This window comes from Ochotona curzoniae, unplaced genomic scaffold (assembly GCF_017591425.1).
Source record: "Ochotona curzoniae isolate NIBS_2020 unplaced genomic scaffold, NIBS_Ocur_1.0 contig_2321, whole genome shotgun sequence".
In the NCBI taxonomy this organism is placed as follows: Eukaryota; Metazoa; Chordata; class Mammalia; order Lagomorpha; family Ochotonidae; genus Ochotona; species Ochotona curzoniae.
In genome coordinates this window covers 23197807-23310519 of record NW_024465421.1, presented here as the reverse complement: position 1 = coordinate 23310519, position 112713 = coordinate 23197807, and the positions used below count along the sequence as shown (strand labels likewise).

The 112713-nt window shown below is 60.9% G+C and overlaps 13 protein-coding genes across 25 annotated transcripts; 8 read left to right on the top strand and 5 right to left on the bottom strand.

Moving 5' to 3' along the window:
• Positions 1 to 1966: 1966 nt before the first annotated feature.
• LOC121151747 (FLYWCH-type zinc finger-containing protein 1-like) lies at positions 1967 to 7161 on the top strand. 2 transcript variants are annotated; one of them, XM_040973529.1, is made up of 8 exons: positions 1967 to 2161; positions 2420 to 2920; positions 2990 to 3061; positions 3502 to 3921; positions 4009 to 4272; positions 4936 to 5199; positions 5532 to 5804; positions 6326 to 7161. In XM_040973529.1, the coding sequence occupies exons 1-8, from the start codon at positions 2068 to 2070 to the stop codon at positions 6397 to 6399; spliced, it is 1962 nt and encodes a 653-aa protein (XP_040829463.1). In that variant the 5' UTR covers positions 1967 to 2067; the 3' UTR covers positions 6400 to 7161. The 2 variants fall into 2 exon arrangements, with proteins under 2 accessions (XP_040829463.1, XP_040829464.1); XM_040973530.1 differs by lacking the exon at positions 2990 to 3061.
• An 11933-nt stretch (positions 7162 to 19094) lies between these two features.
• On the top strand, positions 19095 to 22896 carry LOC121152057 (kremen protein 2-like). 4 transcript variants are annotated; one of them, XM_040973979.1, is made up of 9 exons: positions 19095 to 19367; positions 19599 to 19773; positions 20371 to 20462; positions 20535 to 20659; positions 21196 to 21232; positions 21524 to 21856; positions 21923 to 22039; positions 22122 to 22200; positions 22296 to 22896. In XM_040973979.1, the coding sequence occupies exons 1-9, from the start codon at positions 19277 to 19279 to the stop codon at positions 22504 to 22506; spliced, it is 1260 nt and encodes a 419-aa protein (XP_040829913.1). In that variant the 5' UTR covers positions 19095 to 19276; the 3' UTR covers positions 22507 to 22896. The 4 variants fall into 4 exon arrangements, with proteins under 4 accessions (XP_040829913.1, XP_040829910.1, XP_040829914.1 ...); XM_040973976.1 differs by having other exon boundaries at positions 21079 to 21232; XM_040973980.1 differs by lacking the exon at positions 22122 to 22200.
• Positions 22897 to 23786: 890 nt separating this feature from the next.
• On the top strand, positions 23787 to 26593 carry LOC121151737 (progestin and adipoQ receptor family member 4). 4 transcript variants are annotated; one of them, XM_040973491.1, is made up of 4 exons: positions 23792 to 24192; positions 25183 to 25404; positions 25513 to 25682; positions 25884 to 26593. In XM_040973491.1, exons 1-4 carry the CDS (start codon positions 24027 to 24029, stop codon positions 25944 to 25946), a joined length of 621 nt encoding a protein of 206 aa, XP_040829425.1. In that variant the 5' UTR covers positions 23792 to 24026; the 3' UTR covers positions 25947 to 26593. The 4 variants fall into 4 exon arrangements, with proteins under 4 accessions (XP_040829426.1, XP_040829424.1, XP_040829425.1 ...); XM_040973490.1 differs by having other exon boundaries at positions 23789 to 24191; positions 25299 to 25404; positions 25513 to 26593; XM_040973489.1 differs by having other exon boundaries at positions 23793 to 24192; positions 25513 to 26593.
• A 60-nt stretch (positions 26594 to 26653) lies between these two features.
• On the bottom strand, positions 26654 to 37248 carry LOC121151736 (membrane-associated tyrosine- and threonine-specific cdc2-inhibitory kinase). The gene is made up of 8 exons (XM_040973488.1): positions 37178 to 37248; positions 30052 to 30418; positions 28822 to 29315; positions 28142 to 28248; positions 27879 to 28051; positions 27643 to 27800; positions 26973 to 27050; positions 26654 to 26898 (listed from the first exon to the last, which is right to left on the bottom strand). Exons 2-8 carry the CDS (start codon positions 30400 to 30402, stop codon positions 26769 to 26771), a joined length of 1491 nt encoding a protein of 496 aa, XP_040829422.1. The 5' UTR covers positions 30403 to 30418; positions 37178 to 37248; the 3' UTR covers positions 26654 to 26768.
• A 22819-nt stretch (positions 37249 to 60067) lies between these two features.
• On the top strand, positions 60068 to 60721 carry LOC121152056 (claudin-9). Its single transcript, XM_040973975.1, has one exon. It carries the CDS (start codon positions 60068 to 60070, stop codon positions 60719 to 60721), a length of 654 nt encoding a protein of 217 aa, XP_040829909.1.
• Positions 60722 to 61928: 1207 nt separating this feature from the next.
• LOC121152055 (claudin-6) lies at positions 61929 to 62594 on the bottom strand. Its single transcript, XM_040973974.1, has one exon. It carries the CDS (start codon positions 62592 to 62594, stop codon positions 61929 to 61931), a length of 666 nt encoding a protein of 221 aa, XP_040829908.1.
• Positions 62595 to 64652: 2058 nt separating this feature from the next.
• On the top strand, positions 64653 to 66217 carry LOC121151891 (tumor necrosis factor receptor superfamily member 12A-like). The gene is made up of 4 exons (XM_040973744.1): positions 64653 to 64755; positions 65442 to 65546; positions 65642 to 65776; positions 65862 to 66217. Exons 1-4 carry the CDS (start codon positions 64653 to 64655, stop codon positions 65918 to 65920), a joined length of 402 nt encoding a protein of 133 aa, XP_040829678.1. The 3' UTR covers positions 65921 to 66217.
• Positions 66218 to 66639: 422 nt separating this feature from the next.
• On the bottom strand, positions 66640 to 67751 carry LOC121151735 (host cell factor C1 regulator 1-like). 2 transcript variants are annotated; one of them, XM_040973486.1, is made up of 3 exons: positions 67502 to 67751; positions 67091 to 67246; positions 66640 to 66950 (listed from the first exon to the last, which is right to left on the bottom strand). In XM_040973486.1, exons 1-3 carry the CDS (start codon positions 67594 to 67596, stop codon positions 66815 to 66817), a joined length of 387 nt encoding a protein of 128 aa, XP_040829420.1. In that variant the 5' UTR covers positions 67597 to 67751; the 3' UTR covers positions 66640 to 66814. The 2 variants fall into 2 exon arrangements, with proteins under 2 accessions (XP_040829420.1, XP_040829421.1); XM_040973487.1 differs by having other exon boundaries at positions 67091 to 67219.
• Positions 67752 to 67757: 6 nt separating this feature from the next.
• On the top strand, positions 67758 to 70780 carry LOC121151734 (THO complex subunit 6 homolog). 3 transcript variants are annotated; one of them, XM_040973483.1, is made up of 13 exons: positions 67764 to 68030; positions 68761 to 68825; positions 68910 to 68974; positions 69080 to 69183; positions 69273 to 69310; positions 69402 to 69450; positions 69532 to 69603; positions 69680 to 69782; positions 69901 to 69950; positions 70042 to 70104; positions 70199 to 70309; positions 70389 to 70523; positions 70602 to 70780. In XM_040973483.1, the coding sequence occupies exons 1-13, from the start codon at positions 67992 to 67994 to the stop codon at positions 70680 to 70682; spliced, it is 975 nt and encodes a 324-aa protein (XP_040829417.1). In that variant the 5' UTR covers positions 67764 to 67991; the 3' UTR covers positions 70683 to 70780. The 3 variants fall into 3 exon arrangements, with proteins under 3 accessions (XP_040829419.1, XP_040829417.1, XP_040829416.1); XM_040973482.1 differs by having other exon boundaries at positions 68710 to 68825; XM_040973485.1 differs by lacking the exon at positions 70389 to 70523 and having other exon boundaries at positions 67758 to 68030; positions 68710 to 68825.
• A 2-nt stretch (positions 70781 to 70782) lies between these two features.
• On the bottom strand, positions 70783 to 75508 carry LOC121151733 (BICD family-like cargo adapter 2). The gene is made up of 9 exons (XM_040973481.1): positions 75227 to 75508; positions 73416 to 73631; positions 73164 to 73280; positions 72933 to 73079; positions 72176 to 72373; positions 71934 to 72083; positions 71476 to 71606; positions 71265 to 71385; positions 70783 to 71184 (listed from the first exon to the last, which is right to left on the bottom strand). The coding sequence occupies exons 1-9, from the start codon at positions 75506 to 75508 to the stop codon at positions 71035 to 71037; spliced, it is 1512 nt and encodes a 503-aa protein (XP_040829415.1). The 3' UTR covers positions 70783 to 71034.
• Positions 75509 to 82010: 6502 nt separating this feature from the next.
• On the top strand, positions 82011 to 90462 carry LOC121151731 (matrix metalloproteinase-25-like). Of its 3 annotated transcripts, XM_040973480.1 has the most exons (11): positions 82011 to 82986; positions 83108 to 83297; positions 83608 to 83740; positions 84773 to 84908; positions 85009 to 85298; positions 88550 to 88736; positions 88853 to 88933; positions 89039 to 89121; positions 89353 to 89505; positions 89626 to 89883; positions 90018 to 90462. In XM_040973480.1, exons 2-11 carry the CDS (start codon positions 83175 to 83177, stop codon positions 90287 to 90289), a joined length of 1716 nt encoding a protein of 571 aa, XP_040829414.1. In that variant the 5' UTR covers positions 82011 to 82986; positions 83108 to 83174; the 3' UTR covers positions 90290 to 90462. The 3 variants fall into 3 exon arrangements, with proteins under 3 accessions (XP_040829414.1, XP_040829412.1, XP_040829413.1); XM_040973478.1 differs by having other exon boundaries at positions 82011 to 83297; XM_040973479.1 differs by having other exon boundaries at positions 82013 to 83297; positions 88550 to 88726; positions 88849 to 88933.
• Positions 90463 to 95409: 4947 nt separating this feature from the next.
• On the bottom strand, positions 95410 to 99026 carry LOC121151889 (zinc finger and SCAN domain-containing protein 10-like). Its single transcript, XM_040973743.1, has 3 exons — positions 98631 to 99026; positions 97842 to 97899; positions 95410 to 96935 (listed from the first exon to the last, which is right to left on the bottom strand). The coding sequence occupies exons 1-3, from the start codon at positions 99024 to 99026 to the stop codon at positions 95410 to 95412; spliced, it is 1980 nt and encodes a 659-aa protein (XP_040829677.1).
• A 6152-nt stretch (positions 99027 to 105178) lies between these two features.
• LOC121152054 (zinc finger protein 205-like) lies at positions 105179 to 110510 on the top strand. Its single transcript, XM_040973973.1, has 7 exons — positions 105179 to 105213; positions 105608 to 105722; positions 106975 to 107161; positions 107423 to 107514; positions 108041 to 108161; positions 109114 to 109203; positions 109394 to 110510. Exons 2-7 carry the CDS (start codon positions 105666 to 105668, stop codon positions 110422 to 110424), a joined length of 1578 nt encoding a protein of 525 aa, XP_040829907.1. The 5' UTR covers positions 105179 to 105213; positions 105608 to 105665; the 3' UTR covers positions 110425 to 110510.
• The last annotated feature ends 2203 nt before the right edge of the window (positions 110511 to 112713 follow it).

Below are 112713 nucleotides of genomic sequence, written 5' to 3'. Positions count from 1 at the left end.
GGGGCGTGTGGGCATGAGGCTGCAGCCGGGGCCTGTGGGCATGAGGCTGCAGCCGGGGCCTGTGGGCAGGGGCGTGTGGGCATGAGGCTGCAGCCGGGGCCTGTGGGCATGAGGCTGCAGCCGGGGCCTGTGGGCAGGGGCGTGTGGGCATGAGGCTGCAGCCGGGGCCTGTGGGCAGGGGCGTGTGGTGAGGCCTGGGCCGAGGTCCTACAGCACAGCTGTGGTTCCACTGGACAGTGGGGGGGGCAACGAGGTGTGGATTGGCCGGCAGGCAGCTGGGTTCCTGGGAGAGCTCGCTCACTGGTGGTACGTGGCTCATCACAGGAGCTTCTTCCAGTGCGATGAGATTTTTTTTAAAGATTTGAAAGAGTGACAGCTGGAGAGACGTCTTCTGTCTGTTGGCTTGTTCCCCAAATGCTCGGAACAGCCAGCACTGGGCCAGGCTGTGGCCTGGTCTCTCACAAGGCCGTCAAGGACTCATTACCTTGGCCTCCACTGCTCTTCCAGCGGCGGCAGCAGCGGGCTCCTGCTGGGCATGGGATTGTCCCAGAGCTGCCGAGAGAGGCCTCACCTCCACGGCACGGCCTGCGTTCAGCCACTTTCCAGTGTGTAACGTCCTGCAACAAACACCAACTCCCCTCCCACCCCAAGCCCCAGCTCCTGCCGCTCTGCCCCTGCCCCTCACTGGGCTGCAGGCCTGTGCCCGAGATGCCCACGGGCTGCCCGCATATGCCGCTGGCACACTGCTCTGCTGCCCGGCTCTCCGTCAGTATCTGTCAATCTCCAAAACTCCAAAGCCCCGAGTCACCTGCCAGGTTGTCTGCCACGTTCTGTTGGCTAACGTTTGACCTGATTTCATCGGCTCAGGATGGTTTGCCACGGTCAGAGCTGTGTGTGGGTATCTTATGTGCCCACCTGGAGAGGGAGGGGTACTGGCTAGAAGGTGGGAGATGATCTCTGTGGATCTGGCGCTGTAGCATTTCAGATTAACCTTCTGCCTGCTGTGTTGGCATCCCATATGGGCACTAGTTCAAGTTCCAACTACTTGGTTTCCTATTGGCTCCTTGCTATGGCTTGGGACCCTGCACCCACATGGGAGACATGGAAGATTCTCCCTCTCCCTGAACTCTACCTCTCAAAAATAAAGGTGACCCCTGCCTGTGGGGGTGCCCTGGCCGATGAGGAAAGTGGGGGCTCCTGTCCAGCAAGCCGTGGGGCGAGTCTAGCTTCGAGCTGGTGGAGGTTCCCCTTGCACAGCTGGGGGATTTGTAGCTGTTACACATTCTGCCACTAGGAGGCTCCTCGAGGTGAGGGCTGGGGTGCTGGGCAGGACCCCCCTTTTGGACACAGACCCTCCTGGGGAGGCTCGACAGTGCGCACGGCCCCCGACCTTTGCGTGCACCTCGGTGGGAGGGCTGGCTGTATTGCCCTGTGGACAGTCGCTGCTGGCCTGGGGCAGCGCAAAGACCTGGTGGGAAGGGACTTCTCGGAGGCGCCTTCACCAGGTGGGTGGTGGGTAATACTGGGCACCATAGGGGCGGGGCTTCCTCTCAAACCCAGGGTGGGCATGGGTAAGGGTGAATGTGGGTCCCAGACCACAGAACCTGGGTCGGGGTTGACAGGCCAACAGTGAGGAAGCTGCCCGCGCCATAGTCGGCAGCTCTACCCACACTACAAAGGGACGGGGCGGTAGGTAGTAGCTGTGGCCCCCACACTGCACAGCCAGGGCCCCCCACCAGCTGGAGCTTCCTGATGGGCGAGGACTGGACGTGAGTCAGGAAGCCCTTCACCCCAAGGCTGAGTCCTGGTGCTGCAGTCTGCAGTGGTCCCATACTGCTTAAGACAGATGACATGCAGGGCAGAGAAGGTACAGCCAGCCTGTGGCATCTACACCACAGCTTCCTGCCTCGAGAACTCTGCCCGTTTGGCAGACAGCAGCACCAGGCAGGCCCTCTCCAGCTGCTGAGGCCGCCCCTCCACCCAGGCCTTTCTCCCTTGACTCAGGCCCACAGGAGGCGAATCCATGTGCGGGGGTGAGGTGGCCTGAGGGCAGGCCCTGGTCCCGGCATGCCCCTGCCTGAGCCCAGCGAGCAGGAGGGCACAAGTGTGACCGCCAGCCTGGAGCCCGCCCCTGTGCTGAAATGCAGCAAGCTGGACACAGGTGAGGGGTCTCGGGCTGCTGCCGGGACCAGCCGCCCTTGTACGAGCTCCAGCATGGTCCCAGCGTGCGCCTCTTCCAGCAGGTGACGACCCCCCTGCTGGTGCACAGCGCAGTCTGAGCCTGTGCACCCAGCCCCTCCCGGGAATCAGCCCACCCCAGCCACGAGTTCACCTCTTCCCACCCCAGCACCATTGCAATAGCTTCATCACCATCACAGGTTCCTGCCTAGCCAACTAACCCCCACCCCCTTCCCAACAGCCCCCCAGCCCCTGGAGTTCCTGAGGACCCCGTTTGGGGGCCGTCTGCTGGTGTTGCAGTCATTCCTGTACAAGCAGGAGAAGGCGGTCGGCGACAAGGTGTACTGGAAGTGCCGCCAGCATGCCGGGCTGGGCTGCCGGGGCCGGGCCATCACCCGCGGCTCAAGGGCCACAGTTATGCGGGACCACTGTCACCTGCCCGATGAGGAGGGCCTGCAGGCTCGGCGCCAGCAGGAGAAGCTGCCCAGCCCTGCTCTGCCCGAGGCCCCGGATGGCTCTGGCGGCCCCGTGGATGAGCCGCTTGAGGGCGGAGGCTCTTGGCTGTGTCCTGAGGAGCCACAGCCGCATCCCGGGCAGGCGCTCAGCAAGCCGGCCCCTGAGGAGGCGCCCCGAGCCCTGTCCCTGCTCCTGCCTCCCAAGAAACGCTCGATGCTGGGGCTGGGTGAACACCTGCCCCGGGTGACGGAAGAATTCCTGCCCCGGATGCCTCCATTCGGAGTAGGTGAGCACGGATGGCCTGCTGTGTGCAGGGAGGGATGTGCGGGTGACCGACCTGACTTCAAAACCTCAGTGTGTCCAACACTAGGCCCATGTTCCCAGTCCAGCCGGCAGGCGGCCTTCCAGAGCTTTCTGATGCACCCAGGTGTGGGGAAGTCGGGACTGTAATAGGTTCAGGTGATGCTGTGTTGCTTAAGGTTGGAAGGCTGCCTAGGGGGTGTCCAGGGGTGCCTTGGGAAGCTGGCTGAGGGTGGCAGTCCGGGGAGCCAGCCGCTGTCCTGGGAGGGGGCCTTGTTCTCACTGTGGGGTTGCGGTCCCACAGGTAGGTACTGCTGGAGTTTGCAAGGGAACTCCCCAGCCTAGGTGAGCAGGGGCAGCAGGGACAGGCTGTGCGTGGGCCCCCCCCCTTCAGGTCGCTTCGGGGTGGGGAGGAGCAGGGGTGGACTGGGTGTTTTGGGGTAAGAGTCCAGGCAGGCATGGTCAGCGTCGGCCACGCAAGGCGCACAAGAAACAAGGTCCCGGGCTGAGTCTGAGGAGGCTGCGCCTGCTGGGCTGTGGCCATGACCGCCTGCATCCCGCTCCCAGAGCAGGCCGAGCCCCTGGAGTTCCTGAGGACCTGCTACGGGGGCAGCTTCCTGGTGCACGAGTCCTTTCTCTACAAGCGGGAGAAGGCGGTGGGGGACAAGGTGTACTGGACGTGCCGGGACCACACACTGCATGGCTGCCGCAGCCGGGCCATCACACAGGGCCGGCGCGTAACCATCATGCGTGACCATTGCCACCCGCCCGACATGGAGGGCCTCGAGGCCCGGCGGCAGCAGGAGAAGGCCACGGAGACGCCGCCAGCTGGGCCAGACAGCTCCGAGGACACGCTACCCCAAGATGCGAGGCCAGATATCCCCACTCTCAGACCTCGACCCAGAAAACGAGCAAAAGTGAAAGATCAGGAGCCCCCAGCAGCCCAGCCCCAAGGCCCCCCGGACGAGGAGCAGGAGGCCGACCCCAGTGAGTCACCCCCAGACTCGCCACCTCGAGCCCGGCCTGCCCGGCCCAGCCCTGGCGCGGCCCCTGACCATGCCCTGGTTTCCACAGGAGGCCCCGAGTTCCTGCGGACCCCGCTGGGGGGCAGCTTCCTGGTGTACGAGTCCTTCCTGTACAGGCGGGAGAAGGCGGCGGGCGAGAAGGTGTACTGGACCTGCCGGGACCAGGCCCGCATGGGCTGCCGCAGCCGGGCCATCACCCAGGGCCGGCATGTCACTGTGATGCGTGGCCACTGCCACCCGCCCGACCTGGCCGGCCTGGAGACCCTGCGGCAGCGGGAGAAGCGGCCGAGCCCGACCCAGCGGGAAAGCCCAGGTATGGCAGCACAGGCACCGGAGCCCCTTCTTGCTGGACCGCTTCCCCCTGTGAGCACTAGAGGGGATCTGCTTCCCTCCTGCTCCACCCAGCCTGGGACACCCCAGGCTCCCTCCTGTCTGTGAGGGGCTTGGAGAGGAACAAGAGGAAGTGACCACCCACAAGTTCTGTGCAGGAGGCAGGTGATGTGGGGTGCCTGCCCTGGCAGAGGGGTCCTGACCGCAGTCCCAGTGCCCCGGTCTCCGTGGAGCCTCCTGAGCTGAGTGGAGGGGCTGCTGGCTCTCACGTCGGACACTCCTGTCTCGTCCTTGTGCCCCTGCCCCATCTCAGTGTCCTTGGTCCTTTGCTGTGCCTGCATCACTCACCCCAGCCAGCTGGCAGTGTCCTCACTCTCAGCTCAGTGCAGAGCAGCCTCCCCTCCCCTTCCTGGGAACCCATCTGGGCCCTGGTCTCTGACCTTCTCTTGCTTTGTGGATTGGGGGAGTCTCCCCAGGCATGTCCTTAACCCCCATCCCACTTGCTGGAGAGCCCCCCGCAGCTGCAGGCCTGGCCACGTCTTGGGGCTTCAGCCGTGAGAGCGTTACCCTGCAGCCACACTCTTGCCTCTAGGAGTCAGTGCGACCCCCTCCCTGTACCCACCTGACCATGCTCTGGTTTCCACAGGAGGCCCCGAGTTCCTGCGGACCCCGTTGGGGGGCAGCTTCCTGGTGTACGAGTCCTTCCTGTACAGGCGGGAGAAGGCGGCGGGCGAGAAGGTGTACTGGACCTGCCGGGACCAGGCCCGCATGGGCTGCCGCAGCCGGGCCATCACCCAGGGCCAGCGGGTCATGGTCATGCGCAGGCACTGCCACCCACCCGACATGGCCGGCCTGGAGTCCCTGCGGCAGCGGGAGAACCTCCCCAACCTGACCCACTGGGAAGGCCCAGGTGCGGCAAGGGCATGGCCAGGCAGCACCAAGGGCCTGAGATCCAGGCTGCCTGTTCCACAGTCGGGGGCCCTGAGGAGTGGCTGGATAGGCAGGGAGCCAGATGTGGCCCAGGTCTCCCCGGAATGCCTGGCCCCTGCACTCCAACATGGCATCTGAGCAGTCGGGGAAGGCCTGCATGGAGGTTGGGGTGTGCGTGGCCGCAGGGTCCAGCTTTCCCAAAAGCATGGAGTCTGTATGGCGAGGGTGCTGGGGGCACAGAGGCAGCACGCGTCCCTGGTCCTCCCAGGCCAGGGCTAAACGTGTCTGCTCACTGCCACTGTCCCTTCTCAGAACCCACGGAGCCCCTGGAGTTCCTGCGCACGCCCCTCGGGGGCAGGTTCCTGGTGCACGAGTCGTTCCTGTACAGGAAGGAGAAGGCGGCGGGCGAGAAGGTGTACTGGATGTGCCGGGACCAGGCCCGCATGGGCTGCCGCAGCCGGGCCATCACCCAGGGCCACCGGGTCATGGTCATGCGCAGGCACTGCCACCCGCCCGACCTGGCTGGCCTGGAGGCGCTGCGGCAGCGGGAGCGGCTCCCCAAGGAGACCCAGCAGGAAGCCCCAGGTAACAAAGGGCCGGGTGGGAACCCCTTCAGCCTGCGCTCCCTGTGGGCGCTCATGGACCCGTCCCTTCCCTCCGCATGTGGCCTCCTTTGAACCTGAGGAGGACAGTGTGCACTCTCAGCGTCCTCTCCCAGCATGCCAGGCTCTGGGCAGGGTCGCTCTGTGAGGGGCCGCAGGTACTGCACCCTGTTAGGAGCGCTAAGGAACTCTAGTTTGCTTACAAAGCTTCCTCCTTGGAAAGCTGATGCTGACTTCAGGGAGTGAAGAGGGTTCGGGGTGCAGGTGCTCCCCTGAGGGACGTGCTGGTCACAGGTTCTGGACCTGAGTGCTGCCCACATGGGCTCCTGGCGCTGCCAGGGGGCGCCATCATTGATGTGATGGGAACGCACAGCTCTAGCTAACCCCCGGCAGCCTCCTCAATGGCAACTGTGTGTTGAGGAGATGCAGGCTGCTGGTCCATCCTTTGGTGAGACGAAGAGATGCTGACTCGTGGTTTTTGTGTTTTTCCATTTTGCTCCTCAGAAGAGATCAACCCAGTGCCTGAAATAGAACTGCGCTTGGAGACTCTTACAGAAACACAACAGACAGAAGGGTAACTGTGCGAGTTCGTGGTGTGAGTGGCTGAGAGAGGGGCCGCCTCAACAGGCCTTGAGAGGGCTGGCACAAGGGGCTGGCTGGGTGGCTGGGCACATGGGACAGCATGACCAACTTGTCCTCCATAGGGGGTGCATAGGGGCCGCAGGTTCTCACTGCTTGGGCGCCTCAGTCCCCCGACCGAAGTGACCCCGAGAACAGGACCCCTCAACCCGGGGCAGCCCTGGCCATGGCCACAACCAGAGGCTCCGTGAACCCAGGGTGGACACGGTGCACGCTGCGCAGGCGGCCACAGCGGGTGACACTAGAAATCAGCAGCCCGGGCCTGGGAGCTCACTCCTGCAGCCAGAGTCAGGAGGGCGCAGCACTGCGGGCTGAAGGACTTCACGGGAAGCTGTATCCCCATCAGAACGCCAAGGACCGAGCCCCTCCACCCTTCTCTCTCTCCTGCTAAGATTTCTTTATCACACGGGGAGAGAACTCTTCCCTCTGCTGGTTCGCTCCTTGGACGGCTGTGACGGTCAGGGCTGGGCCAGCCAGGCCGGCCGCTAGCCAGGACCGCCTTCCAGGTCTCCGTGTAGGTGGGACCCACACTTGGGCCAATCCCCACTGCTTTTCCAGTTGCCTTAGCAGGGAGCTGGAAAGTAAGTAGAGAGGCCATACTGAGGTGCTGGCATCCCAGGTGGCACTGAACATGCGGAGCCACAGCCCCCACTTCCAATCAGCTTCCTGCAAGATGCGTGCCGAGAGGCAGCAGGAGACGGCTCTCCCACACGGGTCCTGCGACCACGTGGCAGGACTGGGCTGTGTTTTGGCTCCTGGCTTCAGCCTGGCCCAGCTCTGGAAGTTGCAAGCATTCGGGGAGCGGATCAGCACTGGAAGAGCTCTGTCTCTGGCTCACCCTGCCTTTCAAATAAAATAAAACACGTCTCATGTAATCCCTTTAAATGAAAACAGAACAAAGTCCAAACGCTAGCGCCATCTGAGAGCCAGAAGGGACATGAGCCACAGCAGACAGACACGGGGTGAGAACACGCACCGCTGGACGCCAGCAGACGCAGCACACTAGCCCCACGGCAAGGCAACAGGAGGGACCGATCGCTGTCAGAGGACAGTGGCGCGTCGGGAGGAACAGACGGCCCACTCCCAGTCAGTTCTCCAGAGGAGGGATAAGCCGACAAGTCCCCAGCCGATTGACACAAACACTCAGCTGGAAGGACAGACCACGTCCATCACCACAGACCTCCAGAGGGAGCCAGGGGCGCCGTGGCAGGGACGGTGGGCATGCACGCCCAGCGGGGCCTGGGAGGAGGGAAGCTTCCTGGGACAGTGGGGCCCCTGAGGTGCACTGCAGGGGTCACGTGAACAGGATGGGTGAGAGGAACTGCAGCCCTGGGCAGACACGGCCACCGCACCAGGTCACAACAGGAGCCAGGACTGCAGCGGCGCACAGGGTCAGCCACCTGCTCTGCCGTGGCATCCATTTGCGCTAGCAGGCCAGAGTTAGGGCTGCTTGCCGATGACGGGTGTCCTGGGTACCGGGGCTCCTGCAGTCCTCGCGGGAGGTCGAGGACGCTCTTGGCTCCTGGTGTCACACTGACTCGGCTGCAGCCGTTGCAGCCGCCTGAGAAGTCAACTGCAGGACAGGCCAGCTGTCTGTCTCTCCTCTCTAACTCTGCCTTACTGACCCCCTGGCTGCAGCACCAGACATGACCAGCTGTGGCCTTTGGGGCCCCAGGTAGTCAAGTCCTGTTTCTGACTCGCCCTTTCCAGTCAAAATTATGTTATGATTTTATTTCTATTTGAATGGAAGATTTACAGAGAATAGGAGAAACGGAAAGATCTTCCATCTGGTTCACTCCTTGCATGGCCACGGTGCCCTGAGCTGAGCTAATCCAAAGCCAGCAGCTTCTTCAGGTCTCCCACTGGTGCAGGGGCTTTCCCACCCAGGCCACAAGCAGGGAGCTGGGTGGGAAGTGGAGCAGCCGGGATTAGAACCGGCACCCAGATGGGATCCTGGAGTTTGAAGGGGGAAGATTAGCCAATGAAGCCACCACTCCAGGACCCAAATAACATCACTAACAAGGCCATGTGGACTGGCAGCACCGCAGACACACCCAGTTACCCCTCCAAGCGAGGGTGCCAGGTTCCCTCACACCGCACCAACAGCGACCTCTGTGTCAGAGCTGGCCGAAGCACTTGGGTTCCACATCTAGAGACAGGAGCAGAGCTGTGGGGCCTGAATCCATGCAAGGGGTGAAGAGAGGCCACCAGGGCACAAGCCACTGGGTCACCCAGGGAGCCTCCTCACAGAACATTCTGCGCATCCAGTGACGCCACTGAGAACTCCCGGCCAGCTCTGGGACACCAGGCGAATTGCGGAGCTGACACGCGTTCTCAGCTGCGGCCACTGTGAGGCGAACAGCCAGGGGAGCTGCAGAGGTTGCCCGCACTGCAGTCCCACCTGCACCCGCCAAGTTCAAGTGGCACCAGAGGCGCACAGGTGCAGTTAGACACCCCCCACCCGCCAAGCAAGAAGGCCTGTTGATGGGGACGTGCTGCAAGGAGGTGGGGGAGAGGGGATGCCAAACGAAGCATCTGCTGTAAGAAATTTGGGTGGAGCCATGAAATGCTCAACCTTTCCCTCTGCGGCTGTGCCCCTCGTGCCGCCGAGGGCCCCCCACTCCCAGACACCCCCATCCGGGAGCCACAGCTTCCTCCTCAGGCTCAGCCTGGCAAGCAGAGGCGGCGGCTCCAGTGCACGGTCCCTGCACCCCAGGGAGACCCAGGTGGAGTTCCTGGCTCCCGTTCTGGCCTGGCCTAGCCCGGCCGGGCATGTGTGAGCCTTAGGGGATGAAGCCGCTCCTGGCAAGTCTGTTTCTGTCTCCCTGACTTTTCAAGAGGAAAGTCACACGCACTGCCCTGACGTGTCCGCCAGAGGGCGCGCTCTCGTAGCAGGACGGATCCTTGGAAGGGCAGGGATGGGAGTCCTGGCAGGAATGGCCCTGGTGACGTTCAGGACAGGCAGTGGGACCGCGCAGAATTGGGGGGTGTCTCCCCAGAACCGTCGGAAGGCAGGGATCCTGAGCACCTGCAACCACGGGTGAAGGAGGGTGGGGGTGCTGTGTTGGGGAGGAGCCGACAGCACAAGCATGACTACCCAGCACGTGACCTACAGTGACCAGTGTTTCTTGCTAACCAGGAGCACCAAAGACCTCGAGCCGGGCAGCACATCCCAGTGAGGCCCCAGTGCGCAGCCCTCGCCACTGCCCACCGACTGCACCCCTGAAGGCTTCCACGCTTCCTCACCAGGCCCTGGAAGGAGAATTCAGGAGGCGGATCCACGCAGGAGGCCTGCAGGAGCCGGGCAGGGGCAGCTCTGACACATCCATGTCTCCCTGCCCAGCCCCATCTACGCACATGGCCCTGAACCTCCTGCCAGGGTGCACCTGCCTCCATGAACACGGGACTCGGGGTGGACGCAGGCACTGTCACCTCTTCGATGCAGCCACACTGCACATGCCTGCCCCTCCCACACGGGGATGCAGTCACCCCCAGCATCTCGCAGACGGGCCCAGCAGAGGCCTCGCCAACCCCGCTGCACAGCTTTGCTTTCTCCCACCACAGGAAGCCAGCCCAGAAGGAACAGGACCAGCATCAACAGACATGTCCTGGCCGACAGCAGTTCTCTGGGCGGCCCAGGCACGCCTGAGGCAACTCAGCCCCGTCGGGGATGGGGGATGCCTGGGGCTCGGGGAGAGGGGCCACGCTGGCCCTGGCCTAGACAGTGGGTACCTGGAACCCACCCCATCACTGCAGACAGGGAGGTGGGCACAGTGGATGCCAGGCCCGCCTCCTGACAAGCTGGCCGTGGAGCTGTCCTTCGGTCATGGGGTGGTACCGCCTCTTGCCCGGCCGTCTGCCTGTCCGCTATCCCCAATAAATGCCTCCTTGCGTCTCACTGTGCAGAGCAGCCACCACCACTGCCAGTCCCCATGGAGCCACGCGCGTCGTGGGTCTCAGCTAGGAGGCTGGGTGACACTGAGGAAAGTCCCCTATGCAAGGGCTGTGGGGTCACATGGCCCTGATGTCCCCCGGACTAGCATAAGGCGAGGAGCCCTGGGTCCTGGGGGAGGCACCTGAGGGGTCTGCTCTCTGCAGCGCAATGCAAAGTGGCCAAGCGAGCCGGGCCCTGGGCTTCTGCTCCCCCACCTCTGTCCCCAAGGACCCAGAATTGATCCCTGTGACAGTGGCATTTCCCCCAGGATCCTGGATGTCTTCCTGGTCAGATGACCCCTGCCACCATCTGACCCATGATGAGGCCCTGACTGCAGGCTCCACAGAGCCCCGGGTCAGACCCCAGCGGCCAGCAAGGTCCCCAACATGACCACTGCCTGCTCACGGGTGCTGTTGCTCCTTGGCATGCAGGGGGCACGGGGGCTGGAGCTAGAGCAGCACGCATCCACACACACTCATCCCATGAGGCCAGGTCACTGATGACCAAGACCCAAACGGCGCTGCTGAGACAGACGGTCCCATGTGAGGGATGCAACATGCACGGTGCACAGGCTTCTCTCCCCATGTGGGACAATCCCCTCCCGTGACAAGGACCGGATTGCTCAGCCAGATGACTCCCTTGGCTCGGGCAGAGATGCCCGGCGCTGACCCCCAGTCCGCCAGCGCTGACCCCCAATCCCTTAGCCATAGGCTCCGGAGTGCCCACTGCACGCCTACTTCCTGCACAGCTTGGGTCCACCACGATGTCGGCCCCCACCTCTGAAACCGGCCCAAGAGCAGGGCCACCCCCTCCCTTGCTGGCTCACACTGCCCCAGGATGCCCCATTCTGCTCTCCACACCCCGCAGGGCTGCATACCTGGGACCAATTCCCAGGAATAGCAAGGGTCCACAGAGAACACAGGGTGGTGGGGGCCTTACAGGCTCTGCCCCCAGTCTCTACCTGCAAGCCTGCAAGGGAGCTGGCGGGGCCAGCAGAGTGGCATGGCGGGCTAAGCCACAGATGTGTTGCCGGCTCCCCTCTGGGAACGCCGAGTCCAGCTTGCTCTGCGTCCCAGCCACCTCACAACACACGTCAGAAGCAGCCAATGGCATGGGGACATGTGACGAGTACCAGGCTCCTTGCTTCAGCCAGACCCAGTGAAGCTGTTTTAGCCATTTGGGGAGCAATCTGGTGGGCGGAAGATCTCTACCTGTCTCAGTCACTCTGCCTTTCACAGAAACAAATCAGAAACCGCAGAAAGGTCACTAGAAGCCAGGTCACTGAGGTCTGTGCTCAGCGAGCGCCCTCTGCTGGTGAATGACCCACACTGCCAGACACGTCAGGGGGAACTGGGGTGCTTGGGCCTGTCCTCCATAGGGGGTGCATAGGGGGTGCATAGGGGCCGCAGGTTCTCACTGCTTGGGCGCCTCAGTCCCCCGACCGAAGTGACCCCGAGAACAGGACCCCTCAACCCGGGGCAGCCCTGGCCATGGCCACAGCGGGTGACACTAGAAATCAGCAGCCCGGGCCTGGGAGCTCACTCCTGCAGCCAGAGTCAGGAGGGCGCAGCACTGCGGGCTGAAGGACTTCACGGGAAGCTGTATCCCCATCAGAACGCCAAGGACCGAGCCCCTCCACCCTTCTCTCTCTCCTGCTAAGATTTCTTTATCACACGGGGAGAGAACTCTTCCCTCTGCTGGTTCGCTCCTTGGACGGCTGTGACGGTCAGGGCTGGGCCAGCCAGGCCGGCCGCTAGCCAGGACCGCCTTCCAGGTCTCCGTGTAGGTGGGACCCACACTTGGGCCAATCCCCACTGCTTTTCCAGTTGCCTTAGCAGGGAGCTGGAAAGTAAGTAGAGAGGCCATACTGAGGTGCTGGCATCCCAGGTGGCACTGAACATGCGGAGCCACAGCCCCCACTTCCAATCAGCTTCCTGCAAGATGCGTGCCGAGAGGCAGCAGGAGACGGCTCTCCCACGCGGGTCCTGCGACCACGTGGCAGGACCGGGCTGTGTTTTGGCTCCTGGCTTCAGCCTGGCCCAGCTCTGGAAGTTGCAAGCATTCGGGGAGCGGATCAGCACTGGAAGAGCTCTGTCTCTGGCTCACCCTGCCTTTCAAATAAAATAAAACACGTCTCATGTAATCCCTTTAAATGAAAACAGAACAAAGTCCAAACGCTAGTGCCATCTGAGAGCCAGAAGGGGACATGAGCCACAGCAGACAGACACGGGGTGAGAACACGCACCGCTGGACGCCAGCAGACGCAGCACACTAGCCCCACGGCAAGGCAACAGGAGGGACCGATCGCTGTCAGAGGACAGTGGCGCGTCGGGAGGAACAGACGGCCCACTCCCAGTCAGTTCTCCAGAGGAGGGATAAGCCGACAAGTCCCCAGCCGATTGACACAAACACTCAGCTGGAAGGACAGACCACGTCCATCACCACAGACCTCCAGAGGGAGCCAGGGGCGCCGTGGCAGGGACGGTGGGCATGCACGCCCAGCGGGGCCTGGGAGGAGGGAAGCTTCCTGGGACAGTGGGGCCCCTGAGGTGCACTGCAGGGGTCACGTGAACAGGATGGGTGAGAGGAACTGCAGCCCTGGGCAGACACGGCCACCACACCAGGTCACAACAGGAGCCAGGACTGCAGCGGTGCACAGGGTCAGCCACCTGCTCTGCTGTGGCATCCATTAGCGCTAGCAGGCCAGAGTTAGGGCTGCTTGCCGATGACGGGTGTCCTGGGTACCGGGGCCCCTGCTACTCACATGGGAGTCTGGTAGAGGCCCAGGGTCTTGGCTTCTGCCCGGAGCAGCTTTGGCCACTGAAACTTTTGTGCGGTGAACCTTCAGATGGAAGCTCTCTCTCAAACTCTGCTTCCCAGTAAGTAAACGGACAATTTAAATCTCCACCTCTCCATCTGAAACTGGCACCTGGCAGGGACAGCTCCTTGCTGCTCACACTGTGTGGGAGGCTCATTCTGGGCCACTAGAGAGGCATGGACGGCTCAACCGGACGCAGAGCAGGCGTTTCTATTCAGGGATTGCATTGTCTTTTCTAATTTTTTTTTTTTTTTTTTTTTTTTTAGCATGAAAGACTGACTCAGAGGGAGAATAGGAGAGACAGAACTTCCATCTGCTGATTCTATTCCCAAACAGATGCCATGGTCGGACCTGTGCAGGTCCATGCTCGGAGCAGAAGCTTCCCCCAAGTCTCCCATGTGAGCACAGGGGCAAGCTTTGCTGCCTTCCCAGGCTGTCAGCAGGGCCTGGAAACAAGAGGAGCACCTGGCACGGGCACGGCGCCCGCACGGGACATCGGCTCCACAGGCCTGGCAGCTTACTTACCCTGCCCAGTGGATGGCATTCTCACCTGCCAGCTTTAGGGCTGCTGCAACACTCAAAGGATCCACTAACACACAAGCCTTTCCCATACACAGAGGTGTGAGCTGTGAGGCCGCAGCCTGAGCTGCTGTGTGTACGCCCACGGCCTGTGAGGGCCTGCTCCAGCCTGGCCTCTGCTTCTCACCTAGCTGGGCTCCTGCTCCTGGTGCGGGGGCTGAGGGATCTGGCCTGAGCCCTCTGCCCCCACTGTTGTAAGTATTTGGGCAGTGAGCCAGATGCAAGCTCTATCTCCCCATCACTCAGTCCTTCAAATTAATTATACATGTATTTATTACTTGTCCAGGATGGAAGGTACAAGATAAAAGTACAAATATCAATTACACTTTTCTTCACTTAGGATGAAATCTAGCAAACAGCTCTATTAACGATAGCAACAAGAGCAGCACAACATGAAGGCGTTTAAATACATGCATGTTATCTGATACTCTGAAAACTACAGATCTTGGCATCCCAGAGGCCCTGTGTAAGGGATGACAGTGTATGGTGTTAAAGTATACTTTAATATTTCATGTCATTTTCATGGGTTGGAACAGTTGTAATCTGTAAAAACTCAGAAACCCCAAAAGTCAGGGGTCACTCACCTTCTGAAGCCTGCAGCCTTTCAGGGGCCAGCACTGCGGCACAGTGGGTGAAACCGCTGCCTGTGACACGGCACCGGTTCCAGCTCTCTGCTTATGCTACAGCACAGGAGACGGTCTGCCATCCTCATGGGAGGTGGACAAAGCTCCTGGCTCCTGGCATCAGACTGACTCAGCTCCAGCCATTGCAGCCAATTGGGAATAAGCTAGCGGATGGAAGATCTTTCTGTATCTCCCTCATTTGTAATTTACCAGATACAAATAAATGAGTATCTAAAAAGAGAAACGTGGTTTTGTGGCAAAGCGGGTTTATCTACCACCTGCAGCACTAATATCCCATACGAGAGCCAGTTCAGGTCTTAACTGCTCCTCTTGCAACGCAGCCCCTCCCAACGTACCCGAGGGCTGGGATTCTTGCCCCAGCACCCTCGGGAGACAGGGAGGAAGCTCCTGCTCCAGACGCACGAGCCCTAGTCTTGCGGGGGCTGGAGGAACATCTCTCCGCATCTTCGGTTCTAACTCTGCCTTTCCAACAGATCCAGGCTTCAATCAGCACAGAGCACACACACATCAATGTCTCCAGTGGACTGTCCACAGCCAGGGTGCAGGGCTCTGGGGGGGGGAGGGTAACAGGCGACACCCCAAGCCGGGACCGTACCACAAGCACGCGCCCCATCACCAAGGCTTGCTCTGGACACCAGACATCAACGGCAGGGCGACCATCAGCTTCCCCTCCGCCCTGCTGGGGTCATCTCCGAGGACCAGGCCAGAGCGCCGGGAGCTGCCCTCAGCCTTTCCTGCTCACTCACGGTCAAGGGCCCCCAGCTGCAGCCCGGCCCGACTGCCTCCCCACACACCTGCGGCCCACTTGGGCCTCGCCCTGCGGCCCCCAGCCCAGCCTCCCTCTGGGAGGTCCCCGAGTTCATCCTCAGCCCGACTCCCCAGCTGGACGGCAGCAGCCCCCCAGGCCCCGCCCGGCCTCCCAGAGCTGCAGACCCGTCCCCGGGGCCGCCCAGGTGTCCCCTCCCTGGCTTCCTTCTCTGACCAAAACCTGGAAGGGCCTCGGGGGTCTCCCGCCAGCCACCGGCCGCTTCCTCCAGCCCAGCCACGGTGGGCAGTGCCCAGGGGGTGCACCTCCCCTCCCCGCTCTCAGACCCAGGGCCGGGCCAGTGTCCGTCAGAGCCGCCTGCTCGGGGACGGAGGCCCTCCGTGCCGCGCGGGCCAGGGCTCTCCTCCCGCGGCGGCCACACAACCAGCCAGGGCACCCACCTCAGCCTGACGATGAGCCAGGCCCGCGGCACCGCCGAGCTGGGCGCTCCGTCGAGGGGGGCCCCGGGCCAGCCTGCCCCGAGGGCCAGGGACGAGCTCCCCTCACGCCGCGGGCCTGCGGCGACGCGAGGCGCCCACGGGCTCCGGGCTCCACGCGCGGCCTCCTCGCGCCCCCAGCCGGCTCCTTCCGGTTCCCGGTCTCACCTGCGGGCGCTCTCAGCGCGCTGTGGTTCCCGACGCGACCACAGGAGGGCGCGCTGGAGGCCGCGCCGGGGCGAGGGGCCGGGGGCCGGGGGTCGGGGCGAGGGGCGAGGGGCCGGGGGTCGGGGCGAGGGGCCGGGGGCCGGGGGTCGGGGCGAGGGGCCGGGGGCGAGGGGCCGGGGGCCGGGGCGAGGGGCCGGGGGCGAGGGGCCGGGGGCGAGGGGCCGGGGGCCGGGGGTCGGGGGTCGGGGGCCGGGGGCGAGGGGCCGGGGGCGAGGGGCCGGGGGCCGGGGCGAGGGGCCGGGGGCCGGGGCGAGGGGCCGGGGGCGAGGGGCCGGGGGCGAGGGGCCGGGGGTCGGGGCGAGGGGGTCGGGGCGAGGGGCCGGGGGTCGGGGCGAGGGGCCGGGGGCCGGGGGCGAGGGGCCGGGGGCCGGGGCGAGGGGCCGGGGGTCGGGGCGAGGAGCCGGGGCGAGGGGCCGGGGGTCGGCGTGAGGACCCCGCCGGCCGCCCCACCCGGTCCCGGCCGCTTCCCCCGGGCACCTGGCTGCGCCCGGGGCCGGAGCCTGGGCAGTGGGACCCGCGCCCACCAGCCCCTGGCGCCAGCAGTCCTCGCGGGCAGACGACGGGTGCTGCCAGCCTTTGCCCACCAGTCCCTCGCTAGCCGTTGGGCCACCCAGCCCCCTGAAGGGGTGGGCTAAGGGCCGGGAGTGACCGAGTCTCTGGGACCTGGGGGTTTTCCAGGGAAGAGTTCAAGGACAGGCCAGGGTCATTGTTTGGTGGGTAAAGCCGCTGCCCACATGGATCTGCTCCACTTCCCACCCAGCTCCCTGCTAACACACCTGGGAAAGAGCAGAGGACGGCCCAAGTGCTCGGACGCCGGGATCCACGTGGAAGACCTGGAGGAAGCTCCTGGCTTCGGACTGGCCATTTGGGTAGTGACCAGCCATGGAAGATCTCTCTCCCTCCTTCTAATACCCTGCGTTTCAAATAAAAATAAGATATTTTAAAACAATTTTATCTTGGGTCCGGGGCCGTGGCCTAGCAGCTAAAGTCCTCACCTTGGACGTGCCAGGATCCCATCTGGTCACCGGTTCTAATCCCGGCAGCTCCACTTCCCATCCAGCTCCCTGCCTGTGACCTGGGAAAGCAGTCGAGGACGGCCCAAAGCCTTGGGACCTGCACCCTGTGGGAGACCCGGAAGAGGCTCCTGGCTTCGGATTGGCGCAGCACCGGCTGTTGCACTCACTTGGGGAGTAAGTCGTGAGACGAAAGATCTTCCTCTCTGTTTCTCCTCCTCTCCGTATATCTGACTTTGTGATAGAAACAAATCTATCTTTAAAAATTTTATCTTGTATAATGGTTACATCGTTTTAAAATTTTTTAAGAGCTCTCTCTCGCTGTAGCGCCGCCCTCCAAACAGCTAGCTACTCTGGGACTTGTGCCCCCAGGGCTTGGGGTCTTCCTGACCCACCCACTAGACCCCCCCCAGACAGGGAGCTGGCACAGCCTCACCCTGTTCCGGCCCTGGGCAGCCTCTCTGCTCAGCCAGGGCACGGAGTACACATAACAGACCACTCTAGGCGCAGCTGACACCCAGGAGGTGCGCAGCTCCCTGAGGGTCATGCTGGTTGCAGACCTGACACCGGGCATGGAGCTGCCATGCCTGCATAGGCACCCCTCTCCCAGCTGGAAGTGGGGCCTAGCAATGAGCAGAGGTGGGGCCCTGGGAGGTGGGCGAGGGGCACAGGGGTCACGGTGGGGACTTCGGGGTCCTTCTCTGAACTCCCAGGAAATGCCCCCTCAGCTCCACCCCGCATCCATCTGGGAGAAGGCTGAAGGGGGCCTGGCCAGAGGGACGCCGGGGACTTGGGGGGCAGGCCAGAGAGCTGAGGGAGACCCCCTTCCAGCAGGGCCCCAGGAGGGCAGGCAGGCAGCTGCTTGCAGAGCCTGAGTGTAAACTCCGCAAACGGGCAGGCAGGGCCTGTCTGTTCTGGAAGGTTCCGTGGGCACCTGGGACTGGCCTTGACACCACGCGCCCCCTGCCGGCCGTGGTGGGTGGGTGTCAGTGCTTTGACGCCACACTTCTGCTGGGTCCACGAACCACCCTGATTCTTGGGGTCCTGCGCGCCCCCGCCTCGCCCCTCTGTCAGCTGTGACTTCGTCACCTGCCCCTTAGGACCAAGCCGGTGGCTCCAACGTCGGCGGGCGACAGAGGGGAGACCCGGGAGCAGCCCGGGGAGGAGCAGGCCCCAAGCGCCGGGCATGGCGAGCTGGTGGCCCGGGCCGCGCCATCCACCTCATTCCCCATCAGCTCCCGGCCACGGCCCCAGCTCAGCAGCCGGGCAGGCGGCCTGAGCAAGGGTGTGCGGCGTGCGCTGCATGGGGCGGGGGTCGAGGGCTCTGGGCGGGGCCCCCACCGCCTCCCCAGGCCCCCGCACCGCCTCCCCAGGCCCCCCCACGCCTCCCCAGGCCCCCGCCTCCGCCCCCCACGCACCTGCGCTGGCCTCCCCCCAAGCCCCGCGGGCGGCGGGCGGCGCGGGGAGATCAGAGGACCCGGAGGAGTCGGGCCGGGGGAGGGGGCGGGGAATTTCCCCCCACGCCTGCCGGGGCCTGCCCCTGTCCCCCTCCCCCGCCAGATGGGGGGCACCGCCGGGGAAATTCCACCGCCCAGCGGCGAGGGCTCGGGAGAGCCGGGGCTGGGGGTCCCGGAGTGAGGGCGCAGCTGCCTTCCTCCGCAGACGCCAGCTGCCCCTGCCTGTCCGGGCCCAGCGCCCCCGACTCCCGCCTGTCTCGCGGGGGCCGCGGCGGGGAGCGGCGCTTTCTTCTTCCGCCCGTTGGCGTCGGGAGCTGGGCAGGGGCCGTGGACAGGGGCCGTGGACAGGGGACGTGGGCAGGGGCCGTGGGCAGGGGCCGTGGACAGGGGACGTGGGCAGGCACTGCGCGAGCACCTGACGCGCGTGCTTGGGCGTCCCGGGGGCGAGCAGCCCGGGAGGGGGTCGCGCTGCCCGTCAGCCCGTCTCGTCCCCGTCCACACCCCTCAGCCTGGAACCCTCACCGACCCCCGGCTCTAGAGAGCGTGGGTGGGGCAGGGGCAGGGGCGGGGGTCCTGGGGGGCAGGCGTGGGAGGCGTCTGGACCTGCCGCCTGCCCAGGTCCCAGGCGGGGCTTCCCGTCCCCCGGGGGTGGGGAGGGACCCAGCAGGGAGGGACGCGAGGGGGCAGGAGCCAGTGCGATAGAGACCCGGGCCAGGACGCAGACAGCGGGCGCGGCGGGAGGCCAGAGCGCCGCAGCCGACACCCTCGGAAGAGACCCCCATAACCCCCAGGTAGGAACCGGCACAGGGAGACTCCAGAGCGGGGTGAGGACCCCGCAGAGGACAGCGACCTCCCAGGGGCTGGTGCCTGGGACAGGACAACCTCCACTTGACTAAGGGCGATGGGGACTCAGCCCCTACCGGGCCTCTTCGTCCTGCTCATCCTGTCTCCGCTGCTGCGCCGGGCCTCGGCGGGGAGCCTGCACAGCCCAGGTGAGTTCAGGCCTCGCCCCCAGGGCTGGGGCTCGGGCGGGCAGAGGGCAGGGGCCGAGCAGGTGGCTGGAGCTGAGCTGCCCGAGGGCCCCTGGTGGAGACAGGCGTCGGGGGACCGGGCCAGGGGTGACGGGAGGTCGCGCAGGCCGGGGACCCTGGCGAGCCGGCATTGGGCTCCGAGGATGCCCGGCCGGAGTCCGGACCTCCGCAGGTCCTGCCCTTGCCGTGCAGGCCTGTCCGAGTGCTTCCAGGTGAACGGCGCGGACTACCGCGGCCGCCAGAACCGCACCGGCCCGCGCGGGGCCGGCCGCCCGTGCCTCTTCTGGGACCAGACGCAGCAGCACAGCTACAGCAGCGCCAGGGACCCCCAGGGCCGCTGGGGGCTGGGCGCGCACAACTTCTGCAGGTGAGGGCGGGGCAAGCCACGCCCAGGAGGAGGGGACGGGGCGGGATTGGCTGCAGAGCCACGCCCAGGAGGAGGAGCGGAGCGACGGGTGGGGTGGGGTCTGCGTGCAGAGCCACGCCCAGGAGGAGGAGCAGGGCGGAGCGATGGATGGGGAGGGACTGGCGTGCAGAGCCACGCCCAGGAGGAGGTGCTGAGGTGGGGCCAATGTACAGAGCCACACCCAGGAGGAGGAGCTGGGCTCCGGGTGGGGCGGGTCCACGTCCAGAGCCACGCCCTGTGGGAGGAGCTAGGGCGGGGCCACTGCACAGAGCCTTGTCCCTCAAGGGTCCCTGGGCCCGCACGGAAAGGGTGGGCTGCGTCTCAGGGTTGCAGCGGGACCGGGGGTCTAGGCCCGCGGCTGCCATCCTGCAGAGCCACAGACTCAGGTCCTGAGAACTGCTGAGGATCCCCACAAGCCCTGGGGCCCTCTGAATGACGGCCAGAAGCTCCCACAGAAACCCAGACTCCTGAGGCCTGCACGGCCACGCTGCGCCTACTTGGGGGGCAGGCCTGACCCCACCCGGGCCTGACCACCTGTGCCCCTCGCCCCGCGGGCAGGAACCCCGACGGGGACGTGCAGCCCTGGTGTTACGTGGCCGAGACCGAGGAGGGCATTTACTGGCGCTACTGCGACATCCCCACGTGTCACAGTGAGTGGGGTGCGGGCAGCGGGCGGCGGGGCGCCCTCCCGCGCAGGAGCCTCACTCTGCCGCCCCCCCCAGTGCCCGGGTACCTGGGGTGCTTCGTGGACTCGGGGGCGCCGCCGGCTCTGAGTGGCCCCAGCGGCACCTCCACGAAGCTCACGGTGCAGGTGTGCCTCCGCTTCTGCCGCATGAAGGGCTACCAGGTAGGGTACCCTGGCCGCCCGCCCGCCTGCCCAGCCCTCGCCCCTGCCCCCACCCAGCCCTGGCCCCTGCCCAGCCCTCGCCCCTCTGCCCAGCCCTCGCCCCTGTCCAGCCCTCGCCCCTGCCCAGGCCTAGCCCCTCTGCTCAGCCCTAGACCCTCTGCCCAGCCCTCGCCCCTGCCCAGCACTCGCCCCTGCCCAGCCATCGCCCCTACCCAGCCCTCGCCCCTGCCCAGCCCTCGCCCCTGCCCTGTCCAGGCCTAGCCCCTCTGCCCAGCCCTAGCCCCTGCCCAGCCCTAGCCCCTGCCCAGCCCTCGCCCCTGTCCAGCCCTCGCCCCCTCCCAGCCCTGGCCTCTGCCCAGCTCTCGCCCCTGCCCAGCCATTGCCCCTCTGCCCAGCCCTCACCTGCTCTGTACTCGCAGCTGGCGGGCGTCGAGGCCGGCTACGCCTGCTTCTGCGGCTCTGAAGGTGACTTGGCCCGGGGACGGCCGGCGCCCGCTACTGACTGTGACCAGATCTGCTTCGGCCACCCGGGCCAGCTGTGCGGTGGCGACGGCCGTCTGGGCATCTACGAAGGTGAGGAGTGGGCTTGGAGTGGCGGTCGCGGTGCGGACGCAGGTGCCGAGCCGAGGCCTCCGGGTGAGGGGCACAAGGGTTGAATTCCGAGGTGGTGACGGGGCCGCAGGAAGGGGACCCACTGGCCCGGGGGCGGAGCCAGAGCAGAGATGGGGCGGGGCCTGGGCGGAGGTGGGCGGGGCCTTCGGGCACTGGGGCGGGGCCTGGGCGGAGGTGGGCGGGGCCTGGCTGTGGACAGGCGAGCGCGGAGCCCGAGCTGCCCCAGGTCCTGACGGTCCGGCCCGCCCGCAGTGTCGGTGGGCTCCTGCCAGGGGAACTGGACGGCGCCGCAGGGGGTCCTCTACTCCCCGGACTTCCCGGACGAGTACGGGCCGGACCGGAACTGCAGCTGGCTGCTGGGCCCCGCGGGCTCCGCGCTGGAGCTCACCTTCCGTCTCTTCGAGCTGGCCGACCCGCGCGACCGGCTGGAGCTGCGCGACGCCGCCTCGGGCCGCCTGCTCCGCGCCTTCGACGGCGCCCGCCCGCCGCCGCCCGGGCCGCTGCGCCTGCGTCCCGCTGCGCTGCTGCTGACTTTCCGCAGCGACGCGCGCGGCCACGCGCAGGGCTTCGCGCTCACCTACCGCGGTGAGCTGCGTCCCCGCCCCGCCCCCGCCGCCCCCGCCGCCCCGGCCCTCACACCCCTCTCCGCAGGGCTGCGGGACGCCGAGGACGGGGAGCGGCCCCGAGGCTCCGCCCAGACCCCCGCGGGGTCCCCCACCAACGCGAGCTGCAGCCCCAGGCCTGGCGCTCCGCAGGCCCGGCCAGGCGGTGAGGGGGCGCGCCGGGCGGGAGGCCGTCGGGGAGTGGCCCCGGGGCTCCGCCCTCACCGCGCCCGCGTGCCCGCCCGCAGCCCGAGTCCTGTCCACGGTGACCGCCGCGTCCATGCTGCTGCTGCTGCTCCTGTCGCTGCTGCGGCTGCTGTGCCGACGGTGCGGGCATGGGGGGCTGGTGGGGCGCTGGTGCCCAAGAGGGGGCCGAGGAGGGAGCGGGGCTGGGATCCTGCTCATGTCTGCTCCCTCTCTAGGAGCTGCCTGCTGGCTGCGGGGAAACGGCCGTTGGCGTTGGGGCCTTCCCAGGGCGCCAGGAGAAGCTGGGCTGTGTGGTACCGCCGGCCCCGAGGGGTGGCCCTGCCCTGCCCCTCAGTGGATGCCCAGACAGAGGGCCCTGCCGCGGGCTACCATTCCCTGAGCGCCTCCAGCCAGAGCTCTCTGCGCTCGCTCATCTCCGCCCTCTGACCCGGACTCCCAGGGTCCACTGGACCCTCTACTCGTGCTTGAGATGGACACTAGGGACGCTGCCCTACCCTACCTCTGCCCTCTGCCCCTTTAAGGGCAGCTGGGCTCAGCTCATCTGGAGAAGACCCGACCTCGGATAGGAGACTTGCTCTGGCCCTTGCAGCGCAGCAGGTGGAGGCCAAGAGGAACCCAGCCCTCCTGTGGGCCTTGCTTGCTGCCCCAATGAGGGACCAGAAACCACCCTGGCACCTCACGTGGGAGGGCTTGGGGGCAGCAGAGGATGGCCCATCTGCGTATCTGACTGCCACCCGCCTGGGAGATCCCCCGCGGAGCTCCTGGCCGGCGGCTCCCAGGCCCAGCGTCCACTTTCACAGGCTTCTCGGGGGTAAACCGGAAAGTGGAAGATCTCTCTCCCAGGTCACTCTGCTTTTAAACAAGTAAATAAAGCCCCCCCCCTTTTTTTTAAAGAAAAAGATCTGCCTAACTTTAAAGGACCTCTTGGTACAGGTCTTGGCAAGTGCCCGCGTGTCGCGCGGAGCCACACTAATCAGCCGCCGGGAATGCGGGTGGCGGGCCAGAGCGCAGAGAACGCGGAAGAGCGAGTGGGCGGGCCGGGGTCGGTCTTTCCCTCCTGTCTCCAGCTCTCCGCCTCTATTTACCGTCCCGGGCGGGGCACAGGCAGCGGATCAGGACAGGTCCAACCCCGACAGCAGAGCCTCGCCCGACGGCTCCAGGTGCCTCGGCGGCGCCCTTAGCTTGGGCGTCCACGCGCCTCGGCAGCGCTCCGCCTTTTGCAAGGCGGGATGGGCCGGCTAGAGCCTCGGCCCTTGCGAACGGGTCAGAGCCAGCAGCACCTTGGACAGAGGTCGGGCTGCGGGTGGGGCTGGGTGACGCGCTGTGCCCTCCAGGGTGGGCACCCGGAGGTGTGGCCACCGAAGGAGGCCCGGGCGCGCAACGCTCGGCGGACCCAGGGGCCAGGGTCACCGAGGCGGGTCCGTGGTACCCAGAACGTGGGGTCCCGAACTAGCAGTCGCCTCGGGCCAACCGGATTGTCAGGACCGGGACTGTCTGCGGCCTCGAGGCGGGGCCTCCCCGCCGGCCGCGCGCATTGGCCCTCGCAGCGCCTGCGTCAGGAGCCAGCGCGCGAAACCCGGCGGGATGGCGGGGGCGAGCGGCCGGGGCGGAGCCTGGCGTCCCCTCCAGCGTCCGGCCGCGCCCGTCCTCCCAGCTGCCGCAGGACGACCAGCCGTCTCCGCGGTGCCCGCTGCCGCGCTCCAGCCCCGGTGGAGCCCGCTGCACTGCGCCCGGCAAGCCCGCGCGTCCCCTGCTCCCTCCCCGGCGTGGGGGCGTCAGGCTCGCGCCTGCGCGCGGAAGGAGGGGCGCGGCCCAGGACCCCCGACCACGGCGCGCAGCTGTCCTGTGCGGGGCGGCGGGCCGTCATGCTGCCCTAGGCCCTAGGCCCCCACGGAAGCCGCGGCTGTGGGTAGCAGGAGTGCGGGCCACCCGCGCTGCGCTGGGCCATGGCGTTCCTGACTGGGCCTCGCCTGCTGGACTGGGCCAGCTCGCCGCCCCACCTGCAGTTCAATAAGTTCGTGCTGACCGGGTATCGGCCGGCCAGCAGCGGCTCCGACTGCCTGCGCAGCCTCTTCTATCTGCACAACGAGCTGGGCAACATCTACACGCACGGTGAGCCGCAGCCCCACCACGCATCCCGCACCGAGCTTTCCTTGGCGGTGTCATGCCGGGCCTAAAGGCTGGGAGCGCCCGACGCTGGGTCCCGGGACCGGCCCGCTGCGGCCCGAAGCCGCGGTGACAAAGCTGCCATTGTCCCAGACCGCCCCGCAGCTTCCGCCTTCCCAGCGGGGCGCCCGGGCAGGAGGGAGGCAGAGAAGGGGCTGAGCCCTCGTAATCCCTTCTCACCCCCGGGAGGGGCGAGAAGCCTGATCTCCCGCCCCCTCATGGCACCAGCGTCCTGGGCACCCTTCCTTGCCAGCAACCGTCCCGGAGATGGGTGGTGGCTGCGAGGAGGAAGGGTCCGTGGGCAGCCGTCTCCCACTGCCCAGTTCCTGGCAGTTCTGCCCTGGGGCTCCGCCCTGGCAGCTCCTTCCTCCCCGCCAGGGCGCCCGGCCCCTCCTCTGCGGCTGAGCTCCGCTGACAGAGCCCTGCCTGCCCTTGAGCTGCCCCGGCCAGAGGGGCCCTGAGCCAGGTGGGGCTGACGTTAGTGTGAGCTGGTGGCCTCGCCAGGATAGGCAGCGGGACCCCCTTTCACTCTTGTCCGTGCTGGGGCAGGTGCCTGGTCCATTCAACTCCTTCGTGAGTGCCACCTCACCCCTTTCTGAAGATCAGGCCAGGCCTCCCTTTGTCTGGGCTGAGGGGCAAGCTCAGTAACTGGGGCTGCTCATCACCGCTGTGTCCTCGTTCTTAGTTTTGTGTGGCCAGACGTGGGCCTGGCAGGCCAGATGGGGACCCCCTGCCTGCAGCTTGAGAGGTCAGGCTGTGGACTGTCCTCCGCTGGCTCACAGGGTTCACCCAGGCAGTCACATGGCCTCTCCCAGCCCATGTGCTCACCAGTAGTGACAGTGGTTGCCCTGATGAGGTGACCAGTGACACTGGCAGGACAGCCTTGTGTTGTGCCCTCCACGCTGACACTCATGGACACCTGTCTCCTTCCCCCAGGGCTGGCCCTGCTGGGCTTCCTGGTGCTGGTGCCGATGACCATGCCCTGGGGACAGCTGGGCAAGGATGGCTGGCTGGGGGGCACACACTGCGTGGCCTGCCTGGCACCCCCTGCGGGCTCTGTGCTCTATCACCTCTTCATGTGCCACCAAGGGGGCAGCTCTGTGTATGCCCGACTCCTCGCCCTGGACATGTGTGGGGTCTGCCTTGTCAACACCCTCGGTGAGTCAGGGTCCTGGTGGGTGGGAGCTGAGGAGGGCGAGCCGGGGTGAACTCTGGGAGGGAGGATGGGCAGACCCCCAGACTAACACGCTCTGTCTCCCCATGCAGGGGCCCTGCCCATCATCCACTGTACCCTGGCCTGCAGGCCCTGGCTGCGCCCAGCTGCCCTGGTGGGCTACACTGTGCTTTCAGGAGTGGCTGGCTGGAGGGCTCTCACCGCCCCCTCCACCACTGCCAGGCTCCGGGCCTTTGGTTGGCAAGCAGGTGCACGCCTGCTGGTGTTTGGGGCCCGCGGACTGGGGCTGGGCTCAGGGGCTCCAGGCTCCTTGCCCTGCTACCTGCGCATGGACGCACTGGCACTGCTCGGCGGGCTGGTGAACGTCGCCCGTCTGCCAGAGCGCTGGGGACCTGGGCGTTTCGACTACTGGGGCAACTCGCACCAGATCATGCATCTGCTCAGCGTGGGATCCATCCTGCAGCTGCACGCCGGGGTGGTGCCCGACCTGCTCTGGGCCGCCCACCACGCCTGCCCACCAGACTGAGCTGCCTGCCCCTAGGAGCCAATGCCGTGCTTCCTCCTGCTGACGTCAAGGGGCTGGCTCCTTGGTACAGACTTCCTCCTCGGAGTAGCTGCCCCTCCATCCATCTCTGTGGACTGACCATGCCCCCCACCCTTGTCTTGGAGCTCTGGCTTCTGCTCCCTGTCTGGGTCCTGTGAGGACTCAACCAGACCAACTGGGGCACTTCTTGCTGTGTCTGTTGGGAGTCCTGCCAGCCTGGAGCCATCACCTGTCCTGACCCTCCCACAAGGCCTCTCTCGGTGCTTGGGCCAGCCCCCAGGCCACGCTTCCTGACTCACACATTTCTGCCCCCACATGTCCGCCCTCTCAGCAGCTGGCTCGCTCCACCTCCCTCCTGTCCAGGATAGTGAGGGTTTTGGGTAGCAGGACCAGCCCCCTCATCCAGCAGCAAGTGGGTGTTGGCATTTCTGTCCAGTGGACAAAGTGGCTCAAGGGTGGCTGCTTCTGCCAGGCAGCTGCCGCAGATGCACAGGGAGTAGCCAGGGAGGCCCATCTAGACGAAGAGTCTGCCCTGTGTCTTGAATGCCATGTGGACAGCACAAGCTGCCCACTGCATCTGCTCCACAAGCGGGAAGGCTCCAGGCTGAGGCCCTGGCTTCTGCAGCAGGAGCAGCCTCAGACCTGAGACCCAGGCAGCAGTGCCATGTGGCATACCCACAAGCACTCCCAAGGTTCAGATACCTTTTATTACACACGGCCAGGCAGAGGGCACCCATGGGAGTCCCCAGAGGGGCCCCACTTTCTAGGGAATGAGAAGAAAAGGGGACAAAATATTAAAAGCAGCTAGGCTGGGCCCGAGGTCCAGGTGGGGTCTAGTGAGTCCTCAAACAGGCTGAGGAGATTTCGAGGCTCAAAGGAAGGGAAAGAACCCCGAGGTGGCTCTGAGTCGATGTCACTTAGGTCCAGGGCGTCCCTGAGGGGGAAGAAAGCTGACACTCAGGACCCCAAGCCAGCCACACCCCTACCCCTGCCCCTGGGTCTGCTCACCTGGGTGGGTACCTGCTGCGGGGAGTGGAAGTACTCCCCACAGCCCGAGCCAGGGTGGCCTCTGGGGAGCGTGCCAGCCTGTAGAAGGGGCAAGAAAAGCTGAGGGCTGAGGAGTGCAGGGCAGGGGCAGCTCTGCCCCAGGGATGGTCCAGGCTCCCACCTCGCGGGGCGAAATAAAACATGGTGCACTCCAACAGCTTACAAGTCTTTCTACCCAACCACACTCAGAGGCCACCTCAGCCCCGGCACTGGGTGGGCACTGGGCAGGCACAAGCAAACGCAATAAATGAAGCTTTCCTGGTGCTTCCCATTTGTTCCCCAAAGCTGGGGAGTACAGATTACCATCTCCCACTGGCTCCCAGGAAGACTTAGGGAGGGGACTCCAGGGCTCCGTGGGGAGCCTCTCCCACCTATGGAAGGGATAAAACCTTGTGTCCCTGGACCTTGGCAGATGCTGCCAAGGTGGGAGCAGAGGGACAGTGCCCCAAGTGCCAGTCTGTGCTATGTACAGCCACTGGTCCACTCCCCGACCTGTGTTCCCTCCTGCCTCAGCTGTCTCCCAGGCTGTGAGAAGGGGCTGGGCTTGGTGGGAGAGCCTCTTTCACCACTCATCCCTGGGGCGTGACAAACAGTGGAGCTGTCACTGCACCCTGCCACCCTCCTCTCTCACCGTAGACTGTCCTCATCCCAGTTGCTGGAGAGACTGCCGTCCAGGAGCAGGCTGCAGGGCGGTGAGCCAGGAGGGGTGGCTGGTGGGCCTGGGGGCTGCAGCCAGCTGGCAGGGTGAGCCAACCCATGCCAGAGCCAACACAGCAGGGCAAGCAGAGCCTGTGGGGAGAGGAATCTCAGGGGTTGGTGGTCCCGGTCGGGAGTGGGTGCAGCCACCAGACTCTAGAGGGGGCTTACCTGCCACAGGGCCCATCCATGACTCAGGGCTTCTGCAGCCATGAACCACAGGATACTCCAGGGACGTGGCGGTCTCAGCATGGGCAGGGCCAGCAGGGCCTCAGCTGTGGCACGCAACTGGGGGTCAGGTTCCAGCATCATGATGAGGACAGAACGGAGCTCGGGGGACAGACCTGCCAATGAGGTGGGGCGATGTCAGCACCCCAGACATTGATGGCTCTGAGCCCACAATACCTCCACTGTAGCGGCCCACCCCCACTCACCGGCAGTGAACTCAGGTGGCAGGTAGCCCTGGCGCAGCTGCTGCCAGCCCTCTCCACCATGGGGCAGTTCCATGTTGCATGCCACTTCCAAGACGGTAAGACCCAGACTAGGAGAGGGCAAAGTAGGGATGGAAATGAGTAGGGTTGGTCCTGGGACACAGACCCAATCTCAGACTGCCCCGGTGGGTGGCAGGGGACTGCTATGTTCCACTGCAAGCAAGGGGGTGTAGGAGATGGACTGGGCCCCATCAGGCCTGGAACCCCATTATGGAGTATAGATCCCACAGAGAATAGCATGCAGACTGCTGAGGCGAGTTCTCCCTGTGCCTCACTCACCCTGTACAGAGGTGGCCAGATGGGAGTGTGAGAGGCAGGATAGTGGTGGTTTAGCTATACGGCCAGTGGGACCTGCCAACTTCTAACCTGGGGCAACTCCCTCCTGCAATGGCAATGGTCCCTTTATGCTGCCAGAAGCTGCTCTGTGTGCAGTCACCAGGGTTCACTCTCACGGGCAGCACGGCCTGGGAAGTCCCCCGACTGGGGTCGGGGCAGGCAACCCTTAGACCTGAGGGCATCCTCTTGGCCTTGTCCAGAACGGGGCTTCCCTCCCAGGGAGCGTTCTCTTTCGATCACCTCCAGAAGGCACCTCCAAGCCTGCCACACCCCTGCCTGCCCCTCACCTGAAGATGTCGGCTGCTGTTCCACAGGAGCCCTGCAGCAGCTCGGGGGCCATGTAGCGAGGGTCTCCCTCTTGGGCCTCACCAGCCCCGATGGCACCCAGCTCCACCAGCAGCCCAAAGTCACCCAGCTTGCATCGGCCCCGAGGCCCCAGGAAGATGTTGGCAGGCTTGACATCAAGGTGGACCAGGCCTTGGCTGTGCAGGTGGGCCAGGGCAAGCAGGGTATCCCGCAAGTAGCCCCAGACCTGGGCCTCGGGCAGGCTGGTGCCCCAGGCTTCACAGTGCTGCTGCAGGCTGGGCCCACACAGCTCTGTCTGTAGGTACAAGATGCCAGCTTCCTCCCAGGCCTGCTCCAGCCGCACGCAGCGTGGGTGCCGCCCCACCTTCTCGTGGCCGCCCACCTCAGCCAGCTTGCGGGCCCGGTCCTTGGGGCCCCTAAACGGCGACATGGAACGCTTGACTGCATAGAGCCGGCCATCCTCCTTGGAGCGCACCTGGAAGGAAGGTGGTGGCACAGGTGAGGGAGGGGCTGGGACACGGGAGTGACCATGTTGGGGGGACAATGGGCAGTCTACTGAGATGTCACTCAAGTGCAGGAGCGCACAGCGGGCATCCATACTAGAAACCCCTGAGCACTGTAACAGCAGAAGTGGACACAACTCTGTCCACAGGCGCTGAGACCCAGCAGCGGAGGAGCAGGCTGGCCCTAGGGTGTACTGTCCATGAGAAAAGCTGGCCATGGGACAGCGAGCAGCACACTCAGGAGGTAAAAGCTGCTACGTCTAAAGCAGACCGATCCAGGCAACTGTGCTGTTTGTACTTCTAACAAAAGGGTCTCCATGTGGTACTTGTGCAAAAGAAAGAAAATATGAAGGACTGAAACATATTGAGAAAAAAAATATGTATTTTCTGAGAAAAAAAATATGGAAGCCAGAAGATACCTTGGAGCCTGCCAGGCTGAGTGGAGTGTACACTGCACTCAGGGCCAGCTCCAGGCCAGGCAGACTTACCAAGAACCACAGCACACTGGCTCCAGGGGAGAGGAGATGGCAGCTGCCACAGCGCACGCCAGACCCTGGACAAGGGGCCAGTGTGCGTGAGGCAGCGCTTGGAGGGACCTGCCCAGGAGGGGCAGGTGCGGGAGGGGAGGAGGGCATGCTGCCTAGGACACTGTTAGTTTGTGGAGGGGAGATAGGCAAAGGGTCCTTTAGGTGTAGGCCCCACACTCACCTTGAAGACCTCCCCATAGGAGCCGTGGCCCAGGCGGCTGAGCCTCTGGAAGCTCTGCTGGAAGAAGGACTCTGGCCGGCTTGGGTCGTATCCAGGGCTCTGAAGGGTCTCTGAGGCGTCATTCCGAAACGACACCCGCCGGGGATGGGGCTGGTGCCAGCCCGGGGTCCGAAGAGGGAAGATGCGACTGACGGGGATGCTGCCCTTGGCGGGGGGTCGGGGTGGGAGGCTCCGGCTGAGCCCCCCGGGCCTCTTGAGGGAGAAGCCAGGTTCAGCATGGCGGAAGTAGGCCGGGACCGGGACAGGGGTGCCGCTGAGGGGCGGTGGGGTGCCTTCTGTGGGCACAGGCATGGCCAGCGCAGGAAGCCTGGGGAGCAGAGAAGAGGCTGAGTGCGGAGCAGTGTGTCCACTCCAGCTGCACCAGGTGCTAATTCTGCACTTTACCCCCGCTTGCTCTGCCTTCAACAGAGGCTGGGGGCACTGCACGACGCCAGCCAAGGCAGGGCCAGCTACCCGTCATCTCCACCTGGGAGATGACAATGAAGCTCAGAATCAAGTCTCTGGACATGGCACAGAGGACACACAGCAGGTAAAGCCACATTTACACAGAAAAACAGGGTACAAAGAGTTAAACCACAGCCTGTGGTGCCAACATCCATATGAGCCCTGGTTCAAGCCCTCACTGCTCCATTCCTAATCCAGCTCTGTGCTAATGCAACTGGGAAGGAGCAGAGGCCGGCTCAAGTGCTTGGGTCCCTGCATCCACGAGGGAGAGCCCGAAGAGGTTCCTGGCTCCTGGCTGCAGCCTGGCCCAGCCCTAGAGGTGAGCATCTGGGCAGAGAACTATTCGGTGGAATATCTCTCTGTGTCTCCCTTTTTATAACTCTGCCTTTTAAATAAATAAATAGGGCCTGGCTGCATGGCCTAGTGGCTAAAGTCCTCCTTGAATGCACTGGGATCCCATATGGATGCCGGTTCTAATCCCAGCAGCTTGGGACCCTGCACCCGCGTGGGAGACCCAGAGGAGGCTCCTGGCTGCTGGCTTCAGATTGGCTCAACACTAGCCGTTGTGGCTGCTTGGGGAGTGAACCAGCAAATGCAAGATCTTTCTCTTATCTCCTCTCTGCAAATCTACCTTCCCAATAAAAATAAACCAATCTTGAAAATAATAAAATTTAAAAAATAATGAAACAGAAAAATCAACCAAGCCCTGGTAAGAACATGGAAACAGTGTGTCACCTGCTCCATGCCACCTGCCACCTTCCTCCCAGGATCCTAGCATGGGCCCTGTTGACAGGTGTGGCCAGTTGCGGCTCCGCCTGGCTCCCAGTTAGAGTGTCTACCTCAGAGAGCTCTAGCCATTTCTCAGCACTCTACCTCTACATGGCAGCTGGGACGGGTGCCGCTTCCACACCCCTCACTCACAAAGCTTTACCTGTGGGGCTCATCCATAGCAGGGAGGTTTCACAAAGGCAGAGGCCATCAGAGAGGGTCACAGGCCACTAGCACACGGAGCACTCTACCCGAGGGGGCAGAGCTCTTCCCAGACAAGGACACCATGGCCTTGCTCCCAGGTCCACAGCACAGCTTGAGACGTGGACCTCACGCAGAGGACTCTGAAATGTTCCCCAACCCCCAAGTGACTTTATTTTAAACCTCATGTAGGAAACTTTAAGCTCAAAGGTGCTGTCAAAACCAATGGAAGTTTGGGCCCAGCGCGGTGGCGCAAGTGGTTAATGGTCCTCGCCTTGCACGCCCGGGATCCCATATGGGCGCCGGTTCCCTTCCAGCTCCCTGCCTGTGGCCTGGGAAAGCAGTCGAGGACAGCCCAAGGCTTTGGGACCCTGCACCCGCGTGGGAGACCCAGAAGAGGCTCCTGGCTTCGGATTGGCATAGTATCGGCCCGTTGCGCTCACTTGGGGAGTGAATCATCGGACGGAAGATCTTCCTCTCTGTCTCTCCTCTCTGTATATCCGCCTTTCCAATAAAAAATAATAAAAATAAATCTTTAAAACTGTCTGATCCCGGCAGCTCCCTGCTTGTGGCCTGGGAAAGCAGTTGAGGATGACCCAAAGCCTTGGGACCCTGCTCCCGCGTGGGAGACCAGGAAGAGCTCCTGGCTTCAGATTGTCTGAGCTCTGGCCATTGTGCCCACTTGGGGAGTGAACCATCAGATGGAAGATCTTCCTCTCTCTCTTCTTCTCTCTGTATATCCACCTTTCCAATAAAAATAAATAAATCTTAAAAAAAAAAAAAAGCAGGGTTGGCACTGCTGTGCAGATTAAGCTGCCCACTGAGACACTGGCATACCATATGGGCCCCAATTTGTTATTCCATTTCTGAACCAGCTCCCTGCTATTACACCTGGGCAAACAGCAAAAGATGAGCCGGGTGGTCAGGGCCCTGCACCCTGGTGGGAAGCCTGGATGAGTTCCGGGCTCCTGCCTTTGGCCTGGCACTACCCTGGCTGTTCTGGTAACTTGAGGACTAAAGCCGCAGACAGATTTCTCTCTCTTGAACTCTGTCTTTCAACCAAAAATGAGGAAGTGGAGGTGAGAGGAAGGAAGAAGAGGATGATGATGACGACAGAACAGAGAACCAGCAATGGCAGAGCTTTCAGAGCTGGGCGAGATCAGGGAATAGCATCACAAAGAGGCCTCCTGAAACCACTGTCAGGCTGACAGAGCACATGCCAGGGATGCACCGCAGCCTGATGGCGCAGCGGGCATGACTGTGGGGGAACAAACTTCACTACAGCAATCCCACCAGCAACGAACCAAGCAAACACAAAGCACAAGCTCCAGGGGAAGGAAGGGACCCACTGCCAAGTCACTGCGATCCACCTAACCTGTCACTAGGGACTGCACCGCTCCTCTGCATCAGCTTCTGGAGCTGGAACTGCAGTGTAGTGGGTAAAGCCGCTGCCTGCACTGGCATCCCACATGGGCACCATGGAAGTCAAGTCCCAGAGCTCCACTTCAATCATAGTCCTAGTGCCTGGGCCTCTGCACCCACGTGTGAGACCTAGAGGAAGCTGCTGGTTCCTGGCTTCAGTCGGGCCTAATCCTAGCCTTCGCAACCATTTGGTGAGTTAAACAAAAGATGGAAGATATCTCTCTGTCTCTCCCACTCTGTTGGGCATTGCAGCATAACAGGTTAAGCTGCTGCCTGTGGTGTAATCATCCATCATGGGCAACTGAGTCCCAGCTGCTCCAGTTCTGATCTAGTTCCCTGATAACGGCCTGGGACAGAAGTAGAGGACAGCCAAAGTCTCTGGGACCCATCACCACATGGGAGAAGCAGCTCCTGGCCCCGGAATTGATCTGCTCCTGCCGCAAGAGGAAGCTTATTCTACTGTACCACGGTGTCAGCCTCCAAAGAAACTGTTCTAAGTTAAAAGAACCAATATAATCAGAGGAAGACACAATGACAGAGAGTATCAAGGCTGGCGCCATGGTGTACTCAGCTAAGCCTTGCATGGCCCGCATCCCATATGAACAGTGGTTCATTTCCTCACTGCCTCACTTGGATCCAGCTCCCTGATTGTGGCCTGGAAAAGCAACAGAGGATAGCTCAAGTCTGTGGGTGCCTGCACCCACATGGGAGACCCAGAAGAAGTTCCAACCACTGTAGTCATTGGGAAGTGAATCGACAGATGGAAGATCTCTCTCTCTCTAACTCTACCTATCAAATGTAAGTAAAATAAATCTTTTAAAAAAGAGAGAGAGAATATCAAGAAATAATAATAAAAAAAAAAGCCAGGTCTGGCACGGTGGCCCAGCGGCTAAATTCCTTGCCGTGAACACACCGGGATCCCATATGGGCGCCAGTTCTAATCCCGGCAGCTCCACTTCCCATCCAGCTCCCTGCTTGTGGCCTGGGAAAGCAGTAGAGGACGGCCCAAATCCTCGGGACCCTGCACCCATGTGGGAGACCTGGAGGAAGCTCCTGGCTCCTGGCTTTTGGATCTGTGCAGCACCAGCAGTTGCGGTCACTTGGGGAGTGAATCATTGGACAGAAGATCTTCCTGCACTCCCATGGGAAAACCAGAAGTTCCTGGCTCCTGATTAGCTCAGCTCTGGCCACTGTGGCCATCTGGGGAGTGAACCTGTGGATAGAAGATCTTTCTGTCTCTCCTCTCTGTAAATCAGCCTTTCCAATGAAATTAATTCATTAATTAAAAAAAAAGGTGAAGATGATCATGATAAAAACAAAACTGATGCATATTTCTTTTTTTAAAAAAGATTTATTTTATTTTTAATTGGAACGGTAGATATACAGAGAGGAAGACCTTCTGTCTGATGGCTCACTACCCAAGCGGCCGCAGCTCAAACCGGCACCCAAATGGGATCCAGGCAGGTTCAAGGTGAGGACCTTAACCGCTACACTATTGTGCCGGGCCCGATGCATTTTTCTTCAAGTCATTTTAAAAGTAGTTAGAGGTCAGTGCTGCAGTACAACAAGCTGAGCTGCAGCCTGACACCTGCATCCCATTGCAGTGTTGATCAAGTCCTGGCTGCTCGGCTTCTGATCCAGCCCCCTGGTAAAGTGGCTGAGGGATCAGTAGCAGGCGGCCCAGACCCAGCTGCTGTGGCCAGTTGGGAAGTGGACCAACAGATGAAGATCTGTTCCTTCCTTTCTTTCTTTTTAAGGGATTTATTTGTTTGTTTGGAAGACAGTGTCACAGAGGAGGAGGGAGAGCGAGACCTACCATCTGGTGGCTCACCTTCCAAATGGCCACAAAAGCCACATCTGGGCTGGGCCGGAGCCAGGCGCTTCACTGAAGCCCCCCACTTGGACAATGGGGCCCAAGTAACTGGACCATCTTCTGCTGCTTTAGCAGGTACATCAGCAGGGAGCTGGATGGGAAGCAGAGCAGTCGGAATACAAACTGATGCCTATATGGGATGCCAGTGTTGCAGGCAATAGCTTAACCCACTATGCCAAGTGCCAGACCCTTTTTTCTGTCTCCTTGTCACTCAACTTTCAAATAAATAAATAAATGTTTTATTGAAGAAGCTATTAAATAAAACTATTAGGTAACTGATGTTGAGCATAAAGTATACAGAAACGTATTTGCAAATAACAGTGCAAAGGAACAGAGTGGGAGCAAAAACAAAAATAAACCTAGGTCAGTAGTACAGCAAATGCAGCACACGGGCAGACGGGCCCTGGCATACAAACAAACAACAACAAAAACCATGAAAACTAAAGACTGGAGTGGGGCTGGCACTGTTATTGGCCAAAACCTTCACCTGTGGCTCCAGCATTCCATATGAGCACTGGTTCAAACCCCGTTACTCTAATTCGGATCCAGATCACTGGGACAGCATAAGTGACCCATATCCTTCGTCCACTGCACCCATGTGGAAGATCCAGAGGAAACTCGTGGCTCCTGGCTCCTGGTTTTGGACTGGTCCACCTCTGTTTTGTGGCCATTTGGAGAGAGAATCAACAGATCAAAGGTCTTTCCCTGTCTCTTTGTAACTTTCAAAACCTTAAAAAAATGAGAAAAGACTGGGTCTGGTGCTGCTGTGTAGCAGGTAAAGCCACCATCCTGCCCCATGTGGTGCCTGTTTATGTCCTGGCTGCTACGCTTTCAATCCAGCTTCCTGATAAAGCCCAGGAAAAGCAGTCGAAGATGGCCCCCCGCCATATGACGTGAGGGACCAGACTGAGGTCCTGGCTTCTCCTGGCCTGGCCCTTGGCCTCTGTGGCCATTACAGCTATCTGAGGAGTGAACCAGCAATGGTGGAGCACTCCCTGTCTGTCTTGCTCTCTTTCAAATAAATGAATGAATCTTCAAAAAGAGAGGGAAAAGAAAAAAGAAAAACAAAACACTAAAGACATAACTACAGAGAAAGCCGCTCCACAATTGTCCATCTAAAGACTTGCTGGGGACAGCATGACAATGCTCTCCAGCAACAGCAGAGCCTGACAAGCTGACCCTAAAATTTACTTGGGAATTCAAAGGATTCAGAATTGTCAAAATAATTCCCAAAAGAATGGAGGTGGAGGATTCCTACCTCTTGGTTCCGAATCTGCTATATGCTCTTCTAATCAAAAGTGAGTGATGCTCACACAAGGGCAGAAGTAGTGTGGGTCAAGGGAGCAGGTTCAGAATAAACCCACACTGTCAACAAGGGTGCCAAAATAACTCACTAGCAAGGAGCACTTTCTTCAACAAATGGTGCCAGGATAAGTAGATATTCCAATGCAAATCTAATTTGGCAGAATCAGACTCATTTTCTCTTGATTAGCGCAAATATTCCTATGTTTCTTTTTTCTTAAGTCTAATCGTTTAAAATGAACTTGTTTATTTGAAAGGCAGAGTGACAGAAATAGGAGAGATAAACACATCTTCCAGGCTGAAGCCAGGACAGGCACTCCATTCTGGCCGCCTGCTCGGGCAGGGGCTGCAGGCACTTGGCCATCGTGCGCGGCTTCCCCAGGTGCGTCGACAAAGAAGCTGGGACCCACCCGAGCAGCCAAGGCTCCAACAGGAAACGGGAAATGGGATGCTGAGGAGTGGCGGCGTCTCCTGATACAGACGTCACTGGATTTGATAGCGGTGTTGCCTATGTTCCTTGTGCCCTGCTGGCTTTCCCCCAGAAGCTCGCAGCTGCTACAGGCCCGTGGCTCTAGGGGCCCCCAGCCCAGAGGACCCCGGCACAGGCGCCCCGGGGGCGGGGGCCGCAGGCTGCTGCCTGGTTAGAATGTTATCACCGAGACCCCAACAAGCGAGCAGGAGAGCGGAGGCAGTTAGCGGGCGGCCACAATGTAGCGGAAGATACGATCACCCGAAGAGAACTGCAGGTGAGGGAGTGACCCTGCTCCTCCCAGCCGCCCGCGGGACCCCTCCTCAGCACCGCGTCCACTGCCAGGCCGGCTCGGTCAGCACACCGGGCTGTCACCGGGAAAGGGGTTCCCGCCAGAGGCGCTCGGGGAGGCTGAGCCGGCCCGGGAGCGGTCACGAGAGAGAGGCCGGGCCGGCCGGGGCTCGCGGACGGGGAGGGGCCGGCCCTGAGGAGAGGGCGTGAGGCGAGTGGGTGAGGCTGACGGGGGAGGGGCTGTCAGGGGCCGGAACCGCCAGCAGCCGGAACCGCGGGGCCTGCGCGGGGCTCACCTGGGCTCACCTGGCTTCAGCGAGGTCCCAGATTCCGGGTCGGCGGAGGCCGCGGGGCAGTCCGGGGCCCAGGCGTCCGCGTCGACGGCTCCGGACGCCCGAGCGGAGGACTCTCGGGACGGGGAACGGCCCGTGAGCGCGCGCGGAGCCGGCTCGCGCCAAAAATTCCAAACCGGCCTCGAGGCCCCGCCCACACATGCCTCTCGTCCCGCCCCCCGCCCAGCTCAGCCCATCAGAGGCGCCCCGTCCGCTGAGCCCCGCCCCTCACGTCCTGTGCGCGCGCGCGCCCGCCCCACTCCCTCCGCCCGGCGCTCCCACTGCGCAGGCGCCCCGCGCCCCGCCGCGGCCCGGTGGGCGTCGGCTCCGTGGCGCGAGCGCGAGACGGAGGCGTGGCGGCCGGTGCGGTGCGGGCGGGCCTGGGGCCGCGGTGCGGGCACCCGCAGCTCCGACCGGGCTGGCTGAGTCCGGCTGTCCGTAAGCGCGGCGCAGCACTTGGGGGAAGCAGGAAGGCGCTGTGGCCCTGGGGACCCCGGCGAGGCCGCGCCGGTGGGCTGCCCGCGGGACTCGCGGCCCACTTCCCCAGGGTGTCCCCGGGTGCGGCCTGGCCCGCCCGCCGCTGAGGTGGCCCTTCTCGTTCTCCGAGATTTTTGAGATTTACGCTTGGCTGGATTCCACCTCGCGTCCGGACTTGACGACCTTGGAATGCGCTGGGCTTCCCTGAGCTCTGGATTAGTTTGCTGTATAAATGGGGCTGGTGACCCTAGGATGATCTCCTTAAAGCACTAAGCAGGGCACCCCGGGCTGGGGATTGCGCCTTCCTTTTATCCAGTTAACCGGGAGGCAGGGGTCCCTGCCACGTGGGTCATCTCACCTGTTCCCTTGCCACCTGATTACAGTCGGCCTCCTGTTCCTTAAGTCACCTGTTGACCATGTGCTTCCTCTTGACCCTCAGTGGACCCCAGCGCCTCCCCGGGGCACCACCACGTCTCTAGAAGGTCCGTGTCCATCAGTGGACATTGTAGAGGCAGGCCCCGGGCCCACATCCTGCAGGCTGCATTCCTCCTCAGACACAGCAGCCCCGGGGGTGAGAAGGGGAGGGAGGGGGCTCACAGTAGGGGTCTGCACCTTTCACAGCCGCTGTCTGGGTGAGAAATAAGACCCCCTCCCGTCGTCCTCAGGGCCCACAGACGTGTCCACCGGGAAGCGTGGCCGGGCGCTGCGGGACGCTCACCCCAAACCCGGCTGCCCGACGCCCACCCCCTCGTCCCGGCGAGGCCCGCGCGCGCCCCCGCGTGTCCTGTGGCCGCAAAAGCACCTGCTGGGGCTCCTGCCCCGGAATGAGAATAAGAAAGGCCAGGACCTGACGCCCCCGAGTGGAAGAGTGTGGGATGTGTGGGAGTGTGAAGGATGTTTGTGGGGAATCGTATATTTGACAGGCGTTTATTCCACTGCCACCTACTTCCTGTGTGTGCCTCTGTGGAGCTCTGTTCACACTGTCAGTGGGTTCAATAGACTGCGGGTGGAGGGGGAGGAGGAGCTAGCAGAGGTCGGAAGGCAGCCTGCACACCGTGAAACATGTCTGGGATCTGGGGGGCTGGGAGCCAGCCTTGGATCCAGTTGCCAGAGAGGCGCCTGATGAGCCGTGCTGCTCCTCCAGCTGTCCCCAGCCCTGAATTCCTGCCCTTGCAGCTCCTAGCAATTCCTGTGCTCTAGCAGCTGGGAGGCTGTGAACCCTGGCTGTGCCATTTTAGGCAACATTTCCTGGGCCTAGGGACCACACTTCCAACACCTCAGCTGTCACCCTGCCCCCGACCCCCAGCCCGGCTTCCTCCCAAGCCACCCCTTGTTCAGAGATAGTGTCTGGGAGCAAAGGGCAGCCCAAGTCATGGTTCTTCCTGACTTCCAGGGAGCTGAGTCAAAAGGGCCCTGCCTGGGTGGGGCTGGAATGAACTGAGGGGACAGTATTTTGGGGGGTGGGAAGTGCCATTGTGGAGCTGAGCCAAAACTGCAGTTTGAGCAGCCGTCCAGCTGGCTGTGATGCCAGACGGGCTGGCATTTTCCACAGACTCCTGCCAGTGCCTAGGAGCCTGGCAATGGCTATGCCTGTGCCTCCTGCAGAGCTCAGGGTCCCCCTGCCTGTTCCCCACCGAAGTCAGGCTCCCCCAGTGCCCCACAAGGGCGTGCTTCTGTGTTTGGCTGGCCCCAGTCTATGGCAGACATTTGGAGACCCAGGCTTGGCAGAGCTGGGCCCGCAGCACCACCCTGCAGCGTGCAGACAGCAGAAGAATGGACTGGGGGACCCTCAGATCCAAGCCCCATTTCGCTGGAGTTGTACAGCCGGGCTAAGCCACTTTCCTTTTTGCTTCCATGTCCCCATCTCAAAAAGGGGACAGGACACACATGCCTTGGGTACCTGAGCCCAGCCTCAACCCAGCATCCTTCCTGCTTACCTGTGCTCTGCTCTGTCAGCAACCTGGGGTGGTTTGGGAGGCCTGGCAGGAGAGACCTCCCCAGGGAGCTGGAAGGGGCTGTGCAGCTGCCCTGGGCCGTCATGGGATGGCCAGGCCGAGGGAAGGTCCTGGCTTCAGGACTCAGAACAGGGAAGTGCCAAGCTAAAGGGGCTGCTGTGATCATGGGGCTGTCATATAAAGGCATGTTGGGAGTCCAAGGGCAAGGCTATGAGGGAGAGCCATGGGCAGGGGCTCAGGCAGAGCAGGAAGGACGTACAGGGTTGGCCCGGTGAGCCAGGAGCCCCAGCACAGCTTGTAGGGGGCTGGCAGCTGGCCCTGGCCCCCTGAGTGAGGTAGACTCATCAAGCCATAATCCCCCCTGCTCAGCTAGGCACGCAGCAAGCCAGCAGACAGAAGAGGCATGGGGCCTTCTGGGCTCCACTTAGGGTTGGGGGCTGAGTCATAGTTGTTCCTAGCCAGCTCTGTGGGGTCCAGACCCTTCTTTCTGCCTCTCCTGCCCCCTGTGTGCCCACTCTGTGCCAAGTCCACCCCCTGGGGCTGAAGCCAGTCCCACCCATGGCACTGCAAGTGCTGGCACCCCAGGCTGCCCCCAGGTTGGAGTTGGGGCCACATGGGACAAAGGGCCACAGGAACAGTGACTGGAACTGAGACTTGAAGAAACAGGACTCGTGGTGGCCTGTCCCTGTGTGTCACCATCTCTATAGGAGAAGGCAGGCAGAGAGCAGCTGGGACCCATTTTGGCATCTCCTGCATGGCCTGCGGGCCGCAGCCCGGTAGCTGTAGCCTAGCTGTCACATGGGCTGCTGTGCTGTCCCAGCTCCTTTCTTGGCTCCCTGGCTCCCCACCTTCCCCCCAGTGGTGTTTGAGCCGTGGCTGGGGTTCCTGCTGCCCTTTCTGTCCCATGCTGGGGGACATCTGAGCCCTCCAGCACTGGCACCAGAGCCCAAGTGGAGGGCAGAGGTGTGGGATCCTGGGGGCCATGTGGGGGTCCTGTCTTGGCTGTCAGCACCTATGATGGATGAAGGGTAGGGCCTGGAGAGCTGGGGCTGAGCTCCCGCCTGATAGGGGACCAGCCCCCCAGGGTCTGCACTTCTGCCATCTCAGCTGGAGGCCTGGGTGGATCCCCACCCACCATGGGTGTTTAAAGGCTCAAGGGTGTAGAGGCCCTTACCCTGCCAGCACCATGGGCTCGTGGGTCTTCCCTGCAGCCCTCTTCCTTCTCTGCCTGGCCCCAGAGAGCAGCCTGCAAGGAGGTGAGGGTCTGTGCACGGCCCCTGGGGTGGGAGGTCTGCACAGGGCAGGGTCTGCCTAGGGTGGAGGTCTGGGAGGGCTGGGCTGCCCAGGAACCCAGTGGAGGGCAGTTAGGGGACTCTGAGGGAAAATTATTGGGTCCTGCCTCATCAGAGTCTACACCTGCTTGCTCCCCCAGGGCTGCCTGTGCTCCCTCCTGGCTTGGGGAAAGATAAGGGGTCCCCTGGAGTGCTGGGGTCAGGAGAGACGCTCTGGGAGCTCCCTGGGGACTGCACTTCCCCAGCAGGCAGCAGTGTTAGCACTGGTGGGGCACAGCCATGAGATAACCCCCACCTGTGGAAGAGTCAAGGGGTCTCAACCCTAGGGGCAGAGGCCTGGCGCTGAGTCCTGGGGAGTAGGCAGGGGGTGGCAGGTGAGGGAGGCCACCCCTGGCAATCAGCAGCAGCAGGGCCTGGACAAGGGGACAGGATGGGAAGGGGAACAAATGAGCAGAGGGTGAGGCCAAGTACCTCAAGAGGGTGGGAGTGGGAGGAGGGGTCCCCCTGAAACTGCCAGGGGTGAGGGAAGGACAGACAAGCCCACCAGAAGAGGAGACTCCGAAGAGTCTGAGAGTGGAATGGAGGAAGAGGGAGAAGTGGGCTCTGCGCCCAGCCATCAGGGGCATTGGCAGATGCCTTCCTCCATGCTAGGCCCCTCACCCCAGCTTCAGCTGCCCCGTGGCCTGTGGGGAAATTGAGGCCCAGAGAGGAAGGGGTTGCCTGCTCCTGAATCACTCCTTTCTCCCCAACTTCACAGGCTTTGGGAACCCCAATGGCTACAGATCAGGTAAAGCTGAGGGGCGGGTGCAGAGCCCCAGTTGCTGGTCCCTAGGTCAGGTTCAGTTTCTGACTTCTGCTACCTGCCTCCCCATAGGCTTTGGGAGCCCCAGTGGCCTGGGAGCAGGTGAGGCTGGACTCTTCCCAGCAAGTGGGATCTGGGGGTCTGAGGAGGCAGGGCAGCGGCAAGGAAGTAGGAGACAGAGCTGCCCTGCCCCTGTGTGTCCCCAGAGGGGGTGAAAGTGGGGCTCATAGGATGACCACCCTGAGGCCCTGGCCCAGGCTCTGCAGAAGACTGAGAGTAGGGGCTCTGGGGTCCCCCACCTGCTCCTTGTCCTTGCTCCCCAGTTCTTGGAAATGAAAATGGGCTGGGCACCCAGTCAGGTGAGACTGGGGGAGATGTCTCCTGGCTCCACATCCAGGATGTCCCTTCCCTGTCTCCCACCAAGGCCTCCGAGCTGAGGGGCAGGTTTGGGGTGATGGGGAAATGGAGGGGACGTTTGGACCTCAGCTTCTCTCCCTCTTCCCGCAGGCCCTCCGGCTCCCAATGGCTATACTGCAGGTATGCGGGAGGCTGAGAGCTGGGTCTCCTGGCTTGTCCTTGCCTAGGCCACTCCTGGAAATCTCGACTGCCCCGTCTCTCAGGCATGGGCAGGGTGTGGAGTTGCCAAAGCCAGGCGGTCTCCCTCAGGCCCTATCCTCTTGCCTAGATGCCCTGCCCCTCCCTGTCTTCCAGAGGCTGCAGCCTCACCAGGAGAGGTGGGGAAGAGGGAAGAGGACCCCTGGGATTTTGGTTCTAGGGGCTGGGGCTGGCTCACATCAAGGGGACAGCACTGATGATCTGCTGGATTCTGAGGGTCTCTGGACTCTGCTTTGGGGAGGACAGAATGAGCACACTCCTCAACCCCACCTCCGGCTATGCCCCTCATCCATGTCTCTGCCGGACCGCGGAGGGGGTTTGAAGTCCCAGAGGCCAGCTGAGGGCTGGCCCCCAGGGCTGGCCCCCAGTCCAGCTCTCACCACCTATCCCACCTGCTTCATCTTGCTTCTGCTTCTGTCTCACCAGGATATGGAAACAGGCTTGCAACTGGAGCCTTCCCAGGAGTGGGGGACCAGCCAGGTGAAGACACCTGAAAGAACCATGGGGGGTGGGGCTGGACTCAGAAGGGGACAGTGGGGTTCTGAAGGGAGGGCAGGGGCTCATGAGGAGCGTGAACCCTTAAAGCCAGGTGGGTACAGAGCTCTCTGGCCCCTTGTGTGTACTACATAGCCAGCAGCCCTCACCTGTTCTCCCAGGATGCGGGGTAGTGATGGCTGGACCCCCTGTGAGTTTGCAGTCCCCTCCCAGTGACTGCCCCTTCAGTGGCCTGCTGATGCCACTCCTGGGGCTGGGCTCCCGGAGAGGGGTGCTGGGAACAACAGCCTAGACGCCACACTGGCCAGGTCCAGGCTCCATGACAGAACAGCCACGGACCCCTGGAGCAGGAAGGTGTGAGCTGGAGATGTGACTGGGTGTTGGGATTCAGGGAAGCTCCAGGCTGCCTATCCTGATCCGACACATGCCTGGTGGGGCCTCCCCTTACTCCTTCCAGCCCTGACTCCCAGGGCTTGCAATGGCAAAGGGATGGGAGCTGGGGCCTTCTCAGGAGTGCTGGCCCAGCCAGATGAGAACGCTGGGCCCAGCTGGGCATGAGGAGGGAGAGGCAGGGACCAGGAAGACGGGAGGAGCGAATCAGGGCTTTTCATTTGCCTTTGGCTCAATCTCCGGCTCTTCTCTAGGCCTGGAAGAGGGTGCAAAGCCTCAGAAACCAGGTGAGCCAGACCCTTCCCTGCCCTCCCTGGCTCTATCCCTCCCCACTGCACTCCTCACAACACTGCTTTTCCCCTCCAGGATACAGCCATGGATATGGTCTGGGGGCCCAAGCAGCTGAAGCTGGCCAAGAGAGAGGTTAGGGTCATGGGCCCTAGTGAACGGGTTCTTGGGTACTCAATCATTCACCCACTGCGCCCTGTGTCCCTGCCCAGCCTGGCCTGTGGGACTAAGTCCCACCGTGCTCATAACCAAACAGCCAATAACGGACTGATGTTGGGCAGGGGCAGGGAGTCACAGGAGCCAAGGAGAGAGGGGTGCTGACAAGCCCCAGCTGTACCCCCACTTCAGCGCCAGCCAGATTCCCTCGTGTCCCTAAATCCAACCTGCAGCTCAAAGTGACTTGGGGCCAAATAAAGGGGGGAGCCTGGAGCTGAGTTTCTGGGGGCGGCCCTACCCACCTGTCTCCTCCATGGTTCATTGGGGGTGGAAAATCCCAGAAGCCAGGTGAGGCTGCCCTGCTTCTGTCCACTCATCCTCCCTTGCTTTGCCTGTCCTCCCCAGGTCCCATCTCCCCTTATTCCCTTTTACTGTCTCCCCAGAATTTGGCAATGGGAATGGGCTGGGAACTGGGGCCTTCCCGAGAGCTGGAGTCCAGCCAGGTAAGGACTAGGGGCTTTAGGAATGTAGCAATCCAAGAAGGCAGGGGGACGCCACCCTCTTGCCTCCAACTGATCTCATTAAAAAGCAAACAAAGCAACTCACTTTTTCAATAAGTCAGCTCACAGCTGCACCTGCCGTGGGTCAGCCAGGGCTGGCACAGAGCGAGGTGGCCTAGCAGGAGAGCTGGGGTCCCATAAACACACCACAGCTGTGACTCACGGGAGGTCAGAAGGGTAAGACACAGGAGCTGGCCAGAGCCAACATGACAGTGACAGGAGGCCCAAGGACCTAGGCAGCTAGAAGCAGCCATCCCCAAAAAGAGGCTGAGGCTCCTCAGCTTGGGGCAGAGAAAGGAGGGGAGGAAAGAAAAGCTGCAATAAAACAAAGACAAAAAATTCCAGAAACAGATGAGGGAAGGCCACATGTGAGGGGCCACCAGAGCCACAAGTGCAGGCGTGGCAGAGGCCACCAGGACCATTGCTGCAGGGGTGGCTGGAACTGCCCAAAGGTGGGGGCCTCTCACAGGTGCTGCAGCTCTAGGCTGCCCCCAGGGCCAGGCAGGGCAGGCTGGGGTTCTAGGGAGACAAGGACCCCATTGGGTCCCTCACTTGCTCCCTTACTCTCAGGCTACGGAGGAGTGCTGAAGCCTCAGAAGCCAGGTAAGCCTTGCCCCACCTGCCTCTCTGGCCACCTCCCCTTGGCCTCATTCACCACATCAGTGAACCCAGCCCTGTGAAGCTGCCGAGGCTAGGATGGGCCAGCCTCTCCCCAGCAAGGCCTTAGAGCAGGGTGGAGGTGTCTCTGGGACACCTTTTGCCCCCACCAGGGTCCCAATCCACTTGCAACTTGCTCATTCCTCGCACCCCATAGGCTCCTCAGACCAGAATGGCTATGGGGCAGGTCCCAGGGTGACTCTGAGATGGAGTCTCCTGTCATGTCCCCCAGGCTGTGAGCCCCACTCCTGCTTCTGCTGCTGGCCTCCCTCAAGTCCAAGCTCTCCGCACTCTCAACCCATCTCCGACAGTCCCCCAGCATTCCAGGAGGGGCCCGGGAAGGCTGAGAGCCCAGCAGAGGAGGGCAGGGTGGGGTGAGGATGGCTCCAGAGCTTTCCCCTGCCTCAACGGGGACAGAGTCAGAGCTGGGGGGAAGCCTTCAGAACTGCAGGCTCTGATTCAGCCCAGTGGAGTCCCAGGTCCCCAGCTAAGCTCTTCCTTTCCACACAGGCATGGCCCAGAATGGATTTGGAGCAGGTAGGAGCAGGGTTAGGGAGGGTTGGGGAGCTTTGGTGCTGGGGGCCCTGGAACACTCATCTGCTCCTCTCCTCCCAGGCTTTGGAGGGGGCAGAAAACCCCAGAAGCCAGGTAAGTGTTGTGCAGGTCTGACTTGGCCCAGGCACTCCGGAAGCCACAAGCACTCAGGCCTCTTTCCTTCCCCAGGACACGGGACTGGCCTGCCAGCTGGGGCTTTCCCAGGGCCAGGAGCCCAGCCAGGTGAGAACAGCTGAAACAGCGCAGAGAGCTGAGGGCAGACCCTGACTGGTGGATGATGGGAATGGCTGACAAGAGCCCGGCTTCTCCCCACAGGCTATGGCTATGGATGGGCAGTCCAGCCGGGTGAGTGCCCTGGGCCTGGGTCCTGCGGGGTTGAGGGTTGGGGGACCACAAGTGTAGAGGGCGGGGGTCAGGTCAGGAGGGGCAGGCTGGAGTCAATATTGGCCATGCTCCGTCTCTCCAGGTGCTGGAGGGAAGGTGGGTGAGACTGCTCCCTCTGCTGCAGCCTGTGGCTCTGGCCCAGGAGGACTCAGAAGTGGGGCGATGGGGCCTTGCCTCTCAAAACAGCCAGGGGCCAGGCAGGGACAGGGCTGGGGTTCTGGGGATCCCAGCAGCTTCCTCATCTGCTCTTTGCCCTTCTACCAGGCAATGGAGGGGGCCTGAAGCCCCAGAAGTCAAGAGAGCCCCTTCCCAGCCTGCACCCTTGCTCTCCAGAACCCTAACTTAACGAGCCCTCAGCCATACCCTGCCTCTCAGTACCTTCTGGGTTCTGGAACCAAGCTGGCGGGGCGCTGAGCCAGGGGAAGGTTGGGTGGGGGTGAAGTGCTCTCTCCCATCCTCTCTACAACCTGTATGGGGCAGGTAAAAGGGAGGGTACCCAGGACCCTGGTTTCTTTCTGGGCCCAAAGCATTCCCCGCCCCTTGGCTTAGGGGCATTCAACACCCTGTTCACCACCCCCACCCTACCCCCACCCCACAGGTCTGCCAGCTCAGAACAGCCATGGATCAGATACTTCAGGGTGGGAAGGCTGGGGCACAGCAAGCAGAGCACGGGGCAATGGGAAGCCTCTGCCCCGAGAGCCCTTCCCCTGTCGGAGGGTCCTCTCTGGGCTCCTGTCCCAGAGGGCCAAGCTGGCACTTGAGTGGAGATGGCCTGAAGCAGAGGGAGGGGCTGGAAGCTGTGGGTGTTCAACACGGAGGGGAGAGGGACGCAGCTTCCCACACTTCCTAGCCCCCACAGGGCCTGGCTGGGACCAGGCAAGCAAGGTAGGTGTGTGGGACGTCAGGGGCCCTCACCTGCTCCCCTTTTCTCTGCAGGTGGGAAACCTCCCAAGCTAGGTACGCCCTTTCCTTCACCCTAACCCCATTTCTCCCCTACCCTGAGAAACCACCAGCTGCCCCTTCCACTCCCTTGACCCCACTGTCTTCCCAGGGTACAGGAATGGCCTGGGAGTTGGAGCCTTTGCAGGCGCTGGAGCCCAGCCAGGTGAGAGGGGCAGGCTGCAAAGCAGGGGAGGCCAAGGAGAGGCCTGTCCCTCAGGCCCTCACGTTTACCTGTCTCCCCAGGCCTGGGAGGGGCAGGGAAATCCCAGAAGCAGCCAGGTGAGTCATGGTTGTACCCCTCCCTGGGTCCTGATCCCACCCCCGTGCTCACAGCCTCCTCTCCCTCCCAGAGTACCTGCCAGGGAACAGGCTGGGGCTCCCACCAGGTGTTTCTGGGGCTCAGCTTACTCAGAGAGCAGGGCTTCCTCTCCTGCAGCTGAACGGGCCTCTCCATCTCTCCCCAGGCCTGGGACGAGGCATGAGCCCCCCAAAGACAGGCAAGTGAGAGAAACCATGTCCCTCTGCACCTCCTCCTGATGCCCCCACCCCCATCCCACTGCCCTCCCCTTGATGCCTTTCCTCTCCAGGATACAGCGCTGGCAACGGGCTGGTGGCCCAGCCAGGTGAGGCCCCGGCCCAGCAAGAAGGATGGGTGGCTGCGAGGTGGAAGTGGCTGGTTGTGGGACAGTAGGATCCCCATGCTGTTTGGGTCACCTGTCTCCCAGCAGGCTGTGGCCCTTGGGACCTGGGCTCTCTCCAGCCTGGCAAAGCACCTCCTCCAGGAGCCCGTGTCTGCCCCCCAGGGTTCTCACAGGTTGCTGGCTTGGCTGTGCTGAGGCGCTGCTGGGCTCTCATCACTGTACCCTTCCCTTCCTCACCAACCCTAGGTCCCTGCAGGCCTCCCATGCCAGGGGTCCCTTCAGCTAAAGCAGGTGGCTGGGGTCTGAAGTACCAGCCCCCATCCTCCATGCAAAGTGGAAAGCTCTCAGGTCAGTGCTGTGGGCGCCTTTGTCTTGCTGACCTCACCACTGAGCCTCAGAAAGTGCATCGGCTAAGGGAGGGCCAGGGTGGCCGGGTTTCAGCTCTGCACTAGGAGCTGGGTGGACTGCCCCATGCACCAGGCTCACTCTTGTTCTCTCTCTCCAGTACCAACCCCGGCTACCCAGTGGGGACTGAGACCTCAGAAAGCAGGTGTGCATCTTGTGCCCACAAAATCCACAGCCAAGAGACAAATCTTAGTTTGGTTCATTCTCTACACCTTTCCACTTGGGGGTCCCTCCACTGTCTACCTTGTTCCCTGGGCTGTCTATTAGCTATTCAGAGGTCCGAAGGCCAGGAAGTCCCTCCTGGAGTTGACCTCGATCTTACTTGCTGCCCCCTAGGCTCCTTCCTGTGGGCTTTGACCCCTATGGACCCCTATGGACAGGGAGCCCCTGGGGTCCACCTTAGCCCCACTGAAGCAGGGAAAGTCGGGCCCTCCTTTTACCTCCACTTCCCTCCCAGGTTACCAGCCTATGCATGGCTATGGACCCCCAGGACCAGGCCCAGAACTGGGTGAGCGGGTGCTAGCCTGAGGTCCCTCCCTGCACTCCATCCTACCCCTTCCTTTTGCCAGCCCAGGAAGGGGAAAGCAATGCCCCTGCCCTTGTCCCTGACCCATGGTGTCCTCCCCACAGGCTTTGGTGGTGGCCTCCCCACAGGCTTTGGTGGTGGCCTCAAGCTGCAGAAAGCTGGTGAGCCCTCTCTCCACACCATCCACCAGCCCGCTCTCCTCTTTCCCATCTGCACTTTCTGACTACCCTGGGCTTCTGGGGTGGTGTGGACAGGTGTGATCCAGTCTCAGGTGAGGGGATAGTGGTGAGCAGTCAGTCAAGGCAGACTTCCAAGAAGCGGTACAGGAAGATGCACCCTGGGGCTAGTGGGCTGAGGGTGAGTGGACACAGCTCAAGGCCCCCGGAGGTCTCTACTGGGCTGTGAGCCATGCCATCCCTGCCTCTCCTCACTCTGGTCCCCTCTAATCTCTCTCCTGCAGGTTTTGGTTATAGAAGAGCAATTCTGGGACTCTTTCCTGATGCCCACCCACAGCCAGGTGCCTGGGGGGCTGGCGTGGGACAGAGCACCAGGCTGGAGGGGCAGGGGGCATTGTGGGAGGAGCGTCTCCCTGATGTCTGTCCTTCCCTTAGGGTTTCCCAGGGCCTATGGCTTTAGGAATGGTGAGCAGGGCCCAAGGTGGGGGCGGTGGGGGGAGACCCCCATGAAGGGGGCTGGGCAGGTGTAACTAGGATCTCTCACAGGGTACACAAATTACAGAGAGGAGGCCCCTGTGTACTCCCAAGTGGCAGTGGCAAGCCCTGAAGGAGATGGTGAGAAATGAGCTATCAGGAACCAGCTGGCACTCAGCAGGGTCAAGGGGGCCGGGCAGAGAGGGTGGGCACTACACGGTTTCATGGGGTGGGCTGAGGGTGTCGAGTACCCATGTCAGCCCTTCTCCTGCAGGTCAGGCCAGGGACCTTATGGGTTCACCTTGGCCTGCCAGTCAGCTCTGGGCAGGCGGCAGTGTGAAACCAGGATATGGATACGCAAGGCCCAGGAGCCAGCCAGGTGCCGCAAGGGGAAGCATGCATGGTGGTGGGGCCAGAGGGGAGCTGTGTGCTGGGTGCAGACAGGGAGGGCAGCAAGGGCTGCTCAGCTCCCATTCTCCTCCCTTCACCCCAGGGCCCTATGGGCAGTTGAGACCAGAGCTGGGTCCCAGGCCCTTGGGTGAGTGGTAGTCTCCCTGGACCTGGAGAGGGGGTTGGGGCACTGTGGGCTGGGCAGAAATCCATCAGTGACTCAGGCTTGTCTGCCCATGCTTAGGGGCCCCTGAGGTGAAGATAAGCAGCAGTGACCAGCCTGGAAAGAGCTACCAAGGTGAGGGGGGAAGCCCAGGGGCCCAGCACCTGTACCTGAAGGGTCCTCAGCTGTCACCCCTCCTGCTGCACAAGGGGGACCCCAATCTAGAGAGGGACACCAGCAAGTGACTGCTGAGTGACAGACAAGGGAGGAGGGAAGGGGCTCTCCCTCGGCCGTGCCTCTCCTCATTCCTCTGTCTCTCCCCAGGGCCCTGTCCTCCTGGGGGATGCTGAGCACCAAGGCCCCCTGTATCACAGCTGGAACACTGAGCCAGCAAGGCCTCTGGGCTTCTGGCGCTGCCTGGCCTGCCGTCTTCCAGCCGGAAGCATGAATAAAGGCAATGTCTTTCCCAGTCTGCCTCTGCGTGTCAACTGGGGTGCTGATTGGGGTGGGGTGGGCTCCCAGGCACCTACAGATGCTGGTGTGGTTATATGCCAGGAACCAGGCTCCTGACAGAAGAGACTCCATACCTGTCCTAGCAGGTAATGGAGCCATGGCCCAGGTAGGGGACCTGAACACAGAAAAGAACACCTCATTACTTGTATTTATTAAAGCTATTAAGCAAAATTCTCTTATTCCTTAAGCCTTTATAGATGGCGTTCCAGATGTCTTTATATGGGTTGCCAACTATGATATTAATCTCCTTTTTACTTTGAAAGATTAAAAAAAAAAAAATCAATTGGGTTGAGAGTCCGAGATGGACAGGCAGAGCGTGCTGCACCCACCTGGATGAGCAGGACCAAGCCAGACTGAAGCAGGACTTGGTCCAAGTGTCCCTCAGTGGTGGCAGGACACCCCTACTTGCGCCACCGTGGCTGCCGCTCACCTCTGCAGCCAGAGCAGGGATTTGACCGTAGGCATTCCCATGAGATACGGTGTATTGACTACTAGGCCTGGCCCTGCATGCTTTTGTTTTCTACTTGAAAAGCAGACAGAAGAGGCAGGAATAGCTTTTACAATCAGAGCTGGGCCAGGCGGAAGCCAGGAGCCAGGAACTCCATCTGGGTCTCCACACAGGTGAGCCAGCATCTGCTGCCTCCTTGGGTATGTCTGAGCAGGGACTTCACTCCAGGGACTCTGCAATCAGATGCAGGCATCCATCCTGGACAGCAGCTTGGCCCACCACGCCACAATGTCTATCCTCGCCATCATTTGATTAATGCTCACTCAGTGTTCCCCAGTGTATCGGGAATGATTAGCAGACCTGACTGAACTCCCTTGGACATTTAAACAGAGATGATCAATGCAACCTACTTGGTTCTCCTGTTTCTCTAACGAGACAGAGGCATAAACCACAAACATCTTCCTAAGCATCTACGGGCTCTGCAGCTGAATAAAGCCGACTCAGCACCTCAGACTTCCCAACCGTGCTGGACTGGTAAAGCCACTGCCTGCTACCCATCATCCCATCTGGATCCTGGTTGTGTCCTAGTTGCTCCACTTCCCATCCAGCTCCCTGCTAATGGCCCTGGGGAAGTGGTAGAGAATGGCCCAGATGCTAGGGCCTCTGTACCCACGTGGGAGAACTGGAGGAGGCTCCTGGCTTTAGTCTGACTCAGCCACTGCAGCTAGCAGATCTCTGTCTCTCCCTCTCTCTAATGTTGACTTTCAAACAAATAAGTTTTAAAAATTAAAAATCTAAAATTTTCATTGGAAAGGCAGATCACATTATGGAGAAGGATAAACAGAAAGAAAAATCTTCCATCCACTGGTTCACTCCCCAAATGGCTGCAACAGTTGGAGCTGACCTGATCCAAAGCCAGGAACTTCCTCCGGGTCTCCCACGTGGGTGCAGGGTCCCAAGGCTTTGGGCTGTCCTCCACTGCTTTCCCAGGCCACAAACAGGGAGCTGGAAGAGAAGCGGGGCCTCTGGGACACAAAGGCATACCTATGGGATCCCAGCGCTTGCAAGGGGGAGGATTTAGCCATTAAACCAATGTGCTGGATCCAATAAGTAAAAATACTAAAAACAGCCAGTCACTAACCCCATGTCAGTCTCAGGGCTGCTGGGAGCTTCCTTTCTTCACCCCAGCATCACACTGCCGCTCAGACAAGGACATTCCAGCAGAGAGCAGCCTCAACACTGAGTAGTACTTCTGACCTTCGGTCCAGAGCCTCCAGAATCCAAGCTGACCACTTCCAGCACCACACCTTCTTGTAGACTGCTTTTAAAATATGCTTTCTAAAAGGTTTATTTATTATTTGAAATGCAAAACAAAAGAGATATAGGGATCTTCTACCAGCTGTTTCACACCTCAGATGGCTATGACAGCCAGGGCTAGGCGAAGTTGAAGCCAAAAGCCAGGACTCCAACCAGGTCTCCCACGTTGAGGACAGGGTCCCGAGCTCTTGGCCTTCCAAGTACATGAGCAACGAACTCAGTTGGAAGTGCAGTAACAGGGCTCAGACTGTCGCTTCGACACAAGATGACGTGGATTAGCCTACAGCACCACAGTTCATCTTTTTATAGCATGAGATACTTGGGTTCAGGTGTAGACACGCTCCACGGGAGATAGTCACCTTCAGGTGATTCTGCCAACATTCTTGGAATTCCGGCCAGATTTCACTCAGCCTACGTCTTCAAGGACTTTCCCCCCCTCACAGAATCCGTGATTGCTTCTCCGTAAGGACAGAACCTTGTCTAGCCCTGTTCCCCTTCACCCCAAGCATGCAGGAAACTGCATCCCAAGGTCTTCTACTGGAGAACAGAATAATGGCCTGCACCTGCTCACAGGGCCCACCGAGCAGAATGTACCAGCCAGCACAGGGTGGACATCTCTTAGCCTTAGGAAGGAAGTTCTGCAATCATTATTGCTCTTGTAAACTCTGTATTGCCGTTTCAGTACCTTGTCCTGTCTCTCCTCTTTTCCTTGAGCTACCAGATTTCGTGCACAATTGGTTCTTGGGAACCAAATGTTGCTTTTGAATTGTTATATCCTTTTAAAAATTATTTGTATTTGAAGGGTATATTTTACAGAAAGAGAAGGAGAGGCAGGCAGTCTTCCATCCACTGTTTCACTCATCCAATGGCTGTAACTGCTGGAATTGAGTTGGTTTGAAGCCAGGAACCAGGAGCTTCTTCCCAATCTCCTAACATGGCGGCAGGGATCCAAGGACTTGGGACATCCTCCACTGCTTTCCCGGGTCATTAACAGAGCTGGATGGGATGTCGAGCAGCAGGGACTCGAACCAGTGCCCATATGGCACCCATACCTGCGCCACAGGACAGAGGATTAGCCTACTATGCTACTCACCGGCCAACTAAATTGTTACATGCTTTTACCTTTGTAAGATGACTAGACGGAAATCTGCTTAGATGTTCATCCGCCCACTGGGGCCACAACGACTAAACAGTCAGACAGTCACAGTTTCCACATCTGCTGTGGAAAGGAGCCGGGAATGCCGCCCTTCAGGCCAGGCGAGGGCGCCCACTGCGCGTGTGCGGGGCTGCTGAGGGGCGGGGCGGGGCGACGGCTCCGAGGGCACTGATTGGCTGGGACCAGGCGAAGGCGGGAAGAAGCCCATGACATCCATGGCGGCTGAGGAGCCGCGGAGGGCAGCTTGTGGCTGCCGCCTGGAGAGGGAGCAGCAAGCAGGCGCACTGAGCTCTGATTGGCTGAGGCGCGGCAGTGAGCGTCTCCGATTGGCCAGGGCGCTGGAGCGTGGCCTCCGCGGAGGGAACTGGGCCGCGGGACGCGGTGCGCGCAAGGCCCTGGGGTGGCGGCGACGGCCAAGCTGGCTGTGCGACTGCCCCGCTCCCGCTCGCACCCGCGGCTCGGCCGCGCCCACTCGCGGCTGGGCCGGGCCCGCCCGTCGCTGCGGCTGACCCCGCCGCCCACACCGTCGCTGCCGCATCCACCGCTGCCCGGCCTTCCGCCCGGCCTGAGCGCCGCGTCGCCGCCGCCCTCGGCGCTCGCCCTGGCCGAGCTGCCGCCGCTACCTGCGCTCCCGCTGCGGCCCGAGCCGCTGGCGCCCTGGGGCCCCGGCGCCTACCTGACGCTGCCGGAGCTGCCGCCCGAGGCCTGCGCGCCCGCGCCGCCCGCCGCCGCGCTCGCCCTGCAGGGCCTGCCGCGCCTGCCCGCGCCCGCCCCGCCGCCTGCCCACCTGCCGCTGCCGCCGCTGCCCGAGGCCGCCCTCGCCGCCGCGCCGGGGCCCGTGGGCGCGCGCGGCCGCCCGCCCCTGGTGGGCGAGTTGCCCCCGCAGCCGCTGCCGCCGCTGCCCGCCAGACCCTCGCCCTTCAACTTGCTGGCTCCGCCCGCGCCCCGCGACCCCTGGCCGCTGCCCGCCTTCCCCCCGCCCCTGCCGCCGCCGCCCTTCTTCCTGTCGCCGCCCTGCTGATGGCGCGACCCTCGACAGGAGAGGCAGCGGGCCGGTGAGTGGACGGCCCGGCCTGCACGGGGGCCTGTGCCCCTCGCCACCTGCTCCGCAGGAGGACTCACGAGGCCTGGACGAGAGCCCAGCTGTGGAAGGGAGACGGGTGTCGGTCTGGAAGGAAAGAGCAAGCTTGCAAATAAATTCGATCTGTGGTCCGGGCTCGCTTGGTTTTCTGCTGCCTTCGCCGGTGTGGGGGCCGGTGCGGGTCAGGGCCGGGGGCAAAGGGGGAGGGACGTAGCACGTGTGGAAGTGTGAATTAAAGGGAAATAAAAGCCTAATGGCTAAAGTCCTCGCTTTCCACGCGCCGGTTCTAATTTTTTCGGGCCCGCTTCCCATCCAGCTCCCTGTTTGGGACCCTTCACCTGTCTGGGAGACCCAGAAGAAGCTCCAGGCTCCTGGCTCCGGATGGACTCAGCTCTGGCCGTTATGGCCCCCTGGGGGGTGAATTAGCGGACGGAAGGTCTTACTCTTTGTCTCTCCTCTCTGTACTTCTGCCTTTCCAACAAAAATAAAGAAATCTTAAAAAAAAAAAAAAGCCAAATGAGAGGCTAGGGTGTCCAAAATACCCCACCCCCTTTCCCCATAAATCGTGAATGCCGCAGGGGCAGGGAGAGAATGCGAGGTGGAGATTGCCCAAGATAAAGCCCCCGGGGAAGGTCCACAACTGGCAGGGCTGGGCAAGGCTGAGCCAGGAGCCCACAGCACAGGCCAGGTCTCCCTCCTGGGTGGCAGGGACCAAGACACCTGAGCTATCACTGGAAGGGGTGTTCTAAGGTCGCTGTTCTAATCCCGGGAGCCCCACTTTCCATCCAGCCTGTGGCCTGGGAAAGTAGTCACGGACAGCCTGAAGCCTTGGAACCCTGCACCTGTGTAGGGGCCCTGATAGAAGCTCCTGGCTTCAGACAGCTCAGCTCAGGCCATCGTGGCTGCTTGAGGAGTGAATCAGCGGACGGAAGATCTTCCTCTCTGTATATCTGCCTTTCCAATAAAAATAAATAAATAAAACTGGAATGGGAGCTGAAGCCAGGTTCTGAGCCAGGTACCCACAGGGGTGTCTGCTGTGACTGGGCCCCACACCACCTCTACCTTCCTCCTATCAGACTGTCCAGGGGCCTAGCGGCAAGTCATCCCCAGCTGAGTCCCTATTCAGTCCTGAGTGAAACTCCTGCTGTCTCCCCTGGCCCTGCCCCCACCCCTGCCTGGCCAGTTTCTGGTTCAATAAAGTTCTCTTTGTTCTCTGGGTGGCCTGGGCTCAGGTGACATCCGCTCTCGCACAGGCTCTTCTGCAGCAGCTCAGGAGTGGGCCTGGCAGCCAACCTTGACCTGGGAGGCCCCCAGTACAAGGGCTATGGGACTATAGTAACAACCCCAAGCATAAGTCTCTTGCTTCACAGATCTGGGGTCCTTAAGCCCAGACGTAAGGTGTGCCCCACCCCCACCTCACCTTCCTTGGCTGGTCCGCATTACCACTGGACCTCCATATCTCCCCGTCTCCCATTGGACACAGGACTTGCCCTAATTCCAGGATGATTGTATTTGAGATCTCCAGTTGCATCTGCCAAGAGGCTCGTGGAGTCAGACTGCATTCCTGGGCTCCGGAGCTTGGTCTCGGGGACCATTATCCCATCCCTACAGACAGTTTCCTCAAAGCCCAGCAGGTGGTTCCAGCTCCCAGGACTGTGTCCCCTCAGAGACCATGACCTTTGGCACCAGGACCTGGATAAAGCAACCACTGGCAAAGCCAGAAATAGAGGGTGGTCATTCCTGTTGTGGGGACGATGACCAAGGTCCTACCCATCTGTACATGGTGTCCACTCTGCACTAAGGAGCAAGGAAGACTATGGATGTGTGAGGAGACTGACCGTGGGACCCACCCTCAAAGCTTGGCCATAGAACTGTTGCTGGCTGTTGGCTGAGCAATGGGGCAGATAATAAATAAAGTTATTTGCTAGCTAAGCAACAGTCCTGGACACAATCCTCTTGTCCCAGGCCACACGTACGGCCACGTGCACAATGGCCCTGACTGCCCTGAGCTTGACAGGCAGTCCTCTCGAGGCCTGGGGACTCGCTGGTACCTGCTCACATTGGGGTTTCAGCCTGGGGTGGGTGGTGCAAGAGGGGCTCGGCCCAGGTGGGCAGCTGACCCCATCATGAGTCCTGGTTAACTTAAAGCAGCCAGCTTTACATTAGGGGTCTGGCTTTGCAGTAGGCAGGACCTCTTTCTGTGGGTTCAGGTAGTCAGATTCCCCCCTCACACACCGTGATCCTTTATCTGTAAAGCGCCACCCTGAGCCAGCTTCTAGACATGGACCTCTGTGTGTAACCTGCCCCTTGGGCTTGGGGAGTCCAAGGCACTGGATGCTGCCTCCTCTGTGGTGCTGCCCTGCCTGTCCATGTCCCTGAGGTTCTCCCAAGGAACCAGCATCCATCCAGTGCAGTCGTTCCACAAAGGGAGTGTTGTTAAAGGGGAAGACCTCAGCAGCTCCCCCTTCACCGCCTCCCAGGGTACCTGGTAGGGAAGACGCCCACCTCCCACTGCTTCCCTCTCTCTCAACTGAGGGGTGGGCGGTGCAAGGGATTCCAGCCAATCTGAAGTGCCATTGAGATGTTAACCACGCAGAGGGGTGCCACCTCCATATCAATGATGTTACATTTGAAGCCCCAGCCTTAACTCTTCAATCCCCAGGATCTGACTGCATCCAGGATCTGACTGCATCCGCCCTGCCCCTCCTGCAGCACTGCTTGGCACCCTGGAGGGGTTGGGAAGTGCACAAACCACCCAGAATGACTGCCATAGGTTTGTGGGTCTAGCTGCTGTGGGTCCCTAACATGGCCTGGGCCCAGAGGAGAGCTAAAGGCCGAGCACACCCACCCACTCCTGCATCCACCCATGAGTGGTTCCTCCAGCCTCCCTCGTCCCGAAGCCTTGAGATGGGCTGTTTTGTCTAGTCCTAGAGGCCAAGAGTGTGTGTGTTTGTGGGGTGGGGGAGTGTTCATGTCCACTTCCTCCAAGTGACAAACTCTGTGCACAGTGGCCTGTCCCACCTGCTTGAGTTGGACATATTGGACCAGAGCAGGATTAGGGTCTGCAAATTTGGATCCTCCACAAATTGTGTGTGTCACACACGTGTATATACACACACAATGAAAATGCTCAGGGTCTGGAGTTGCCTGGGTTGCTGGGGGTCAGCCTGAGACAAGACCCAATTTAGGATTTGCCAGGACACAGGATGCAACAGTTAACCTAGGAGCGTGCCGACCAGCTGGGCTGAGTGGAACCCCCAAGGCTGTGTGAGACGGGTTTTTTCAGGGCTTGCAGAGGGTGGTGGGGTGGGGGGCCCTTTCCGAGACCCAGGCTGGCTGCCCAACACCTGCCCAAACCTGTGTAGCCAGATTCCTAGCAGCCCCCAAAGGCAGTGAGGGGGGAGCCTCTATTTGCCCTTCTTTTTAGCCATACCCACCCTTCAAGCCCTGGCCCCACCCCTAGCCTCCCAGCCTTCACCAGCCTTCACCCTGGCCAGCCTCTGCCCACTGCTCTCCATCCTCCCTGCTGCCACCGATCCTGCCCCATACACGGGGAGCCCCAGCTGGTTGGAGGCACTGGGGTGGGAGAGGAAGCGCCCTCTTGATCCTCCCTTGCAGACCTGCGGAATACAGGGTGGGAGACCCAAACCCCAAACGCTTTCTGGGGTCTCACATTCCTTGGCGAATCTGGTGAACGCCAGAACCTTCCAAAGACCACTAAAACCTACGCCCAGCGCCCATGTTCCCACCCTTGGGCTCTGACCCGGAACAACCACTAAAGTTAGAGCCCTTGGTGAAGGCTATTGCTCCCCTGTGTTAGTCCCTCCCTGCCCCTCCTGTAGCACTGCTTGGCACCCTGGAGGGGTTGGGAAGTGCACAAACCATCCAGAATGACTGCCATAGGTTTGTGGGTCTAGCTGCTGTGGGTCCCAGACATTCCTGGTTCACTCCCCAAATTCCTACAACAGCCAGTGGCTAGGAACTCCTCCCGGGTCTCCCACGTGGGTGCAGGGTCGTCTGTACAGAGACCACCATCCACTGCCTTGTCTGGAGCATCAGCAGGTTAAGGCACCACCTGCAGTGCTAGCAACTTGGTTAACTCCACTTCCGGTCCAGCTCCCTGCACAAGTCCTTGGGACCCTACACTCACATGGGAGACCAAGAAGAAGCTCCTGGCTCCCATCTGGATCATCTCAGCTCTGGCCATTACAGCCAAATGGAGAGTGAGCCAGTGGATAAAAGACTTCTCCCTCTATCTCTACTTATCTGTGTAAATCTGACGTTCAAATAAAAATAATAGGTAATTTTTTGGGGGGGGAGCCTGGTGACATAGCGGCTAAAAGTCCTCGCCTTGAATGTGCCGGGATCCCATATGGGCGCTGGTTCTAATCCTGGCAGTTCCACTTCCCATCCAGCTCCCTGCTTGTGGCCTGGAAAAGCAGTCCAGGACAGCCCAAGGCTTTTGGATCCTGCACCCATGTGGGAGATCTGGAAAGAAGTTCCTGGCTCCTGGCTCCGGATCGCCACAGCACCGGCCATTGTGGTCACTTGGGGAGTAAGTCATCTTCCTCTCTAACTCTCCTCCTCTCTGTATATCTCACTTTGTAATCATAAATAAATAAATCTTTAAAAAATATATATAATTTTTAAAGTGAAGAACCAGGGATTCAAATAAGCTCTTTAATTGTGGGACATTGGCATCTAAAACTACCACAAAGTTTGCCCCACCCAAAAGGGTTTTTGCCAAGAAAGTCAGAGACTTGACCACTAGGATCAGGAATTGAGCTTTGATCTGACATGTATGACTTCCAGACTGCCCTTGGAAAGAGATCTTTTTTTTGTGAAGCAGAAGGCAGGGTTTGGGGACACTAGGTCTCACGCCGCCCCCCTTGGCCACTTCCTCTAGAGTCCAGCCACCCCGTTATGCACGGGTGAAGGGAGCTGGGCCCCGAGCTGCACCCCTGCCCTGGGTTCCTGCCTTTTCCCCTTCCTTGGCCCCCTTCACACTACAGGTCTGGGTGTGTCCCTCCCCCACCTCCACAATGGGTTGTTTCTCTGGGGGCCTCTGGAAATCTTCAACAGCTCAGCTCAGCCCCCCAGTTTCTGCAGTACAGGTAGCGAGGGCACACCTTAGCTGCAGGGACTGGCAGGAGGGAGGTTTTCTAGGTCGTTGCCAAGGCAATGCCACCTGAGCTGGCTGCCAGGCACCTGTTGCCAGGGGAACCCTGCCAGCGGGGCTCTCTGGGGAGTTGCTGTGAGGGCCCCAATGGCTGAGACTGGAGACAGATCAGATTCCGGAGTCCTGGGTGTGCGGGTGGTGAGGGGGGTAGGGGAGAGCGATACTGGGGAGCTGGAGCTTGTTTGCATCATGAAAGACAGTGGGGCCCGGGGGTGGGAGGCCAGGGAGGAGGTAGGCCCAAGGGGGCATGACTGGGGACCCTGTGATACTTCTTGTATCCCAGCCCATTGTCTTTAGCGGGACCTGGATTCCTTATTTGGCAGTTCCTCCTAGGTCTTCCCAGATCCTTTGTCCCTGTTTCCTACAGGCTGGGGAGTTCTTCCCCTCCCTGACCCTCAGGTCCCCTCATTCCACTCCCTGCCCACGCACTCCAGCCCCCTCCTCTCAGTCGCTCAGGTTTCCCCACTGGCAGCCTCCACAACCTAGCTCCGCTCCTCCCCTGCCTGGGCCTTAAAAGCCCTGCCTGCTGCAGGAGGTGGCACAATCCCCGCTGGAACCCAGAGAGGGAGCAAGAACGGGCCAGCAGCAAGAGGACGCAGCTCCCCTCCCAGCCTGGATGTAGCCGCAGTACACCTGACTGACACGAGCCCCTGCGAGGACACAAAGCCAGGCTGCTGTGCAGGACGGTGAGACGGAAGCCCGGCCAGGGTCAGAGGCACCTTCCCAGGAGGCTGCAAATGACAGAACAGTCCTAGGTCTTCCTGCTCTCTGCACCAAGCAGGCCACCGGGGCTCAGAACGTGTGGCTGAGGGCACAGATGGCTTCGGCAGGCCTGGAGCTCCTGGGGATGACCCTGGCCGTGCTGGGATGGCTGGGAACCCTGGTGTCCTGCGCCCTGCCACTGTGGAAGGTGACCGCCTTCATCGGCAACAGCATCGTGGTGGCCCAGGTGGTGTGGGAGGGGCTGTGGATGTCCTGCGTGGTGCAGAGCACGGGCCAGATGCAGTGCAAGGTGTACGACTCGTTGCTGGCGCTGCCCCAGGACCTGCAGGCTGCCCGCGCCCTCTGTGTCGTTGCCCTGCTGCTGGCCCTGCTTGGCCTGCTGGTGGCTATCACAGGCGCACAGTGCACCACCTGCGTGGAGGATGAGGGTGCCAAGGCCCGCATCGTGCTCACAGCGGGAGTGATCCTTCTCCTGGCCGGCACCCTGGTGCTCATCCCGGTCTGCTGGACAGCCCACGCCATCATCCAGGACTTCTACAACCCGCTGGTGGCCGAAGCCCTCAAGCGGGAGCTCGGGGCCTCCCTCTACGTGGGCTGGGCAGCGGCTGCCCTGCTTATGCTGGGCGGGGGGCTCCTTTGCTGCACCTGCCCCCCAGCCCAGTTGGAGCCACCCCGTGGGCCTCGGCTGGGCTACTCCATTCCCTCCCGCTCGGGGGCTTCGGGGTTGGACAAAAGGGACTATGTGTGAGGTGGAGGCGTGGGCTGCAGGCCACCTGCTCCTTCGGCCAGCCTCCAGATCCAGACTGCCTTCCACCATCAGGAGCCTCACCCTCCTGCCTACTCAGAAGCTCAAAAGTGGACACTGCCTCTTGTTGGCTTTCTTCAGGGGCAACTCTCGTGCTCTTGTTGGGTGCCCCAACCTAGCACTGCCTCTTCCAAATAATTGTTTCCTCTGCTGGCTAGGACACAGGATACCCCTCTCCTGCCCAGGAACCTGAGCCTCCTGGATCCCATGCTTTCCCTACCCAGCCACCACCTACTTAAAGGCCTAGACCACACCTTCTGGGAGGGGTCAGCCCCCCTCCTCCACAACAAGTGCACATGGCCGTGGAGGGCCAAGGTACTGGGAGGCCACAGGTGGCAGCCCAAGCACTTTGGGCCCTGTCACCCATCTGGGAGTCCTGGGTGTTGTTTCAAGTGCCTGGGTTCAGCCTGACCCAACTCTGATTATTGTGGGAATTTGGGGGATGGGTCAGATGATTGCAAGCTCTCGATCCCTTGGTCACACTGCCTTTCAAATAAATAACTCTTAAAATCATAGCTGGATTTCCTGATTGTTGCACCCCAGGTGGGCAGGAACAGTTGGTGGCTTTGCCTGAATGGGGACTTGGGCCATGGCATCCGAGCCAGGGTGCACAGGACAAAATGTGGTGTGTGATGTGTGTGCCCCTCCCTGACCTAGCCACTCAGCAACAGGGCACATGAAGCACATGACCTTTATTCAGCCAGAGATGTGTACACGGACTGCATCGGCAGTGAGTGGGGGTGGGCAGTCTCTACAGCACTTGGGGGCACCTGTGAGGAGGGATGGGGGGCGGTCAGAGACCAGACAGAAAAGTCCAGCTCGTTCTTCCAGGGCTGAGAGGTGAGGCCTCTGCACGTTGCACAAACCTGCCAGGCTGGGGAGGGACTGTGACCGTCCCTGCCAGTCCAGGAGCTCGTGGGACAGGCCACTCTGTCACAAAGCACATCAGCAGTGGCCTTCACTTCCACAGTAGCAGGGTGGCTTGCAAGGCAGGAAAAAAATGCAGAGGTGAGAAAGAAACACAGGTAGAGCCCAGATGGGAGCCTGAGCCATCTCCTTGGGGTGCCCCCCAAAAGAGCAAAACATACAGAAGATCCAATCCCAGAATGAGACACCAGCTGCAGCTCTCAGGGCTCTGGCCCCCCACCCCTCAGACATAATTCTTGGTGGGGTATTCGGAAGGGCCCCGGGGCGTGGTGTTGGGCACAGATGCTGAGTAATGGGCCATGTAATGGCTGGAGCTCCGGGACCCACCAGAGGGACAGGTGCAGCAAAGGAGCCCCCCGCCCAGCATGAACAGGGCAGCCGCTGCCCAGCCCACGTAGAGGGAAGGCCCCAGCTCTCGTTTTTGGGCTTCGGCCACCAGCGGGTTGTAGAAGTCCTGGATGATGGCGTGGGCTGTCCAGCAGACCGGGATTAAGATCAGAACCCCAGAAAGAATGAAGACGATCCCAGACGTGAGCACCAGGCGGGCCTTGGAATCCTTGTCCTCCACGCAGGTGGTGCACTTGGCCCCAGCGAGGTAGACCAGCAGGCCAAGCAGGGCCAGCAGCAGGGCAACGACACAGAGGGCACGGGCAGCCTGCAGGTCCTGGGGCAGCGCCAGCAACGAGTCGTACACCTTGCACTGCATCTGGCCCGTGCTCTGCACCACGCAGGACATCCACAGCCCCTCCCACACCACCTGGGCCACCACGATGCTGTTGCCGATGAAGGCGGTCACCTTCCACAGTGGCAGGGCGCAGGATACCAGGGCATTCACCCAGCCCAGCAGCGTCAAGACGATCCCCAGGATCTGCAGGGCAGCGGAAGCCATGGCGCGGGTGACAGTGTGGCACTGCATGGGCAGAGAAGCAGAGGGATGTTCAAGAGGCAGTGGCAGTGGGTACCACCCGGGACGCCAACGGCCTGCAGAACAGGTCAGCATGGGGCTGAACAGGTCAGCATGGGGCTGAAGGGCGGGCAACATCAGTCCCAGCAGGTGTACTATATAACCAGCCTGTAGCCCTGCAGTAGTTCAGCCAAGTAGTTCGGCTCCACTCAGCAGGTGCTGCAGCCAGGCCTGGCCCGGCCCTGGCGCGGCAGGTCCCTGGAGGAGCGCTCCCTTCTCCAAGGCTAGCCCTCCGCTTCTAGGGGTCGTAGGGCATGCCATACAGGTAGGGCCCCAAATGCCAGGCCAGGGTCCTCCCAGGAGGTTACTGCTGCACCACCCTGGCCTGTGAGCCTACTAAGAAGGCAGTTAGTACTTTCAGGGGTGCAGCCCAGGCTCCCTATTATTTAAAATTTTTCTGGTTCACAGCGCACCTGATCCTCCAACATCCCCACCCCTCCACTCGCCAGTGCCGCGGACCGTCGAGGGAGGGTGCAAGCCAAATCTTCATTCACTTTCCCAGGGGCTAAGCTCACGACTTCGGGGGATGGGGACCGGGTTTCCTCCTCTGAGTGAGCGCATACCCTAGCCCCCTTCTCTTTCCACCCTCGGCAGGCTTAGTCCCACCCGACGGCTGGGCCGCCCACCTAGGGAACCAGGCCGCGCACCTGTGGAGGGCCTTAATGGCGGCGCGGCCAGCAGGGTCGGATCCAGCAGGTGAGGGGGAAGGGCGCCCCGCCCTAGAAAGGCGAGGCAGGTGGGGGAGGGGTGTCCGGAGTTTCGGTGCCTTTGTCTCTAAGGAGGGGGAGGGGCGCTTAACCTCCTCGGGAGCCGCCGCGGGACCCCGATGCCGCGGCTTTAGGCGCAGTACCCCCGGCCCCGGGACTCGGTCGGCCCCGGTGGCCGCCGCCGGACGCACAGCCCAGATCCTGCGCAGGAACCCCGACCCGCGCCGCCCCCACCCTTGCGCGCAGCCTCAGGCTTCTCTTAAGCTCACCTGCAACTGGAACCGGCGAAATTCCTAGGCCGAGTGTGGGGATGCGGGCGCAGGCGGGGGTCTTAAAGAGGTGTGACGTCACGGGACCACCTCTCCTGGGGAGGGGCAAGAGACCCTGACCCCGACTGCAGCGAGTACTGGAATTCCAGCCCGGACAGAGGGGGGCGCTCGGTGGGCTGGTGGCTGCGCCCGCCGGGGTGCGCGTGGTCGCGGACTCAGGCAGGCTGCCGTGGGGATGCGCAGCCGAGGGGAGGGCGCGGTGTGCTAAGACAAACGGGGATGGGGTCTCGGCCCCAGCGTTTCCTCGCGCTGGGACTCGGGAGCGCCCCTCGCCCTCCGAGGTTCCTGTTCCCACTCTGCAGAATGGAGACAGCACGTGTCTAACGCACCAACCAAGAACTGCGTGTATTTATTTTCTTTTTAAAGATGTATTTATTTTTATTGGAAAGTCAAATCTACAGAGAGAAAGAAAGATGTTCCGTCCGCTGGCTCACTCCCCAAGCGGCCACAACGGCCAGAGCCGAGCAAATCTGAAGCCAGGCGTCTCCTATGGGTCTCCCACGTGCGTGCAGGGTCCCAAGGCTTTGGGCCGTCCTCCACTACCTTCCCAGGGAGCTGGATGGGAAGTAGAGCGGCCGGCGCCCACTTGGGATCCTCGCAAGGCGAGGACTTTAGCCACTAGGCTACCGCGCCAGGGCCCCCCCCAGTGGGGTTTTATGTTGTTATTGTTATGTTTCCGGAGTCCAGACAGCAGCGGCGCACCTGCTTCGGGTCTTCCCTGCCTGTCAACCCCGATCCACAGCCCTCGGACTCGAACACGCGGAGCTGTGGGCAGAGCCTGCGTTGCCTTGCCAAGTCTGGGAGCGGCGGGCCGGCGGGGCGGAGCGTCCCGGGGCACACCGGGGCGGGCGGAGCGCGGACCCGCCCCGGAAGGCGGGGGCGGGCGGGCCCTGGGTCCCCGCCGGCGGCCGGCGGGCGCAGTCGGCGGCTGCCGCGGGACGCGCACCATGGCTAGGCGCTCGTGGCGCTCCTGGCGCTCCTGGCTGCAGCTCCTCGTGCTCGGGCTCGGGCTGGCGCTCCTACGTGCCGCATCCGGGGAGAGGGCGCCAGGTACGCGGGGATCAGCGGCAGCAGAAGGACTGCCCCGGGGACTGGGCGGAAGTGGGGGGACCTGACGGATACTGGGGTCTGGGGCCCGGTGGTCTTCAGGAGGCGCAGCCCCTGCTTCGGGAGACCCTATCCCTCTCTCAAGTTCATCCTCGTGTATATTCGGGCTGGGTTTCTCCGCCTGTGCAGTTGTTGGGGGGGGCGGTGTCTGTCCCCAAAGTCCGGACTACAAGTGGAGAGAGAAAGTGAGTTTGAAGGCGAAGTGTGATGTGGTAAGAGAACGCGCCCTGACTGGTCAACTCGGGGACTGTCCAGCAGGTCACCGAAGAGTTAGGGGAGTATGTCGGGAGACATGGGGGCCTGTGCCCTCTATACCATGTGGGGTGCCCCCTTCCATCCGGTGACTTAAGTGCCCAGCTATGCGGGGGGAGGGGCCGGGGTCGGGCCCGGTGCCCAGGAGTGAGTCACCCGCTCGCAGCCAGGCGGGGGGTTATGAGGTCCTAATGCCTCCCCTCCAGCGCTCCTGGGCGGCCAGGGTGGGGGAGCCTAATCCCCGGTCAGGCCGTGCGGTCACCTGTGAGGAATGTGGGGGGAGGGCGCCGGTGACTCACGTTACTGACTGACCCTGACCTCAGCCCCCAGAATAGCCGCGCCCCACCCCCAGTTCTGACCCACCGCCCCCTCCCCAGGCACCGCCCCCTGCTCTCACGGCAGCGCTTGGAGCACGGACCTGGACAAGTGCATGGACTGCGCGTCGTGCCCGGCGCGACCGCACAGTGACTTCTGCCTGGGCTGTGAGTGCGGGACGGGGCGAAAGGACCTCTCGAGTGGGAGTGGGATCTGACGGGAGTGGGGAGAGGCCGACCTCTGACTTGGGTCCTGCCTGCAGGCGCAGCGGCACCTCCCTCCACCTGGCGGCTGCTCTGGCCCATCCTGGGGGGCGTCCTGAGCCTGGTTCTCGTGCTGGGGCTGGTTTCTGCCTTCCTGGTCTGGAGAAGGTGCCGCAGGAAAGAGAAGTTTACTAGTAAGTAAGCCCCTGTCCCGGACCCTGGGTTGGCATCTGCTTGCCGCCCCCCTGCTCAGCACGCGACCCTCTTCTTCTCTTGCAGCCCCCATAGAGGAGACCGGTGGAGAGGGCTGTCCCGCCGTGGTGGCTCTGATCCAGTGACCGAGGGCCGTCTGCTGCCAGCAGGGCCACACCCATTCATTCATTCGTTCCTTCTCGAACCATCCCCTGCCACTCACACAGGCTCCTCCAGCTCTGGGAGTGGGGCACCGGCGAGGCGCGTGGATCACTTCAGCCTGCCAGGGTTCAGAGCTTTCCCAGGGGTCCGAGGGTCCGTCTCTGGCTCCAGGACCCGCACAGAAACAGCTGACACTGACTAGGAAACTGCAGTATTTGCACGAGGGTTCCCCCCCACCACGCCCACTGATTCCTGGGGGCCAGACTGACCCTCCCCCCAAGTACTGAGATTCTGCACCAGGGTCCCAGTTTGGTGGTGGGGAACCCACTCTTAACACTAGGGGGCTGGCCCTCTAGGGGGGCTGTCCCTAAAACACAGACCTCCCCAACCCGCAAAGGGGGAGGAAATATTTATTTTGGGGAGAAGGCTTGCGGGGGAGGGAGGATTTATTAATAAAAGAATCTTAACTTTAAATGGCTTGGAGAGTGCCCGGTCGCAGCCTGCCGCCCCGAGCTGCAGGAGGGAGTGAGGGAGTGAGTCAGCGCCGCGGGGGCGGAGGCGGGGCCCTGACTCACGCATTCTCAATGCCGGGGCCTGCGGCACGAAGGTTTTCCAGGGAAGACCTTGAGAGAAAGCCCCGCCTCCAGGCCCGGCCGGCCCAGCCTCCCCAGAGGCCCAGGTTCCAGATGAAAGCCAGTTTGTTCAACAGTCTTTATTATCCAGGTCTTGGGGAACCACCGCCTCCCTCCCCGCGCTCCCGGCCCTCCCATCCCAGGGCACCCTGGGGCTCAGCATCTTCAGTCCTCGGGTCAGCAGGTGGATGCCTGGGCACCTGGTCCTTTGGTGCTGGTGGCTGCTGGTCCCTGGGATCCACACGCTCAGGGCTCTCTCCCGTCCCCAGTGGGAGCGGCAGGGGAGGAGGGCGCAGGAGGGTCCCCCAGCCTCAGCAGCCGCAGAGCCTCAGGGATGAGGTTCCCAGGGTAGCGCCAGAGAAGCACTTCAGAGCTGGGGCTCCTGGAATGAGAGAAGACAATGAGGGCCTGGTGCTGGCTCAGGCTGCTGGCCTTGCCGGGCCAAGCTCCCAGGAGCACTGTGCAGGGAGCCACAGGACGCAGACCGCTGCAGGCTGGGCCTGGCGTGGCCTGAGGACCCACCTGACAGGAGGCAAGGCGGGGGGCAGAGCCACAGGGGGGCTGCAGTAGGGGTGGTCGTTGTGCAGGCTGAGTCGGGAGAAGTGGGTGGCCATGTTCTCCTCCGACAGGAAGTGCTTGCGCAAAGGTTCCCTGGGGAGACAGGGAGACAAGCAGGCCCTGCCGGAGCGCGCCCGGGTGCTGCTCCTTGCTGACGGAGAGGGGGCCCGGGGCACCCACCCTCTGGGCCCCTTCCTGAGGAGCTGCGCCTGCAGCGCTGGCCAGGCTCCCGCCCCCCCCACCTCGGTCCGGTCATGACTGTCCAGCCGCCGTCATAGGCCGGGTCATCCGGCAGTCTGCCTCGGAGGTGCCCCTCTCCACGACGTCCGCATACCAGCCCTGGCAGGGGCCCACCCGAGCGCCACCACAGCTCACCTGGCATCCAGGCCGCGACCGGTCCCCAAGGTGGCCCGGGGGTCGCGCAGGGCCCGACCTCGGGGGCCTCGCTCCAGGGGCGGCTGCAGGATCATGAGGGTGCGGGGGCTTGCGGGCAGAGGGGTGGGATCCGGCGGCGAGGGGCGGGCCTCTGGGGGCGTGGCCCAGGCAAGGGGTGTGGCTCTAGGAGCGCGCCGCGCAGGAGCTTCTGCGCAGGCGTGTAAGGCGAGGCACCGCGCGGCCGGAGGGCGGCTCTAGTCGCCGGGCTGGGGGAGGGGCCCGGCGTAGGTGGGCTCCTGCGGGCGCCACTGCTCAGCGTCGGGGGTCTTCGCGGAGTTCTCCGTTCCGGGGGTGCGCGGTGACCGCGTTCCTGCCGGCCCGACCCGGGGGACTGAGGCGGTGCGGCAGCGCGGAGGGGAGCAGCTCGCGGGCACGTCCGGAATCGGGCGGCTGCGTCACGCGCAGCACTCTGGGACTTGTAGTTTCCGACATGGAGCGCTCCGTGCCGCTCGCCGTGCCTTTGGGTCAGGTGAGGCGGACGTGGTTGCGCGGTGCCTTCTGGGGTTTTGTAGTCCGTGTCCAGGCCGGCGTGGGATCGTGCCGTGGGCCGTTGGCGTGGCTGTGTGTGGGACTCGGATTTTCACGGAGAGGGTGGGACTGGCAGAGGAACCCAGGAGAACCTCATTGGGCCTACCTGTCAGCTCAGACCTGTGTCCACTTCTTGGGATAATATCTGCTGTTTAAGCGTTTCCCTGTGGCAGCTCTGGTTTTCGTGACACGGCCTCCTGTGAGCGCCTTGTGGCAGGAAGGGCTGGTGCTTGTCCTGGTATCCATTCCTCACCCCTTCATGGAGTCGCCCCGGGATGGCCTGGGAAGTGACCTTAAAGAAGACTGAAGGTCCAGAGTTGTGGCCTCGCTGGCTAAGCTTGCGCATCCCTGTTGGGCTCCTCCACTCCGATCCAGCGCGCTGCTAACCACCTGAGGGCAGCAGAGGATGGCCCAGGTGCTTGGGCCCATGTACTGGCGTGGGAGAGACCCAGGGGAGGTCCAGGTTCCTGGCCGTGGCCTGGCCCAGCCCTGAAAAGTGACCAGGGCTGCAAGATGAGTCTCTCCTCCCCTCTCTATAATTCTGCCAAATAAAAATAAGTCTAAAAGGGGGGGGGGGGCAGTGGCTGAGCCTTGCGGGCCGGGGACCGGTCTCGCCGTAGATGGAGGTGTTCCAGGCCCTGCAGCGGCTGCACATGACCATCTTCTCCCAGAGCATCTCCCCGTGTGGGAAGTTCCTGGCTGCCGGCAACAATTACGGGCAGATAGCTGTCTTCAGGTACCCCGGGCCTTCTCCTCAACACTCCCACCCCGAGCAACCCCCAGGCACTGACTCCTGAGCCCCCTCCCTGCCCCCTCCTAGCCTGTCTGCTGCTCTGAGCTCAGAAGCCAAGGAGGAAAGTAAGAAGCCCGTGGTGACCTTCCAAGGTGGGTCTGCCCGCAGGGCCCGGCTGAGGGGACCCTGGTGGCAGGAGGCATGGGGGTGGGGTAGTGGGTTGGGCTCACTCAGGTTCTTCATTGCCCTGCATGTAGCGCATGATGGGCCTGTCTACAGTATGGTCTCCACTGACCGTCAGCTGCTCAGCGCCGGAGACGGGGAGGTGAAGGCCTGGCTTTGGGCCGAGATCCTCAAGAAGGTGAGGGGTTGGGGACTTGGGGAGGGGCCGGAGTGCACTGCCCCCGAGGTGGCCTGAGGGTCACCCAGTGTCTCTGCTCACCCTGAAAGGGCTGCAAGGAGCTGTGGCGGCGTCAGCCCCCATACAGGTGAGTCAGGGGCCCAGGGGTGGAGGGGGACGGCGCTGACTGGGAGCAAGGCCCGCTCCCTAATGCTGACACTCCGGCCTTGCTCCCCCAGGACTAGCTTGGAAGTGCCTGAGATCAACGCCCTGCTGCTGGTCCCCAAGGTCTGTGACTGTTCTCCCGGGCCCCTGCCCTGCCCCGCTCCTTGCCCCATGGGTAGTCACACACATCCCTTTCCTCCACAGGAGAACTCCCTCATCCTGGCTGGGGGAGACTGCCAGCTGCACACCATGGACCTTGAGACTGGGACCTTCACAGTGAGCACAGGCCTGGGCTCAGGGTTGGGGCTGGGGCCACCTGAGGTCTCTTCCTGACCCGAGCCCTCTCCGACAGCGGGCCCTGCGGGGCCACACAGACTACATCCACTGTCTGGCGCTGCGGGAGCGGAGCCCCGAGGTGCTGTCAGGCAGCGAGGACGGGTCTGTGCGGCTTTGGGGTAAGGTGGGAGCTGCAGACGGGTGTGAGCAGGCCCGGGAGGTGAAGGTGGGAGCTGCAGACAGGGGTGTGAGCAGGCCCGGGAGGTGAGCACATGGCTTGCGGCCCTTTCCCCGCAGACCTCCGCACAGCCAAGGAGGTGCAGACGGTCGAGGTGTACAAGCACGAGGTGAGAGCTCTGGCACACCCCTTCCCTCTGCCCTACTCCCCGCACCCCCGCACCCACTGCAGACAGTCCCTGGTCCCCCCTTCCCTCGCAGGAGTGTGCGAGGCCCCATAATGGGCGTTGGATCGGATGCCTCGCAACGGACTCAGACTGGATGGTGAGCGGGGCAAATGCAGGGCAGGGCAGCCGTTCGAGGCCGTGCCAGTGAACACTGTGGCTCACAGCATTTGGGGTTCCACTCTTCTGCTCAGGTCTGTGGAGGAGGCCCAGCCCTTACCCTCTGGCACCTCCGGTCCTCCACGCCCACCACCATCTTTCCCATACGGGCGCCCCAGAAGCATGTCGCCTTCTACCAGGACCTGGTGAGGCCCCTGCATCTCCCTGCTGCCACCCTCACCAGCCCCTCCTCTCCCATCCTGAGCCGTCTCCCTGTGCCCCTAGATTCTGTCCGCCGGCCAGGGCCGTTGTGTGAACCAGTGGCAGCTCAGCGGGGAGCTCAAGGCCCAGGTGCCCGGCTCTTCCCCGGGACTGCTCAGCCTCAGCCTGAACCAGCAGCCGGCAGCCCCTGAGTGCAAGGTGGGTCCTCCAGCGTGCTGGGCTGGGCCCAGAGGAGGCCCAGGCATGCTCAGGTGACTCACGCCCCTCTCCCACCAGGTTCTGACGGCGGCTGGCAACAGTTGCCGGGTGGATGTCTTCACCAACCTGGGCTACCGCGCCTTCTCCCTGTCCTTCTGACCGCCAGAGGCATCTGCATGCCGCTCCCAGGGGCTAAGAGTTTGTTGGTTTTTTTTTTTTGTTTTTTTACAATAAAGTTTCAGATTTTTTTTCACAAGAATGTAAGCTAGGTCTGTGTTGTGATTTATATATTACTCTGTCGGATTTTGATACATAAATATGCAGTCCCGCGCAAAGGCATGCCAGGGCAGGGACCTCCTGCTTAAAGGTCGGCCTGCACAGACGCGAAAAGCAGCCGGCCCCACCGCACGCGCTCCGCCACCCACCCAGTGCCCAAAGGCCAGGAGCCCCTCCCAGCCGGGGGCGAGGAGGGCACCGACGCTCCTGGGAAGCCACCTGGGCTCTCGGGCCGTCAAGTCCTGCGGAAGAGGTTGCCCAGGAAGCCGTCCCGCAGCGAGAAGCGCGGTGCGGCCCGGCGCGGAGACTGCGCCTGCGCGGCCGCATTCAGCTCCTTCTGGCGCTGCGAGCGCAGCTGCTGCCCAATCACTACCTGCATGTCGTCCTGCGTGGGCGCAGGGGGCGGGTCAGCGCGCGGGCCCCGCCCCGCCAGGCTCCGCCCCGCCGGCCAGGCCCCGCCCTCACCTGCCACGCCTCCAGCTCCTGCGTGAGCGCCACCTTCTGGCGGATGGTGCGCAGCAACTCCCGGGACAGGGAGTCCCGCTCGAGCGAGACGCGGCTCAGCTCCAGGGACAGCTCCAGGGTCCTGGGGGTGGGAGGGCGCCGGAGGTCAGCGGCCTCGGGGTGGGAGCACGCACGGAGCGGGCCATTTCTGGACGGGAAGGTTGAGGCTCACTTGTTCACGGCCTCCTCGCGATCCGAGAGGGCGCTGCGCAGGGCCTCACCGGGGTCGTCCTGTGCCCGCAACTCCTTCTGCCGCTGCAGCTCCTCTCGCAGGGACTGCAGCTCTCCCTGCTGCAGGGTGAGCTGCGGGGCAGAAGAAGGGGGCCGCGAAGCAGGTGAGCCCTGTGCCTGCCAGCCCCGGGTCCTCCACAGCAGGGGACTCAAGAGACGTGGTATACATCACCACCCGCAGCACCCCTGGCCAGGTCGTGGGGAGGGGTATGTGTGGGGAGCTTATGTTGGGAGAGATAGAAAGTGGAACTGGAGAGGCATCTAGGAGGGCTTCCCGGAAGAGGTTGGCATGCTGAAGGCTGACCGCAAGTTTGTAGAGGTGAAGGGCAATCCTGGATTTCGCTGTCAGAAGAATGACAGCCCGAGGGTCTCTGCTTCCAGCTCCACCCACTTGCCCACCTCATCCTGCAGCCGGGCCACCTCCGCCTCTTTCTCCTCCAGTGTCTCGGCTGGGCTGCAGGCTGCTCGCTTCTTGGGAGGCTCCAGGCTCCCCTCCTGGGTTGGGGGCTGTGGGCTGGATGCCTCTGGGGTCTCCGGGCACTCGTTGGTCTGTGCACCAAAGAAGTGGATGGTCGTATGGTGGGCAAGGGGGGCAAAGAGGGGGCCTCAGGCTGTGCCCCTCCCGTGCACCCCAAGCTCACCCGGGGGTCTCCGTTCTCCTTGGCGTGCGGGGCCTGGGCCTGGTAGCCCTCGAGGCTATGGGCTAATTCCAACTGCAGCGAGGCGCCCGACACGTTGGCATCCTGCAGGCGCGATTCTTCCTCCAGCTCGGAGACGTGCCGCTGCAGCCTGCGCAAGGCACTCAGCGCCTCACCGGCCTCGGAGCGCGCACGCTCCAGCTGCAGGGGGGCGTGCGCACAGGCGTCTGCAGGGGACCATCCTGTGCAGGTTGCTGGCCATGCACTTCCCCTTAACCCACATCAATTTCCTCGCCCATAAAGCAGGGTGCGGCTGGGCGTCACCGCTCCCAGACCCACCCCCTCAGGTCATCGAGCGAGGCAGGGCCCAGCCCTGTCCCCTGCTGGCCTGCCTCTGACACCCGGCACCTGCTGATCCTGCCTCTGCCCTGGGAAGTGTGTGTAGATGCCATTAGCAACCCATCTCACAGATGGGGGACTGAGGCTGGGCTCCCCACAACAATAACGGACACCAGGAAAAGAGCCCAGGGTCTCACCTTCAGAAAAATCTCAAGAATCAAACCATGCCTCTTCTCTAATTCCCTTTTCTCCATGGGCACAGCCTCGATGTGGCCTAGGCCAGGTCACTTCTGGCCTGAGCTCCATCCCTGACCTCCCAGCTGACAGATGGGGCGTTCCCCTCCACACCTGCCCTAGGGCCAGTGCCCCTGCCTGGGTGGGCATGATGCAGTCCAGCCTCAGCTTCCCCAGACCTGCTCACCTCCAGGCTGTGCTCCTGCCTCTCTCTGCGCAGAAGTAGCAGCTCCTCGTGGGTGGTCTGCAGCCGGCCCTGGCCTTTTTCCACCTCCTCCCGCAGGCCCCGGATCTGGGCCTCAAGGTCCTGCCTGCGGCTCTGCAGCATCTGGTTCTGGGACGAGGCCACAGGGCTGCAGGTGTGGGCTCCTGGCCAGCCCAGGAGCACCCCAGCCCAGCCGTCCCAGCAGGAACTCACCTCCCCCTGCAGGCTCTCGAGCTGAGTCCTCAGCTCTGCCCCGGACAGCGCCTGCGACTGGCACTGCCCTCGAAGGCTGTCCAGTTCTCTCTGCAGCTCCTGCTCCGTCCGGGAGGCCTGGTGTCAGGGGTGGGAAGTGGCAGCACTAGGGTCCTCAACTGGTCACCAGCCTTTATGGCAAGTTCAGTGTAGCCAGCCCTCTATGGTCCTTCTCCCCTGCCCCAGCACCGGACCCCAGCTCTCTTGTCCCACCTGGGCCAGCTGCTGGCTGAGCCGGAGGTTCTGCTCACTGAGTTCGCTCAGAGCGCGTGCCCGCTCACGCCCGCTGTCCTGCTGCTCTGAGCGCTGCTCTCCCAGCTGGGCCCTCAAGGCCTCCACGTCCCCCTCCAGCTCCATGGCTCTGGCCTCCCACTCGGCTCCCCGGGCGGCCAGACCCCGGCGGAGCTCATGATTCTCCTGCTGGAGCCGCTGTGGGAGCAGACGAGGGTCAGCTATGCAGAGAGGAAGAGGGGCTGGAGCAGATGGACCAAGGGCGGGGAGTGGCAAGACAGACATGCAAACCACAGAGATGGGGCGGGGGTGAGGCCCAGACAGAGGCAGCAGAAGAAAGGTTTGGAGCCAGTAGTGAGGGGGTGACCCCGCATGGGGTCGGGAGCAGGGGCCCTTGCCCAGGCCCACTCACCTCCGGCTGCCGCCTGCACTTCTGGACCCGGGGTCGCAGACGCCGTTTTTGGCGTCTGAGTCTGGTAGAATTGATGCCCCGGCCCATGGCCTCCCACAGCAGCTGTGACCCAGACTACACTGGACCCTCTCTCCCTGCTCCTCCCAGACAGCTCTCTCTAATTAACCCAGGCAGCCCCACCCCGGCCCAATGCCTCTGCTGCCCTCCCCAAAACCTGTCTGACCAGCGGAAGCGACGCGCTTGGCACACCCAGATGCCCAGCTTGGGGAGGCTCAGGCTGGGTCTAGGGGGTACAGGGATGTCCTCTGGCTCCACTCTCCAGGCCCTCAAGGCAAGGAGGGCCTGGGTGCAGGCGGGTGTGACCTCAGCTGTCCCGGTCACCAGCAGGCACGCCTGTGAAAGCGTTTCATCTGCCCACTCTCAGCCTGCAGGTGGGGAAGCCACAGATGGACTAAGGGGCTTGCTCACGGCCACACAGCCCAGGACACTGGGCACCCAGGGAAGAGCGTGTAACCTGAACTACACCACACCACAGGGCCCACACCACAGTGCCCGAGCTTGACTCTCAATTCCTATTTGGATTCTAATTTCCCATCGGTGTAGGCCCTGGAAGGCCGCAGGCCGTGACTGGAGCATCAGTGGGAGCTGAGGCCTGAGCTCCTGACCACTGCAGGCAGCTGGGGAGCGAGCCAGAGAGGGGAGCTCAGAAATCCCAGGATATGATCCAGAGTGAGGATCGGGGTGCAGGAGGGGGCTCCAGGGAGGAAGCCATGTCGGAATTGATCCCTGCAGGGCAAGAAGAAGCAACCAGAAGGAGGGAGCCAGCAGGTACGAGGACCCTGTCAGAACAGGCTTGGGTGGGCTGGGGCAGCAAGCAGCTTCCCCTTGATTCTGAGGGGGCACCAGGGCTGTGGGGAGTGAGGGTGGACATGACGTGGTGGGCAGCATCGGGAAGCCATGGTGCCCCTGACAGGGCTCTCCAGGAGACAAGAGCAGGAACAGCATGGGGGACACAGATCTGGAGGCTGCTCAGGTGTGAGTTCTCCACTTTAGTACAACCCATGGGGTGTGCCGGCATAAGGGAGACCGTGTTCCCTGGGTGTGGGAAAGCAGGCAGTGAGGCTGCAGAGCAGAACCTGCCCAGCAGGTAGCCTGGGAGAGAAGCTTCCAGGCAGCGGCTCCCAGAGGCAGCAGGGGCAGTGACACAGAAGCAGGGGGATGTGTTGGGGTCCAGATGGGGAGCCCCATAGCCATGGGGGCTGACACAGCAGAGTAAGGATGAACCTACATCCATGCTGTGCAGGAAGCCCTTAGCCCAGGCCCGACTCGGGTTAAGCTACCCTATACCAGTGCCCTCCCTTGCCCGGCCTTCTCCGCTCACTTCCTCCCGCTCCGCGTGCTGTGTGCTCAGCGTCTCCAGCTGCCGCCGCAGCTCCTCATTTCGTTCCAGGAGCATCTTTCCCAGCTCGGCGGCCAGCAGCAAGTCCTTCTCCTTCTGCTGCAGCTGCAGGGCCAGGTCCCCTGGCTCCTGGGTCACCGGGCCACCTCCCAGGAACGAGTCCCTCCGCTCCAGCACAAAGGGGAAGAAGCCCTCATCCCCACTGGGGGAGGCGCCCCCCGACAGCAGTCCTGAAGGGAAGCTCGGCCCATCTGGGGAGCTCATGGCCCCTGCAGCATCTGTGGAGACAGGTGTCCACAGGCTTTCCCCCTGCAGGACTGGCCAACACCTAGCCCACCCAGGCCCATGGCCAGGTCTTCCCTGGGCCACCGAGGACTAATGATCTATATTTTGGCACGGCTCCGTTAATGTCCTCAGGGTAAACTGAGTCAGGGAGCTGCAGGACACCTGTCCCTGCCCCCCTCTTCCCTCTGTCCAGGTAGTGTTTGCCCCAGGTACCCGGCTGTGGGGACAGAGCATTCAGGGCCAAGGGCAGCCCCTTCTCTTCCATGCAGCCATGGGGCCCCATCCCCTCGCCCCCAGACATCCAGCCTCCTCCCTGCCCCAGCAGTGCAGGTTCCAGGATCTTCACTATGGGTCCCCAGCCCCTCCCTGCCCTTTTCCCTCCCGGGTGTCTGAACTCCACCCTCCCACTCTTCCCAGAGTGCTCCCCAGTACCGGATTCCCACCCCTGCCCCCAGTTTTTCCCAGGATGTCCCCAATTTCCAAGGTTCTGGCTCCAGGCCCAGGCCGGGGCGAGGTAACAGGTTGTGCCGGTCAGCGCATAGATTGTTTACCTCCCGGCCCGCCCTGGGGATGGGAATCCCACGCTCTCCTGGGCCCGCCCCCAACCCAACCTGGAGTGGGTGGGCAGGGGGGCTTCGGAGCACGGGCTCTATTCACCAGCTCTCTGGCTCAGCCCTTGCAAGGGTCCCCACGACCCCCTGCACCCCTCCCAGCCTTCCTCCGTGCACCTCCGCCAAGTGCCTGCCAGCACAGCCCTACCCTCAAGACGCAGGAGTCCAGCCCCCGAGGGTCTCCTCGACTTGGCCCTGAGGGCCCCCGCTCCGTCCTAAAGACTCTCTTCCCTCCCTCTGCGCTCCGCTGAGTTCCTCCCCGCGGGGGTCCGTGTTCCCCGACTCCACGCAGTCCGAGACGTCCGAAGCTCCAGACACCGCCCCTACCTGCTGGCGCCCCCAGCTGCCAGCAGCCCCAGGAGCCCGGCCCGGCCGCCCCGGCCCCTTAGTTTCCCGCCGACGGTCAGGTCCCAATCCGCCCCGAAGCTCGGGGAGCCCCGCCCACGACACCCCCAAGCTCTCACCTGCCGCAGCTCCCGCCGAGGTCCCCTAGGTGCCAGCTGCTCTCTTCCGGGGGCGGTGCCAGGTGCGGGGCGCGTACAGGTGAGGGGCGGTGCCGCAGCGCCCCCTGGCGGCCCGAATGGCCTCCACCCTCCGGAGGCAAAGAAGCCGCCCCAATCACTGACGAGGCAAGTGACAGCCTGGGGAGCATGCCTGAGCCCCTGCTGCATGCGGACCCCACTCTGAGCGCCCGAGGAGGATCCTGTCCCCTCACAACAAGAGGCAAGAAATCATGGGCGACGATAACAGATCAGACCCGGTCCGGTCCCCTGGCTCAGCTGTTTTTTTCCTGTTGATGACATCCCCATGAAACAGGAAGTTTGTTATGGGGAGGGGTGGGCAGGAGACTGGGGCTATAGGGTCCAACAGACAGAGGTGAGGCAGATGTGACGATCCCACGGGACTGGGCCCCGGACGCTGCCCAAAGTCCCACTCGCAGTCTCCCCTGCGACCAGGGCTGAGTGTGGGGCCCAGGCTTGCCAATAGCAGGGCCTGGGAACCAGGGCATTCCAGTGTACCCTGGGCCTGGATCCGAGCAAACTTTGTTCAGAACGCCTTGCACCCTGGTGCCTGGGCCCCGGGGCTGTCCAACATGAACCTTTGCTTGCCTGAGAAGCTGGGTCCCCATACCTCAGACTGGGGATCAGGTCTTTGGAGTGATGGGAGGTGGGGGAGACAGGTTATTGTGGAGAGCTGGGACTCCTAGGAAAGGGTTCAGTGACTGCTTGGCAGGTGGGTGAGGAGCATGGTGTCTTCCTGGCAGCAGACAGCAAGTGGGTAGGGACAGAGACCCATCTTAGAGACCCTCCAGAGCTGCTTGGGGACCAGGGAGGAGGGAACACAACTCGGCATTCTGCCTCCCATTGTTGCCTGACCCCTGGGAAGTAGACAGATGCCAGAGACCCCTCTCCCAGCCCCACTGACATCATACCCACCCTCAGCACACTAGGGGCTTCAGCAGAGACCAAGTGGACAAGGCCCTTCCCCCAGACCTGGGGAGCAGCTATAGATGCCCTCTACCAGAGGGTCACAGAGTCCAGCTCATGGAGCTGGCATCACAAGCAGTGAGAATGAATCCCAGCTTGACCAGGTAGCACATATGTGTGGCTGTGCCACTCAGAGACCCTTAGTGGCCCTTGGTACCTGCTGGCACATGGGAGAACAAGGATGAAGTGGGGTCAAGGAGCCAGCCCTTGGCTCTTCTGATGACCCTCCACAGGGCCACTGGCGGCAAGCACCCCACACCTTGCCCAGTGTGTCAGCCTACTCTGGCAGTACTCACCACCTACTTCTGGAGGAAGGCACGAGTGTGTGGCTACACAGTGGACCCCTCCACCTGGCTTGCCTAGCCCCCAGCCCCTCTTTAGACACTTGAGACAGTTCCATCCTTGGAACCTGACCATCCTACTGCTGCCCAACAGGAGCATCCCTGCCAGCAAGAAGGAGGGTGGGTAGGAGGGGCTGAGGGTCCCTGAAGAAGGGAGGACACAACCAGAAAGGCAGGGAGCAGCACAAGGCACTATCACCAACAGGCCAGGGTACCTCGTGGGAAGGATCTCCCAGGCCCAGGGAAGCCTGGCCAGTGGACTCAGTTCTCCCTGCCCCCTACCCCAGCAGAGGCAGTCCAGCGAGATGGGCTGGTTCTGGATCAGGGCGCCTCAGGCTTTTACAACATGTGCAAAGTCTATAAACAGTGAGTTGTATTGTTTGCAGCGTCAACGTCTTTATGTGAAACAGTTCCTCTGGCTGCTTTGTTCTGTGACCTGCTTGCTGTTTACCCTTATGTTTCTGAGTGTTTTTTTTCTCAGCTTTAAAAAATGATTTATCTAGTTTTTCTAGAAAGGCAGATCAGATTTGCAGAGAGGAGAGGCAGAGAAAGATGTTCCATCCACTGGTTCACTTCTCAAGTGGCTGGAATCATCAGAGATGGGCCAATCTGAAGCCAGGAGCCAGGAGCTTCTTCTGGGTCTCCCACATGGGTGTATGGTCCCAAAGCCCTGGGCCATTCTCGACTGCTTTCCCAGTACACAAGCAGGGAGCTGGATGAGAAGTGGAGAAGCTGGGACATGAACTGGTACCAATATGGGATCGCGGTGCATGCAAAGGAAAGATTTAGCTATGGGGCCATTACGCTTGGCCCTTTGTCCAACTTTAAAAAATAAATCTCAGTTTTATTGAGATGGACATTGGTTTCCTGGAGCTGGTGCCACACCCTGTCCTTCATTCCAGGTTGCTTCCCGGCTAGCTCTACTGCCTGCCTTTCCTGGCTTCAGGGGTTGGCTTCCTAGCACCCCCGCTCCCCAACACACACTACACTGCCTTGCTCCAAACTCTGCCTCCATTTTAAGTTTTATTTATTAATTAGTTTTTTTATTTATTAGAAAGGCAGAGTGATACACAGAGACACAGAAGGAGATCTTCCACTGTAGATTCACTCTCCATCCAACAGTTGGGGCTCAGCCAAGCTGAAGCCAGGAGTCAGAAACTCCATCCATCCAGGTCGGCTACGCGGGTGGTGGGGACCTGCTCTGCTGCCTCCCAGCATGCGTTAGTAGCCAGCTGGATCACCGCAGTCAGGATGCTAGCTGGCACACTGATGCACCTGTACACAGCAGGGCGTGAGGTGGGGTCGGGGGAGAAGCACTGGGCCCTATCGAGCCCCGGAAGGTGAAGCCTGCTGGTACAGGGCGCTCTGCTGCTTCTTGCTGCCTGGCGGCCATCCCTCCAATTAGGATGAGAGTTAGAGGGTTGGCCAGGTTCTGCCCAGAGGCTTGCTCAAGCTACAGCCAGATGACGGTTGGACTCTCCCTCATCGGGGTCCCTGATGCTTGTGCCTTTGGCTGGGGGTCCATGGGTCCCCTGATCATTTCTGTGCATACAACCTTTGCCTGTGGCCTGCCTGGATGCTCCCCCTACCCTGGGTGGCCGTCCCATGTGTCTCATAGCACAACTCCTCCAGAGAAGGACTCAAGAGGCCAGGAGACACAGACACAAAAATATTTGTTTATCTGAAATCCAGAATAGAGAGAGAGAGAGACAGAGAGAGAATGAGAATCTTCCATCCTCTGGTTCACTCCCCAAACGGCTACAGCAGCTGGGCTGGGCCAGAGTGAAGCTAGGAGCTGCATCCAGGCACAATAGCAGGGAGCTGGATGGGAAGCAGAGCAGCCAGGACAGCAGGTACAGCAGGTGGTAACTGACTAGTCCACAGTGCCAGCCCTGTGAGGTTTCCCAAGGTCCAGCCTGGCAGGTCCCAAACCACCCCTTCTGTTGAGTTCTACTGCCCAGGGAAGTGCCCAGGCCCAGTCCCCGCTGAAGGAGGGAGGCTTGCACCCACTTCTCAGGGAGGGCTGTCACTTCCCTCTGTCACCAGGTTAGATGTCTCAGCTGTGGGTTGCACTGCCCAGTGGGCTTCCACAAAGCAGTTTTTCATGTGCACTTAGTTGGAAAGGCTCACAGACCACATGCCTGACTGATCCAGGCTTGACTCCAGGTCTTTGACCCAGGCCTGACTGACCCTGAGCCTGGTTGACCACAAACCTGACTGACCCCAAGCTGGACTGACCCTAAGCCTGACTGACTACAAGTCTTACTGACCCAGGCCTGACTGACTTCAGGTCTGATGTTCAACTGCAGGGCTGACTGACTGCTGGTCTGACTGACCCAGGCCTGACTGACCCAGGCCTGACTGACCCAGGTCTGACTGACCCAGGTCTGACTGACCGACCACAAGCCTGACTGACCCCAAGCCTGACTGACCCCAAGCCTGACTGACCCAGGCCTGACTGACCCAGGTCTGACTGACCCGGGTCTGACTGACCCAGGTCTGACTGACTGCAGATCTGATGTTCAACTGCTGGGAACTGTGAGCTACCAATCCTCCCTCTTTCGTTCCCTGTAACCCTGTGTCTGGACTAGCAAGAAGGCCCTTTGGAAATGCCTTCAGGAAAGCCCTGGCCATTTTCAAGGACCTCACCCCTTCCTCACAAGCCATTTTCAGGCCAGCTTTGCTTCCCATAAGAAAATGAAAACCTGAGTGAATGAACCTGTCATCAGCCTCTGGTAGCAGGGCTGCCCTCACTGGTCTCCAGCTTGAACCACAACTGGGACATGGGCTGATTTTAATTTAGGGTGCCCACAAAGCACACTGCCCCTGCAGGGCGTGGGCCTCATCAAGGTTAACCAGGCACCCTCAGATCTTTTCATCTTTTAAACAAATATATATTTTATTTTAATTATTTGGAAGGTAGAGTGACAGAGAGAAATTCCATTCTCTGGTTACTTCCCGACTTGGCTACAAAAGCTGAGGCACGGTCAGGTTGGAGCCATGATGGGGAATTCCATGCAGGCCACCCACCCTGGTGGCAGGGACCTAGGCACTTGGTCCACCGCCTACTGCTTCCCCAGGCACATTAGCAGAGAGCTGAATTGGAAGTGGAGCATGGGCCTGGCACAGTGGCCTGGCAGCTAAAGTCCTCTCCTTGAACATGCCAGGATCCCACATGGGCGCCGGTTCTAATCCCAGCAGCTCCACTTCCCATTCAGCTCCCTGTTTGTGGCCTGGGAAAGCAGTCAAGGATGGCCCAAAGCCTTGGGACCCTGCACCTGTGTGGGAGACCTGGAGGAAGTTCCTGGCTCCTGGCTTTGGATCTGTGCAGCACCAGCCTTTGTGGTCACTTGGGGAGTGAATCATTGGATGGAGGATCCTTCTCTGTATATCTGACTTGTCAGTTGGAGCAGCTGGGACTTGAACTGTTGCTCTGATCCAGTGTGTGTGAGTTGCAGGCAGCAGCTTACTGCACTGAACCACAATGTTGACTTTTACTGCTGGCCAATGGGGATCTGCTATGGACTGAGCTGTGATCCCTAAAAATTCACAAGCTGGAATCTGAGCTTCTAATCACCCAGCATTTGGAGGCAGCGCCTTTGCAAAGCTAAGGAAGCCAAAATGAGGCACTGAGCTGGGGCCAGTGGTCAGGGTCCCGGACAGGGAAAGCCACTATAGCTGTGCCAAGAGTGCAAGCACCTGAGCACACAGTCTTATCCCGGATATCCTCAACTGTGAGAGAAAACATCTCCTTTGAAGCCCCCAGAGGGTGGTATTTTTGTTACAGCAGCTTGAGAAGACAAATACAGGATGACACTTTTTTTGTTTGTTTGTTTTCTTTATTTTTTCTTAAGATGTGATCGTACTTACTTGAAAGGTAGAGCAACAGTGTGGGGTGAGGGAGGAGCGAGATCTTCCTTCTTGCGGTCCAGTCTGACACCGGGAGCTCCATCCGGGTCTCCCACGTGGGTGCAGGATCCCAGGCGTGTGGGTCAGCTTCTGCTGCCTTCCTAAGCACTCAGCAGGAACCGAGCCGGACGCAGAGCAGCGGGGACTGGCACCGTCGTGGGAAAGCAGAGTTGCCGAGCCTGCCACGCGCGACCCCGACCTCTGGGGGACTGCCATGCTTTGCTAGACTGTCGCAGCCCGCACGTCCGGTGCGCGATTTCGTCTGGAGCAGGGTCCCCTCGCTGCCCCTCCCGGCCAGAGGCTTCAACCTCAACTCCTCGCTCACAGGCTCCCTCGCACGGAAGGGTGCCCCACCCGCCCCTCCACGCCTCCTCGCATCTCCGGTCCCTCTGCACCTGCGTTCTCCTGCCTCAGCCCTCCGTGCAGGATCAGCGGCTTACTCGGTTCCCAAGTCGCCCTCCACCTGCCCTTAGCACCAGCAGGGGTACAGTGTCCGCAAGGAGGTCTTGGGGTGAAGGGTCCAGTGCCCGGGACAGGACTCGAGGTCCCAGGAGTGGGGCGCGCTTCGGGATCCGGAGACGCCGCCGTGGGTTTTGGGGAAGAACCAGGGGCCGCTTGACCGGGGGGGTCGGGCCAGGACCCCACGGGAAAGTCAGCTTCCTTCCTAGCTCCCTGCTGCCCGGAATTCCCTCGCTCTCGGCCCGCCCGCGGAGCGGGGTCGTCGGGCCCGGCGGCAGGAGGGGGCGGGGAGGCCCGGGCCACCCAACCCCCGCCCCAGGCGTGCTCTTCGGGGAAACAAGAAGCGAGTCCTGGTCGGCCAGCGCCCTGGAGCCGGGTTCCGGGAAGAGAAACTCGCGGCTGCTGCTGCCCCCCGACCCTGGCGCTCCAGACAACGCTCACCTTTGAAGCGCTCCAAAGACGGTCTCTGGGGAGGGACGGCGAGACCACCGCCCGGCCTCCCTTCTCACTCGACTTTGGAAGATTAGGCCACTCCCCCGACACACCCGCCCCGCGCATCGGGGTGCACCGTTATCTGGACCTCTGCTCCAGCTGCCATCCTCGGACTCGGCGTGTGCCCCCCATCTCCTGGACCTGCTGCCATCGCTGCCGTGCGTCTCCAATCCCCATTTTGTCTCCTAGCACCCCTGGGGGAAACCCAGACCTCTTGTCCACCTTCCCAATCGACGCGGAATCCCCGTGACTCTGCTGGTCCATGACCCATTCCTGCAGGTCCCTAGAGAGGCACGGGGGTCAGAAACCCTCGGAGCCCCGGGGTTGTCCGAGGCTGGAGCGCGCCATGCAGCTGCGGGGGTCGACGCTCGCGCCCCGGCTCCGACTCCTGGCGTTGCTGCTGCCGCTGCTGCCGCCGCCCGTGCGCACCCTAGAGCCCACCCGGGCTCAGGACGTGAGCCAGCTCGTGGTGAGCCCGGGGATCCACCGGGCCGGGCGGGCTGCATGGAGGAGGCGACGGCGGGGGCTGGGGCCTGAGACGCTGGAAGTGACTGGGGATGGGTGTGGGCCTGGATGTGGGTCTGTCCGAGGTTTTCCGACCTTGTTTTAGAGCCTGGAAAGGAGCTTCGGGGAACCGCGCGGGAGGTGGGGGGTGGGGAGGTTTGGGCGGGAGAGCCCGAGGTTTAAGGACCTGGGAGAGGGGTGGGATTTCCAGGATAGGGACGGCTTGGGCAAGTCCAGTCCATTTAACTGTCCCGGCTTTGCTGATCCTCCTTCAGGACTGGCTGACCCGCTATGGCTACCTGCCGCCCCCCGATCCCGCCCAGGCCCAGCTGCAGAGCCCGGCCAAGCTACGGGATGCGCTGAAGGTCATGCAGAGGTTTGCGGGGCTGCCGGAGACAGGCCTCATGGGTAGGTGTCCCATGCCCTCACATCAGTTGGCCCCGGCTCTGTGTCCACCCGACCTTGCGGCCCAACTGGGGCGGCCTCAGGCTTGTGTCTGCTCAGAAGTTGAGGGCCATCTCTCTGCTGGGGTGCAACAGCAAATGCAGGCAAGGTCCTGCTCCCACCAAGGAGCTCCCGGAACTAGAGACAGGGAGGCAGCTAGAAGGACCGGAAATCCACATGCACAGGATCACTCCCCACGGAGGTGGGTGTGCTGAAGTGAAGGAGGGGCTGGGCTGAGAACACTGCACCGCCAAGACCCCAGGGGCAGGGTCGAGCTTGTGTGTCTGGTACAGGGCTCCTGGGCGTTGAGGATCCCAGGGGCATTAATGACCAGGGAAGGGTCTCCAGGAATAATGCATGAAGCCCCTGGGCTTGCAGTTTTAAGATCGCTGCAGTTACAGATGGAGATGGTGGTGCAGTGGCTGGAGACAGGCATGTGTGTGGCCAGAGCAATTGAACTTGGAGTGTGCCTGAAGGGTAGAGGTGTGCGGCACCTCTTCAGGGGTACAAGCGAAGGAAGAGGGAGCTTGTGGGATTCTGGTGGGCTGCAAGGGAAGGCAGGTCCCTCTTCTGTCCTGTCTGGTCTTGTGCGGCCCCACTGTAAGTTACCCTATCAGCACCCTGTGGTGTGAGCTTAGGGAGGAGGAAGATGGTCCTGGAGCCAGGAGGGCCAGGCTTGTGGCCAGTGACAGGGCTGCTGGGATGTGAGGTGCAGGCTACCGGTCACAGGTCTGGGTCCTTGATGCGCCACCTAGAGGAGCTGAGAGATGGAGGACCCAGGTCACAGTCTGGCCAGGAGGAAGCTGGGCAGTGCTGTGCCCAGTATTAAGGGTGACCCCGCCAAGGAGGGCACAGGGGCAGCCGAACCAGCTTTGGGATGAGGGTGGGTCCCAGGTTCAGATCTCTGAGCTGTCCCCCATGTAGGGCTGGCTGGCTGTTGGCTCCTCTCCTGGGCCCACCGCCTGGCTGGCTGACGCACCCCACTGTCTCCCACAGACTCCCAGACGGTGGGTGCCATGCACAAGCCCCGCTGCTCCCTGCCAGATGTGCTGGGGGCCGCGGGTCTGGTCAGACGCCGCCGCCGCTATGCCCTGAGTGGCAGTGTGTGGAGGAAGCAGTCCCTGACGTGGGGGTAAGTCTTGGAGCCCACTGCCTGGGCCAGCCACTTGGCCCTACTTCTCATGGTGGCCCTGTCCCTCCACGGCTACCCTAACAACCCTCTGTCTCCACAGGGTGCGCTCCTTTCCCCAAGGCTCCCAGCTGAGCCATGGCAAAGTACGGACTCTGCTGAAGCACGCACTGGCCGTGTGGGGCTCAGAGTCGGGGCTCACTTTCCATGAGGTGGACACCGGGCACCAGGAACCTGACATCCTTATTGACTTCGTTCGGGCCTACCACCAGGACAGCTACCCCTTCGACGGGCTTGGGGGCACCCTGGCCCATGCCTTTTTCCCTGGGGAGCACCCCATCTCTGGGGACACACACTTCGATGATGAAGAGATCTGGACTTACGGGGTGGAAGGTAACACCTCTTGGGAGATGTCCTTCACCGGGGGCGGGCTCCTGGGAAACTGCTGTTAGTGCAGCTGGCCAGTGGGGACCCAGACACGCAGAAGGTACTGTGTGTGGACTTTAAACATTTGTTTATTTATTGAAAAAGCAGAGCTACAGAGAGGCAGAGGCAGAGGCAGAGATTTCCCTGTATCTGCTGTTTCACTCTCCACACAGCCAGGCCAAAGCCAAGAGCTTCTTCTGGGTTTCCTACATGAGTGCAGGAGCTCCAAGTACCTGGGGCATCCTCTGCCACCTTTCCCAGGCACATTAGCAGGGAATCGGGTTGGAAGCGGAACAACCAGGACTCAAACCGGCACATAACTGGGATGGCAGTGCTGCAGGTAGTGGCTTAACTTGCTACTCCACAGGGCCAGCCCCATTATTTTTAATATTTTCCTTAATTTATTTTATTTCTTATTTCTTTATTTCAAAGTCAAGAGCCAGGCACTCCCTCTGGGTCTCCCATGTGGGCGGCAGGACCCAGCACCTGAGCCTTCCCTTGGGTGAGCACTGGCAGGAAGTTGACATGGGAATGTGTGCTGGGAGTCAGGCAGGCACTGACACAAGCTGCAGGTGCCACCTGTCCAGTGTACTCACTGAGAGGTGTCCACAAAGGAACTGGCCCACGGTGAGCACCACCTTGCAGGAGCCACAGGTGGGGAGCCTCCCTCAGAGCTAGCCCAGGGCAGGGGCTAGGTACAACAGCACATGCCCAGCAGTGCCTGGACTCGGGTTTGACCAAACAGTGGGTCAGGTGGCCAGGCTCAGGTGACAGGGGAAGTCAGCCTCCCAGCACACAAAGTCCTTCCCAACAGCTGAGTCAGTAGAGTTGCTCCACACAACCAGTGACACAACCGCATGAAATTACAGCACAGAAGCCCTGGCTGTGGGTGCACGGGGTTGGGGGGGGGGGGACACTTCCTGCAAGAGATGGCTCCCTCACCCGGGTCCCAGCAAGGCACCCGGGTCCCAGCAAGGCACCAAGTGCCACAGGGCCCGCACTGTGGGAGGAGGGCAAGTCCAGGTCCCAGACACTGGGACAACAATGGGACTCTGCAGGCAGCGGGTTCCTTCTGGAAGGATCCTGCCCAGAGGATGCTGGGACAGAGCATGGATGCAGCAACCTCTGTGGGAGCCCTGGGTCTGCAGAGATGGGGGCTAAGAGGTGTCTGAAATGGGCCAGGGTGGGCGAAACCTGGGGTCTGGCTGGATCCTGTGTGCAAGGGTGGGTGCAGTCCGGTGCAAGTCTGGGGGGCTGTGCTCCCTGTCCACAGGAAATGGAACTCCCCAGAGCTGGTGCTCCAGAGGGGAATTCCTGTGCATGTGCTGGAGTGGGGCAGGGGCTGAAGAAGCAATGGAGAGAGGAGAAGCTGAGCCAGGGTTTGGTCTGGCTGGAGAGGAGTGCTCAGTGGATCCACAGCCTCTTGGAGCAGGGTCCTGCTGGTGGGAGACCCAGCTCTGCTCCGTGCACCAGCTCTAGGCAGGGAAAAGTGGTGGTGCCCAGGCCCTGCTGGGGTACTCACACTAGTGAGTGGTGAAGACAGACTACGAGGTGATGTAGGCAGGGCATGGTGGTGTGGATGGTGAGGTGTATGGATGGAGAAGTGATGGATGTAGAGAATGATGTGGTGTAGACAGCAGGTGGTATAGACAGGCAGTGAGCTGGTTTAGGCAGCGATAATGTGGACTGAGTCCGAATCAAGTCAGCCTTCCCCGTCCTCCCCACCCCCACCCTGTCCCTGCAGCATGCAGGGTTACTTAGCCTCGCTGCCTTGGCTGAGTGGAGCCTGAGTGGTGCGGTCTGTGGGTTCAGGAGTGAGTCACCCGCAGCTCTCAGCTCAGTTTACTTGGCGGCCAGGAACGGGGTCTGAAAGCAGCAGCATGGGGGCTGGGAAGGTTCCTGGAAGAAAAACGAAGATGAAGGTCAGGCACAGGGCCGAGGTGGGGAGGGGGATGCCCCGAAGCCCAGGAGCGGTGCGCTGAGGGAGGATCAAATGGAGGACTGTGATGGAAGACAGTGAAGGAGGACAGTGATGGAGGACAGTGAAGGAGGCCCTCCACAGGCCCTTCTCGGAGCTCAAGGGTCCTCAGGGTCCTCGCTGCTGCAGGCTTGCTGGGGAATCGGGGGGAGCATCCAGACTGCAGAGGAGCTGGGATGGAGTGGTGGAGAGGGAGTACAGACCATGGACCAAGGACTGGGCTTGGGGTGGACAGAGGGCAGTGTGAACTGGGACGGGGGACTTTAGGGTGGGAGGTTGTGAGTGTCAGACCTGGGTGAGCCAACAGGAAGAAAGGGTTGGTGGACAGACAGGTGGGTGGAGGGAGACACAGGACCTGATGCTGGAGGGGATGAAGGAGCAGATTATTCATCCTGGGCAGGGCCAAAGGAAACACAGAGCCCGGAGTGTGTGACAGCCCGCCTGGGTGAAACAGGAAGAAGCATTTTTGGGTTCACCTGTCACCCAAGGTCTAAGGGGAGAGAGCAGGGGGAGCTGAGGGATAGGAGGTCACCATGTCCTTTGGGGCCGGGCTGCACCGTTGTGTAACTTCCCCCTGCTGGGTAGCGTGACAAGGACGCAGCCAGCCTGCAGCACCCGGAAGCCCGACAAGAGGCCAGGAAGGTACCAGAAGAAACTGAGCTGGTGTGGATACCACAGATCTTCCGGTTTCTTGGGAGAGGGACTTGGGGCCACCATGGCTGCCCACAGTTGCTGCAGGAATAGTGGGCTGCCCCTGACCCTGGCGCTGCTGCTGCTCCTGTGTGCTCCGGGCTCAGCTCCGTGAGATGGGCCGCAGCACCCAGACGGCCTCACCCTCTCTGTACGCACCTGCTTATTTCCCATGAGGCCCTCCCTGAAGGCGTTCAGGGCTGAAGAGCTGGGATTAAGAAGAGGCTATGCCCTGGCACAGGGCTGGATCCCAAGGGAAGAGGCTGGGAGGAGGTGGGCGGCCAGCCAGCAGGCTGTGGCCTGAGAGTGCCTGCTGCAGGGAGCCCCTATTCTGGGCGGGGGGGATGGAGTGAGAGAGGGAAGCTGAGGCCAGATTAGCCAGCAGTGTGGTGGGGAATAGCTGGGCCTGGGGGGGAGGGTGGCGGGAAGAGGTGTATGTACCCCATGGAGGCCCCCGAGCTCTCCCCGGTATATACACCAAGCCTTACAGCAGGGGCGTGCGACTCCAGAGCCTGCCCTCTCCTTCTGCCCCCTCTGCCCTGCTCCCCAGATGGTGAAGGGACTGACCTGTTTGCTGTGGCTGTCCACGAGTTTGGCCACGCCCTGGGCCTGGGGCATTCCTCCGCTCCCAGCTCCATCATGAGGCCCTTCTACCAGGGCCCCGTGGGTGACCCTGCCACGTACCGGCTGTCCCAGGATGACCTCGAGGGCCTGCAGCAGCTGTATGGTAGGACACCGTGAGTGTAAATGTGGGGTTTTAGAGGGTTGGCATCAAAGCAGCCAGGACATCGCCCTAGGACACCCAGGACGCCGCAGGCCCAGTGATCCACACCTCACTGTCTCCCCCAGGTAGAGTGCACCAAACCCCACACAGGCCCACTCGGAGACCCCTGGCTCCTCCGCAGCCCTCCACCCAGCCTCCGGACAGGAACAGGTGAGTACCAGGGCATCACCTTGGGTGAGACTGGACGCAGGAGTCCTGCCAGGTGGGACGGTCACAGAGTGCAAGAGCGACTCAGGCCTCTTCTTCCATCCCCAGGCCTTCTGTTCCCACCCAGGATCGGTGTGAGGGCAATTTTGATGCCATCGCTAACATCCGCGGGGAGACCTTCTTCTTCAAAGGTGCCGACCTCAGACGGCCCTTGGCCCTGCCCTCTAGCTCTCCACCCAACTGGGTGACTCTCCTGGGCTCTGGGGGTTTCCTGGGGGAAGTGGGCACTTGGGTGCCCAAAGGGGGACTCTCCAGCAAGTCACAGAGGAGCAGGGATCCCCCTATCCACAAGGGGGTTTCCAAGAGGATCTGGTCCTGGAGAGTGACCCCAGCCTCTCCCACCTCATGTCCCCTGCCCCCAGGGCCCTGGTTCTGGCGCCTGCAGCCCTCCGGACAGCTGGTGTCCCCACGGCCTGCAGGCTTGCATCGTTTCTGGGAGGGGCTGCCCGCCGAGGTGAAAATGGTCCAAGCCGCCTACGCCAGGCCCGGTGACGGGCGCATCCTCCTCTTCAGTGGTGAGTGGGGCCCGGGCAGGGCTGGGGGCTGGGCCCGGGTGTGCAGGGCTGAGCCGGGCGGCAGAGATGGAGGGAAGTGGACCGTCCGACTTGGACCTGACGCTGCTTCCGGCTCCCTAGGCCCGCAGTTCTGGGTGTTTCGAGATCGGCAGCTAGACGGCTCTCCGCGGCCGCTCACCGAGTTGGGCCTGCCGCCTGGGGAGGTGGTGGATGCCGTGTTCTCGTGGCCGTCCAACGGGAAGACCTACCTAATCCGCGGCCAGCGCTACTGGCGCTTTGACGAGGCGGCCGGGAGAGCCGACCCCGGCTATCCCCGCGACCTGAGCCTGTGGGAAGGGGCGCCGCCCGCGCCCGACGACGTCACGGTCAGCAACACAGGTAGGGCCGAGGCTGGGGGCCGGCGAGCCAGGGGGTCAGGCCGGTGGGCACACTGACGCAGCCCTGCGACGCGAGGGGACAGGGCGGGAGCGCGCCCGAAGCGTCCTTCCTTCCCCCTCTCCTGCCCTCCTCAGGCGACACCTACTTCTTCAAGGGCGCCCACTACTGGCGATTTCCTAAGGGCAGCGTCAAGGTCGAACCCGACTTCCCCCAGCCCATGGGGCCCCAGTGGCTGGACTGCCCTGCCTCCACCTCTGACCCTCACGTTCCCAAGCCCCCTCAAGCGACTCCCAGGTCGAGAGCCTGCGATTGCAAGTGCGAGATCAACCGGGCTGCGGGCCGGCTCCCCGATCCCTTGCTGCTGCCCCTATTGCCCTTGCTGGCTGGGGCCGTCGCCTCCCGCTGACCGGCGGACGTTCTGTGCGGAGCGCCCCCAGACTGGACAGGGGCGGGACGTGGCCGGAGATGGCGAGGCTCCGCAGGGCCAGCCGCTGTCTGTTGCCAGGGTCGGTGGTTCTCACGAAGACCCAACAGAAGGCTCCGCCTGGGACTCGACCTCCGCTCCTGCACCCCGGGCCCGCTCGGTCCTCTACGCTCCCGGGCCGGGCAGCCGCCAGAGGGCGGTGCGGATTCGCTCCCAGCCGCGCGGCATCCGTGGCCACAGGTGCGCGCCGCCGGGGTCCAGCAAGGGCCTCCGGGCCTGCTGCACAGGACCAGCCCTGCTCGCCCCCACTCGGGTCAGTGGAAAGGGACGCTGCCCCAGCGGGACCCTCCTGTTGTCCCTGGAACAGCACACCCTGAACATCCCAACCCACCCCACGCCACGCCCTATGCCTGTACGAGTCTGTGGAGGACAAGCCTGCTCCCCGCCCCGCCCAGACTCCCTACTCCATCCTGCTCTCCTGAATTTCCATTGGCCGGCCTGCGATGGGGCCCCCAACTCAGCTGGGAGACTCCTCCCTAGGAACCCATAATCACGAACCACCTGGGAGAGCTCATTTCCATCTCACCTGGTCCAGAGTGCCCCCTGTCCGGTTCCATCTCAAGTTCTCCCACCTGCACTTGTGTGGTCTCAGCTGCCTTGGGGCAGGTGGGGACTGCCACATCTATCAGCCACTAAAGTGGCTGCAGCTCAGGGTGAGGGGTGGTGAAGCCTGGGCCACCTCATTCACAACCCACTCCCAGGTTCAGAGCCTCAGTCATCATCTCTGGAGCTGTGTTTCCGGAATCTTCATTCTGGGGTGGGATGGGTAGTCTGCATATTCACGGGCTGCAGGAGTGTGTGTGGGGTGGGGGTGGGAGCAATGTCTGCCTGGTTGCTGTCTGGGGTGTTGCTGAGTCTCTCATTTGCCCCTAGAGGGCCAGTGCCAGGAATTTGCTACGGATCCCTCCAGACCCTGGAGTTGTCAGCACAGTCTCAGTCATGGGGCAAAATGCCCCAAGTTGTCATGACCTTTGCAGGCCAATAGGGGCACGAGAGCCAGGGGTCCAGAGCTGATTGTGACCCAGCAGAGGATTGACAGACAGACGCTTCTGGCGTCCTCTCTGATGACTAGTGGCATCTTAGGATCGGCTTGTGGGCACTTTGATCTCGTGTGTGTAAGGAAAGCAGACACCTGGCCCAGCAGTTCTCAGCACCAAGAAGCCAATGTGGGTCTCCACTTGATCCCTTTCCAAGTGGGAGGGGATGCCCAGTACCAGCCAGGAGGACAGGACAGGACATGACAGTGTGCCGAAGGCAGCCTGCAGGACTCGGGTGAATGGAAGCAGAGCAGAACCAGGGAGCGGGCCAGGGCGGGCTGTCTGCTGAGATGCTGAGGCGCTTTCAATGTGGCAGTGTCTCTGGCCTCTGAATCGGCTCACCAAGGGTGTCCGTGAGACTCGCATGCCAGGAATGGGCCCAGCAGCCCCACCACCCAAGCTGGCCACTCTGATCCTCCCATGGAGTTCTCTGCTGCTCATGTGTCTGATAAGGGGCTAGCACCACGGCTTACCCCTGGACACATGCTCTCCATCCATTGGCCTGGGGTTTGGAGAGCAGGTGAGGAGAGGGGCATTGCTCTGTGGCTGGGGCATGCAATGTGGTTAGCCGTGGGAAGAAAGCTGGGCTGCTGCCCAAGAGATGAGACCCACAGCAGACCCCGGGGCTAGAGTCACAAGCCAGAGCGTGAGCACGTGACCCTGTGCAGGCAGGCATTCACAGGGGACCCCGGATGGATCAACCCTAGACAACGCCAGAAACTCGGTGTGGCCGGTCCACTTCCTTCAGCTCCACGAGGGAGGACAGCACTACCACACACTGCAGTGGAACGCTGCCTGTAGCTGGCATCCCACGGAGCTCTCATTCAAGTCCCGGCTCCTTCGCTTCCAACCTCACTCCCTGCTAATGTGCCTGGAAAGGCGGCAGATGGCCCAAGTCCTTGGATCCCTGCTACTCCAAAGGAGACTCAGAAGAAACACCTGGCTGCTGGCTTTGGCCTTGCCTGGCCATGATGTCCATTTGGAAGATTGAACAAGCATATGGAAGATTCTCTGCTCTGTGACTCTACCTTTCAAATAAACACATAAACTCTAAAGAAAAAGTTTTTTGAACGACTTGGGCACAGACCCACCGTGGGAGAGTCCGTCAGTAGAGGCAGGGAGGCTCGGAACTGACCCCACCCTCATGCATGTGTCCAGGTGTGCACCCCAGCCAGCGGGGCAGGGGCAGGGAGGTCTTGGCTCTGCAGGCTGGGAATGTTGGAGCAGGAATGAACAGGGACAAGCTGTGCAGAGCTGCAAGGGGTCCTAGGCTGGATGCTGACCTGGGGTCTGGGGCAAGGACGCTTGGAGTGGAACTTCAGTCTTCTCAAGGGCCTTGAGCTTCAAGAGAAGTCCAGAGGTGCCCCTGGCACCTCCTTCCCTCAGCCCCTGGCTTCCAGGGCCACCCAGGTGTGCAGCAGGTTCAGGGGCTGCTAATCTTCTCCAGACTGTGAACTCTGCGGTGCCCATCCTGCGGTAACACCTGTCCTTCCCCTGAGCTCTGGGAATCCCTACCTGACAGGCCCAGTCTCGGCTTTCCCACTACCATTTCCTCCTCTCAGGCTGTCTGGGATCAGGGGGACCCCTTAATGTGGTCACCTCAAGTTCAAGTCTATTTTTACCTCTCTCTCTTTTAAAGCATTCTATTTATTCACTTTAAAAGATTTATTTATCTTTATTGCAAAGTCACATATATATAAAGAGAAGAGACAGGGAGAATTATCTTCCATCCGATGGTTCATTCAAGTGACTGCAATGGCCAGTGCTAAACCGATCCAAAGCGAGGAGTCAGGAGCTTCTTCCTGGTCTCCCACACAGGTGCAGGGACTCAAGGCTTTGGGCCATCCTTGACAGCTTTCCCAGGCCACAGGCAGGGAGCTGGATGGGAAGTCGGCAGCCGGGAATAGAACCAGTGCCCATATGGGATCCTGGTATGTTCAAGGTGAGGACTTTAACTGCTACACTATTGTGGCAGGCCCAAAATTCTGCTCTTGAGGAGTGGACACACTGTGCACTTCTTAAAATAACATTTACTTATTTTGAAAGTCAGTTACACAGAGACAGGGAGAGAAAAAAAAATCTTTTATTTGTTGGTTTACTTCCTAGAAGACTGCAATGGCCAGCGATGAGCCAAGCCAAAGCCAGGCACTTCTAGGTCTCCCGGATGGGTTGCAGGAGCCCAGACAGAGCTCCCAGCAGCAAGTGTCTAGAGGGAGGCTCCTCTAGTCCAGGATGGAGGCAGCAGGTGGATATGGTTAGCTTTCTGGACCCGAGAACTCGCCCTGCTTGCAGTGGCACAGACTGGGGAGCCAGGAGCAAGGCCTGAAGGTGAACCAAGTTTAGGAGCTCAGAAGAGCCCCTCTTCCTGTTTCAGGATGAAGCACTGGGTTCAGCTTCTTCCTCCTCAGGCAGCAACCAGCAGCTACTATGAAAGTGGGATGGGGGCCCAGCATGAAAACCTAGTGGCTAAATCCTTGCCTTGCATGTGCTGGGATCCCATATGGGAGCCATCTCCTGTCCCGGAAGCCCCACTTCCCATCCAGCTCCCTGCTCGTGGCCTGGGAAAGCAGTCAAGGACAGCCCAAAGCCTTGCGCCCCTGCACTTGCATGTAACAACTGGAGCAAGTTCCTGGCTCCTGACTTCGGATGGGCTCAGCTCTGGTTGTTGTGGTCACTTGGGGAATGAATCATCAGACGGAAGATCTCCCTCTCTGTCCCTCCTCTTCTCTGTATATCTGATAAGACTAGGGGCTGGCTCAGTGGGTTAAACTACTTAGCTTCCAGTCCAACTCCCTACCAATGCACAGAGGATGGTTCAAGTTCTTGGGAACCTGTCCCCCACATGGAAAGTCAAGAGTTTGTCAGGCCCAGCTCTGCCTGTTGTGGCAATTTGGGGCATGAACCAGTGGACCAAAGACTCCTGGCTGTCATCCAAATAGATCTAAAAGCAAAAATTAGCCACACCTCTAAGCCTAGCCAATCACAGTCAATAACCTTCTACTTTTCCTGTCCCTCGAAACATGTGTTTCCTTCTCCTCAGCCTGGAGTGCTGTCCCCTGGGGCTTTGGAAGTGGCCTACCTGGTGCGTACCAGGCCTCATTCTCCTTCCTAACCCATGCCATGGTCAGAGACCAAGCCTGGACTCCCTGAACCATTCTGTGGCCGGCGCCCAGGCCTGGGGCCCTTCAATGTGTGGATGCCAACTCTGGCTCCTTCTGGATCTCGACACTTTGTCCCCACCTCACTTGGCTGAAGTTAATGTTCTCACGACATCCAGATGTCTGTCCCCCACTTCCCAAACCTCCCCTCAACCCCAGGCTGCCATGGTGCCCAAGATCTGTTTAGACTTTCTCATTGAGTTTGGGTCAGTTGTCCACTGGGTGTCAAGTCCAGGCCTTCCCAATGAAGCTGTGGAGGTAACCAAAACACAGAGTCGATTTCCTGAAAAAAAACATCTGGTTAGAAACAGGAAGGGTGGTATGCTCTTTTACATTTCCTGTGGTTTCTTCGGTTTTCAGTAGCAACTGGCACCGTGGCCGCCCAGGGTGGAGGACATGGGCACAGCGTTGCCTTGAGCAGGCTGTTGCACATCTGTGAAGAGTTCCTGGTCGAGAACAAGACACTGTCCACAATAATCTAGCATCTGGACTTTTACTTAGGTCACGTGTGAGGAGCCAGGCAGGGCTACAGGCTGCTGCCCAGGCTTAGGGGTCCACACAGCACGGTAAGAGGATGAAAATGGGGGGAAGAAGTAGAAAAACTTCAGGGTGAGAGTCCTTTGACAGCTGCCCTCCCCCCCCCTCTCTTGGCGCCCACAGGATAAGGGCTGGGGTTGGGTGAAAAGGAATGTGTGCTAAGGGTAGCAGGTGGGTTTAGAAAGGAACGGGTACTCCACGATTGTATTAGACTTGTTGGCTTCAGAAATCTGACACATTCTAGAAGGGGTGTGGCCAAGTCAGAGGCTCCAGCTGTGCACAGCTGGAGGACAAGCCTGGCAGGGCTAGCCTAGTACAATAACTCCTGGGTGTGGGTGCGCAGGTGGCGCAGCAGGTGCGAGTTGCGGCTGAAGCTGCGGCCACACTCGGAGCAGGGGTAGGGCCTGGTGCCTGTGTGCAAAAGCAGATGGCGCACCAGGTTGCTGCTGCGGCTGAAGGTCTTGCCACACTCCGGGCACTCCTGTGGGGTCTCAGCCTCAGACCCCTGCCCTGTGTGTGTAGCCAGGTGCCGCTGCAGGTGGGCATTGCGTCGGAAGCTACGGCCGCACGTCGGGCAGCTATAGGGCCGTTCGCCAGTGTGACTGCGGCGGTGGCGGGCCAGATTGGAGCTGTTGCGGAAGCGGTGACCACAGGTGTCGCAAGCATGGGGCTTCTCGCCTGTGTGGATGCGCTGGTGGCGTGCCAGGTGGGCGCTCTGGCTGAAACCCTCACCACACTGGCTGCAGCGGCAGGGCTTTTCCCCAGTGTGGCTGCGCAGGTGACGGGCCAGGTCCTGTGTCTGCATGAAGCTCTTGCCACACTGGGCGCAACGGTGGGGCCGCAGGCCTCCGTGGGTCAGCAGGTGGCGGGCAAGGCCAGCCCGCCTCATGAAGCTTTTGCCACATTGAGAGCAGGTGTGGGGCTTCTCGCCGGTGTGTACTCGCTGGTGGCTGATAAGCTGGGAACTTTGGGTGAAGCTTCGGTCACAGACCTGGCATGAGAAAGGGCGCTCCCCTGTATGAAGGCGCTGATGGGTCACCAGGTGCTCGCTACGCCGGAAAGCCTTGCCACAGTCACCGCACACGTGGGGCCTTCTCTTGGGGCTTGGGCTGAGGCTGCCTGAGGATTTGGAGTGCTGGTGACCCTTGTCCCTGGCGTGGATGCGCAGGTGGCGCTTGAGGCTGGAGCGGTGCTGGAAGGTCTGGCCACAGTGCGAGCACAAGATGACTGCCACCTTGGGCTCCTCTGCCTGGGCTTCTGGAATGCACGTGGGTTTCTGGTCCTGGGTGTGCCCCTTTAGGTGCTGCACGAGGCTGCGGCGACGCTGGAAGCCCTGGCCGCACTCAGCGCACAGGAAAGCAGGCTCCGAGGAGTGCGTCAAGAGGTGCTTGCTCAGGTGCGAACTCTGGCGGAAGCGGTGGTTGCAAAGGTGGCAGGCGTGCGGCCGCTCATCTGTGTGAATGCGCATGTGCAGCTTGAGGACGGAGCTTCGGCCGAAGCTCTTGCCACACCACAGGCACGGGAAGGTGCGCAAGTGCGGGTGGCAGCGCCCCTGGTGCACCTTGAGTCGTGCCAGCTGGCGGAAAGTCGTCCCGCACTCCGTGCAGATGAGCTGCACTTGGGGGTCTTCTCCCCTCACTGCTTCGCTGCAGGAAAGGCCCTGCCCTGCCCCCGCATCGCAGGCCTTGGGGTCCGTCCTGTGGGTCTGCGCAGGAGGCTCTCCTGGCAGCCCAGACCCGTCAACCTGCGGCTCGGACACCGAGGTAGGGGGCCGGGAAGCTCCCCTGGCTTCTTCCTGTTTTAACTTGTCCTGGTCTGGGTTTGTGCTTCTAAATCCTAGGAAAGAAGCAAAACCAGAATGGCCAGGGGTCTTCTGAGGGCCCTCTAGGATGTGCCAGGGGTGGGAAAGGCACCCAAGCACTGGGCCGCAGGGGACTCCAACCTGCTTGTCTGATACTCATTGGTATTTTGTCTTAGTTTTGGTAAAACGCATGCCACAGACAATCCATCACAATACCCATTTGGAAATGTGAAGTTCTGGTCTTCTAAGGCTGGCTGCAGTGCTGGGAAACCCTCACCCATTAGTACTGGCCCTACCAGTTTTTTAACCTTTCAACTTTGTATATTTATTTTCATTTACTTGAAAAGTTAAGTGAAAGAGACTATCTTCCAGCAGTTGGTTCACCCTTCAAATGGCTGTGTCAGGCCGGGCTGGGCCAGCGCAGAGCCAGGAGCCAGGCACTGCATTGGTCACTATTGATTTCGAGGTCTCCACATCAACTACTGATGGTGAGATTGTACAAGGGGCCCTCAGGACAGCCAAAAGAGGGCCTGTGACCCTGGCATTTCATATGGACTGCTCCATTTCCAATCCAGGTCCCTGCCGACATGCCTGAGCAAGCATCAAAAAATGGCCCAAGTGAGCCTGCCACCCATGGAGGAAACCCAGGTGGTGTTCTAGGTCCCAGGCTTCAGCCTGGCCTTAATAGCCATTTGGGGAGTGAAGCAGAAGATAGAAGACCTGTAACTCTGAAAAAAAAGTAAACAGATCTTCAGGGAAAAAGAAAAAAAAGAGGTTCAGATCTGGCTACCTCAGCCATGCTGGTGACAGAACAAGAAAATTGGCCTGGGTAAAAAACACAGGTCAGACACGACAAGCACTGAGGGGGAAAAAAGCCATGGCCAGGAAAGAATGGGTGGTCACTCCCTAGGGCAGGATGGGGAGGGGGCAGTGTCTCTTACCCAGAGGGTGCTCAGAGGCAGCCTTCTCCTCTGGGGCATCCTCAAAGGTCAGGCACTCCTGCAAGCAGAGCAGAGACCCTAGGTTAGGCAAGAGCACAGGGGCTTGCTGGAGCTGCAGAGGCCCAGAGAGCTCTGGCGGGGCAACCATCTGCTCACCAGCACGGCTGCCAGCTCCTGGTCTCTGGAACTCTCCTCCAACCACAGTGAGGGGCCCTGGGACACTGACGCTGCAGAGGGAGGAAGAAGAGGTTGTTAGACACCATGTAGACAGCACCCCCCCCCAGCCATCCCTTGGGCCCCCTACCCTCACACGAACACATCTGGTCCCTGGCTCCCAGGGGCTGCAGCTCTTCACTGCTTCCCTGCAAAGCCTGGGGGTTATTCTGGGAAGCCTGGCTCCATTCGCTGGGGTCAGCAGCTTGGGGCCCTGGCTGGGATGGGAGTAGTGTCTTTGATGCATTTTGGGCTGCAGACTTTTCGGAGGGTTCTTCCTTTTTGGGGCTGTGGCTGGAGGCCTGGGAAGGGTCCCCATGTTGCTCTGAGGGGACGTCTGTGCGGGGGAAATTTTTGCCAGTATTGAAACTAAAATCCTGTTGAAAACATGGAAATGTTAGGTGTCACACTCCCCAGGGGTGTCTTGCCAGCTTCCCTAGGGAGTGAGACAGATGGGAAGGGGTATAGGGAAGGAGGCTGGGAAGGGGGGCAGGCAGGGGTTTGGAGTCTTTTAGGGGTCTCACTGCCTGTTCCCCCCACATCTGGCCTTCCCCAGGATGGTACCACCCCACTCACCAGTGGTCCTGCATGACTGGCCTCCCCGGAGACGCCCTCCAGCAGCAGTACCACCTCCTCCCCATCCCGGAGAGGCTGGCCCTGCAAGCGGTGGAGCAGGTGGGGAGGCAGCACGCTCAGGAACTGCTCAAGCACCAACAGCTCCAGGATCTGCTTCTTGGTGTGCAGTGCTGGCCGCAGCCACTGGCTGCACAGCTCTCGCAGCCGGCCCAGGGACGCACGTGGCCCCATGTCCTCCTGGTACCGGAAGCATCTGAAGAGCTGGTGGGCCACCTCAGGCCGTGGCCTGGCCCCCACCCGCCGGGGATCCTCCAGTCCGATGTCCTCGTCGTCCTCCAGCTTGACGGCACCCAGCTGTTCTTGCTCCTGGGTAGCTGGAAGTGGCTCTGCAAGCATCCTTCACTGTGGGAGCACCTGCCTGCAGCTGGTCCCACTCCTTAGTTGCTTCCACACCTGCGGAGCTGAAGGCCCTGTATTAGTCCCCCTGCAGGGCAGCTGGTTCCTGCCTGGGTGGTCAGCTGTGGGGGCAAGGCAGGTCCACTGGGCCTGAAAGGCAGCTCCCAAGGGCTGGACAGCCCAAGTGGACCATGACACAGAAGGCAGTAACCATAGCTCCAAGTGCCTGGTCCCAGGGTGCTGCGGTACAGGGGCAGAGAAGGGAGGAGAGGTTTCCAGGAGGGACTCTGTAGCAAATGGCAGACTGGGATAGGCCAGTCTCCAAGGCACGGCCTGGCCCAGCCCTAGAGCCACACATGGGCACAATTGTGGGAGCTGGGGGGAGGGTGGGTGAGCCCATCATTTCCTTTTCTTTCTTGCTTTAATTTTTAAGATTTTCTTATTTTTAAAATTATTTTCAGATTTCCCCCAATGTCCACCATCACCCCTTTTGGGGTGCCCCAAACTAAGAAACCGACCAGCAACGAAGCGATCAGGACTACCAGATTCTCCCCTCGTCCTTACTGGTGACACTGCCCAGCCCATGCTGGCAACCCTAACTCCTGCTTTGGGCAGCCAGGGAGCATCCAGGGACAAGAACAACATCCTGTTCACCAATTGCTCCATCATCACCGTGGCTTTTTCCAAACAGGCTCATACCTGTTCTGTACTCCAGCGCAGGCAGGGGTTGAAGGCCTGATATAACCCTTCCGGTATGCAGGTGCCCTGGACCCATGCCCCCGTTCCCATACAGCCAGGGGCCACAGTAGTGTCTGCATCACTGATCCATTCCTCAGCTGACTGTGCTAAGGCTCAAGGATACATGTGCTGGCCCCAGGAGGTGACCTGGTCTCCCAACCGTAAGTGGAACCCTCTCCTAACCCCTCTGGTGCTGTCTCCCTTCCCCCCTCCACAGCAAGTCCAGCTGCTTGTTTCCCTCCCTTCCCAGGCTTTCCTGTTGCTACCAGCAACAGGTGCCTCCCCAGGATCCAGTCTTTCCCCCAGCAGGGAGCACTGGCAGTGGTGGCTCACCACACCCCCACCCGGCCTGCTAGTGGGCATTAGGAGAAGAGCAGGGCAGCTCGCCACAGCACCTGAAATGAATTCAGTGCTTGTGAGCAGAGCTACAACACGGCCATAACGGCCTTCTCAAGGTTGTTGGAGTTCTGTTTCATTGTTTGTTTTTTTAAGTAGCGATTGCAAAGCATTCTTGTACTAACCCTCAATCACCTGCCAGCCTCACCCACCCATGCTAGAGGTGAGGCTGGCGCAGCCTAGGTGCCCAAGTGTAATTTCTTTATTTGATAAGTACAAAGATCAAGCTGAGATGATGGATGACTTAAGCAAGGTCACACTAAGTGGAGCCAAGATTTGATGAATAAGAAAGTAGTTCTGGACCACTATGCAAATTGCTGCTGGCAGTCCTTAGAACACAGGGTGAGTCCGGAAAAAAGAAGGAAGATTGCAAATTCCAACCCTCAGGCCTAGCCACACACAGAGGCTGGAACAAGGTTTTAAACAGGTGGAACTGGGGTGGCTCGGCCACCTACAGCCAGTCCCTCCCCCACTCCAGGTTTCCAGGACAAAAGCTCCATTAACATACACCTCTGCAGGGGGCGGCCTGGGGGCAGGGAGGATTCCACAGCCCCCACCCCACACTAAACCAGTCGTGTTTGGAGCCGAGAGAAATGTGGTCAACAGAGGGTCCAGTTTTGAGGGGGAGGCTCAGCCCTGAGGTCCACTTCACCCACATGAGAGCCCATACCCGGGGAAGGGGCAAAATGCAGACGCCTCTTTCTCCTTGCCCCCAGAGGCAGATGGCAGATTTACCCCATCTTGGTAGCTTTTGCTGCCCTCCTAGGGCAGGGCTCAGCGCAAGAGGCTGGCCACTCCACCCAGAGGCACATGGAGCCTGCATCCTTCTCCCAAGCCAAGGCAAAGTCCTGGGCCCTCTTGATGCCAGCCACGTCGCCGTCTAGTGAGTCGGCTGGCACCAGGATTCTCAGCACAGACCCGCAACCCTTCCACGGTTGCTGCAGTCCCTACCCCACCAAGACCTTGCGTCCCCTCTCCGTAGGCTCTCCCAGCTACTGCAAGCCAGGCTCACCTCCAACTCACCACTCAGGATTCCCAAGGCAGAGGCAGAGGTGTTGCGGGGAACTCAGGGGATTCCAGGGCCAGAGCTGGACTCTGCAGCCTTGGGAAAGACTCCTGGGAAATGGGACAGGAAGTTCCCAACCCCAGACTCCAGGTGTGCGGGGCTCCCTAGAGTTAACCCTTAACTGCCCTGCTTTGTAGAGGGTGGGGCCAGAGGAAGACAAAGGGATGAATCTGGATTCCAATCCTAGTAGTTGCCAGGGCCTGTCCTCCCTCCCCATACACACATCCACAACCCCCGTGCCCTCAGGGGTTTGTACCCCCAGGAGAGTTGCCACTTAGAGAATGCCTGTTCAAAGCCCGAATCCTTGCTCACCTGTTTGTTCCACGTGCCGGGTTCCCTTACAGGTGCTACAGGAGGGGAAGGAAGGCCTGGGTACTGGTGCAAAGAACTGGAAGGCCTGATGGAGAAGTGAGGTGTTGGTCCAACAGGCACCCTCCCAAGTCCTGGGAGTGGCTTTAAACAGGTCCCAGCTTAATCAAAGAAAGGAGGGGACTTGACATACCAACTCAGAGGTCAGACCCTCGGCCTTGGAGCACCCTCACCCCACTTTCAGGCGCCTGAGATGGAGTCCCACCGCCTGCTCATTAGTATGTTTGAGAGACAGCAGGTGATGGCCCAAGTAAGTGCTTGGGTGCTTGCCACCCACACGGGAGATCCAGCCCTGGCTGCTGCAGGCATTTGGGGAGTGGACCAGCACATGAAGATCGCCTTCTCCCTCTCTGTAACTGCCTTCCTAATAGGTAAAACGTAAAATCAAGTCCTTTCCTTTGTGTCTACGGCGGTAGCCTGGAGGCTGCTCTCCTTGGGGATCCCGGGCGCGCACCCCGCCTCGCCCCACTTCTGAAGCACCGAGACCTCCGAGTCTGTCCGGCCTCTGTGTCAGGGCCAGGGTCCTAGTGCAGGTAGCCGCATCTATCTTGTTCCTTGATTTTAACGTTATCTGCAGGGAAGGCTGTTCCCGTTCCTTCTGTGTCCTCCGCGCCCGGACGGACAACCAGGATGAAGGGGAGCGGCTCAGGCATGCCTACTTTTTGCGGTGGGGGAAGCGAGGCACTTTGGGCCATGAGCCCCCCGCATCACGAAACTCCGCCCACCAATATGCTACTTCCACCACGAGATTCCTCCCCGCCCCGAGGGAGGCGGGTCCAATGTGCGGGGGCGTGGCTTCCACCGCCAGGGACGTGGGTGGACGGCTCTGGGAGAGCATCTGTGGGTCTGAGGACCGCCAGCCCATCCTCTCCCAAGCTCCGTCGTAGGGAGGGGGCCCGGCTGCTCCTCAGCATGCTTGTGGAGGGATGGGAAATGGGTGGAGCGGGTGGTCCCCTGGCCCTCCGGCCCCTCGTCCAGGCTAGACTCGCACCTGTGCGTTGCTACGCATCCATGCCTGGCTCGGACCCCTGCCAGTCCCCCAGGCAGAAAACATGGCCAGATATCTGATTCCTTGGAAGCTGGGGCAGCTGGGCTGCGAGCTGCAGGCCCTGTGTCTAACGACCTGAGAGGAGGAAGGGAGGAGATGGCAGAGCATCCCTGGGGTCCAGTTCAGAAACCAAAGAAACAGCTCTCCACACGCTGGAGGACTGGGCAGCAACTCCAGCGGCTTCTAGGTGCTTGGTGGAACCTGTGGGACAATAGGGGCACTGATGTTTGCTGAGGTTGGGGTATTGGCAGCATCTGGCCTGGCCGGGGCAGGCTGGGTTTGACCTAGGACCCGGTGGGCGCAGCCCTCCAGGGTCCAGCTGCAGGTGACCTGCATCATTTCTCCTCAGAAAATCACCATTGCCTCCTTGTTACTGAGTGGGGATGAGGCACCAGCGTCTTGAGAATTTCCTTTGGAAATATCTTGTTGCCCACTGCTATAATCTAAAATGTTCTGATAACCTTTGTTCAGAAGGACACAGGAAACAGGGGAAATTGATTTTAATGGTGAAGTTTAATTTTTGCCCATTAATGTTACTTCATGCATGTTACCAGTATGTGCATGTCACGTCAGGAGTCTGAAGTCGATGCAAATGCGTAAGGGTAGTTTATTTAGGCCAGACTAGGCTCCCAGCCATCACCCCAGCGCAGGAGGACTGGGGGGCTGCTGCAGAAGCAGAAGGGGCAGAAGAAGGACCAAGGTTGGACAGCACAGGATTTTTTTACACATTTCTGGCTAATTCCACACTATTACACAGTCATGGTTGGTCAGTTTAGCTGTTAATTAAAAAAAAATTATTTTATTTTTGGGCCTGGCGCCGTGACCTAGCGGTTAAAGTCCTCACCTTGAACATGCTGGGATCCCATATTGGCGCTAGTTCTAATCCCAGCAGCTCCACTTCCCATCCAGCTCCCTGCTGGTGGCCTGGGAAAGCAGTTGAGGATGGCCCAAAGCCTTGGGACCCTGCACCCGTATGGGAGACCTGGAGGATGTTCCTGGCTCCTGGCTCCTGGCTTTGGATCTGTGCAGCACCAGCCGTTGTGGTCACTTGGGGAGTGAATCATTGGATGAAAGATCTTCCTCTCTGTCTCTCCTCCTCTCTGTATAATCTGACTTTGTAATAAAAATAAATAAATCTTTAAATAAATTAAGATGTAACTGCATAGAAACTTTGATGTTAAGTTTGTATTCAGCTGTTATATATGATGGATGTTAATGTTGATCCTTTTAAAAAAATAGTGAAAAGCATGAAACAAACATGACCGCATCAAAGAACAATAAAATAAAATAAAGCTTCCTCCTTCCTCTGGAAAAAAAAAGTAAATAAATCTTTTAAAAAAATTATTCTAATAAGGATTTATTTTGTGGGGGCGGGGGCTGTTGCGGAGGCGCATCAGCTAGTCCTCAGCCTGCAGTGCTGCCTCCCCAGGCCCCGCCTCCCAGTGCAGCCGCCTGCTGATGCCCTGAGAAAGCAGCAGTTGGGTCAAGTCCTTTGCCCCTGCCACTCGCATGAGGGACCAGGGATTGAACTGGCTCCTGAGTTCTGGTGTTACCCAGTGGATGGAAGATCTTTGTGTTTGTTTCCGTCTTACAACTAAAAGGAAAATAATAATTTTTTTAAAGATTTATTTTTATTGGAAAGTCAGATTTCCAGAGAGGAAAAGCAACTAAGCTTTTGTTAAAAAAAAAAAAATAATAATAAGCCCATGCAAGGACCCTGGTGCACAGTGTGCCTGGCTTGCCAGATGGAGAGGTGCCCACAGGGCAGTGACTTCCACAGGCAGTAGCTGGCAGTGTTTCCTGAACACACCTTCCAGGACCTGACTCTGCTGAGTTCACTCCCTTACACTCAACCCCATGGCACACTGGTAAGTGAGGTGCAGTCTCCCACCTGCCCACCTTGGGCCTGAGCGGATGGAGCTGCTGAGGATCTGAGAGCCTGTGGAGGGCTGCCTGCCTCTCCGCCCCTCTGCCCCTGAGCTGAGAGGGTCCGGCCGGCCGATGTACCCATCTCTGAGGATTGGGCTCCAGGATCCCCTAGCCCGTTTCCCCTGTTCCTTCTTGAGAGAGCATTCTCCGGCTTTAAGGGGATCCAGGTCTTGGCTGGTAAATGAATGCCAGGTCCCTGCAGGGAGGCCTTACATCCCATAGACACTGGTCCTGTCCATTGCCCCCAGCTAAAATGCCCATTCTCCTGTGGGGTGAAAGCCATGCCATAAAGTTACAGTATCTTTCCACAGCATGCATCTCTTCCTTTTCCTGTTTTACTGGGATCATTGAGTGTGTGCTAAGTATAGCCACGGGCATGAGCCTGTTTCGCAGACCTGAGGGTCAGTTTGTCATCCAGAGCCGGTGCAACCTCTACTGAGGACCCCAGGCCCGGAACCCTCAAAGCCAGGAACCCTATTGGGCTGCAGCTGCACGGGGGAATGGGATCAGGGAGGGACTTCCTGTTGTCCCTAATCCCAGTTTCCACCCGGCTCCCCCACCCACCCCTGCAGGCTGCGGAGACTGCCTTCCCAGGGGAGGGGCTCCCTGCTGCCCCAGGTTCCGGCTCTGCCTCCACTCTGGTGAGCAGAGGATGCTGGGGAGGGACCCTGGATGTTGAGACTGCCACAGCAACCTGCGTGCAAGGGGAACGGGGTCTAAGGTGGAAGCTTCAGGCTGGCGGGAGAGAAGGGAGCCTGAAGCTGGGTTTGGGAAGGACACTCCCGCCTGAGTGAGGGAGGTGGGGGTGCAGTGCCAGGGAGGCAGTTGCTGGGAGTGGATCCCACATGGGGCGCAGAGTCATGTGAGTGGACCTGGGACAGGTGGCCCTCCCTCCCAGCACCCTTCGAAAGCATTGCCTGCAAGAATTGCTGTTTGCTGTGTAATCCCAGCTTTCCCTACGGGCTATGCTGAGATGTGGGGCTCTTGCTTCGGGGGGGGGGGGGGCGGTCATACAAAACAGGGATCTTCCCACAGGAGGTAGTGAAACTGTGGAAGAAACACCTCATTTGATTTTCCTGATCTGACAGCAAAGATGTCTGCAGATGGTGGCGGCAGCCAGGCTGCCTGGGACCTGGAGGGGTCCCAGCAGGTATGACGGGGGCTCTGGTGAGGGGGGCACATGCCGCGGAAGGGGGGCGGTCAGGGCAGGCTGTGTGCACCCTGGGAGAGGAAGACTTGCTGTGGTTGGCACTGACCAGGAGGTGGCATGATGGGAACTACTTGATGGGCTGGAATTTGCCATACAGCTGTTTAGCTTGACTTGTTGAATTCTGTCTTCAGTGGCCTGGAGGACAGCACGGGGGCTCCCTGGCGATCTGATGGGTAGGCATGTCTGTCTGAATAGTGCCCAGGGCACACAGAGAGGCCTCATGCCACCTCCCTAGTCCCTGTTACCTGGGACTGTATCTATCGCCTCATGTCTTGCAGTGTGAGCTCTCAGTCCTTCCTGCACCATGGCTGTGTGTGTGTGTGTGTAATTACCACCTTCAGGGAGTGTGTGTGTGTGTGTGTGTGTGTGTGTGTGTGTGTGTAATTACCACCTTCAGGGAGTGTGTGTGTGTGTGTGTGTGTGTGTAATTACCGCCTGCAGAGGGAACCCAGGTCTGCAATCTTAGAGCCAGGAATCTGAGTCAGCTGCGGGCCAGGTATGTCATCTGTGAGATGTGGGCCATGCACCTGCTGCCCACCTGCCTGGCCAGGTCCTTAAGGAGCCTGAAGGAAAGGACTGGGTCCAAGAGGCTGTGAGCAACAGCCCGTGATGGGCTGTGACTGATACAAGGAATGAGAACACCCACAACAATAGGAAAGCAATTGAGGACGGCCCAAAGCCTTGGGACCCTGCACCCATGTGGGAGACCAGGAAGAAGTTCCTGGCTCCTGGCTTTGGATCGGCGAAGCACTGGCTGTTGTGGTCACTTGGGGAGTGAATCATCGGAAGGGAGATCTTCCTGTCTCTCCTCCTCTCTGTATATCTGCCTTTCCAATAAAAATAAATCTTAAAAAAAAAAAAAAGGAAAGAAAGAAAAGCAATGAGAGAGAATTGATTGCTGGTTCACTTCCCCAAGTGCCTATAACAGCCAGGATGGGGCCCAGGCCAGGTCCAGATCAAGATGCAGGAACTTCGTCCCAGTCTCTCTTGTGGATGATGGGGACCCAGGTGCTGGGGCCAACCTCCACTGCCTGGGGATGCCTTGGCCTTGCCTTATGGTGGCCTGGCATGAGCCTTGTGTTTTGAGGTATGTCCACCAGGCAGGGGATCTACCCCTGCAGCCTCTGGGCTTTGCAGCTCCAGGGGTTTCACCCACTCTCGCTCCAGTACTTACGGGGACTATCATTGCTAGGAGCTCAATCAACAAATGCAGTCTGGGCCAGAGGAAACAGTACCTTTGGGAGCCACTGGGGAGTCGCCACACATCAAGGTGGAGCCTGAAGAGTTGTGTCCTGAGGAGGCCTCCAAGGAGGGCATGCAGGGCTGGGTGCCTCTGAGCCGTGGCTCTCAGGAGAAAGCCCTGTTTCTGCCTGGTGCAGGTAGGCGAGGGCCCAGAGAAGGCGTTCCCCGGGAAGGCAACTGTGGCTGAGCCCAGGGGAGGCTAAAGGTCCTTACCTTGGAGGGAAGGGGGCCTCTCGCTGTAGTCAGGGGAGCCGGGCAGACTGAGACAAGCCCAGGTCTGCCCACCTGACTGTCCACCATGTCCTCCACAGCCTAGAGCGCTTGGCCTCTTCCTGGGTGGGGCCGGGGTGGGATTAAAGGCAGCAGTGATGCTCTCTGTGGACGCCTTCCTCCTGCAGCCCTGCCCTCCCCCCTGCTCCCCGTGCTCTCCCGTGAGGGGAGGACCAGAGACCGGCAAATGGCCGCCGCACTCCTCACCGCCTGGTCCCAGGTGAGCAACCACCACTGTCTCCCATTTACTCCAGGGACCAGGCAGGGCACTGATCTTGGCCCCTAAGTGGTGCCCAGCGCCTCCTGCAGCACTGGCCCTATTTGTAAAGCGGGTCCCTATCAAATTTCCCGGTTCCCCTCGGCCCCACCCATGGCTTGGAGGCGCAGCCCGTGCTCTGGTGGCCATGCTGGAACTCCCCTGTCCTGGCTCAAGGCCCAGTCAGACCAGGGCAGGCTGTAGGAAATGCGTAAATGCAGATTTTTTGAGGGTCTCCCACTGTGACTCTGGGGTCTGAGCTGAATGTGGAGCTCCTGTGCTTTGGCTGTGGTCCCTGAAATTCCGCTTTGTCCCCCTCCCCACTTGACCCCTAAAAAGCCAGATTGAGTGGATGGCTCCCCACCTCAGCAGGCAAACCAAGGGGCAGGCCTTACTGGGGACAGCAGGGTTGGGTGGTGGGTCTTGCCGTGTCTGGGCCCCGCTGTGCCCCTCCACAGCGTGTCCTGTAGGGTGGCCATTTTGTGTTCAGATGCCAGTGACTTTTGAGGACGTGGCCCTGTACCTGTCCCGGGAGGAGTGGGGTCAACTGGACAACACACAGCAGGACTTCTACAGGGATGTGCGACAGAAGAGGAATGGGATGGCCTTGGGTAAGGGCTTGTCCTGGGGTTGCTCCCTCCTGCCCCTTCCCCATCTCCTGCATTACTCTCCAGAACTTTCTACAGTGTCTGTGTGGGCATGGGAGCTGCTAGCCCAGTGTGCCTGTGGAGCTCCTAAGGTGTGGCCAGAGCAGCTCAGACTCCAGTCTAGCTGCCACGTGTGGCTGCCACGGTAGGTTCCTCTGAGGGTAAGCGTTGAAGTCCTAGGCCTTTTGATTCCCTTTTAGATTCATTTTCTGGGCAGCTTGTTGTGAAGACTTATGTTGAAACAAAACAGAAACCAGTGTTGGCATCCAGGCCTTGATTCAGTATTCAGCCAGGCACATCTGTGCGTCCACACAGAACCGCCAAGGGCCTGGCAGTTCTGCCTGTAGCCACCCTGGCAACCTCCAGTCCCCTGCTGGATCATACCATCTGCCCCACCCAGCCCTTTAATTTTCCCTGTTTTTTTCACCAATTTGCTAATGCTCCCCAGGACTGAGGGGCATGTCCAGGCATGTCCCAGGAGATCAGCTGGGGGACTTGGTACATGTGTCCAGGTGCAGGAACCACTCTGGGCCCAAAGCCTTCCTTTCCTCCCCATGGGTCTTGGAGGTCTGCTGCTGTCTTCCTGACCTGGCCACAGCTCCCCGCAGTGCTCACATGGGGCCTTGGTCCCTGACTTCCTGGTTGTCAGGTTTTTGGCCTGTTTGCCTGCCTGCCCTGTCCCGTCCTGTCCCTGCCCTTGCTGGGCCCACCACCTGGTGCTGTTGCCAGAGGGAGCTGTCTTCCCCTGACCTGGCCCAGCTCCCCTGTGTTGAGACAGACAGAAGCATGAGCCCATCCTCTGGCTGAGACCCTGGGTCCAGGGGGAGTTTGGAGCCCACTTTGCCCACTGGCTCCGGGAGCTGCCCCCCTCTTTCATCTGGGATGGTTCAGCCTGAGTGCAGCCTGTGTTTCGCAGGCTTTTCCTTCTGCAGGCCTTTCTGCGCTGCCCACGTGCAGAGGAAAGGCGAGGCCTCCAGCTCTGGAGAGGAGAGAGACACATGTGCAGGTGAGAGCTCCTGAATCCTTGGCTTGTTCTGAGGGTGCAAACCCACTCCAGACCCCTCTTCTGTAGACAAGTCTTGCTTCCAGGGTCTCCCTCAGGGTCCTGCCCCTCCTCTCCCAGCATCCTGTTCTCACCTTTAGCCCTGCACCTCATATCCCTGCCAGTCCTTCTGCGACACCCTCTGTTTCTCCAGAACCCCTGGAGGCAGGGCAGGAGGCTTTTGCCCCCTTTGCGGCAGCCCCTGGCGACGTGAAGCCCTTCCGGAGCAGAGTGGCAGCCCCAGGGGGCATCCTGCAGGGCGGGCACAAAGCAACTGGTGGTCCAGGTGCCGCGGAGCCTGGTCCCCTTGAAGAGACACAGCCAAAGCCAGGCCAGAAGCCCCAGGAAGGCCATATCCACGAGAAACCCAGCGAGGAGAAAGGCATCTCAGAGAGTGGCGAGGATGAGCTGGGTCCTGACAGTGAGCTGGGCAAAAAAACCTACAGGTGTGAGCAGTGCGGCAAGGGCTTCAGCTGGCACTCACACCTGGTGACCCACCGGCGCACGCACACTGGCGAGAAGCCCTACGCCTGCACAGACTGCGGCAAGCGCTTCGGCCGCAGCTCACACCTCATCCAGCACCAGATCATCCACACCGGCGAGAAGCCCTACACCTGCCCAGCCTGCTGGAAGAGCTTCAGCCACCACTCAACCCTCATCCAGCACCAGCGCATCCACACCGGCGAGAAGCCCTATGTGTGCGACTGCTGCGCCAAGCGCTTCACGCGCCGTTCAGACCTGGTCACCCACCAAGGCACTCACACGGGTGCCAAGCCGCACAAGTGCCCCATCTGTGGCAAGTGCTTTACACAGAGCTCGGCGCTGGTCACCCACCAGCGCACCCACACAGGGGTCAAGCCCTACCCGTGCCCCGAGTGTGGCAAGTGCTTCAGCCAGCGCTCCAATCTCATTGCCCACAACCGCACACACACGGGTGAGAAGCCCTACCACTGCCTTGATTGTGGCAAGAGCTTCAGCCACAGCTCGCACCTCACCGCCCATCAGCGCACGCACCGTGGCGTGCGGCCTTACTCCTGCCCATTGTGTGGCAAGAGCTTCAGCCGGCGCTCCAACCTGCACCGGCACGAGAAGATCCACACCACGGGGCCCAAGGCCCTGGCCATGCTGATGCTGGGTGCTGCAGCGGCAGGGGCACTGGCTGCACCTCTGCCTGCCCCCACCTAAGAGGCCAAGACAGGGACTGGGGGGACCTGGGACTGCCCAATTGGAGTTAAGGTCCAGAGAGGAGTGAGGGCCTTGACACCTGGTGGACAGGGGCATGGGCTGGGAGCTGGGGAGGAACGGGCCATGGGGTGGGGCATGGAGACGAAAGTGGAGTGAGGTGCAGCAGGCCCTGGTGGTGTACATTAAAGGCCTTGGAATTCCTGCGATGGCCACAGCTGTCTCGTTGAGCCCTGCAGGACAGGGGGCTTCTGGGCTAAGCTCCACAGACCCTGAATTGTCCCCTGAATCTTCTAGGGTTTGGGTGCCTTTACTTAACTAAGGCTGGTCTCAGAGTGCTGGGGCCACAAGTCTACCAACAGGCTTAAGTACCCGGGTTCAGAAGTGCACATCCTGCTGGCCACTTTTGAGATCAGGGGCCACCGTTGGGCTCTTGTTGATGCTGGTTCCAAGGGGCACACCTGGACTCGGCCCTCTCTGGGCACCAGGAGTAGGGAAGGGCCCATATTTCCCCATCTCAGGTACTATCTCAGAGTTCTGGTCCATTTTGCAGCCACCGCCTCCTCTCTGCTGCCTGACACCTTCTTGGCACCTTGGCATATGCCCTTCCTAATTTGCCCCGCCTGTCCTTCCTGGCTGTTTTATTCCTGGTCTTCCACTGGCTTTTACCTTCTCTGGTTCCCATATCCCAATCTTATTTCACATTCCCCACCTCCCCAAGGGATGGGCTCAGTCTCTAAGAGGACATTCAGCCTGCCACCAGCTGACCGCTGGACTGCATCAGGGAGGCTGGATAGCCCATCCAGCTCCTGGATCCCAGGGCGCCTGGGCAGCCATAGCCCCAGCTGCTCCCAACTGTGCCATGGCTCGAAGTCGGCAGATGTCAGACAGAACCACAGTTACAGCTGCTAGGCAGGGGGACAGAGCTGGTCTAGATGGCATCTCTGCTCTGCACGGCTCTGGCTCTGACCAGTAGAGAGGTTAGCAAGGGGAAGCCCAGAGAGGAGCCCAAGACCCTGCCCAATGTGAAACACCTTTGACCTTTGACCCACATGCGGGCACAGTGTCCCTGGGACACTGGGCCTGTTACCTAGTGAGGGGAGGGGCATGGAGATAGCTGGGCACCAGGGACCTGCTGCCAGGTGGGGGCAGACAGGATGTGTGAGGGGGCTCAGGACCTGCTGAAGGGGGACAGGCAGAATGTGAGGTGTTGGGTCGCTGGCTGTAGGGGGAAGGGCAGGATGTGGGGTGTCTGAGAGGGCTCGCTGGCTGCTTTGCTAGTTATTTTTTGAGTAATCCAGAAAGGAAATAGATGCTGCCTTTGCATGGCCCCAGTGGTTCAGCCATAGTTGGACTTTCCCCACTGGACTCTCGGCCTTTTTTTTTTTTTTTTAAGATTTATTTTATTTTTATTGTAAAGTGAGATATACAGAGAAGAGGCGAGATGGAGAGGAAGATCTTCCAGCCAATGTTTCACTCCCCAAGTGACTGCAATATCTGGTGCTGTGCCGATCAGAAGCCAGGAGCCAGGAACTTCTTCCAGGTGTCTTGCATGGGTGTAGGGTCCCAAGGCTTAGGGGTGTCCTGCTTTCCCAAGCCACAAGCAGGGAGCTGGATGGGAAGCAGGGCTGCTGGGATTAGAACTGGCAGCCATATGGGATCCTGGTGCATTCAGGGTGGGGACTTTAGCTGCTAGGCCATGGTGCTGGGCCCTCAGCCTTTTTTCCTACTGTAACTAACATACCTGGGAGTAATGGAGACTTGTGAAATGCTACCAGGCACCGCAGAGTACAAACTTGCACCAGGGATATTTTTGCTTTCTGGCTGTGTTGCCAGTCAAGTGGCAGGACTTGAAGCATTCAGAGGTCTGGAAGATGACCCAGGGAGCTATAGACCGCCCTCACTGTCTCCAGGGAGCTCAGAGATCAAATTATCCAGAAAGTTTGTCCTGCCTCAGCAGAGTCCACAGGCGCCTGGCTCCATTAGCTATGCCCACAGGTCACCCTCCCCCGACCGCCTGTGCTTAGGTACCCTTCCAGAAATTACTATTCTGGGACAGATCTGGTGGGAAGCATTTGTTAAGATCAGAACCGGGCAACCTGACAGACACTGGACAAGAGCTCATGGAGTTGTGTTGTGGAAAGGCCTCGCTGTCAGACCGGGCAGTGCTTGCCTGCTGCTGGGTGGAGGGGTTCAGAGAGCAGAAGCACACCATCATGGCACCTCTGGGACGAGGCTCAGGGGTTTGCCTTGGCCTGCCACGGGGTCCTGCTCCCACTTTACACCCTGCTT

What these genes read in the sequence shown, in the direction of transcription:
- LOC121151747 (XM_040973529.1), top strand. Translation starts at nt 2,068, where the DNA reads ATGCCCCTGCCTGAGCCCAGCGAGCAGGAGGGCACAAGTGTGACCGCC. An exon ending in GAGCTTTCTGATGCACCCAG is followed by an intron (nt 3,062 to 3,501) that starts GTGTGGGGAAGT and finishes TCCCGCTCCCAG; the next exon opens with AGCAGGCCGAGCCCCTGGAG. An exon ending in GACCCAGCGGGAAAGCCCAG is followed by an intron (nt 4,273 to 4,935) that starts GTATGGCAGCAC and finishes TGGTTTCCACAG; the next exon opens with GAGGCCCCGAGTTCCTGCGG.
- LOC121152057 (XM_040973976.1), top strand. Translation starts at nt 19,277, where the DNA reads ATGGGGACTCAGCCCCTACCGGGCCTCTTCGTCCTGCTCATCCTGTCT. An exon ending in GGCGCGCACAACTTCTGCAG is followed by an intron (nt 19,774 to 20,370) that starts GTGAGGGCGGGG and finishes CCCCGCGGGCAG; the next exon opens with GAACCCCGACGGGGACGTGC. An exon ending in CGACATCCCCACGTGTCACA is followed by an intron (nt 20,463 to 20,534) that starts GTGAGTGGGGTG and finishes CGCCCCCCCCAG; the next exon opens with TGCCCGGGTACCTGGGGTGC.
- LOC121151737 (XM_040973489.1), top strand. Translation starts at nt 24,027, where the DNA reads ATGGCGTTCCTGACTGGGCCTCGCCTGCTGGACTGGGCCAGCTCGCCG. An exon ending in GGGCAACATCTACACGCACG is followed by an intron (nt 24,193 to 25,182) that starts GTGAGCCGCAGC and finishes TCCTTCCCCCAG; the next exon opens with GGCTGGCCCTGCTGGGCTTC. An exon ending in CTGCCTTGTCAACACCCTCG is followed by an intron (nt 25,405 to 25,512) that starts GTGAGTCAGGGT and finishes CTCCCCATGCAG; the next exon opens with GGGCCCTGCCCATCATCCAC.
- LOC121151736 (XM_040973488.1), bottom strand. Translation starts at nt 30,402, where the DNA reads ATGCCTGTGCCCACAGAAGGCACCCCACCGCCCCTCAGCGGCACCCCT. An exon ending in CCTATGGGGAGGTCTTCAAG is followed by an intron (nt 29,316 to 30,051) that starts GTGAGTGTGGGG and finishes CCTTCCTTCCAG; the next exon opens with GTGCGCTCCAAGGAGGATGG. An exon ending in ACAGCAGCCGACATCTTCAG is followed by an intron (nt 28,249 to 28,821) that starts GTGAGGGGCAGG and finishes GCCCTCTCCTAG; the next exon opens with TCTGGGTCTTACCGTCTTGG.
- LOC121152056 (XM_040973975.1), top strand. Translation starts at nt 60,068, where the DNA reads ATGGCTTCGGCAGGCCTGGAGCTCCTGGGGATGACCCTGGCCGTGCTG.
- LOC121152055 (XM_040973974.1), bottom strand. Translation starts at nt 62,594, where the DNA reads ATGGCTTCCGCTGCCCTGCAGATCCTGGGGATCGTCTTGACGCTGCTG.
- LOC121151891 (XM_040973744.1), top strand. Translation starts at nt 64,653, where the DNA reads ATGGCTAGGCGCTCGTGGCGCTCCTGGCGCTCCTGGCTGCAGCTCCTC. An exon ending in CAGTGACTTCTGCCTGGGCT is followed by an intron (nt 65,547 to 65,641) that starts GTGAGTGCGGGA and finishes TCCTGCCTGCAG; the next exon opens with GCGCAGCGGCACCTCCCTCC. An exon ending in CAGGAAAGAGAAGTTTACTA is followed by an intron (nt 65,777 to 65,861) that starts GTAAGTAAGCCC and finishes CTTCTCTTGCAG; the next exon opens with CCCCCATAGAGGAGACCGGT.
- LOC121151735 (XM_040973486.1), bottom strand. Translation starts at nt 67,596, where the DNA reads ATGATCCTGCAGCCGCCCCTGGAGCGAGGCCCCCGAGGTCGGGCCCTG. An exon ending in GGTCGCGGCCTGGATGCCAG is followed by an intron (nt 67,247 to 67,501) that starts GTGAGCTGTGGT and finishes GCGCTCCGGCAG; the next exon opens with GGCCTGCTTGTCTCCCTGTC. An exon ending in CCCGCCTTGCCTCCTGTCAG is followed by an intron (nt 66,951 to 67,090) that starts GTGGGTCCTCAG and finishes CTCTCATTCCAG; the next exon opens with GAGCCCCAGCTCTGAAGTGC.
- LOC121151734 (XM_040973482.1), top strand. Translation starts at nt 67,992, where the DNA reads ATGGAGCGCTCCGTGCCGCTCGCCGTGCCTTTGGGTCAG. An exon ending in CCCTGCTGCTGGTCCCCAAG is followed by an intron (nt 69,451 to 69,531) that starts GTCTGTGACTGT and finishes TTTCCTCCACAG; the next exon opens with GAGAACTCCCTCATCCTGGC. An exon ending in CGGCAGCCCCTGAGTGCAAG is followed by an intron (nt 70,524 to 70,601) that starts GTGGGTCCTCCA and finishes CTCTCCCACCAG; the next exon opens with GTTCTGACGGCGGCTGGCAA.
- LOC121151733 (XM_040973481.1), bottom strand. Translation starts at nt 75,508, where the DNA reads ATGAGCTCCCCAGATGGGCCGAGCTTCCCTTCAGGACTGCTGTCGGGG. An exon ending in AGGAGAACGGAGACCCCCGG is followed by an intron (nt 72,084 to 72,175) that starts GTGAGCTTGGGG and finishes TTTGGTGCACAG; the next exon opens with ACCAACGAGTGCCCGGAGAC. An exon ending in AGGAGCTGGAGGCGTGGCAG is followed by an intron (nt 71,185 to 71,264) that starts GTGAGGGCGGGG and finishes GCGCCCACGCAG; the next exon opens with GACGACATGCAGGTAGTGAT.
- LOC121151731 (XM_040973478.1), top strand. Translation starts at nt 83,091, where the DNA reads ATGACCCATTCCTGCAGGTCCCTAGAGAGGCACGGGGGTCAGAAACCC. An exon ending in GCCGGAGACAGGCCTCATGG is followed by an intron (nt 83,741 to 84,772) that starts GTAGGTGTCCCA and finishes TGTCTCCCACAG; the next exon opens with ACTCCCAGACGGTGGGTGCC. An exon ending in CAGCTGTATGGTAGGACACC is followed by an intron (nt 88,737 to 88,852) that starts GTGAGTGTAAAT and finishes TCCCCCAGGTAG; the next exon opens with AGTGCACCAAACCCCACACA.
- LOC121151889 (XM_040973743.1), bottom strand. Translation starts at nt 99,026, where the DNA reads ATGCTTGCAGAGCCACTTCCAGCTACCCAGGAGCAAGAACAGCTGGGT. An exon ending in CCAGTCATGCAGGACCACTG is followed by an intron (nt 97,900 to 98,630) that starts GTGAGTGGGGTG and finishes CTCTGCTTGCAG; the next exon opens with GAGTGCCTGACCTTTGAGGA. An exon ending in TGCCTCTGAGCACCCTCTGG is followed by an intron (nt 96,936 to 97,841) that starts GTAAGAGACACT and finishes CTTCTTTCCTAG; the next exon opens with GATTTAGAAGCACAAACCCA.
- LOC121152054 (XM_040973973.1), top strand. Translation starts at nt 105,666, where the DNA reads ATGTCTGCAGATGGTGGCGGCAGCCAGGCTGCCTGGGACCTGGAGGGG. An exon ending in ACCTGGAGGGGTCCCAGCAG is followed by an intron (nt 105,723 to 106,974) that starts GTATGACGGGGG and finishes TATCATTGCTAG; the next exon opens with GAGCTCAATCAACAAATGCA. An exon ending in GGAGAGAGACACATGTGCAG is followed by an intron (nt 109,204 to 109,393) that starts GTGAGAGCTCCT and finishes CTGTTTCTCCAG; the next exon opens with AACCCCTGGAGGCAGGGCAG.